The 130,537-nt window shown below is 36.5% G+C and overlaps 5 protein-coding genes, 2 long non-coding RNA genes and 1 pseudogene across 7 annotated transcripts; all 8 read right to left on the reverse strand.

The window, feature by feature from the left end:
* Positions 1-4,983: 4,983 nt before the first annotated feature.
* On the reverse strand, positions 4,984-10,020 carry LOC108171314 (uncharacterized). The gene is made up of 4 exons (XR_011579862.1): positions 9,884-10,020; positions 6,557-6,630; positions 6,149-6,195; positions 4,984-5,122 (listed from the first exon to the last, which is right to left on the reverse strand). It is a non-coding gene; the product is annotated as an uncharacterized lncRNA (long non-coding RNA).
* Positions 10,021-15,153: 5,133 nt separating this feature from the next.
* On the reverse strand, positions 15,154-34,117 carry LOC108172422 (uncharacterized). The gene is made up of 27 exons (XM_070820363.1): positions 33,917-34,117; positions 33,492-33,818; positions 33,341-33,400; positions 33,146-33,238; positions 32,367-32,595; positions 30,335-30,441; positions 29,655-29,717; positions 28,934-29,034; positions 28,460-28,554; positions 28,318-28,338; positions 27,535-27,630; positions 27,306-27,426; positions 27,003-27,146; positions 26,649-26,845; positions 25,837-26,105; positions 24,892-24,993; positions 23,050-23,226; positions 22,788-22,976; positions 22,173-22,414; positions 21,918-22,064; positions 20,864-21,080; positions 17,917-18,045; positions 17,689-17,805; positions 16,506-16,580; positions 16,244-16,423; positions 15,954-16,013; positions 15,154-15,689 (listed from the first exon to the last, which is right to left on the reverse strand). The coding sequence occupies exons 1-27, from the start codon at positions 33,920-33,922 to the stop codon at positions 15,615-15,617; spliced, it is 3,639 nt and encodes a 1,212-aa protein (XP_070676464.1). The 5' UTR covers positions 33,923-34,117; the 3' UTR covers positions 15,154-15,614.
* An 8,996-nt stretch (positions 34,118-43,113) lies between these two features.
* On the reverse strand, positions 43,114-43,785 carry LOC139195387 (secreted RxLR effector protein 161-like). Its single transcript, XM_070820913.1, has one exon. It carries the CDS (start codon positions 43,783-43,785, stop codon positions 43,114-43,116), a length of 672 nt encoding a protein of 223 aa, XP_070677014.1.
* Positions 43,786-54,386: 10,601 nt separating this feature from the next.
* On the reverse strand, positions 54,387-68,996 carry LOC114824295 (uncharacterized). Its single transcript, XR_011579863.1, has 4 exons — positions 68,487-68,996; positions 68,259-68,386; positions 67,890-67,956; positions 54,387-54,600 (listed from the first exon to the last, which is right to left on the reverse strand). It is a non-coding gene; the product is annotated as an uncharacterized lncRNA (long non-coding RNA).
* Positions 59,509-60,761, reverse strand: LOC139195222 (uncharacterized). The gene has a single exon (XM_070820366.1). It carries the CDS (start codon positions 60,632-60,634, stop codon positions 59,534-59,536), a length of 1,101 nt encoding a protein of 366 aa, XP_070676467.1. The 5' UTR covers positions 60,635-60,761; the 3' UTR covers positions 59,509-59,533.
* Positions 68,997-78,419: 9,423 nt separating the features above from the next.
* Positions 78,420-81,039, reverse strand: LOC103443518 (beta-amyrin 28-monooxygenase). Its single transcript, XM_029100735.2, has 4 exons — positions 80,160-81,039; positions 79,608-80,026; positions 79,102-79,289; positions 78,420-78,966 (listed from the first exon to the last, which is right to left on the reverse strand). The coding sequence occupies exons 1-4, from the start codon at positions 80,693-80,695 to the stop codon at positions 78,655-78,657; spliced, it is 1,455 nt and encodes a 484-aa protein (XP_028956568.1). The 5' UTR covers positions 80,696-81,039; the 3' UTR covers positions 78,420-78,654.
* A 7,763-nt stretch (positions 81,040-88,802) lies between these two features.
* On the reverse strand, positions 88,803-89,192 carry LOC139195388 (uncharacterized). The gene has a single exon (XM_070820914.1). It carries the CDS (start codon positions 89,190-89,192, stop codon positions 88,803-88,805), a length of 390 nt encoding a protein of 129 aa, XP_070677015.1.
* Positions 89,193-122,916: 33,724 nt separating this feature from the next.
* On the reverse strand, positions 122,917-123,470 carry LOC103443573 (uncharacterized; annotated as a pseudogene).
* Between the last annotated feature and the right edge of the window lie 7,067 nt (positions 123,471-130,537).

A 130,537-nucleotide genomic window follows, 5' to 3' on the forward strand; every position in this document is an offset into this window, starting at 1 on the left:
CTACCGCCCTGGAATCGTCGCTCTTCGGTAAGTTTTCAACACAATATAGTTCAAATCCTCTTAATCATGTTCTTGAATTTTACTATATGTATTTTGTTCTTTGCATTTTGTTATCTGAACTCTATTCTTTGAATTTGGTTACCTGAATCGTGCCTAATATTTGATGTGGCCAGTGGCTTTGTATGGTTGGCTGGTGTAATTTGGGAGTGTTTTTAGTTAATGGGAGACAGGGGACAAAGGTGTGAGGCAGCGAAGTCAAGTGGGATTAGGAATTTAGGATAGTAGAGTATTTGCTATTTATGGGATTAGAAGTCTTTCTTTATTTTTGTCTTGGTGCAATGAAAAAAAAAGGGTGAGTAATTTTAACTCCAGTTTAAGGTAATAACATGTGAATTTTTCTCATTACTGCTTTTTTCCTTTCTATTAAAACAACCTTTGATTTCTTTGATAGTGCCTTTTTTTATCTTTGCTATTATAATTGTTCTCGGCTATATTGGAACTAAATTTTTCGTGATGCTCTTTCCTTTTCTTCTTAGTGAAAAAACATACTAAAGTAACAATGCAATGGTGGTGGGAATAAGCGTTCTCAGCTATGTATGGATGTGTGATATGAATTAGGTGGATGATGTTGAAGCATCAGTCAATAAAAAAAAAAAAGGATCTTAGATATTATACATTAATCCATAATGAATTTGTTGTCCGCCTTGCATCAAAGGTGAGAAAGGCCTTCTTTATTTCGGCCTCAATTATTAATTGAATACTCATTCATATTTTTTCATAGAACTTCCGTCATTATGCGCTGCTATTTAATTGCTCTTTTTGGGTTTTCTAGCCGAAAAGTCAGTCAGTTTATATTTAATTTAGTTCCCCTAATTTTCTTTTTAATTCATTTATATTTTGTTTTGTTGGGTGATGCAGTTTGATCAAATCGGGTTGAATTGAATAATCCTTGAAGTGACAAGAAGGAACTGACTAAGCAAGTAATAATTCTTAATTACTTACATGTTTTCATTTTAATTTATGATTTGATTGGCCCTTTCTTATATAAATTTTGAGCTCCATAATCATTGGACCATTGACATGTTATGAGTGCTGACTAGTTTATGTGTGTAAATATAGTGTATGGGTGTTAAGTACTTCAGATGTTATTGACGATCTCAGAAGGGAAGGGGCATCCCCTTCTTCTTCTCCTTTTTCTTTTCTCTTGAATTCTCTCTCAAAAAACTAAACCACGGCCGCCAAGTTTCTTATCCCTAATCGTCGATCTCCTCAGGTTTGCACCAAGCCAGCGAAGGAATCAGGGGAACGGAGCTGAGACTGTCAGAGGTATAAATTCACATCCTTAATTTTTTTTTTATTAATTTCAACCGGATCTGAGAAATTCTAAGCCATGGATCTATGTATAGTGTGTGTTGAATCTCTGAGCATCTCTATTTTTTTTTTCATCAAACGGTCTCTATAGTTTCTGTGTATTTGTGCATCCATGTATGAACATGATCTCTGCAAGCTCATTATTGTCCTGGGAAACCACCTAAATTATCGATTCCTTACTTTCTATGTACAATGTTATCAAACTCTAATTTCAAATTTTCTGATTTTGGGGTGGAGGGAGTGCTAATATAGTAATTTTCAGGTATTTTGGTTCTTTGCTGGATTTTCTTTGGGTAACTTTGTGATTTGCAGTTGATTTTAGGAATTGATTTATGGGTTTGGTTTGAATGCACTGACATAAGTTATTGTTTTTGTTAATGCAGATGATAGAAATTGACCCCGAGTTCAAACTGAAACGATATGATTATTTTCGTTATGGTGAGAACTCAGAACCCTTTCTTAAACTTTCATGTTTTTGGAATTGAGAAATTGGGTTAATTTTATGATGATTCACCAAGAATTAGTCAATCATTTTAATGCATATGAGATAGGGTTTCTGCTTTGTAGGATCTGTTTTTGGTCTTTAGATATCGCTTGATTTGGTATTGTCAAATTGTATATGAATTTCCATGTTCACTTTGTCAGTATAAATTTCCAAGATTGTCATTCGATTCTAAAGACATACATTGAACGATACATATTCCAAGATTGTTGTTGGACAATCAAGCAAATCAAGATTATCATTTGTCAAGATTGTTTTTAGAAAGTAATTTCTCTGATCAAACAAATCAAGCAAAGTGAACATGGTATATGAATTTCCAAGATTGTCAGTATGAAACAATACATTAATGCTTGATTTGGTATGGTGTTTTCTTCACAATTTAAATGTAAGAAGCTTTTAATTTTTCTGGATTCAATTTTAAATAAGATTCTGTTATGGGTTGTTAATCAACCATTGAATTGGTTTTGGAGTTTTCGTTTGATCAGAGAGATAGTGTGTTTTTTTTTGTGAAAGTTTTAATCGGTGAGATTTTTAGTTAGGCTATGTTGTGGGTTTTGGCAAATTTCTAGCGTGTTTATGCATGTGGTTTTGATTATAGACTTGGAAGAAAATGGGATTGAGGGTGAGGGAAAAAGGGTGGAGAAAGCATGGAAAAGAGATTTGGGATTAGGGATAGGGAAACAGAGGAAAAGAATATGATAGAGGAATGGGTTCAGTTCATTTTCACTATTTTTTTAACTGATTTGGGATTTTATTTGGGTTTGAGGCCATCATTGGCGTTAAGACGTTTATTGTCGCACCGTGTGTGTATTTTGCTAACTTTTATTGGTAATTTTTATGTTCTTGCGATTTTGTGTGGTAGGGTTTCTAAATTTTATCCTTGATCGTTTGGTTTTCTTAATTTATGATTTTACTGGTTTTCATGTATTTATTGTGCAATCTCTTCTTTATTTTCTCTGCAGCACAATGCATTTATGAAATTTCTCATTTTGATGAGTGGGATCGCCAGTTTCCTCCACCTTTTATGTCGCTCACCGCTTCACTGCAAATAAGATTAAACCAGATCCCTTCCAAGTTTCAGCCACCGCTACCACCAGGACCTCAGCTATCTTTCCATTGTTCCTCAAAACTTTCATATTGGTACATAAGCTCAACTCTGATTCTATTTCAAACCCAAAGATTGATTATGTTTACTCTTTTTTCTCTGTTATTTAGTAAACTTTCCCAACCGTCACAAAATGATTTATAAGATTAGGAATTGATAGAACAATAGTTGTTAAACATTGTGGCATTTGAAAGTCCTTCTGTGATTAAGATGTGTATTTTTTTTAATTACAATTTAGGTGTGGAAAATTTGAATTTAATTTGTGCATGTTTCGTTTTTTTTTCTACCCAGCTAACAATCTGTTGCTTGGAGTTCATCCTTTTGATTGTACACTAGCTCTTGATGTCAGCTTAATTGAATGTAAATGAAATCCAAACTCTTATCTTATCATGTCACCTATCTCTTGGTTATTTGAATTCTCTAGAGATGCCTGTTTTGATTTGTGATTTTGTTGGATTTAGTCTGGTGAAATGTGTTTATCTGCATTGGTTCATTTTAGGGTGTGACTGTTCACGTCTGGGGTTGATGAAATTGTTTAGTTTGATGCTTTTTCTTTGTTTGTATTAATTGAGTTTACAATGTATTTTAAAGCCTGAATTATAGATTTGTTTTCCGTATTGAATGTCAAATTATCAGTGTATAGATACAAAAAATAATTTAGTGTATGTATTTTTATGTGTGTCGTCATGTTGTCGAGAGGTGAGTTTTTACAGGTTTGAACCCCTCATCTTCCTTCTGTTTCTTCTGTAACTTATGGAAACAGGCATCCTGCATCTTTTTTGCTGAACATTAGTGCTTGAAAGATTAGCTGTTGAAACAAGAACAACACACTTTTTTTGCTTTTTTGTTTAGCTGTTAAAACACGTGTCTGGCCTGTAGGACATATATTTTGCCGTCTTAACTTGAAGGGCAATATAAGTGTTAAATGCATGTTACTTCTGTTTCTCAAGGAAACAGAGCATTTTTTTGCAACTATACCTTTTGTAATCAGCTTGATTGAATGTATATAAAAGTCGAACTGCTTATCTTACCGACACCTTTTACTCATCTGTCCATTTTGTTCATTCTTGATTATGTTGAATATTTTTTTTTTAGGTTAAACTAGGAAGTGGTGCCCGCGCGTTGCTGCGGGATAAGAAAGTTTGTAGGTAATAACAATAACAAAAAATTATTAAAAATAGATTGAGCATAATTTGTAAGTTGTTTCGTTGTGGTTAATGTTATATTAATTTATACAAATAAATGTATTGAGAAATAAAGAGTAAGTGAAATTGAATACATACCAAGGATGAGAATTTGAATAACGTTTCAGAAAAGATAAGTTTGTTGCAATTTATTACAACAAAAATGGAAATTGGTGTCTTATGGAATAAAATATATTTAGTGATAGTGCTATATAAGAGTTAGAAAAGTATTGAAAATCATGCTATGATTAAATAGCAGTTTATTTGGCAATATTATAATTTTTAAAACAAAGTTAAATGACGGATCAGATTTATGCAAATTGGTAAACTTGGGTTTAATTATATGGAGTAAGAATCATCATTTCCGTCTTTTCTCTTCAGAGGAATTAACTATTACCAATTTATATAGATACTTTCTTCTTCTAACTTTTTGTCAATACATGGCTAATTATTTGTTTGTCTAGTGAAAGGTTTAAGGCTAACATTCAGAAGTATAAACAAACATCCTTCCACTAAAGATAAATCTTGTCCATATATTTGTAAATCTGTGAAGGAACATATTACATTAAAATATGTGGACATGGTATATCTCTAGTGCAAATGTCTACTTTTATACTTTTGGATATTCAATTTAACCTTTCAATATGCAAGCAGGTAATTTGTCATGTATTTAGATCATGTGAAAAAAAGATAGTTTATATATATATATTAGTAATAGCTAATTCCCCTGAAGAGAAAGCTTAGTAAAAATTGTAGTTAAACGTAAAACGTTAATAAAACAAAATTAATGAAGTATTAATTAATTTTACGTACCTTTGAATGTTTGCCTCTTCAATCTTTGAAAATGTATTTGCCCTTAATTAATTTTACATACCTTTGAATGTTTGCCTCTTCATTGTTTGAAAATGTATTTGTCAGCACTGTAAGCTCCTTGCTGAATTAGCAATTTTTTTTTCCTTCCTAAAATTGTAAAATAAAGTGTTAAAAAAACTTTTTGTGGCAGTTAATAGATAATATATAATAATTAGTTAACATGGATGGAAAAATGGTGTCATAAGTAGGAAGAAAGTATAAAAACCAAATTTGAATATAAGAAATAAAAAACAATTTGTAATTCATTATCATGCATGGTTATCTATTTTATGGTAAAACACAGTGAAGGAAAAAAAATTAAGAAAGTCAAAAAGTAGTAGTTGAATGAATGGTAATTTTGCTAAAATTTATGCCCATATGGTACAATTGGCGATTGTGGCAGTCGTGGATATTGATATTGATCTCAAACCTTAGAAATCATATATAATTCATTAAGAACCATATGTAATTATCAACAAACAACTAAAAGCTAACCATGCAACTAATTATCTCACAAATAATGATTGTATGCATACCTAAGACAAAACTGAACCAGATTTAAAGAATTGTACAGAGAGTTGTTTCATAGCTTTCATACGGTCATCAATTAAGTTTTGCAGAATTATGTCTCATAATTTTTAGCAATGAAAGAAACACATATAGCACTCATACTCTGAACTGAAAATATTCTTTAATGTCTTTAGTAATAATGTTCTTAAGGGAGAGAATGAAACTGGAATTTTATATTTTGGAGATTTTAGTGCACACATACATACCACATGTAGACGGAAAGTAGACTAAATTCAAATTGCAACTATATCGTCAATTGGCAATCCAAGATTTTACCATCTAAAAAAGTAGACTTTTACAAATTTATGTAGTTTATTGTTTTATGAACTAAAATCCTTGTCAAAAAATGTAATGACGGATGAGGAATTACAATTTCATACGAACATAAGTCTTGAAATGTTACATATATAAATTCTGAGTTCAAGGAACCCAAAAGCTAAATTCGTAGCTTTCAAAGAGATGCAAATTTTTGCTATACTATTAAAATCCATGACACATAATTTCTAAGCAACCAAAGAAGAAAAAAATCTAAAAGCTAAGATACTGTATGTACATTTCAACTACCTTAGGTTAAGCAATGACATAGGCCTGATGTTCCAATGATGCAAAACCTGTAAAATTGGGCAATTAGAAAATTAATTCTTTTGGTTATAAATATTCAATTAGATGCATTTTAAATAACATCGACCAGGTAAACTTAGTCAAGCTTAATGCTTCCCGTAATTCGTTCATAAGTAATTGATTTAAGGTCATCCCACTCTTCGCTAAGGAGCTAAGCTAGTTGTAAGAAGATGTGTAAGCCTAATGTATTTTGATAAAAAAAGTTAGAGCAAACATTATGATTATTGAGCTAGTATTGAATAATGGGTGCAAAACTGAAACTTTTGGATGGTCAACCTTGTTTGCAAATGAAATTAAGCATCCCGAAAAACCAAAACAAATCAATTTAACATAAAAGTTTGTATTACTCACCTCAAATCGGGCGGAGAACTCATAATGGAATTTTTACCTCGCAATTTTCTGCAACCTATTCCATCTCAGTATTTCTGAATAGGACATGCATTCTATAACATTAGTTAAAAAAAAATATCTATACTACACATATGCAGATCAATTCTAGATAAATTAAGATCAAATGAAGGTATGAAATATATCAATTTAGGGTTGGAAAATCACCTTGAAATTTCAGTCGACATAGATTGAGCAAGAGAGCCGAGAGACAGAGACATTGGGAAAGATGGAAGAGAGAGAAGTGATTTGAGAGATGAGAAAGTGAGAGATTTAGAGTTTCTGAGCTAGGTTAATTTTCTTGTAAATTTTGTAACACATCTTTAAAAACAATATTCAAAGTACAGTTTTTAACACTACTTTCTACATTTTCTATTAAAATTTTTAAACCTTCTCTTGATGTCACTCTTGATAATGCTACATATAATTGACCATGTGTAAAAACAGGTTCTGGAAGATATAAACCAACTTGTTTAAGAGATTGTCCTTGACTTTTATTGATTGTCATTGCATAACATGCTCTAATTGGGAATTGACGTCTTTTGAAGATGAAAGGCCACTTATTTTCTGTAGCTGTAAGAGTGATTCTTGGTATGAAAACTTTATGACCAATATTAGTGCCAGCAAGAATTTTAGCTTCAATAATTCTATCAAATAATTGAGTAACAACTAATCTAGTTCCATTACACAAACCTGAAGACTGATTTAATTTTCGTAGTAGCATAATAGGCATTCCTATTTTTAATACCAAATTATGTGCAGGTAAACCATTGAATTCAAGCTTGTTTAAAAATTCAGTCGGGTACATTATTTCAAGATTTTCAACATTTGCATTTGAAGAACATAAAGAATCATAACTCAAAAATGTTTGTTGTTGTCCAGGTAATAAATTAACTATATAATTATTCACATCTGTAACAGTTGTATTTCGAGGTGTTATAATAGCTCTTTCCCTTAAATAAGCAAAATTGTAAAAAAAAGTTTCAAAACTCGGGTATGTTGCAGAAAAAATTGAATGGACAGCATTTGTAGAACAATCAATTATCAAATCTTGTGGTATTTGAATCAAAGATGTATCCCTATCATTTGAATTATTCACATTGTTTGTATCATTAATTTGTCCATCACCAATTTGTAGAATCCAATTTGCAAACGAACTAATTTTATTTTTTTCTTCACTACTCAATCCATTTTTTGACAATCTCATATTTTCTTTCAAATGAAAAATTTTAAAATATGGCCATAAATAAGAACTATTCAATGAAGCATTTATTATATCCTCTTTAGTTCCTTCAGGAATAACAGGTAATATTTGTCGAAAATCACCACCCAATAAAAGAGTTTTTCCACCAAATGGGAGATTTTTATCGAAAGCTTGTGAATTTGATAAAATATCCGAAAGCGATTTATCCAATGCTTCAAAACAATATTTATGATTCATAGGTGCTTCATCCCATATAATTAAATCTGTTTTTTCAATTAATCCTGCAAGATGAGTTTTTTTCTTTATTGAACAAATTGAAGAATCAGTAATAATCAAAGGGATTTTAAATCTAGAATGGGCTGTTCTACCACCTGGTAATAATAATGATGCTATTCCTGATGATGCAACAGCTAGAACAATTTTACCTTCTGATCTAAGCTTACTTGTAATTGTATCCCATAAAAAAGTTTTTCCAGTGCCTCCATGACCATAAACAAAGAATAGACCTCCTTTTTTTGCATTTACAGCATTTATAACACAATCATAAACATGTTTTTGACCTTGGTTAAGTTGTGATTTCAAAAGTGCATGTTTTTTATAAAGTTCTTCACAATCATAATTTAATTCTTCTCTCAAAAGCCTATTTTGAATTTCTAACATTTTTTGTGCATCAGGCATGGGAAGATGATATTTTTTCAAAGAGGTAGATGCATTATTAAGAAGTAATTCTAATTCAAATAGCACTGAATTTTTTAATTCATGTTCTGGCACAATCATATTTGGAATTGCAAAAATTTTTCGCAATTTGTATAAAATATCATCATACATGTTTTGCCAATGACTATAAAAAAGATTTTGAGGATTTGCTACATCACAAAATAAAATTATTGTGACAAACAATTGTCTCAATTGAGTAGACGATGCAATATGTGCAGCACTTGATAAAGCCTCAATCCATTCTTTATCATCGCATAATAGTCCTAATGATTTGCATGCAGAATGGTAGGAAGAATGTACAACACCATTAACTGTTTTTAAATCCTCAAAACTAATGGCGCCTTTTTTTAAATTCAAAAGCATTCGTAAATAATATAATTCGCCAGATGCAGGATGTACATATGCTATTCTACCAATTGATGCTCTATATTTTCTTGGCTTCCAAGTTTTTTTCTTTAGATCATACAAAAATTTTGTGGGAATTTGTGCATAAGTTAGTGCACGCGCGTCAGGAAAAATTTTGTTCAATTCGAACCAACTCGTTAACATTGTGTTTTCAAAAGCTTTTTGATTAATAATTGACTGTAATGATTGATCAGCAGTAAAAACAATATTTTGTTCTAATGGTAAATGAACTGGTAATCGCTCTACAGAAGGCTCTCTATGATGTATGAAATATTGAAATAGTCTCCAAACAGCCTCATAAGGTGATATATATCTACAATTGAGGTATGCTAAAATCTCATCATTCAAATTTTGTTGAAGAACTAATCGTGCTCTATCTGAACCTTTATTTACATATTTGAATAAATATTTTATAAGCATTGATTGACAACATGATTCAACATTTATATGTGCATTATATTTTAGTAATAACTCTGCATTGTAAGGAACAACAAAACTATTATCAACTTTTATACCGTTTTTAATCACAAATTTTTCTTCATCTTCACGACGTTTATAAACAGCAAAACCATTTGTGTCAAAAATTGTTTCGCTTTTATATGGCTTAGGAAAGTTTTTAGAACATTTATTTTCTTGCATGCAAGGTGATTTTGGATTAATACAACCACATGGACCATGAATCATAAATTGATTAACGATTTCATAAAGTTGTGGATGCAAATTTTTATCAGGTAATTCAGCTGAAATAATTGAGTCTATATCTGATGCGGAAAAACATTTCACATTTGGTTTCAGCCATATTAACATATGAGAATGAGGTAAACCTCTTTTTTGAAACTCAACTGTGCAAACATCTGTTCATGGGAAAAAAATGAAAACAAAGAAAAGAATAAAAGTAAATTTTATAATAAATAAGAAAACTGAAAAGCTTGAAATAAGTGCTAGAATAAGTTTTAGTAACTTACTTGCTTGAATTTCTCCAAAAGGCTTCCCGGACTTGATGAAATCAATCATATGATCAAGCTTCATTTTGAAGATTCTAGAAATTATATCAGGCCTATCTTCAGGTTTGAATCTTGGCTTATTATCAAACTCTCTTGTGATTTCTGGCCATTTAACATTACATGTAAATGTTATAAACAAATCAGGATGTCCGTATTCTCTACAAATAGCCATAGCATCTTGATAATTATTTATCACATATCTAGGACTTCCAGTATATGAAGCAGGTAATACAATTTTTTGTCCCAAATTATTTGCATCAGTATCACCTTTTGAGAATGCATCATATATCCCTTTATAAACTTCACTTCTCAAATTTTTTTGATTTTGTCTAATATAATCTAATCTATCTTCTTCAAGTGTTGCAAAAGAATCAACCAAATATTGTTGAAAAAGTCTTCCTCCTCTTAACAATGTACTTAACGGTGGTTCTCGCTCTTGAATTTGATAAGCAATGAAAGCTCTCATTGGTATTCTTTGTCTTTTAGTTTTTTTACCTCTATAATTTTCATTCCATTTTAAATCTGGTCTATAACCATCTTCACCATATGGAAAAAGAATTGGGTATTGCAGAGACATAAATTTAGGATTCAACTTTGTTACACGTTTTAATTCGCGACTTTTAGACTCTATAATAATATCTCGATTAGAATCATACAATCCTATATCTCCAACTATTAAACCACCTATTTCATCAGTTGTAGGTTGCTCATATTGTTTGCCATCATTTAATTGCCTCCCTAGCAAAGTCATTTTTAATGAAGAAAGACCATTGTTTTCAAATTTATCTCTCGCCATTCGAAAAAGTTTAACCAATTCATTTGATGCATCAAACATTTTGATTAACCCTTCTACAATCGTTGGATCTAGCCTTTGATTGCCATTGGAACTAAAAACTTTAAGACGATTTTCCACCTCATTATATGTATCATAGACATACAGTTGCACAAATTTTGGAGACTCATTATCCATAGGCAAAAGAGATCCCATTAAATGACAAACTTGACCACTGATTTTGAAAATATAAGGGCTTGATCCATTGTTAATTGAGTTATCAACTTTGGCTCCCATTGAAGTGAATGCAAACATTGAGTTATAAGTTCTAATATTTTCTCGAAATGATAAATTTTTTTGCCCTTTAGTTGGATCAAGTAAGTAATCTAAAAATGGTGGTGCTGGTTTTGGATTTGGAAACTTAATTTTTCCTTGTTGGCAACAAAGAGTGAAAACAGGTAGATCCTTTTTACACTTTGGTTTAAGAGACTCTTTTAGCCAAAAATAAGCACCACAATGAACACACTTATAACTTTTATCTCCCAAGTCCGCATATTCTTTAACAACTCCTACAAAAAAAGATACACAAAAAATAGAGAAAACAAAAACAAAATGAGCATAATATTATTTAGGCAATTAGAAAATTGAAATTCTTGATAAATCAAATTAATAGATGCATAAATTAAGAACTGACCTTTTCTATTTTTTTGAAAAAATGCTTGACCCTTGTTCATAAGATTACCATTCTGATCATCAAGGGTTTGTTGAGTGTTTTTTATAGATTGGTCTAATACATTGACAACCCTTTTTCCCTTTTTATCTCTTAAGAAAGCATTTTTTTCAACAAAAGTCATGCAATGTGATTCATCGATATTGGAAGAATTTACGTTTTCAACATCTTGTTGAACAGAAGATGTGCTAGCACCACCTTGGTAGTCAATGGCTGAGTTTTGCTGAATAATTGGACTACTCTTAGATGAGAAAACGTTGACACAGTTTTGTATACAACTTATTCTGCACACTCTTTTAAATTGTCTATCATATTCAGATAAAACATTGGATTGATTATCAACAAACTCTTTTTCGTGTTCTGTATCATTAATTGTTAAAGCATTTGCAAGTCTTTTTGACATGATAGAATCAAATTGGAATACGAATTTGAAAACAAATTAGAGGAAACCACGCTGGAAAAAAGCCAAAAAATGAGAAAAAGAAGTATCAACAAACATATAATGCGAAGATTAAACAAATGTATACCAGATATACTATAATGATTAAAAAGAATAAACCACCCAAACTTTAAAATGCTAGACTGGAAAAAAAAAGTAAAAAAAAAAAAGAAGATTAAAAAAAGTATTTAAATTAAAACTAAATAATTCAAAATTTAAAATTGAAAATTGCTCACCTTAAACAGTTGAAATTTTAGAAAACACGATAGTCAATCTGTTCAAAAAGGCAAACAACAAACAATTATTACAATAGAATTTAGTTCAGCAACAAATGGCAAGAAAGAAAATATAAAACAAATAATAAATAGAACTTAAAAAAATTTAAAAATTAACAAAGTAATAAGATAACTACATTCTTACTTCTTATAGTTCAGTTGTGAAACTATGCAGCAATGCACCATGCAACCACAGATCAAAATTTATTTTGCATATAAGTTTTCAATGGGAGTGTCACTTTTTACTTGTCTTATCCACGCTGAGTGGAAACTGCAAAGATCAACAGTATTAACAATGTTTATTCTCAATGAAAGACAAATTACAAAAAATAAAAAAAAAACCAATTGATTTTTATTAACACATAAATTATATAAATTGATGGCTAGATTATCAAATAAAACGTGAGAAAATAGGAGCACTAAAACTTTTTTACACAATGGGTGACACAGAATTAAGATATACACCTGTTCAAAGAAATGTATATGTTAACTAAAAGAAAAATTGTTATCACAATAGAAAATTGTAATATCATTTCGTGCTATTGATAGTTTTTGCAAACATTGAACTTTTTTAATAACACAGTATATGACTACAAAAAAGCATTTTATACATAATTTATCTATGATATTCACAGTTTTACTAAAAACGATAACACAGTTAACTATGAAAATAAAAACTATCTATGGTCTCAAGAATCATGATTAACACAATGTAGAACCGATGGGTTTAAAATGTATAAGCTAAAATTAAAAGTAACTTCTCAGATAAAAAGGTAATATACAGAGTAAGGAAAAAAAAAACAAAAGGACTATACTGCATACATAACATTGATAAAAAAACAAAACATTCTATTTTTATAATAATGCACTATCTAGTTATAAAATTATAATATAAAAGTAGCTCAACATTATAACTTAAGCAAAGAAATATCTGAAAAGAATGATTCGATATACAATTTAGAGCCACAATATTCACTGCAATTAGACAATTGTCAAAGAAAAGGAAGAAATATAATGTTGAAGACAATATTAACAAAGTGAAAAGTACTTACAAACACAATCAATTGTCTGTAAACTTGACAGCTGAAAGCTAACTTGGCAGTTAAAATTACAATAGGAACTGAGATGCAGCAAAGATTTTTTTTTTTTTCAAACCAAAATTAATCTGCAAATGATTGCAAACAAAGAAATAATTAATTCTCAAATAAATATAAAACGAATTTAAAATATTTCAAGGCTACTTTTAATAACAGCATAATAAAGACAAAGATTTTATCAACATGACTCTCAATTTTATGCAGGTTGGGATAATCTAATTTAACCACAAAAGACACAGGATTTACAAAATAAAAAACAAACAAACGGCAAGTCTAACTACGACAGACAACAGTGTAAATGTTACTAAAATGAAATATATGTTACTAAAATAACTTGCCACACAGAATAAACAACAGTATTAAATTGCAATATTAATCTAGCAAGTTTATATAGCATTATAAATGTTATCAAAAAGAGCTGCAATGCAAAGCAGTGAAGATCAAAACTACATTCTCGTTCTTAAGAAATATTCTAAGCTAGGAAACACCTGAAGTTGAAATAAAAACCCACATAAAAAACCCACACACCTTAATCGAAAAGGGTTTCCAAGATTGCACAGAGAAACCCTAAAATTGATAGATCAGTATTTCCTGAAACAAAAAAGGCAATCAGATTAAACAACGATGCTAAAAACATGAAAAAATTTAGGAAAGAACTAATAAAGAACGCAAAGATTTAATTTTACACCAATCGATCTGCCATGATGACAGCACTATCAATAATTAAGACATAAAGAAAGGCTATCCTAGCTAGCCATTATCGTTGGAGTATACCAATAGCATCGTAAGTAAAGTACCAGACCAAGTTTAAGTAGCAAAAAGATCACAACACATTGGATGTGTTAACACATCCATGAGCTGATGATTCCCTCTCCGGTTTATCACATCATTCTTAATATATTCAACAATGTAGCAACAATGAACTCACATAGACTACGTTTTTTAATTGTCTCTCTCTCTTTCTGATCATCCACATGTGTTTCTGAGAAATGTTTAGCCATTTAACTAAAACACAAAAAAAAAAAAAATAAAGAAAATAAAAAAATCCTCACCCACATCAAAAAACCGAAACATGCAGAGCAAAACCCAAAAACTTAAGGATGACTATCCCTCTGTTTTTTTTTTAAGTTTTAGGGAAGGATCGATGCACAGACAATCAATGTACAGGAAAACCCTAACCTAAAAGACCAAAATTTCCCAAGATGAAAAATGCAATTAGATGGAACAACTAAACACAAATATCAGAAAAAATGCATAAAACATTCCAAATAAAAAACCCACACACCTTAATCGAAAAGGGCTTCCAAGATTGCACAGAGAAACCCTAAAATTGATAGAGCAGTATATCTTGAAAGAAAAAATGCAATCGGATTAAACAACGATGCTAAAAACACGAAAAAATTAGGAAAAAACTGATAAAAAAACGCAAAGATTTTAATTTTACACCAATCGATCTACAATTTTTCTTCCTAATCAAAGAAAAGAGAAAAAGAATTAAATAGACAAACCACCTGAAACACCGCAATCAGCCAGAAAAACCACCTTTTCAAACGGCAGACGATGAACACAAACAGAGAAGCAAGGAAACACGAAGATCGAATAGGGAGAAAAGCAGAAAAACAGAGAGCAGGCGAAAGGAAAAAGCAACGGAAGAAAATGAGAGAAGGTTCGAGCACCTTTCCGTATGTAGGCTCATTGCACAGAGGGGCAAAATCGACAATTCCTGTAGCATCTTTTAAAAGGCTGAAAACCGTGCGTTAGATGAGGGACAAAACAGGAACGGCACTGTTAATGAACAGTGTTTTTCCACCAACGTTTAGTATAGATAGAATGTCTTAATTCATGTGGTTAAGGTTGGTGCATTCAAGTCCCGCAGCAACGCGCGGGCATCTTTGCTAGTAAAATCTATAGCAGCATCTGGTAACAAAAATTACATCCATAAAAAGGGTGAATACAATAGCCATTCTATTCTTCTGGTTACAGCCAAACGAACAACCTCTCCCTCCTGTATAATATATTGATTCATTCAACCCCTATACTATATTATACATACGTACGTACACAAGTAGACAAGCAACCGGTACAAACAACACACTCGGTGATATTCGACCAAATACTGGCTCTGTTTCTTTTAGTTACAACATTAAAACCACAAAGCCGAGAAAAGGTCAAGGAGAACCAACACAAGTTAATACACTATTGATTCTCCAGGGAACTCCCCCACAGCTCAAACTATTAATGTATTTGGACACTCAAGAAACTAGACGCTGAAACTTCCAATATTCGAGCAGCACTGTGACTTCTCAAAACCAGACAGCCATGTAATAAGGCTGTGAAGAACAACAAAAGAGGACCAGACTTGCTTGTACAATCTGTAATTCAAGACTGATTAACGTAAAGGACGGGGACCAGCCCAGCCATTTTTCCATCCCTCCCAGGGCGTTTCTTCTTCACCTGTAATGAGTGAAAATGCACATTAGCAACAGCCATGAATACAATATCTTGCCTCACCAGCAAGCCAACATCCCTTCAAAGAGTAACTAGAAAAATTGCTCCAATGAAAATGTGATAAAGCAAATTGTTTTTCTTTTTTTTTTTTTGTCTGGGACAGAAAAGAGTGAATTACTTGCTTCCTAGATATAGGAGTACTGAAGCACGAAAACGAATTTTCCTTTTTCTTTTTGTCTTTATTTAATCCTATTCTCTCTGTACACTTACATAAAACCAGCCATCCACTTCGTACTCTATTACAACCTCTTCTCCTGCTGTTAAATTTAGCTGCATGGACAGAAAACTCATGTCAATCACCTCCATATTTCCTTTGAAACTGCTCAAAATGTCTTACTGAAAAGACGGCAATAGTAGATACATCAAAAACAAGAAACTTAATCTAGTAAACTTATGTATCATTTCACACAAAATGCTTGCAGTAACGTTAGGAGTGATACACCCTTAGGTCATAAAACACAACGTTAAGGCCAAGACTAAATCACTACGAGTTCACTTACCTCATCATCTCCACCAGCAGTGAAGTCATAAAGTGCCGTTCCATTTTGAGGATTTCCAGAAGAAGTACGTTCGTCATCTTCAGATCCAAAACTCTGGGATCCACGCCCAGCTAATGGATTCTCGAATGACTCATATCTTTGCGTGGCAGGTGATGTGTATGGCGGAGGCTCTTCTCTAATCTGGAAAGAAATAGGAGAATTACAATTCTGACAGAATCATAAGGGGAAAAAAATAGCTAGAAGAGAGGCCACGAGCACTAACTGGAGATCCTAAACCCTCACTGAATGAGGGACCCCCTGTAGATGGATTGCTAAATCTGCTCCCTCCAGACCTCTCCTGTTACAAATGATTAATTCAACAAAAAACTAAATCCGAAATACTAGGAGATATAGAGTATGTTTAAGTACAAATATATAATCACCCAGTAATTTTCTGGACATCAATCAGGCAATATGTTAGTTTGGGTAAAGAACATATTTGATCTCAGTTCTTATAAATCAGAATTGTCAATCAACCCTTTGAGAGACACACTACGTCAGAGAATGACCCTAATCACTAATCCTCAGTTTTGATTTTTCAGACACAAAAAGTACAAATTTAGAACTCAGGTGCTTCTTTTGTTTTGTTCTTGAAAAATCAAAAGCACATTTTTGTACAGATTATAACATTATACAACTGATCAAACGTTCATGTACACATTTTAACCACATATCTAGGATTTCTTACATGCCTCATATCTAGACAATATTTATATCAATTCTTCATGAGCTCCAATTACCATTTCATACTATGTGCACTAGCTGTGGTCCATCATACTCCACCAAAACACCGCGAACTAATAAATTTTAGTAGAATTTGACAAAATTGTCAAGCAAAAGAAATTTTACAAATTAAAAAAGCTAATTGGTCCAGACTCTCCCTAATCCATTTCTCTCCCCTCCTCCATTAGTTTCCAAGACAAAAAGAACTGTCTATCAGATTAGGTCACCAAGATTATCAAGAATTGCTCAAACACAGTTTATGAGGCAGACAGGTAAATGTGAAAAGTGAATAATTCAATATTACACTCCCCCAGCCTGATTCAAAAATTAAATCTTAAAGACAAGGGCTACACTTCCATGGAGTCAGGATTGTAACAATTTCATGCTATGTATATAGTCAGTAACAACAAAAAACAGAACGATAAATTTAGCATAAATTTACTAATGACCCTTCTTAGCATATGGTGATTACTGCAAGATTGCTTAAAGTATCTTGCCACCCTTTTATTTGCCCAGTTTTTATTGTTTAAAACTTAAGAACTAGGCACTTCATTTAAACTTCTAGAGCCTAAGAAACCAATCCTAGTACAATTGTACTAGAACCTTGGCAAATGCAAACAAAGAAATAGAAGTTTATAAAAGAAACCAAAATAAAACTTTAACTTGACCAATGCATCTCATACCGGTCGCGAACTGAAAAGTGAAGGGTAGTTCATTCCACCAAAGTGAGATGATATCGAAGTTTCAACTGATCCTGTTGATTCTGGGGAAGATGTCCCAGATGACCTCGCATCATCCTCCTACATGTCAAAAGAATAATCAGCAACAACCTCCTCATTCTATACATGAAAACTCCACCTCTATTACATTTCATGCAATGCCATCTGAGGAACGTTATGTAAAACACACACCTCCAGCTCTGAACTCTCTAAAAGGGTCTTTGCCCACAAATCATCATAACTAACTGAAGGCCTCGAGATTATGTTTTCTTCATCAACATCAGGAGCATCAGTTCCAGCACCAGCAAGAAATTCATTAACCTAACAGGAAGTAGAAGAGAAATGATCATCCATTCAAAATGGATCAGGTTATAGTTATACTGTAAGCCAACGGTGCATGCAAGTTAAATACAAAATTAATGATAATAGAGCCCAAATTCCTATTTTCTATATGAAGAGCTTGAATCAATACTTAAAAGCTCTGAAAAATATCATTTAGCTGACAAATACACGTGGACCGTACTACAGGAAAAGGGATATCCTTATAAAGCTTAGACAGGGATGCCCAGAAAAGCTGGGAATAAAATTATGAGCCACAATGAAGCCAACTCTTCTTTCTATCATCAAAGATTTTTTTATTCCTTTCCACCACAACACCCAAATAGAGGTCAATACAGCAGTTCTTCTAAACTCCTTCCCTAAGAAAAACCATTCCGCAAGAACTGGAAGTACCCACTCCAAACAAGAAGTCAGAAGTAACAAACCATACATTTCGGAAGTGAAGAAGAAATGTAAAAGAAGAATATACAGTTGGAAGATTCATCGACACGACTGCACAGACGCACCACTGAAGAGATAATGAAGCTTAGGACCTTTCTCTTTCGAGCCATATCACAGGTATTGATTTTACCATCAAACAGATAAGCAAGAAATTGAAATTTTACTAGGCACCCAAAACTTTCAAATTACTTTGTAGAGAACAAAGGTGGGAAAGTTTGGATTAGCAATTAACCAAAAAGACGTACAAGAAAATGCCTCATGTCGCTGAATAATTAAAGTCTTAAGAAAATGCCTCATGTCACTGAATAATCAAAGTCGTAAGTCTTTGAGCAAGATAAAGACATCAAATCATAAAATTTTACAAATTCCCTCTCTTAAATTCCAGCTGAAAGCTAGATAATAAGATACATGGGAAGGATCTTTTCTAAGTTATGAAAGGCATTGGGCACTAGTCAGGCGACGGGCAAGAGCCTAGTGCCTAGGTGTCTAGGAGGTTTTTTTTTAATTTTAATTATAGGCTTTTTAGCCAAAATGGTCTCTGAGATTTGCATAACTCCTCATTTGGTCCCTGAGTTTGTCCACCATCAATCATTTTGGTCATTCTGTGAAAAATCTCCATTAAATAAGAATAAAATGATCAAAATACCCTTAGTTTTTGTCATATCATTTTGGCCCATTGTTTATTAAATTGAGGGAACATTTGTCATTTTGGTCCTTATTTAACATAATTTTGCACGGAAAGACCAAAATGATTGATGATAGACAATCTTATGGACCACTTATATTGATTTCAAATCTTAGGGACCAAAGTGATGTGTTATGCAAATCTCAGGGACCATTTTGGCTAAAAAGCCTTTCTTATATCACAATCACATATAAATAAATGTCTACTTACTTAAAAAAATACATAATTGTATTGGGATACATAAATTGCAAAATAGAATTAAATATAGATTATGAAGTATTAGAATATATTGAAAACATGGGACACAAGCATATAATGAGAGTTCATCCAAGTATTCAACAAGTCTCTTACTATTAACTAAAAAACAAAGTGCTAAATAATATTTCCTGTCTAAGTGAGAGTTGCAAACTTGGCGGGTGCCTAAGCGGGGCGGTGGCCCGCCGCCTAGCGCCTAGGCGACGCTAGGCGAGGATTTTTAGAACAAATAATCTAGAGACCTCGCAAATCTAAATTATATAAATACTGGTAGTTTCGAATTCAGCGTGTAAAGCGCAATGTATTAAAAGCGTGAGGTGTGGGCAAGGCGTCCGAGGGATAGTCTAGCCTAGGCGTGAGGCTTCGCCTCACGGGACCTAAATTTTTTAATATATACACTGAGCGTACACATATACATTACATTAAAAAAAAAGATTATTAATCAATAATCACCCTAAGCATATACATATGTTGATGCACAAAACCGGATGGTCTTGGTACAACGTAAATCCGACCGTGAATCTGCATGAAATGTAAATGACACAAGAGTTATCGTGGTTCACCCCAAGGTTTGGGCTACGTCCACACTGATTATGTATTTATTTGAGGGAATAGAGAGGAAGAGGGTGAAAGCTTCTGAGAGCTTCTGAGGATGAGAGAGGGGATCTCAGGCCTAGGAATTGGCCTCCGAGAGTGAGAGTGAGGCCTCCTCCAGAATGAGGGTAGGAGTCCCCTTTTATAGAATAAGGGGCTCCTCCTCTTTTACAAAGTATGGGCTTTAGTGTGAGGCCCAAATACAAGGCCCAAGGCCCAAATATACGAGGCCCTAAATATGGTATAAACAGTAGTCCCTAAATACGAGGCCCTAAATACGAGGCCCTAAATATGAAGTCTTTGAAGCTAGAAATACATATACACACATATATATACATATATTATATTATATATATATAATAGAGGATGAAAAGCACAATGAGCACACATATAACAATGCACGCAGACAACACACACATCCATTATATAAAAAAAAATAAAAATCAGAAAAAAAGGCAGAGAGATGATAGTGCAAGGAAGAGGTATGAGGCAGTTAAAAACCTACCCAAAATTTAGGTTTGGGAGTAAAAATAAAATAAAATAAATCCCCTACGGCGCGCCTAGGCTGCTTCGGCAGCTCCGGCGACGCCTTCCGCCCACTTCCTCAAAACAGAGGCGGCAACCCTCAAGTCCAGCCTCATAGGGCGCCTAGGCGCGCCCTGAGGCAAGCCTTTTAAAACATTGGTAAGTGGCATAAGAGTAAAATGCCAATAAATGTCCCACTTTCATTACGACCAATGCACTTAAGAAACAATTTCAGCGTGATAGTATTCTAAAGACAAACCAAATGTTTAACTTTAATGTTAAAGCAATTAAATCTATTACCCTGCTCATTGCCGGTGCATTGTTTCCTAGCAGTCCGTCATCAGCAAGGTTAGCTGCCCAAGCATTTACAAGGTCATCATCAAGCACATCAGGTTCTTCAGCTGTTGGTTTGGAATCGTACATAAGATCAGAAATCCCGGTAGCAACCGCTGGATCGCTTAAACCAGCTGATGCACTGATATTGTGCCGCGTGCGGTATATGTCAATCAGTTTTGCACTGTCATAAGATTGCAAACGGGAATTAAATAAGAAATAAGGGTAGAAATAAGGTGAAACCATATGGACAAGTAATCACACTCATATATACATGAATCCTCTCATCAAATTTTAGATCAAACAATTATTGAGTCATTAACACAAAGAAATGATTTGTGCAGAGAAAATAGTTGTAAATTACCCTCACTCTTGAATAATGCTTACACTCCTTAGAATGCTTAGTCAAGGATCATAATAAAATTTTCTTCTATATTCACCTCATAAGTATATGGATAACTAGTTTCATAGTTACTTAACTATATAAATAATTATATCCTAATTGTATCATGCTAAATATTTTATTTAAGATTAAAAGGTTTCACAACGGAATTTTTTTGCATGTATACATTTTTTTCTGATGCTTCCACCAATTCTTCAAAACTTGGACTACAAATATTTCCACCAACATCGACAACAAGCTTGGTTAATTGGCATGCCAGTTTTGCATGAGAAGAAAGGGCATGGGAGTAATGGGAAGAACAAAAGCTCAATAAAGGGTCTACTTGCTGCAAAATTGTGCCAAAAATGATATTGGCTGTTTTAAAAGTTAACCAAAATTGTGCATAATGAAACAAAGAGACGAGACAAAAAAGAGAAAACTCAAGTGAACCATGTTTCATGTTTGAGTAAAGCACTGATCCAAAAGGCAGACATTATTCTTCTGGGAATTTTCTAAATGACAATTGCATCTCCAATTTTGGAACAAACTTTATGTATAAAAAAAGAAGACTTCTTACTCCTCTTATTCTTTCAAATACAACACAAACTAATCATCAAAGCACAGTAAGTGACTCTGTACCTCACGGGCCCCAAAGGCAGATACTTCGCTCTAGGAACATAACAAAACAGTGAAACAAGATCAAGCAACCTTTCATGAGTTTCATATAATTTCTTAAGTTCTTCATCTGTCCACTCCTTATTAGCATTGTCATGGTTGCGTATTTCCCTGATTGCGCAACAACAAACTAACGTGAATACTAAAAATTTGAAACATGTTAGGAAGAAATTTCTTTTATCACTTTTCTTTTCTTCGGGTAAATTTTGTATCACTTACTTAATCAAATCATCTTGTGCTCTATACATCTCATCAAGAACGTTTATCATGGGACTAATTAAAACTCCAAGACCTGTGCCACTAGCTCCTTGATCTTCCCCATTACTGAGATGCATCTCAGAAAATTGGGACTGAACTCCCCCCTGTGCTAACGTGTGCAAAAGTTCATAAATCTGTAGCCTAAACGGCTCACCAGACCTTATTGCCATAGTTGTAAGAGCTTGAGCAGCAATAATTCGAACCTGAAGAACCCAACAGGACCAACAATATGTAAGAATCAAACAAGCAGCTGGTGAGTTCACATGTCAACAAATTTGTTTGTACACAAATACTAATGTGAAAGAAGTTTAAAAATATTGTAGAATTAAGAAACAAGATCCCGCAGAAAACTGTTTTACTCCTGCATCCATAACAATGTTTTAACTACCATTCCCATCGTTCCAATGCTTTCGAAATCATCCCTACACAGATCAGTACAATCCTTAACTGTGATTGCCAGACCCATGCTAGTAAGGGCAGGTTGACCAAAACTTGTATTTAATTCACCCTCTTATCATTCTAAGATAGAGCCAATAACAAACGACAAATGGTTGACACTGAGTTGGAGGTTAATACCTCCCAGCTGCCGCTGAACGCACACCTCTGAAGCCTAGTCAATGCACCAGCAAGAGTAGGATTACGAGAACTGGCAGCAGCAACCATTTTATCTGCATCTAACATCATCAATGCAGTACCAGGAGGGGTTGCAGATTCCCAAGCATATTCAGAAGCAGCATAATTTGCATTTTCTCCAAGAAACCATACCTAACAATGCAATTACTCAGCAATAAAGAGAAAACGAAATAATAAAGAACCAACTGATTAAACAAATGCTTACTGCTGCTTGTACTAATCTCTGTAATGCAAGAGCTGACTTTGGATCGGATGCAGATACCATGTCTACCGATGTGAGGCCCAACATTGACCCAGGTTGTGGTGGTGGTAAATCAAGAACTATGGTAACCGCTTCTAATGCAGTGTGTTTCCCATCCGGACCAGCTCCAACAAGACAGGTCTGAAATTGCAAATGGTCCATAGTAACAATCAATCAAAACAATCACATATACAAGGATGTCAATGACCTAATAAACAGTGCTTCTACTGAAGATTTCAGTATAAGCAAGTTGTTAAAGGAAAAGGATACCAAGGATAACTAATGTAAAATGGAGACAGTCTTTCAACTCTTCAAGAGGTAGAAGAGGGTACTAAATCCAAAAGGTTGACTGAAAACAGAGAAACAGAACTGGGCTAGAGAAAAAGTACAAGACCTAGCAAAGTATAAAATACAGAAAAATAAAGGGAAAGGGAAAGAATAACATTCAGGTTTACAATATGAACAACATAAACAAGGTTCAGTTCCACTCCACTTCTTTCTTGAGAAGAAACATTTTTCGGCACAAACTCTGATGTTACAAGTGGTGGACAAGAGTCCAGTCTTAAGTACAAAAAACAACCACCAGAGCATGCCAACCATTCTCACTACCTAAACACCTAACCAACTGCCTTTCAATCCAACAAAACAGATTAAAGATTTACACAGCTAAAAGCACCTCACACAGATGCCCAGTTCCAGTTCATGGAACCCATCTATTTTTTCATAAAAAAAAAATAACAAAGAACACTAGCTATAACCCATTTAATAATAATGGGCCCTGGCTATAATAACTAACTCCGCCACATGCTACCTTGCACTGCAATATCATTGCTACGGTGGTTACCAGGTTATCAGACTAAATCATTAAGAAAGGAAAATAGAAAGAAAATCCTCACTTAACAAGTCTGTAACTGTAAGAATGGACTGAATGGTATGCCTCTCACTTAGGTTCAATTTTTTTGAGATGAAACACAAACTTTATTAAGAACAATCTGTACAAAGAGTGGGGTTGCACCAGAAGTCCATTTTAATATTTGAAGTATATGTTAAACTAACTCCGCCACATGCTACCTTGCACTGCAATATCATTGCTATGGTGGTTACCAGGTTACCAGACTAAATCATTATGAAAGGAAAATAGAAAGATAATCCTCACTTAACAAGTCTGTAACTGTAAGAATGGACTGAATGGTATGCCTCTCACTTAGGTTCAATTTTTTTGAGATGAAACACAAACTTTATTAAGAACAATCTGTACAAAGAGTGGGGTTGCACCAGAAGTCCATTTTAATATTTGAAGTATCTGTTAAACTACTTAAAAGAAAAACCTCGAAACAAAGAAGAAAAAACAGAGTATTCCAAGTTCTTAACTGAAATTAGCACACAGTAGACTTCCAATCTCACTACATATGTTAGAGAAAGAAAGGTCCTTATATTCTGATGTAACCGCCTACTTGAATAATCCAACTCAGTTTACCTCTCTACACAACTCCATCACAAATTTAAGGCTAATAGACAATGCAGGGGGTATATAATCTGCAATTTCCCTGAAGGAGTCATTTATTAAAAGAAAAAAAGAAGGTACCCACCATATCATCATACGCCACTCAAGCCCATAAAAGTAAAAACAAACATGAAAATAAAAAAGTACGGAATATAACTTACTGACTAGTCACATAAGCAAGCAACGGACAAACATGCGGAACCATAGACTTTACAATAAGGAATGCAAGAAAAGGACAAGACATAGAGAATTACATTTTAGAGAGATAAGAACTACATATAGTGAGGTTTAAAGGAATTTACCTTCCACAGTAGCTGTAATACATCAGCATCAATCTTGCCTGGAACTTTAGTTGCAAAGATCCTTGCGATTTCAAGAAGAGTTACAGCCATATCTGGAGTTGCCTAAGAGAACAAATTAAGAACTTTTTTAGACTTGGTAACTGGCATGCACAACACTAAAGAAATTAAACAAAACCCTAACGTGGGAAATTTGGCAATAGTCATCATAGAGATCTTTGTCCATTATCGATTCTACTGCCAGTAAGATTAATTGGACATGGTATGGTTAACCCCCCTTCCCAACATCCCATCCAAGTGCTCCATACTTTTATTTTCAAAGTTGAGTAAAACAAAATATAGTCTAAAATGCAAAATCCAACAGACAGATAAATTTGATGATTTCGTGGTCATGTATGGACCTGATGGTCTTCTGATCTCCTTTGATTTCAGCTTTTGTTCTCTTTGATTTTTTCTTGTTTAAAATTAACACATCAAAATGATATTCTTAACACAGCCTTGTACCTTTTTCAATAAATTTTCCAAAAACTAACGTCTATTTTCTTTATTTTGTAGAAAAGATCCAACTTTTTAAGTGGTCCGCCCCAACCTTCCCAACCAAGGGTCCAGTTCTCATCATCAAAAGAACAAGATACAGTAATGTACAACCAAAAACATTACAATTAAAACAAAAGCTTTTTACTCTTTAGACGCAAACTACCATGATAAGCAGCAGGAAACAAGATGAAATAAGTTAAAATATGCAGGCTTATATACGTTAAAATCAGATTTTGGCCATATACCTTTCCTCCTATTATCGTCTGATTGGGGAGCAGCAGTTGGCTAGAATTGGGTGAGAATTATCTTTAGTGTTTGGATTTATATATATATGTACATTGTTTCTCCTACACATATCGACTTCCAAACAAATGCCATTTACAATCAAATACTTTCTTGTTAACTACATACCTTAAAACGAGCATGCAAAGTGAGTAAAATGTCATTCAAAAGAGTAGCTGGCCAAGATGGATCAGAAAGCTCTGATGCAATAATAGATTCTAGTTGATCAAACGAATCATGGGGGCTTTGCATCCAGATCAGTGCCTTAATTACCATTGCCCGAACATAAACACACTCACACGCCACAGTTGTCCTCACAACTTCCATCAACGAAGCTAACAAACTAGCAATTGTATCCTTTCCACCTACTCCAGCAGATAAAGAAGTTCTGCGAATACCTATGTGAAAAGAAAAAGAAAAAGAACAGATAAATAACTTCTACGGGTTTCTTATCCTTTAAAAAGAAAACATTAACAGGTTTTAGGACATCGCATTCAGTGGATTTGCTTTTTTTTTTTTTTTTCTTTGAGCATTTGTATTGGCAATCCACAACACAAATATATAATATTTAACTTGCTGTTTGTTCCTCAACAACCACAGCAAAGAGACAACATAACTTTATCAGTTCTCCACTGCCTCTGTACATTTGTTCAATAATAAAACAAAAGAAAAAGTCCAACACCAAAAAGTCTTACTAGTCACTCCAAAAAGAACCCACACCTTAGTTTTCCATTAATGATAATTTCAGCTCAAATGTATTGCAACAAAAATGAAATATTTCCAGTGACAAATAAAGCTGCATAATCAACACCACATACATATCTCAAAAGACCATTCATTTTTTATGCTGCCAAGAATTAATAAAGATGCTATGGAAGACATGAAGCAGCAACTAAAAGGTTGAAGGATTCTTGTCAAAAATAAAATGTAAAAAGAATTACTTTCAGGATGTGAGGTTTCATTGCTATCCGAATCCTGTGAATCGAGAGTCTCGGAAAATGTATTAACATGCACCGTTTCATCTATATCCTGAATGCCGACAGAAAATGCAGCAGCCCGACTTTTCCCCATCTCCTGCACAACTCTTGCTGCGGCATGGAGTACTGGCCTAGAGAAACTGCGGAAAGAACTCTCCAACCTGAAAAGACCCGATGGATTAAAACAATCTCATTTGAAAACCTGAGAAACCAGACTCCTGTATATGAAAATCTGCTTCGAAAACAACCTTAATTTTTAGCTCCTTTTGATATCAAAATGAACGAGACAGACAGACAGAGATAAAAAAATCCTTAAACCTTCTCATTACAAGTTTAATAAGCGGTTGTGGACGCCTTGTCTTCTGAGATTTATCTTTAGAGGAATCTTTTACGGAAGGTGCTTCTGGCAACTTGAGAATTTCCCTAGTTAATCGGTACCATCCAGCGGCTCGCTCTTCAGAACTACATTATGGAAGGGTAAGCTAAAAAATTTATATATAAACAAATGTAAGAAAACTGATATCCAAGTAAATGAGGAGGTGGGTAGAGCACTAGTTATACAACCACCTACCATCCACTATAACTATGAAGTAACAAAATATAAAAGGAAGGTATAAACACCTCTCTGCGTTATCGTGTTTTCCTAATATACATAAGATTGCCTCAAAACAGACTCTTTCACTGGGATCCAGGAGAAGTTGATAAAGCACAGAATTGAACTGAGATCTAATATCAGGCCTCTCTGTAGACGTAACATTAAAAAAAAACATATAGCATAAATCATACAACTTGTCAGAAAACAAATGCATCAAATAGAGAAAAAAAATGAAGAATCATCATGTAGAGTTACCATCCAAAGCTCGTGCTCTAGAAATTGTATAGCACAACCTCGCTAGAGCAACTCTAGCAAGAACATCATGCAAATGGAGGACATCCTGCAAAGCCCCTGATATATAGAAACAAGCAAGACGCCACAAAATGCAGTAAGAGAAATGATTTGGCATATTAAGATAACAAACTAACATTATAATTTGACTTCGTAGACAGAAAAGCTATCCGATTGGCATTAAACCAGATATGTCCAGAAACCATTTTATTCACAAAATTCATAGTAAACAGTAAAAACATATAGAAGAGGAGAGGGGGTTTCTTCAGGGCTCGAGAGAGGGCTTCATTGGAATAGAACAAGTCTTATTTTTCTTCATTTTCATAGTAAAACAGAATAAAAATAAGGTGCCAAACATAAATATCAGATATCTAATCACTTATATTAACTCAGCTCTAGTTGCTAGGACTGACCGTCTCAAACTATAAGCATTGCCCTTTGCCATGATAATAATTAGACACACACACACCGTCTCAAACTAAAAGCATTTTCTTTTGCCATAATAATAATTAGACACACACAGACACACGAGTCAACAAATCAGATGGAATATTTAAGTGCAAACCCTGTACTCTGAACTAGGAACAAAGCCAAGATTTTCAAAACGTTTTGCTCTCAAATTTGGCATCAAACTAGAAACGTTAAAACTAAACTTTTTTACGTAAATATCATACATGCCCCTTTGAACAACAAACTCTTCATTAATAAAACAGTAAGAGAATGAGACAACAAAATTAGGAAGAATACCTCCAGGCTCTGCATGTTTCCCTGCATAAAGGTAATAATTTGCAAAGCATTAGAAGCATAAACACTACCAATGGTTAGTTATATAATTACACTGCGATCACAAGTAAAGACAAAGCTTTGAAAGGTTAAACTTTTCAATAACCTAAGCCCATTGCAACTGCATAAGGATCTTTTGTAGATAGCTCAGATAGAATTTCCAAGGCATGCCTTACGGCAACAGGATCAGCAAAGGAAACCCTGAAGTGAAACACAATTTTTTTTACTTAGAGAACCAATTTCATAACACAGGCGCAATTTCTAAAGATACCACTGTAATCATGAAGTAGGTAACAAAATCAAATCAATGTTGCCAGTCTAAGGATAAGTAAAACAGATTCAAAGCATAAAAAGGACATGAGAAAAACAGAAACTGAAAATATAAAGATAAATCGTTCGATCGTAACAAAGTTCTCCAACTCAAACTCCTGGATTGTGAAAATACATATATGACAACAAAAATTCCAGACAACATGGATATGTTCCGCGTGGAGTTTATAAGAAAATTGATTTAGAAAAATATTCCCAAGAAAAACTTTAAGAAATAAAAAATTAACCAAGATATTGAACGAAAACATACCCTTGAACAGCACGATATAGAAATGCTGGGTTTCCTGGATCCAACGGAAGTCTTCTCAAAGCACTTAGAGCGCCATATTGCAAGTTACTCCGGATGATGAACTGAAGTGGAAATCAAAAATTATTTTAGCTTACATGCAACAAGTAATCAGCTTAGCTTTGGAGAAACTCATCGACTACCAACTAAGGAACAAGAAAAATGCAGGTGCATAATTGAAGCATTTTTTAGAATTATAGTGGGGATGAAGAGATCTCTTGGAGAAAAGTCAGGATCTGAGCATCCTCGTGGGCTCCTCTGTCTCCAGCCAATCAAGTTATACAGCCTTAATAGATCAGGGAGCTGCTGTAGGTTAGTTTTTACATAACCACTTACCCAATAAGGCTTTGCTATATTTCTTCTTGTAGCTTCTTAGTCAAATAATTTCAAAGTTACTCCACTTAGTTTGATTCACTCTGATTTGTAGGGGGGTGATATTTCGAGTGGTTCTTGAGAATTTTTGCCTAGTTTTTTTGCTTCATTATATGGACTTCTCATGTGTTTCGTCTATTTGCTTATTTTCTCAATGCATTCTTTTAGCAATGAGGTGTGAAGTGTGTACACAATTTTCAATAATTTCATAAGAAACAACGCTAATACCACCAAGTAGGGGAATCAACAACAAATACAACTACAAGCCTGCCAGCAGAAAATAAAAAATAAAAATTGACTAGATGTGTTTTACCTCCTTATCGCCACCTTTAGTCCCAAATACACCTTTCTTGCGTTTTTGTGGGCCATCAGCAACCTAATATTTAATATCCATATAAAACAGGCATTACAATTTGAAACTTAAAAGCATTATAGAACTGCCAAATAAGAAGAAATCATGAAATCAGAAAAAAAGGGCGTTACACAATATCTTGATAAATATTCTCTACAGAAAAATTTTGCATATCTACCAAACAATACTTTATTATTATTCTTAAAAGTTAAATCTTATCCAAGGCCATTTCAATCTGCGAGATATCAACCTATATATTGCAACATTAAACGCTGCGGGTAGCATTCATGAACAAACTGTTCACGATGAACAAAAAGACAAGCCCTCTCAATTTTCTTTTGAAATACAAATCCACCAGTCAAACCATATAAGATGTTCAGCCTCACAACCACATTTTGATTTTGGAATTTCCTGAATGCATAAACACAGGTAAAAGTAATAGTCATCATCACAACAGAGCATCATAAACTTGGAGTTCCCTCTTATATATGATCCTTTTGTTCGGCTTTATTTGGTTGGATGGTCAATTTTTGTAGATACTAAATTACTCTTCTTTACCAAAAAGAACATTCCACAGACAATTCACACATCAGCCTGTAGTAAGAAACATTCGAGTTTATATAAGAGACACAAATGCATACCTTATCAAGAATGCCAAAGACAATTTCATACAATTTGGACAATATTTCTGAATTGGTTGAAGGAGCATATGTAAGGGCCTTCAAAGCTTGCAGTCTTCGTGCATGAACTTCAACAAAAAAAATATTTTACATTAATAAACAGAGTCTATTGACCAAAAAAAATAAACAGAGCCTATATTGACACTTTAGAGATATTGGCAATTACTTTTCCCTTTTTAACAATCTATTACTTTTTCCCACCTTTTTAAAGAATACAATACATGAAGAGCTTTTGGCAATTACTTTTTCCCTTTTAAGAATCTATTACCGAATTCTCTCCCTTATGTCAGAGTTCATAATTAAAAATAAAAAATAAAAAATAAACAGAGAAATCAAGATTGACTACTCAAAAGTATAAACTTTTTAAAACCATAACCCACACAATTAATGTACCAAAAGTAAAGAAACTTTCAAATTCATATGTCAAACCCACTATCTACAATGTGAGAACACCGACGCTGGCCTCACATTTTCAAAATTAAGATAGAATTGGAGCAACGGTCCCTGAATTTTAAGCCAATTGGAGCTTTGGTCCCAAAACTGAATATCCATAACCATTGGTCCCTAAACTTGTCAAAACGAGGAGCATTGGTCCGTTTCGTCAACCCTGTTAAATATTCCGTGCAAATTAACTGATTCGAGGGGCAAATAAGGAAAATAAACCACCTGCTCCGCCACCACATCAGATCTGATCCCAATTAACACCCCAAACCCCCCACCCCTCTTTTTCTAATTCTCTATCCTTTCAGCCATCACTTTCTTCCCCTTGACAATCATTACCACACCCAGCAATTTTTTTTCCACCAAAAAAATGTCTTTATTGGAGGTAGCTTGGTTGACTTTTCCATAGCAGAGAAAGCCATATATAGGTGGAGTTAAGAATGTCCTCAGTAGGGAGTGCAGGAGGACTGCAAATTAGACTTTGGCTTCAAATAATTGGCTGCACTTCCTTATTTTCCCCTTAAATCAGCCTCATGTGACACGCAACGGAATATGTAATGGAGTTGAAGAAAAGGACCATTGCTCCATGTTCTGACAAGTTCAAGGACCAATGGTCATTGATTTTTAGTTCAGGGACCAAAGCTCGGGGTTAAAGTTCAAGGATCATTGCTCCAATTTCCTCCAAAATGAAAGTAAAATCAATTAACCTCTCAAAACCTTAATTACAAAAAAGTGCCAGCCACCAGAAAAAGCTGTCATTCCCACCATTCTCAAATGATGACTATACTAAGACTAATAAAGAACAGCAAGACGTCTAAAGGTTAGTTAAGAAAAGTTAAATTAAACAAAGCACCATACTCTAAATTAAATATATAAGGTTTCATTTGAATGACATTATTTGCATACTTATTTCAAACCCATACACATTCACTAACTTCTGTACCTATAGTTTAATAAAGTTTCTCTCTTTAATAAAATACAATAATAGGCCTACTTCAAGTTAACCCCTCAGAATTTTTAGGTTGGCTAACCTAGTCCATTTCACATCTGTTTCAAATACTGTATACAGACTTCAAATAGATCTAGTGTGCCCTTTGTATGCTGGAACATGGACCTTTGTGCAGTGAGTTCTTTTAGAAGAAAACATACAACTCTAAACTACTCCAAAAATGGGGCAACCATGACATGCAGTGATAAAAAGAAGCTCAAAGCATTAGAGCATGTCTAGTGGAAAGGGCAAGGGCCAGGGTGGCCTCTCAAAATGTCATTATTCATGAAATATAGCCCTCTCAAAAAAAAAAAATTGTTCTAATGGTGTGAGAGGCTAGGGGCTAAAAATGTTCAATGGCTAGTTTTCATTGGCTACCAATTTCTTCCTAAGTTGACCCTTCAAGAGCCTTGAGCAAGAGCAGGGGCTAGACTGGCCCCTTGAAGAGCCCTAGGGCTAAAAATTGAGTTTTGTCATTTGGGGCTAGATAGTACTTTTTCCTTCTAGTTTGCATGCATCAGATATGCTCTTATTAAACAAGAATGGTGTAAGAAATAACTCTACATTCTGGATCAGCATTTGAAGCCTCTGTTGTTAGCTGATTTACTATTCTTGGTACAACATCAGCTCTAGTCACCCCTCCACCAGCATCAATGTCAGCTAGTGCATCCCAGTTTGGAGTTGGGATCCCACCACCAGTGCTTACACCTTGTGCGCCATTATCTGATAAAATTCTGGCCAGGTAATAATAGACATATCGCAAAACAGTCTTATCCTCACACTGCTGATTAAGCTGCAGAAAGAACGAAGACTTATCAACAACATTTCTTAGAACCATGCAATAGATTTTTCTACACTCTTAAGGATTGTTCTCAAAGAAGCTATCCAGAAAATAAAGAGACCTCTGGAGGCACTCTAGCAGACAGAATATTTTTCGAACAGATATGCAGGGCTCATATCAAGGCATGGTAATAAACTGTAAACTGTAAAGTCACACTTTTTATCTTTCAGGAACCTCCAACCCTCTCCATCATGTTCCCTGTCTATAACTTTAGCTCTAGAAGACATATCCTCCCAGTGGCGCACAATCTCAGAAACCTTACACAACATTTAGAACTACCCCACAAACTGCCGCTCACACACGGAAACTAAGATTAAGTTCCAACATTGAGAATTCACAATGTCTGGCCAAACGAATTGATGTGCTGAGTATTTTGTGTACATAAATATGTGCTAATGGACATGATAGAGTAATCAAAACTCAAAAGAATCCCAATTGAAAATAGCATACCATATGTAGAAGGAAAGTTTTCGCAAATAGCATGTAAAAGAGAGAAACATACCATGAGAAGGGAAGGTGCGACCGAAGGGTCAACAGAATTGTACACGGCAAGCTTGGGAAAGACGTGATTCACTAACTGCTTCTGGGAGCTTTTCTATTAACAATGAACAAGGTATACAAATGAATAATCAAACATGTTTTGAAAAATTATTGAACAAGAGTTAAGTGAAAACTGAAAATATGGGAAATGGTTTACTTGATCGGATGCAGCAGCTAATTCGTGAATGCTCCTCGTCAGTTGCGCATACGAAACAGGCTGCAATTCCACATTACCATTACTAACCAATTTGAGAACGATAAAAAGGGGGTGGGGGGGGGGGGGGGGGGAGGGGGGGATTGGTTTGGACCTTCTTCTGCTTCTGCTTGTGCTTCTGGGGCATGATGCTGTTCATGTTGATGTTGGTGCGTACGGGATTCAGCGCAGCTTTAGCGGCAGATATGGTGTCGTTTTGGATCTGCATCAGCGACGCCCTCTTCGACCTTTTCTCGCCGGCTGGCTTCCCCAAAGCCGTCGGAAGACCGGAGGAGCTGCTGCTTTTCGGTGGCGAAGCCGCATAACCAGAGGACTGAGCCGGCTGAGTCGACGCCGACGACGAAGTCGTTGTGGAGGCGGAGGCTGATACTGTGGATGGGTCCGCCGTGATCAGATCCATCAGCGTCATCCCTGACGAGTCCTGAAGAAAAAGCGCCATACGTTTTCAAATTGATAGAATCAAAATTACGAAATTATGAAAATCTGGAAGTGAGAATGGATCTCGGGATCAGGACTTACCGCCATAGCTAAAGCTATTGCAATCGCAGACAGAGAGAGAGGGAGAGTGAGAGACTCAGAGGGATGGCTTCCGGTTTTAGCTTCCGGCTTCAGATCTTCTGTAGCGGACAATTGCGAGAAAAAAAATGCCCACCTCTAGCAACTCCACCCCATGTGAATCCCCTAGGAGATGGTCCAATTAAAATCCCCTCCCCCACCCAAAACCCAGTCCACCCAATCCACTGGGCTAACGAGGGAGCCCAGTTTCTCAACCAGCAATTATCCACTGACCCAATATCCAGCTTTTTTTTGGCACCAAGAGCGTAGGAAACACCGCGAGTGGGCGCGCGTTCCTGACAGATGCAAAGCGGGGGCCTTTCTGATAGGAGCACTCAAGGGCTTCGGTAGAGCGGTGACATGGCATAATCTCGGTCGTTGGATTTCCAAGAGCTAGTTTTCTGGACTGTTGGATTTCCAACGGTAAAAAGAATTGAATTTGAACCCCAACAAGTATTGACGTGGCACAATCTGGACCCTTTGATTTCTAGATCAACGGTCCAGGTTTAACCTTACAAAACAAGAAAAAGTCAAAATTGTCACTGTTAGCCATGTGTCCAAATTTGGGATGTTGGATATTAGGGAGAATGACATGTCATCTAAGTCTGCTACTGTTAATAATTCTGTTACTGTAAATTAACTGATTGTATTAGTTGTGATTAGTTAAGATAGTTATAAAGTAGTTAGGGGTATCTATGTAAATAGCCAAAGGCTATATATATTCCTACACAACGTGTAAAGTTCTCAGTCAAGTAAATACAATCAAGAAAACTTACTGTTGAAGTTTTCTGTTTCTATATGGTATCACGCCATTCCGCTTCACAGCTTCGATCTTTCTCTTCGTTTGCTGCATCGATCGACTCTTGATCGATTTTTCTTCTCTGATCTTCTCTTCGCTTGCTGCATCGATCGACTCTTGATCGATTTTTCTTCTCTGATCGTCACTTCTTCCCTTCCGATCTTGTAGTATTTCTTGATTTCTGTCAGTAATGGCGGCTCAATCGACTGGTTCATCTTCTCCGGTCATCTCCCCCTCGAGCCCACACCCTAATTTCTCTGGAAACCCTAATTCCTCTGGAAATCCGAGTCCTCTGACTTCCTACACTTCTTTCACAATTCATAACATCGGCAGCATGGTGCCGATCAAGCTCAAAAGATCCAATTACCTACCATGGCGTGCCCTGTTTGGCCCGATTTTCCGGCGATACAAGCTTCTTGGAGTAATCGATGGTACTGACGTCTGTCCATCGCCATTTCTGCCTGATCGTAGCATCAATCCTGCTTTTGAGGACTGGTATGAGAAAGATCAAAATCTTTTGATCTGGTTGAATTCCACACTTTCTGAGGAAATCATCCCGTTCACGGTTGGGGTTTCATCCTCTCGAGAACTTTGGGTAAAGCTTGAACAGCGCTTTGGTGGAATTTCAGAGGCTCATATCCATCAACTGCGATCGCGCCTTCAATCTGTTCAGAAAGGATCGCGTTCTATCTCTGACTATCTTCAAGAACTCAAGGAAATTTCAGATTCTCTGCAAGCTGCTGGTGCTTCTGTCTCTGATCGAGATCTTATCACCGCCACACTACATGGCTTGCCTGATGAATTTGAGTCTTTCATCGACTGTATCATGCTCCGATTGTCCTCTACATCTCTTGATGAACTTCATGGCCTCCTTCTCACAAAGGAATTGTCTATGGCCAGACGCAAAACTGTCAGTTCATCTCCTGTCCCTGAATCTTTTCAGTCTTTCTCGGTGCAGTCTCAGCCTCCTCTCCTTCCTACTCCATCTGCTTTTGCTGCTCAGAATCACCCTCTTCACTCTGCATCTCGGTTCAACTCTAATCGTGGCAGGAACACTAAGGGACAGTTCTTTTCCAATCGAGGTCATCGAGGTAATCGTGGTAATTTTCCTAATAACCGTGGCAATCGAGGTTATCAAGGCTTTCGCAGCAATCAAGGCTCTTCTCACTTCAAAGTGCTTTGTCAAATCTGTGGTTCTACCAGTCATGAGGCTATTGACTGCTTTAATCGTATGAATCCTGACATCTGTGGTCGTATTCCTCCAGCTAAGCTTGCTGCCATGTGTGCACAGCATTCTGCTAAACCATCTCAGCCTTGGTTAATTGATTCAGGGGCAACCTCTCATATCACTAATGATGTTGCTAACCTCACCTCTCCTACTCCCTACACTGGCGAGGATAAAGTGTATATTGGAGATGGTAAAGGTTTATCCATTCTTAATGTTGGTTCATCTACTCTGCACACCTCTCATAACTCTTTTCAATTGCGAAATGTTTTACATGTTCCCCACATAACCCATAATCTCTTATCTGCTTATCAGTTTGTTAATGATAATAATTGTTCATTGACACTTGACCCTTATGGATCCTATGTCAAGGATCGTATTTCGGGGAAGATGCTTTTACGGGGACCGGTTAGAGATGGCTTCTATCCTCTTCAAAGTTCCAGCAATATTCATCCTCTTTCACCTACAGCTTTACTTAGTATTAAAGCTCCAGTTACAATTTGGCACAAGCGTTTGGGTCACCCTTCCTCCTCCATTTTCAGAAGGCTCCTTTCATCCAATAATCTTGCTTTACAAGGCAAGTCTACTGTGGACTTTTTCTGTTCGGATTGTGCTCTTGCCAAGAATCATAAGCTTCCATTTAAAGCTGCTACTTCATCAACAACTCACAGCCTTCAACTACTGCACTGTGATCTGTGGGGACCTGCCTCAATCACATCAAGTAGTGGTTTTCAATATTATTTGCTCATTGTTGATGACTATAGCAAATATAGTTGGTTCTTTCCTTTGAAATCTAAGTCAGATGTATTTTCTACATTTGTTGTCTTCAAATCATATGTAGAAAATTCACTTGGAAATAAAATAAAGGTTCTGCGTTCAGATTCAGGGGGTGAATTTACTAGTCACTCTTTTGCATCATATCTCAGCAAACATGGCATTCTTCATCAATTCAGTTGTCCCCACACCCCTGAGCAAAACGGTTGTGCAGAAAGAAAGCACAGGCACCTTGTTGAAACAGCTCGCACTTTGCTTCTTGCATCTCATGTCCCTCATATTTTCTGGGTAGAAGCATTCTCCACTGCTATCTATCTTATTAATCGCCTTCCTATTTCTGGCATTTCCCAGTCCCCTTGGCAGTTGCTATTTCACAACCATCCAGACTACTCTAAGCTCAAAGTATTTGGTTGCCAATGCTTTCCTTGGCTCAAACCTTACTTTCATAGCAAATTGGATCCCAAGAGCAAAAAGTGTGTTTTCTTGGGGTATAGTCTTCAACACAAAGGCTATAGGTGCCTTGATCCTATCACCAATCGCATCTACATCTCTCGTCATGTTGTATTCGATGAAAGTACTTATCCATTTCAGTTGTCCCACAATCAACACTCTTTTCCTGTTCTAAGTCCTCCATCTTCCTCACCAACAATTTCATCCTCTCTGGATCTTCATTTTCGCAAACACATTCCTCCTGTTTTCAGTCAGTCATCTACATCACCATTATGTGCTTCTGTGCCTGTTCCTATTTCTTCATCTTCATCCTCCCCTGCACCTGTCTCAGTTGGCTCTTCTTCCAGTTTTGTTCCTCCTTCAGCACATTCATCTTTCTCCCAAAATCAACAGAGTCATCCTCCTGCCCCTGTTAATTCTCATCCAATGATTACTAGATCCAAGGCTGGTATACTCACGTCGAGAGCTTGTGCAGCAACTAAGCACCCACTTCCAGTTGATATGGATTATGTTCCTACAACATACTTGCAAGCTTCTAAGCATGCTCATTGGAGGCAAGCTATGCAAGATGAATTTAATGCCTTGCTAACCACTGGTACTTGGTCTCTTATTCCTTCTCACCATTCTCAAAACTTAGTGGGCTGCAAGTGGGTTTTCCGGATTAAGAAGAAGCCCGATGGCACTGTTGACAGATATAAAGCCCGGCTTGTGGCCAAGGGTTTTCATCAACAAGAAGGTATTGACTTTCAAGAAACCATCAGTCTAGTTGCCAAACCGGTTACAATTCGGATCCTTCTTACCCTTGCTGTGCAATATAATTGGTTTCTCGATCAATTGGACATTAGTAATGCCTTTCTTCATGGAGACTTAAAGGATGTCTACATGCAACAACCCCCTGGTTTTGTTGATCCCTTACACCCTACATCTGTGTGTAAGTTGAGGAAATCGTTGTATGGTCTCAAACAAGCTCCTCGAGCTTGGTTTGATAAACTGTTCCAAGCTCTTCACTCTCTTGGATTCACCCAATCATCCTCAGATGCTTCTTTATTTGTTCTCAATGGTCCTCAGTTAGTCATTGTCCTTGTCTATGTTGATGACATTCTTGTCACCGGACCCTATCCTCACCTCTGTCAACACTTCATTCAGCAACTTGGGGCTCAATTTCTAGTAAAAGACCTTGGTCCTCTTCATTATTTCTTGGGATTAGAAGTCCATCGATCTTCACAGGGTATATTTCTCCATCAAACAAAGTACTTATTGGATCTTCTCAAGAAAACAAATATGGAGGGTGCCAAACCTTGTTGCACTCCCCTTGGCTCTAAGAAATTAGATCACAGTGGCCCTCTTCTGTCCAATCCTACTGAATATCGCTCCATTGTTGGTGGTTTACAATATCTTACTTGGACTAGACCCGACCTTGCTTTTGCTGTGAACCAAATCTGCCAATTCATGCATGCTCCCAGGGAACAACATCTCCAGGCAGCAAAAAGGGTTCTCAGATTTCTCAAAGGCTCTATCTCACATGGTGTGTGGTTCACTAAAGGTCCTGTCCATCTTTCTGCCTACTCGGATGCCGACTGGGCTGGTTGCACAATTGACAGGAGATCAACCACTGGTTATTGTGTATTTTTGGGTTCCAATCTTATCAGCTGGAGTGCCAAGAAACAAAGTACTGTTGCAAGGTCCTCTACAGAGGCTGAATATCGCTCCTTAGCTCACACAGCTGCTGAGATAACTTGGGTTTGCAAGATTCTCAAAGATCTGCACTATCCTCTCTCTACATTCCCTACTCTTTGGTGTGACAACATATCAGCAATATCTTTAGCATCTAATCCTGTCTTTCATGCTCGAACAAAGCATGTTGAGATCGATTATCACTATATTAGAGAATTGGTTTTGGCTCAACTTCTCAAAGTCAAGTTCATCTGCAGTGAAAACCAATTAGCTGATCTTCACACCAAGTCTCTATCTAAAACCAGATTTAATTATCTGTGTTCCAAGCTTCCCATTGGCCTCATTTCTGATCCCCCTTCTCGCTTGAGGGGGTGTATTAGGGAGAATGACAAGTCATCTAAGTCTGCTACTGTTAATAATTCTGTTACTGTAAATTAACTGATTGTATTAGTTGTGATTAGTTAAGATAGTTATAAAGTAGTTAGGGGTATCTATGTAAATAGCCAAAGGCTATATATATTCCTACACAACGTGTAAAGTTCTCAGTCAAGTAAATACAATCAAGGAAACTTACTGTTGAAGTTTTCTGTTTCTATATTGGATTTTAATCTTTTTGAAATCCAACGGTCCAAATTAATTGAGTTAATAAAAAAATGTTAAAAAATACATTCAAATAAAATAAAAAATTATAATTTTTTTTTAAATAAATGCCTAACCATTATCTTCCACCTTACACCAAATTTAGTATTTATTTTAATAACACTTAAGTAATAATTCAATCATCAATTTCCATATCATTTAGATTACAAAATTTAATCTACAAATTTAGTCACATAATATTACCCATAAACAAAACAAATATATAAAAAACGACAACCCCAACAAAGGAGCCTAACTGCACCAACTCCAACGACCTCCCTCCCAACCACCCAATTTCATCGACGACAACCCCCTCCAATTTTCACCTCCATCGAAGCCTCCTCATTTCTCTCCCTCTTCTTTGAAAATGATTTTGTCATTTATCTCCCTCTTACCTTGATTGTTGTGCTTGCTATAAACCCAAGTGCAGGTGTCGCGTAATAATATAAACTCGAAGTTCGAGTGTCGGATTCCTCATAGAGCGTTGAAAAAGAATGCAGAATTTATCGAAACTGAAACAAGAACAATATCGAATGAAATGTAACTTATAGAAGAAAAATTCAATAATTAAAAACACTAAAGCATCAGGATTCCACCCACATACAACTATGAAATTTCACTATTTTGATTCCTTTTCATAACTCAACTGAGTTACCAACAACGAGTGCTCTCAACCGGAAAATATAGCAATTAAGTTTTCCTCATATAAAACTACTTGAAAAGTTATTTTCATTGTAGATATTTAAAACAAAACACCCATTCAATTCCTTATAGAAATAATAGCAAATATAATTTGTACCTATGGCAACAAAATATTAAGAAATTACTCCGTCGAAATCGTACCAACTACTAATTTATTCAATTCACTAAAAACATGAATGTGAAACAAAACTATATGAAAAACATGATTAAACCTATGCATCATAACCAACATTCACTAATCCGAAAATAGTATAAATCAAAAATTCCATTGAACATCTACAATGTAAAATTGACATTGAAACTCCGAAATAGAATAAAAACAATAAAACTACATAATCGTAATATAGGTTTCTCCCCTAGCCTTAGCTAGGGAGATTAGTTCTCTGTATAACAAAATAGAAAAATAAGAAAACTCTAAAAATTATGAAAGAGCCACACCATGGAAAACAATCAAATGGAAATTATATTGAGCTGCTGCCGCAGCCATCCTCCCATCATATTCTTCTTGAATAATGATCATTCATCAACCCATTATTAATATATAAATGTCAATGGCAATTATAACTTAGTCGTTCCTTGTTCTTTGTCTTCTTCTGTGGGCTTCATTTCATTTCCGTAACCGACAAAAGCTTAATCACCAATTTATTGTCTAGTGCCTCATCCTTTAATTGCCTTGCATCATTCTTATGGTATTGCACATTAAAATTAACATAACACAAGTCAAAATTAATAAACAAATTAGATATAAAACCTACTTGACCAATTATACATAATAAAACGCTAAGTCGAGAAATTACTAGAGAAAAACATTTAACAGGTATAAACAAAGCACGTTAGACATGCATTTTTTAGCAATTATCATGTTGCTTAGTTACAAGTTCACGCTACCAGTCTCGGCCCAAACTCACAACATTCAAGCATAATCAAATTTACCAACAAAACGAAAAATATAAATCTAATTTTTATCACTCAAAATTATATGTATTTCAAAGCTTGTAGCATGAATCTCAAAATCGTACATAAACATGTTTGGTATCCGTCTTGGATCCTTTTTTTTAATGATGAAGGTTGCGAGATTACTTAATATTTATTACCATAAAAGTTTGAATCCAAGAAGGATACCAAATAATCACTAAAGATTGATAATCAATAGTGAGAAAAATGAAAGTTTAAATGTAGTCATTTGATCATACAAAATAAAAGTTCACTTATCTTCTGTTCGGTTAAAGTCTTTCTCTTGCTCTAAGAGTCATTCTCACTTTGTGTGAGTATTCTCTGTTTCATTGTTTCGTTTAGCGTTCGGCCCTAGTTGTAGTCAGGGTCGGTGGTAGTTCTCTTTCTTTTCGTTTTCCTCTCTCTCCCTTTTTATCCGTCTGTTTTCTCCTCTGTTCTTCAGCCTGATTCTCCTTATCCTCCAATCCCTTTTTACCTTCAATTTAACCATATTTAGCCCTCGATCAAGAAACCCGCATTTCCTTCATCCCTCAATCTTCTGATCCCTGTAGTTATTTAACGTCCATGTTTCTTATTAATCATTTTTCTATATATCGCAATTGGTTGAATCATCCCTCGATCTCACAACTTTTTTTATATGCATCCATTTCTAACTGCCGCGATTTATTGTGGCTCTATCGAAAGGTTTTGTAGAGCTTTAGCTGCTACATCAAATGATTTATAAAGCTCAGGCTAGGATGTTTACACCATCATCTTCCCTATATTTGCCATATTTGACACTGTTGCTTGTGGGATGTCTCGTCTTGCTAGCTTTCTTTCATCTGTGGCTATATCAACAATCTTTATGTGGCTTGTTGGAGGAAGTTGGAGTCTTTTTCTTCTTCTTCGATTATAGGGTTTTTGGTATGATCTCAAGCATCAGCAATGAGTTCTTGTTCACATTGGATGGTTGGTGCTTCAGTGGCAGCATAGTCAGTAATCTACTAGGGTTTCTCTGTTTTAGGCTTCAAACCTTGCGTTGGGCTCCTTTTTGTGTTGATTTGGGGTCCATTATTTTGCTTTGTGCTTCATTTGTGATTGGACCTCCATTTGTGTAAATTTGTTATGTTGGTATCCTTTGAATTTTACCTTTGACAAAAAAAAGAAGTTGAAAAGGCATATATAGTGTTGTGGCCTATATTTGACTGACAGGTAAAGAGAGGGTCGATGACACAGAAAAAGAATAAAGAGATGTGTTTGTAGGGTTGTGTAGATGATGTGTTATTCCCCCTACGCAGTGCCCTTACTTATAGTAATAAGAGAGAGAATAAATCATTCTCCTCCAAGGAATACAAGTCCTAATAAGATAGAATAACTAAAATAAAATCTAATCTAAGATTTACACAATCACACTTAAATAAGAAGTTCATAACACTTCCTCTTGAGTATGTAAATATTCAAGTAGATTTTGCATCATGTAGAGGTTGATGAAGTTGACTCGTCGACACTGATTCCGAGAATGTGTTATTCTCAATAAGGTAGGAACTTGCATAAGGAACTAAGTCTCACAAAAAACCCTAAGGCTATGGTAAAAACCTGAGCAAGGACAAAATCCATAATCTAAGAAAAAATGTGTGAGTAATGCAAAGTCAAATGAAACATCTACGAGACGTCATTATATATATGATCAACCCAAGGTGGGTGCCTCATCAAAACCTTGTTAGGTAGCAAAAACTCAGTGGGAAAAAGAGTACATTTAAGATCAAGTAAGTACACTTCAAGATACTTCCCCTAAGTTTGACACACTTCCAAAGAGAACTAGCAATGTTACAACTTAGAAAATTTACGCATACCAATTCCTTAAACAAGCTTCTGAAATGTTGCCTTCGGTAGTGATTTGGTGAATAGGTCGGCCAGATTGTCTTGTGAATGGATTTATGTGACTTCAATCTTCTGATGATCTTGTTATTGATGTGAGAAGAAGAACTTCGACGCAATGTGCTTGGTGTTGTCTCCTTTAATGTAACCCTTCTTGAGCTGTTCGATGCATGTTACGTTGTCTTCATAAATCATCGTCATGACATCAACAATAGGGTAAAGATCGCAGGAGCTTCGAATATGATCCACAACTACTCTCAACCAAAAGCATTCTCGAGTTACTTCGTGTATGGTGAGAATTTCAGCATGGTTGGACAAAGTGGCAACTAAGGTCTCTTTAGTTGACCTCCAAGAGATTGCAGTGCCTCCAACGGTAAAGACATAACCTATTTGGGAACGCGTCTTGTGCGGATCAAATAAGTATCTTATGTCGGCGTAACCAACAAAGCGAGAATCGACTCGAGATAAGGGGGTTGCGGCAACACTCGAGGATCTGTAGGGATAGAACAAGCCCAGATCTGTAGTACCCTTAAGGTAGCAGAAAATGTCTTTAACACCAGTCCAGTGTTTGCATGTTGGTGCATTACTGTATTTTACCACAAAATTAACAACAAAGGAGATGTCGGGTCTAGTGCATTGAGCTAAGTACAATAAAGCGCCTATCGCACTTAGATAAGGAACTTTAGGCTCCAAAATCTCTTCATCATCCTCATTTGGATGGAAGGAATCTCGTTTTGCATCTAGCGATCGAACAACCATATGAGTACTCGAATGCTTTACTTTATCCTCGTTAAAGAGGCGCAACACTTTCTAAGTGTAGTTCTATTGATGTACTAAAATTTCATTCGAACAGTGCTCTATCTCGAGACAAGACAATATCGAATCTTTCCTAGATCTTTCATCTCAAATTCCGACTTTAGGTACGCTGCAGTTTTCGCAAGCTCTTTAAGAGTTCTGATGAGATTCATGTTATCGACATATACTGCAACGATCGCAAAACTAAAATGTGACTTCTTAATGAAGACATAAGAGCATAGTTCGTTGTTCACATATCCCTGACTTGTCAAATACTCACTCAGACAGTTCTACCACAGTCTTCCAAATTGCTTCAAACTGTAGAGTGAACGCCTCAACCGAATTGGGAGTGTGTTCCGGGGTTTGAAAATATTTGATCCAGTCAATGTAAGTCATTCGGGAACTTTCTTATAAATTTTCATATCATGATCCCCATAGAGATACACAGTTACTACGTCCATCAGCTACATACTCAGTTTTTCGGAAACTACCAAACTGATCAAGTAACGAAAAGTAATCACATTTATAATAGGTGAATAAGTTTCGTCATAGTCAATTTCGGGGCGTTGTGAGAAGCCTTAAGCAACAAGACGAGCTTTGTAACGCACAATTTAGATCTTCTCATTATGCTTCCGAACGAAAAACCCACTTATAGCCAACGGGTTTCACATGTGGATGAGTAGGAGCTACAGGTCCAAACACCTTATGTTTCGCAAGCAAATCGAGTTCAACTTGGATTGCTTATTTCCAGTTTGACCAATCGGTTCTACGTCGACATTCATCAATGAAACGGGGTTCAATGTCATCGTTCAACATGATCTCAGTAGCTAATGCATCGTCGACGATCATCTTATTTTTACACCAAACATCATCTGATGCAGGCCAAGGACTAAAGACGTTATTACATAAAATTACTGGCAACTAGGATTTAAGTTTCATAATATAATACATGCATTTTTAGAGTTATAATGCATGTATCTAGCTTTAAATTTGTGGCTCATGGAATTCCTAGGTTAATGACATTTTATGAAATCATTTAGTTTTTTAGGAGTTATATTGTAAGCCTTTATTTTGTTATGTCTTTTCATATTTTTCACTTTAAGTTGTAAGCCTATAAATACTTGTATTTGTAAAGAAGGGGAGAAATTGTTTGAATTGTCACATTGATATTTGAGTTTTAAACTCGTTTTTATGTGCCTTTCTCTTTTTAAGAGTCTGCGACTTTGTTCTTTCTAATGTCTACGTTGTAGGCTAGTACTAGAACCAAAGTTTATAGGGTTTTCAGACCTCTCCTCGCACTAGGGGATAGTGGACCCTACCTATCCATTCTATATATCATTTTAATTCGTTTCTGTCCACTACACCTTGCATCAGTTAGTATCAGAGCGTCGGCTCAATCCAAGGGTGACGCTATATTCAGCATGTAAATGAAGATCTTAATCTGGACCTTCCTCAAATATTTAATTGTTACTTGGATAGTTCATGTCCAATATGTTATGAAAATTATTCAGGTGATTGTCTCGTAAATCTTGATCTTCCTCCTGAGTTTGATCGTTCTCCATATGATACTTATCACGTTTGCTATCAAAGTTCTTGTGTGGTTCAACGAAATGTTGATATGGAATCATGTCTAATTATTAAAAATGCTGATTACAAAGAATTTTTGAAGTTGAAGTTTCATGATTTAATGAGTTCATTGGAAACTTCTGGATATGTTGATTTAATTGGGGTTGATTTTTCTACTTCAGAATTTCTAAAGTTTTGGTTGACATTATAAATCAAATGAAAGAGAATGTCAAGGTTGTGAGGTATGCTATTAAGGATGCTTTTTCACACTTCAACAGTCAATATTAAATGTTCCAAATATCTATTTGTTTGGACTGGCAGAGTTCAATTTTATCGCTCCAAATCAGATGATGATCCTAATTCGATGACGAATTCTCTCCAACCCCACGAGAATGATGCAGGCTAAGGACTAAAGGCATTATTACATAAAATCACTGGCAGCTGAGATATAAGTTAGATAATATAATACATGTATTTTTAGAGTTATAATGCATGTATCTAGCTTTGAATTTGTGGCTTATGAAATTCCTAGGTTAATGACATTTTATGAAATCATTTAGTTTTTTTATGAGTTATATTGTAAGCCTTTATTTTTTATGTCTTTTCATATTTTTCACTTTAAGTTGTAAGCCTATAAATATTTGTATTTGTAAAGAAGAAGGGCAGAAGTTGTTTGAATTATCATATTGATATTTGAGTTGTAAACTCGTTTTAATGTGCCTTCCTCTTTGTAAGAGTCTGCTACTTTGTTCTTTCTAGTGTCTACGTTGTAGGCTGGTACTAAAACCAAAGTTTATAGGGTTTTCAGGTCTCTCCTCGCACTAGGAGATAGTGGACCCTACCTATCCATTATATCTATCATTTAATTCATTTATGTCCGCTACGCCCTGCATCATCATCCAAGCTAGCATAATAGACCGAAATCTCACGATTCTCGGCAGGTGGATTGTCTCTTCAAGGACGCTTCCGTAATCTAGAATTTCCTCATGAGTTGGATAGAATGAGTAGGCGATAATAGAATTCACGGTAGGCTCTTTAGGTGCCTGTGTCGTGGGTTTCCTCTTCCGAGTGTGTCAATCTTTTAAACTAAGTAGTCTGCCACGCTTTTGTGTAGGGGCAGAGGATTGGCTAGCCACTAATGTATGTGGATCGGCCAAAATAACGTCTCGGGCTTCCAGGAGGGAAGTCCGTCGTACATTTGGTACATCCATCTTTGCAAGCATATTCACATCTGTAATATGTGATCTTGTCACTCGTGTTAGATCGGTGAAAGTATCTGGCATACTCTGAGCCATGCTCTGAAGATCTAATATGCATTGCACTTCAGTTTCAGATTAAGCGGTGCAGGGATCTAAATGAGACAAAGTGGGAGTCGTCCACGATAATTCGCGTCGTTCTTCAGGAACATTGACATTCTTATCTCCTCCTAACAAAGGGAAGACTGCCTCATAGAAGTGACAATCTACAAAATGAGGGTAAAAATATCACATGTCAAAGTTCTTAGTAACGAATAATCAAATCATATCCTACATAGATTCTCATACTTCGCTGAGGCCTTATTTTTATACGTAAAGGCGGCGAAATTGGCACACAGACAACACAACCAAAAACGCACAGATGCAATATGTCGGGTTTGTATCCGGTAACCAACTAAATGACGCTATATGGTTGGGTCGCAACAGGCCTTAGACGAACCAATATAGCTGTGTGCAATATTGCATAGCCCTAAGCAGCGATCGGGAACTTGGTACGTATAACAAAGGATCGAGCAATCATTTGTAAACGCTTAATGAATGCCTTTGCTAGGCCATTCTAGGTGTAAACATGGGGTATTGGATGCTCAACTTCAACTTCAACCTCAACCAACATGCAATAGTCATTAAAAGTTTTAGATGTGAATTCTCCAGCATTATCCAATCGAATATATTTGATCGGATAATCAGGATGGTGATCCATTAGCTTGATAACCTGAGCCAACAGTTTAGAGAATACAGCGTTCCTTATGGACAACAAGCACATGTGTAACCAACGTGTGGAAACATCAATCAAAACCATAAAATATCTAAATGGTCTGCATAGAGGGTGAATCAGTCCACAAATGTTCCCCTGAATCCTTTGTAGAAAAATAGGAGGATTCAAATGAATCTTGTCATAAGAAGGCTTAATAATAAGCTTTCCCATTTAGCAGGTTTGACATACGATTCCTTGAATCGAATTAGTGGATGTTTGTGTGAAGATTTGAGGATACAGCGCATTGCTGTTCGTCCAGGGTGTTCCAAACGATCATGCTAAAGTGTAATTTTGTGCGCTGTCCTAGAGGTAGGGCCAGCCATATAGTGGCTTTCTACAGGGCGTATGGTCGTAGTATATAGACCACTTGGGATACGCTTCATCCTCTCTAGACTACGCTTCTAGCCATATTCTTAGGAAGTGATGCACAAAAGTTCAACTCAATTTTCTACATAGGTTTCAGCGTGGTAATTATTATCTCTAATATCCTTGAAACGTTTTTTCGAAACGCGGAGAATAGAGTGCCTCATCAATGGTCAAAATTGTACCATTGGACAACATTATATGTGTCTTAACGTATCCTTCGATCAAGTTGGATGAGCATGAGAGGGTTGTCAGATGTGCATTCTTAGGTATGAAGTTAGTGAAATAGATGCGTTCATGCAAAACGGTGTGCGTGGTTGTACTATCTGCCAGACAACTAACTTTCCCACTAGTCATACCTAGAAATAAAATTAATTTGAATTGGTCACATGCATAAAAGTTCTTAAAATAAATATCCATTCAAAATAATTTAAGTATTCAAGGGTAGTAATTAATAAAAAACTTAATATCCAAAAACAAATCACCAACAAATAATCCAAACGTAAAGGAAACTTGTGCAAAATTAAACCAAAAAACAAGGGGGGTTTGGCCACTAGGTGGAATTCGGCCCCATTATCTAAATTTCAACTAGAAAATAGTTTATGTCTAATATTCTGATCTTCCATAGAGGTGCAGAGCCGGCCCTGAGGGTGTGCAAAAGGTGTCACCACACAGGGCCCCCGATTTAGAAGGGCCCCCAACTTTTCATTACATGTATACAGGTGCATATAAAATAGATTAAAAGCAAAAGACAATCATATATGTGGTTCTAGTCCTAGCGGTATAACTCTTCTTCCTCATAGCTCATGTGCTGGGTTCGAATCCTTGTGATATTGTTTTGCTATTTTAAGTTTTTGCAAATTTGTAAACTTGAAAATGAGATAACAAAAACGCATCCCATGTATCGAACTCAGGACCTTTGAAGGTAAGGAAAAAAACCTGGCTGATCAAACAACTTATTTTTGTTGTAGTAACTTGCAATATTTTAATTTTATAGATGAAAAAACTAAAGAAAAAAAAATATAACATTAAAAAAATGAAGGGCCTCCATTTCAATTTTGCACAGGGCCGGCCCTGTAGAGGTGGTATCCTCCTGAAAGTCAGAAACCTCCATCTTGGTACTCTCATGTTCATTTACTTGTACAAAGTTTGATTCAAACTTCTTACAACGAGAATGATATTCAGCTACAATCTTCTGGAGAGCTCGGCAAACACGGGGCCAATAGTCATTTGAACCATAGCGATAACACATGTCTGCATCCATGGTTTCAAGTATTTTACCCTTATTCTTGAAGTTTAAGGCTTTAGGAGCGAGGTTAGTGCGCTTCTAGGCTTGGTTTCCTCTCTTAGATGGGCCTTGGCTCTGTTGACCTTGACTAGATGGCTTCTAGCCACCCCTATGCTTCAGGCACAACAGTCGCCCCAGGAGGTCAAACTTGATGATTTTTCATCAACAACTGATTATGCTTTTCAGAGATAAGTAAAACAGAGATCAAATCCGAAAACTTAGTGAACTTCTGAGCCCTATATTTTGCTACATGACAATATTAGTTGCAGAGAAGGTCGAATATGTCTTCTCCAGGAGATCTTCTTCGGTCAAGGTCTCGTTACAGAACTTGAGAAGTAATCGGATTTGACAAACTTCAGAATTATATTCATTCACATACTTAAAGTCTTGGAAGCGCAAATGCTGCTAGTCATGTCTATGTCATTTTGGTGATCAAAGTGATCAACCAAAGCGATTCATGGTGCTCGTGGATCCTCCTCAGCAAGGTACTCGGTTTGTAGTGTGTCATGAATATGTCTTCAGATAAAGATCATGACAGTGACTTTCTCAGCTTCACCAACCAGGTTGTCCGTCTCATCTTCAATGGCGAGACGCAAATTCTTTGAGGTGAGGTGGAGCTTCACATCTTGGACCCATTTGAGGTAGTTTCTTCCAGAGACCTCCAAAGCGGTAAAGTTGAGTTTGTTCAAATTCGACATGTTCCTATCACAAAATAAATGGACAAGATGTGGTTAGTGTAATCGAGAAAAAAAATCAATTCATTCATATAGGAGTAGAACATTCAAGTTCTAATAGACATGTATTAGTTTAAATTTACATGAAAAAGCTTCGGGTTTTCATGGGTGATGTTTTGAAGGAAAAGTTCAGATTTTTAAACAAGGCATGTTTCTAGAAACTTCAGGTTTCGAAATAATTATGAACTTCAGGTTCATATGATCCTACAAACAAACACAAATATATATACAAAAACATGCAACAATAAAATATGCAAATAGAACTCCAGGTCTATAATTATAATGGAATTAATTATTTGGACTTCGGGCCAAAAATTAAAGTGTGGGTGAAAAAATTATAAAACCCATAGGGCCTAAAAAAATCGGCATTTAAACTTGGGGCCTAAAATAATAGGCCAAAGCCCACGGGTGGGCTGAGTAAATTAAGGACCATAAGGTCCAAGCCCAAAAACTGGGTTGGGGTTAGGCACGTGCTGATCAGTCCTCAAAATAAATCTGGGCTACAGGCCCAAGGCAGAAAAATGGGCTGCAAAAAAGCAGGGTCCAAAGCGTAGGCCCAAATAGAGCGCTAATTAGGTGCGATGGGGAGCACGAATACCCCAGCGAGGCTGGGATCCAGTGCGGCACAAACAGATACACCAGCAAAAACTGTGATTGTGTGTGACGCGGTGCATAGGAGAGACGGCAGGAGCCTAGAAGAGTTCAATTGGTTCTTGGGCCGAGTTATCACCAAAGCCCAAAGGGCTGGTGACGTGGATCAAGGCGATAGGCACAAGCAGGCCCAATAAAAGGGTGTTGTGCGAGATGGACCAAAGGAATCCAAGGCCCGTTAGGGCTCGGGTTTGGATCTTCAGGCCACCCCAGCGGCGCTGGGTGTGGGGATCCGCCAGAGATGGTCAACAGCGTCGCTTCAGGCGGTGTTCCTTGGTCGGTGCAAACCGTGGTTCATTGGAGAATCAAGATTTGACGACAGAGGGTGAACCTCAACATCAGGGGTGGTGAGAACCAAAAGGATTCGCGTGAATCCTACGAAAAACTCACTAAAATCTTCTGGAATTTCGAAGATCGTTGGTGAAAACGATGAGTTTTGTCCAAATCACACGACTGTTGGTCGTGTTTTCGTCAGAAAAATCAACCGGGGGGGTGCCTGTGCTTCAGGCCGAGGGTTTCAGATGGGGACAATGGTGCCTAAAATGCACTGTTTGGTTCTAGGCTTGCTGCCTTGAAATTTGTGGCTGGGCTGGGCTCGCCAAGCCGACGCAGACTGCTGGCTTGGTGCTGGCAGCTTGCACGGTTGCGTAGCATGGAGCTGGTGATGTTAGGGTTTTACGAAACCCTTTTTTTCTTCTTTTTTTAGATTAATTCAACATATAATTTAATGCATGAGCATATATATGATGCAATTCATGTCAATATCAATTCACATAATTCAACAATTATAGATATAATGCATACACAATTTATGTAGAATCTATAATTCGAAAAACGTAAAGTTGGGTCATGCATTATGGTGAATGTTCATGCTATCAGGGTTGCAAAAATATTGAGATAAAACTCGTTGTTTTGAAATAACCTGATTGCGTGATGATATTGATGAACTGGTTTGATATTGATGTACTTGTTCAATATTTTGTGTGATGAAATAACCTGATTGCGTAATGTTATTGATGTACGTGTTCAATAGTTTTCGTCTGTGTTGGTATATGTATGTATACTGTTGATAACCGAGGATGTGGACCCTGAGTCAGTCGATTGGGGTGGGGGAGGTGGTCATCCAAGGGGTCGTTAAGTTTGGGCTAGGGGGGAAAGTATCAAAGTCAACTTAAGTCTGCTCACACTACACCTTTTATTTGTTTGTTAGCAAGTATTCTTTTTAATTAGGGTTTGATTCATGACTCTCTTCTTTGTACATATACTTTTCTTTTCTTTTTAAGTAAAATTTGACTGCAATTAGTGTTTGGGCTAGGGATGGATTCTCGATCTATTCGAGGTTAGGTTCCTTATTTTTGCTTTATGCAATAGGAGAGTGGGCAACTATATAGGTCTAGGATCTAACTACCATTCAAAATACTTTCAAATGTGTATTTTACATTTTTTGGTTGGCAAAAAAAATCTACAATTGAGAGAGGCATCTTGGCTGAAGAATTTAAAAATAAAACTAAATTTACATATTTTTTGGCATCATTTAGTGGTGGGTCCTACCAATCGAAAGATAAATAAATAAATATTAAATTTAGATATCTCGTATTGGAGTAGAACCTCCATTTACATCTCACAAAAATATAAAATGAGATATAAATATGATCTTTGCATCTCAACTTTGCATCTTCCTATCATATTGGGGATGGTCTCAATCTTTCATCACCATCTCGTTGTTATTGTTCAAAAGAAAAATAAACTTGCCACACATCCAAGGGAAATGATGATTCCAAACTGAATTAATCTAATTGGGTACTGATTAATTAATTAATTAATCTAATGTAGTTGAAAACGATTTCAGATCTCTAATGAGATAAATAAACTAAAAAAGTTCAAGTGGTTCCAAATAAGGGGAGGTTCTGTTTTATGAGATCACTAAAACATGACAAAGGCAAAAGCAAGACTACGGAACCCATGTGATTGAATTTCTAACGTGGCTAACTTTTCTTGTGGAAATGTAAGCATCCAATCCCAACAAATTAAAATAGGTGGTAAGACCCATGATTTTAAGCACTTAAAACACTTGAATGTGTGATACTCTTAAGAAGCCTTCTCGTGGCATATATATATATTCAACTTTTTGTTAGGCAAAGCGAGACCGCATGTAGTCATTAAGTCTGATGAGCAACATATATATTTTGATACCATGTTAAAATTTGAGCATTTAGCTTGTGTTTGATTGGCAATTGAGTGGAGACATATACAAGATCTTCTAATTAAGCAATATTATATACAGGACTTTCACCTATTAGAATGCAAGTATCAACAAAAAAAACCAATTGACCTTACGTATAGTCGTTTAAAACTTCACAATCTGTGTTTACAAAATAGAAAATATGATCAAAATAAGACAAATAAAATAATAGGTGGACAAAGCATCCATTTTTCTTTAGTGGTAAATAAGGAAATAAATAAGAGGGCCCTGTTGGGTAAATTTTTGCACACCAACAATGTCTGCATTTGGTTAACCGAATTGTTCAGCCTTATTCTGAATTTCCTTGGCATGATTGTCTAGTAGTACTAGCAGTTATTAAAGAGTCGATCATCGAAAGCCTACAAAGTTGGGTAGTGAGCTCGAGCACGTGGCCGGCCCGGCCGGCCGGATGATTAATGCATTGTGATTTAAACGACAGTTTTAAATGTGGGAATTATGAGGAAAATCTTCCATTGATTTCTTGATGATAATAGTACACAAAGAGAGCTATTTTCATACAGATTAGATAACCCATCAATTTCTGGATGATGCGTGCAGATGCAGTATTGTTCTTAACAGTTAATCAGGTGCATGGTATTTAATTTAGGAGTTGCAAGTCACAACTTGCCTGCCTGGCATGAAGTTGATGCCTACTTATCTCATAATAAAAGTGATATAATTAATGGACCGTACGCGGTTCAATAAATAATTGACCCTTAAAAACAGATGGATCGATCAAAAGCAAACGGGAAGCTCAAGGCCTCCAGCTAAAAGGGGCAAGAATGACCTGTTTGTTAGACGGTCACTCGTACTGCTCTGTGTTGCATACCAACTGTATACATATCCACCGGTGAAGGAGGTGTGCATTTAATTACGATTGCTACTGATTGTTTGTGAGGAGAACTACTTATATAATATAACTACATCGTTATGTGGCGTTTTATATAAATAAATAAGGATATTTGAACAAAAAAATTTTACATGTATGTTGGCACGGAATGTTATTAACAGTGTACCCATATTATATAAATTATTATTATTTGTAATTTTAAACGAGTCACCAGGCTTGAAAATTGAACTCAAGCCTTGAGTCCCTTTGCGCGTATAGATATGCACATCATAGACGTGGTTTCGTTGCCGATGCATTATTCTGCAGGTGTAAAAAAATTGCTTTACATCTATTTTAGGAGAAATTTTATAGTATGCCGGGAACACGGTACACTAAGTGTCATAATATAATTGGTTAGAATTTTTTTTTTTAAATTTCCAAACAATTTTATTATTACACTTGATATAGCAGGCAACCCACTGAAAAATCTCTCCTATTTTAGGGTTTAGGATTAAGAGTTGAAAAGACATGACTTATGTTCAACTTTGTTTAGCTCTAATCTCATTAATTTAATTTACCGGTATTTTGATCGAGGTCTAAAAATTTGAGCTATTGTTGATTTCATCCAGTTTTCTTATTTTTCAACTTTAATTAAATTTCTTGGTTTGTACATTTTTGACTTAAATTTTTAACTTGAATATTTAAATATGAAAATCTAACCACTTTATTGAAAAATAGTTAAAAGAAAATTTATATGTCATCATATATGATACTTAGACTGACACACCCCGACCGAGATCGAGGCATGTTGGCCGTCACGTGAGGATGACGTAGCCATGTGCACAGTGCGGAAGCAATAAGAAAAAGAAATATACGAATAAATAAAAACCGAAAGCTACCAATGTGCACTAATAAACAGGAAGTGCTAGGAGTGAGATACAAGTGTAAATATTCATAATCAGAGCATAGAAAGTTTAGGTGCAGTTCAGTAGGACAAGTACTAGTTATACAGTATCAGAAGATGTTCTACAAATATTTTATTCTGTCAGAATCGCTGAGATCCTCGTACGCCACCAACACCAAGTCTACCTAAAACCTGGAAGGGCGTAAACAGAAAATGTGAGTGGGCAAAAACAAAGCTTTTCAAAACCATTTCATTTATCAAACGCTCTAACCCCTCGCCGTAAAACATGTATAATTTTCCCATAAATAGAATATAAACATATGCATAAATGAATATATATATATATATATATCTCAAATCAAATCATGCTTCACATAACTATATTCATAAGTATGCCATGCCAAAACATAAAATAGAATAAGTAACTCAAGTGAGAATAAATTCATAGAAAATAACATATTAGTCGGAACCCCTGCAGAAGTCTGTACGGCTGAAATCATAGCTCATTAGTCAATCTAGCCAGAGTCACTGCAAATGACCTATACGACACTACACTGCACACAAGTCGGAACCACTAAAAGGGTTTGTACGACAAGATTGGGTGTAATATAATTATGCTCAATGCTATGCTCTCATGATAGCTGGGCGATAAATCGCTAGTCACTTACGAGTCAGAACCACCTATGATGGTCTGTACGACAAGACTGTGCACTTAAATTGGATCCAATGTGAGCATATGGTGCGGGAGGTGACATTATAAACAGGCATGTACTATATCTTTAGTAATTCACAATCACTTGAGGTGCAGGTTTACGAGCTCTATGCTTCTCAATTAATCACACCCATTGATCACATTCACAATTCATAAACTCACCTGGGCTTACCTGAGCGTCCACAGCACCACAATTATATATTATGCATCATATACTATTTCATATTTTGAATATAAATTTATATGCATGGCATTTCAAAGCATACTTTCATTTAAACGCATTTTCTGGGAAAATATCAAGTATATGAATATATACTGAAAACCAAAAGCCCACTCACTGGTATGTCGAACGGTCGTAACCCCCGAGTCGCCCTTGACTGCACTCGTCATTAGGATAAGTCTTCATATTTGCGAAACAACTATAAAAACGTTAATTTAAAGCACATAACCAACATTAGCTAATAACTTCTCATACATTGCTCAATTGAGGTATATGAATATACGATCGTGACCTACACAACCCCACGAACATCCTTATATTTTTAAATAATTTTTGGAGCCTTCACGCACCGGCAAGGGCACGGCCCTACGCGCGGCCATGCACAGGGACCCTAACGGAATCCCTTAACCCCGTAAGGAATATTCCGTTCAATAGTAACGGAATCCGTTAAACTAACCAACGCCGTTAGGAATATTCCGGCATCCCCTACCTTCAAACTCCGGCAACCGTTGCCGTCGCCGAAAACTGGGAAAATCTTAGAATCCTTATATCTCTGTCGTTTCTTAACCAAAACTTATGAAATTGGTCTCAATTTAAAGCTTATAACTAGAAGAACACATCCTTAACAATTTCAAGGCTTGAAATCCACGAAAACTCGCTGGAGAGAGCTCGATAATTCCTGCCAAATTTCAAACTCTCCAAACTCGACTTCCCGACGTCCAATTTGCTTGGTTTTTCTTCTCCGAGCTTCATACAAACGTCCTAAAGCTTCCTATGAGCTTAAAATCCCCTGAAACATCTATAATTATGACCACATGAACATTACTCAAATCGGGGGTGATGGTTTCTCAGGTTTTTGAGGGTTTCACGATTTAAAAAATGGCATATATGAACTCAGGGATTTGCAAGGAGTTCGAATCTTACCTTCTTGACATCGATTTGTGCGTGAAATGTGAGTTTGGCATTCGTTCGTACAAAGTTGACGAAAACAGAAGAAAATCGAGAAGGAGGAGAGAGAGTGCACGGGAATGAGAGAGAGAGAGAGAGAGAGAGAGGGGGGAGTTGGAGTAAGTGTGTGGCCCAAAATTGCCCACTCCAACCAACCAAAACAACAAAACAACTTAATTCCAATTAGTTCCACATACTTAGGAAAATAACTTGGACCTAAACCTAAGTTATGTACGCACACTACTACCCACGTTTAAGGGTAAAACCGTATTTTCACACCATCGATAAAATTATCCCAAAACAGGCTGTGATATAGACCATATATTAAAATCATTTAACTAAAAGGAAGAAACAATTGTATTTCTTTCTTAATTAATGAATAAGAAACTACAAAACAGTATTTATACACTTGTCAAAATAAAGCTTAGTGACTAATGAAACCTAATGAACTCACTAAACTAGGATTAGTTACAAAATTGTTATAATAAACCTACAATTGCACAAACAAACTATTAAACATCTAAGTATGAGTTGTTCCTTTACACCTCTCTAGTTGAACGGTGAAGGACTAAGTGACAGCCTGGATTGAAGATACTGAAATCTAGCTTTGGACAGTGACTTTGTATGAATGTTTGCCAGTTGAAGCTGAGTGTTGACATATTGAACCTTGAGTAAATTAGAAAGGACAAGCTCTATGATGTAGTGGTAATCTATTTCAAAATATATTATGGTTGTTTGTACCATACTTAGGGCCTCCGTATTTAGATCTCGTATAAATACTCGGATGACTCAAATGTAATTATGTAATAAAGGAATGGGCAAATATGTAATAAGTGAGGAACCCTTATTCTATAAAAGGACCCTTCACCCTCACCCTCACAATTAGGGAGGCCTCACATCCCCTCTCATATTGAGAGAAGCTCATCCTCACAGAAAGAAGCTCTCTCTCCCTCTTTCCTTCTTCAACATCTCTCAGAAATACAATATCAGTGTGGACGTAGCCCAAACCTTGGGGTGAACCACGATACATCTTGTGTTATTTACATTTCTTGCAGATTCACGGTCGGATTTACGTTGTTCCAAGACCTCTAGTTTTGTGCATCAACATTTGGCGCCGTATGTGGAAAACGACATGAAAAACTATGTCAGTTCTCTTTCATTTTTTCACCTCCACCGTGAATCTGCAAAATCACAAAATACCTAGAGACAGAAAAGATCCAAATCTCAAACACTCATCAGCTCTCTCTCTCAATCTCTACTTTTTGGCAAAAATTTAGAGAACTGAAGTATGAGAAACAAACCCACTAAATCTCTCAAGACACTCCATCTCCCACAAAATCACCACCAAAACCCTATTATTCAACCTCAAACTCTACATTGTTTTTGCCATCCTAGTCATCTGCCTCATCGCAGCCACCCTTCTCATCTTCCTCTGCCTCCGCATAACTCGAGTCTCCCGAAAATGCAAGATGTGCGTGAAGCACAGCTCCGGCTCAATCCCCCCAGTCTCCAAGGAGATCGCCAAGATCAAGGAACCGCGTCCACGCGCCGCCGACAATGGCGAGAGAAAATGTTACTGAAGGAGTAAAAAATGTCGGTCCTCTTCTTGTCGGGAAAATGGAAGAATATGACTGTTAGTAGCACGGGGCCTTGCGAAAGTTCAAGGCGAAAACCAAGAACAAACCCAGATGTTGTTGTTGCTTCAGTATCCGTTCCCCAGACTTCTTCTGCTGCTTCAGTCAGATCACTTGTGGGTCCAACCGCGAACTTAAGAGAAAGAATGAAGTACTTTATTTTCTTCTGATCTCTGACTCGCTACTCTCTATCTCTCTCTTAAGAACCAACTAAATCCCAGATAAGATTCTTCCTCGTCATCTTTATTACGTAACTGTCTCGTTCACCCTCTTAAAAAAGTGGCGCCACATATTTGCTAATTGAGCTCTCTTCTCTTCTCGCACCGCTCACCATGCTTACCACCTTGTTCATATTGAACCTAAAAAGGATAAAACGCCCCTCTTTTTTGTTGTTGTCCAGCTGTAGGGAGTGTGCAGTTTGTTGAGTTAGCTTTATCCTGAGCATGTGCCGTTTGTTGGGTTGGTCTTATCCAATCTCCCCAAATCGTTTCCCGTTTTCTGCTTCCCGCCACCATTCGTCTCAGTCAATGCCCGTAGCCGAACGGCGGTCAGTAGCATTTATGAAAAACGGCATCGCAGAGAATGGAGTTTGCCCTTCGGAGTCGGCTAATGGGAATCGCGACGTCTGGAGCTCGAAAGAGTCTGAATCTTCCTCCGCTGATCATCTTGTCATCATGGTCCATGGAATTATGGGAACTGTTGCAGATTGGAAGTTTGGGGCGGAGCAATTTGTTAAAACACTTCCAGATAAAGTTATCGTTCATTGTAATTACAAGGTCTTTAAAACCACCGCCATGGAATTTGAGGTAATTACAGGGGGGACCAAGGGCAAGAAGTCATCGTCGGTGCAGGTGTCGCCGGCGCCGCTCTCGCTCACACTCCCGTGGCAACGTTATGTCCCATACTCAAGAAATCCGAGGTGAGGAAGAAAAGGAAGAGCCTTTCCAGCTGCTGCAGTAGAAGCTCATCCTCCGTCACCAAGACTCTGGTCCAGTACAAGACTCATGGCTATCAAGGGTGAGATCTATGACATGTCCCAGAGCAGTGGATTTGGTATACTAGCATACAGAAATGGCAAGCACAGAACAAGATAAGATTCCACTTCTAAAAAATGATGTCTGGAGATGAGAAAAGCCGAGGAGAAAATGGGTTTACAGTCACTGCTCGCCCATGCTGTAAACATGCAAAGCAGAAAGCAAAAGTAGAGAAGAGAATAAAATCTAAGAGATTAGGATTTGACTGAGCACATGCATGACAGCAGCGCAGAGACAGAGACAGAGAGAGAGGTGTGGTGGAAAAGAAAAAGCAGAAAGCAAAAGTAAGGAATAAACATCCCACCAGAATGATGTAATTTATTTTTCTTATCTTTCGGAGACATCTGTGTAAACCCCATCAGAGGGTAATAAAAAATAAAAAAATAAAAAATAAAAAAAATAAAAAAGGCAAAGCCCAAAATAAATGGGCTAGAATGTTATGTGAAGGGCAAAGGCCCATAAGCCCAAAATAGCACTAACCAGGTAACCAAAAGTACGCCCAATACTCAGTGGCGGAGCCAGGAATTTAAGATAATGGGGTCAAAAAATAACTTTCAAAAATCGATCATACTTTCATTCATAATTGTCCACGACGTGTTCTCATATTTTGGAAACGTCGTATTACAACATCATTACTAATAGAATCATATACATCTTTCTCAATGTACACAACCAAACTATCATTCAACCATTGATCACCCATCCTATTACGATGTGGATTCTTCACAATTTTCATCACCGAAAAAGCTCTTTCAACTGAAGCAGTCGCAACAGGTAAAATCAATGCTAATTTCACTAGCAAGTACACCAGGGGATACTGTCTATCCCTCTTTGTCTCCACCAACTTTTGTGCAAGGTTATTAATTCCTTTCAAAGTAGAAAATTCATTATGCAAACGCATATCAAATATATAATTCTTCAGTTCATCTTCAAGAAGTGTGAGCTTCATATCAGAAAAATCCTTTGGATAAAATTTAGCAAGTCGAACTAACTTTTCAATGTCAAAAGCTGAGAATGAGTCATCTGGGCTTAAGCATGCAACACAAAGAAGCAACTCTGTACTTGTCTCATTAAAACGATTGTTCAACTCTTGAAGTTGCTTATCAATAACATCAATAAAGAGATCAACACGGTAGTGATGAAGGTTTGTCAATTTTTCAACTCTACGTCGTGACCTCCCTCGAGCTACAAAGATGTCATTCATATCAGGAATATCAATATCATGCTTGCCACAAAAAGAAGAAACTTTATCAAGCCAAGCATCCCATCCATTATCCCTCATCGCTTGTAGTTGTTGCTTACATGCTTTGACTAAAGCCATAACACTCACTATATCGAGATCTTTCTTTTGCAATGCATGTGACAACACATTTGTGATTCTCAATATTTCTTTCATCAAAAAGAGACTAGAGACAAAATCAAAAGATTGCAAAAGATTCAACAAAATATCCGCTTCACCTCTTTGATCAAGACTTACACCATCATCTACAATCATCTCAAGCACCTCAATTACAGAAGAAAACATATTAACCAAGCTTACCAAGGTACCATAGTGTGAGCCCCAACGTGTATCACTTGCACGTTTAAGACTAGTTTCTTGGTTCAAGCCTTGCCCACTTGGAAGCTCATAATCTTGAATAGCTTCCATAACTTTGGTTTGTTGTCTTTCTCTAACCATGTCTCAACGTTTACATGATGCTCCAACAATAGTAACGACATTATTAACCAAGCAGAAAAAAGAGCCAATTTGAATATGATTTTTCGCCACGGCTACAAGAGCAAGTTGAAGTTGATGTGCAAAGCAATGAATATAAAATGCACTTTCATTTTCTTTCAAAATAAGTGTCTTAAGGCCATTAAACTCACCTTGCATATTGCTAGCCCCATCCTAACCTTGTCCACGCAATCTAGATATGCTTAATCCGTTTATAGAGAAGAATTGATCAATTGCCTCTTTAAGTGAAATAGCAGTGGTATTAGGAACATGCTTTATGCCCATAAATCTTTCAACTACTTGTCCGTTGGTATTCACATAGCGAAGTACAACTACCATTTGCTCCTTGACTGATATATCACGCGATTCATCAACCAAAACAGAAAAGAAAGCATCATCACCAATATCAAACATGATAGCATTAGTGGTTTCACATGCTGCTGCATACACAAGATCTTTTTGAATATCAAGTGATGTTAACTTGAGATTTTCAGAAGCATTTTTAAACACCACATCTTTAATACCCTCATTATGATCTGCGAGAAACTTCAAAAGCTCAAGAAAATTACCCTTATTGCTTGAATCTTCACTTTCATCATGACCGCGAAAAGCAAGACCTTGTCGCAATAAAAAGCGAATGCAATCAAGTGATGCATTCAAACGAGTGCGATAATCAATACGTGCTTAATCCGACTGCTTGTGAACAATTGTTTGAATATGTTGATTCTGATTCATTAAAGTTTCACAATGAAGTAAAGCTTGGTTGTGAGCACTATTAGGGCCTCTAACATGAACTCGAAGTCGACATTTTTTCTTCCAATTATGAAAACCTTTACTAGTAAAATTGTCATTACCTGCTTGGTCTGGAATCTCTAGCTTGAAGAGATAACAACTTCGACAAAAAACGGCATTTTTGGATATGCTATACTCCAACCAAGTAGGAAAGTCATCGAACCATTTCGGATTGAAACGGCGTTGTACTCCTGCAAATGAAGTATATGGAAATTGATGGGTTCGAGGTTGAACCAATTCCCTTTGTAAATAAGCTCTTCGAACCTGATCTCTAATATTTGGATCATATTCTGATATCCGGAGTCGAAGACCAGGATCTCCTGGAAGATTTGCCAGTATACTTTCTATGTTATTTTCATTTGAACTTTCAGGAATATCCGTTGTAGAGGGTGAGATGTTATCTTCGGTTGATTTTCTCTTAAAATACCTCTCCATAACTGTTTTAAATAAAACCAAAAAGACTTTCAACAACATAATATAACTAAGTTCGGGATTCCCGAAATATTTTGTGTATTTCGGGATTTCCCGAAACCGAACCTGCATTAAAAATTTAAAATCAGAGACTGGTAAATCGATCAAAATTGAAACCCTAACCTTGATTTATCGGAGTTTGATTGTGAGAGGATGGGTGGGTCTTTGAATTCGAGAGGAGAGACAGAAAGAGTCTGATGGGAGAGAGTGAGATTGGAGAGAGTCTCTTCTTCTCGGAACCTCGATCATTTCCATCCGAGAGACACTTTGTCCAAGGAGTGAGTCTTTAGACACATTTCTGCAACTTTCCTTATTTTAATGTTATATAATAATCAAAGTTTGCAATTTGCTTGATTGTAATTTAGACAACACACAACAGCCATGTGCTTTTCTGCACACTTTGATTATTTTAGTAATATATAATTGATATTGCAGTTTGCTTTTCTGCACATTTTGATTATTTTAGTAATATATAATTGATATTGCAGTTTGCTTTTCTGCACATTCGCTGGAGCTGCTGCAAAGCTGCTGTTGCAGTGCTATTAAAGGGGTCAAATTTTTATTTAAAGGGACAAATTACAGATCCATTGGGGTCAAGGGAGCCCAATGCCCCCTCATTGGCTCCGCTACTGCCAATACTCCAAAATTATTCGGTAACCTGCCACTATTACCACTAACCAGGTGATCAAAAGTACGCCCAGTACTCAAAATTATACATGAGCACTACTTATGTCAATCATACATAAACATTCATGAGCATCACTCATATCAATCATACATAAACATTCATGAACATCACTCATGTTAACATTCATAAGCATCACTCATGTCAACATCCATGAGCATCACTCATGTTAATCAACATAAACATTCATGAGCATCACTCATGTCAATCAGCTTCGAAAGCTTCATTTACAGAGTTCTAGCTTCGAAAGCTTCATTTATAGAACTCTAGCTTCGAAAGCTTCATTTACAGAGCTCTAGCTTCAAAAGCTTCATTTACAGCGCTCTAGCTTCAAAAGCTTCATTTACAGAACTCTAGCTTTAAAGCTTCACCTACAAAGCTTCAGTATAGGATATACAAATACCGCATCCGAACAACCGCCACTTCGGCCCATACATGAATTCAATTTGAAGTCTTCAGCCAACAGACTCTATTGACCGAAGACTTGGGGGACTACATTATGTTCCATATATTGGGCCTCAACTGGGCCTCATGAAAAATACTTGGGGGACTTAGCCCATTATTTATGTACTAATGAACGAGCGCTTATTCTATAAAAGGGACTCCATCACTTTCATTAGAGAGCACCCATTATTCATGTACTGAGGAGCAAGCCCTTATTTTATAAAATGGACTTTTTCACCTTCATTAGAGAGTATCGCCGCCAGTTGAGCAACTGCCTAGCCGCGAGCATCAACTCTAGCCCATCATTTTTTGTATTGATGAGCAAGCCCTTATTCTATAAAAGGGACTCCCTCACCATCATTAGAGAGCATCGCCGCCTGCTGAGCAACCGCCTCATCGCGAGCATCACTCCTAACCCATCACTTATGTATTGAGGAGCGAGCCCTTATTCTATAAAAGGGACTCCCTCACCATCAACGCCATAAGCCGAGCCAACCAAGGTAACATAAGCCACAAGCAAAGCAGCCTCGCAACATGTGCTACTTCTAGTTGAGCATCATTTCACTTTGAGCACCGCCTCATATCGAGTATCAGTTCTAGACGACATCTAGTTACTTCGACCCACACATGGATTGAATTTCAAGTCTCCAGCCAAAAGACTCTCTTGACTGAAGACTTGGGGGACTACTATTTGTACCATACTTAGGGCCTCCGTATTTAGATCTCGTATAAATACTCGGGGGACTCAAATGTAATTATGTAATAAAGGAAGGGGCAAATATGTAATAAGTGATGAGCCCTTATTCTATAAAAGGACCCCTCACCCTCACAATTAGGGAGGTCTCACATCCCCTCTCATATTGAGAGAAGCTCTTCCTCATAGAAGGAAGCTCTGTCTCCCTCTCTCCCTTTTCAACATCTCTCAGAAATACAATATCAATGTGGATGTAGCCCAAACCTTGGGGTGAACCACGATACATCTTGTGTTATTTACATTTCTTGCAGATTCACGATCGGATTTACGTTGTTCCAAGACCTCCGATTTTGTGCATCAATAATGGTCCTAGCATGAAACACTGGATTAGATGCCAATGATATTGCAGAAACATTGTCACACCATAGCTTAGGAATTTGATTAAGTGGGAAAGCAATGTCTATGAAAATCTTGCATATCCGTGTTAGTTCTATAGTAGTGTGGGCAAGAGACCTATATTCAGCCTCTGTGGATAAACGAGCAACAGTGTGTTGGCACTACAACTGATAAGATTTGTGCCTAAATATACACAATATCCACTGGTGAACCTTATATAAAAAAACACAGTCTGTTCAATCTACATAAAAAAAAAGGCAGTGAGATGTAGAGGGCCTTGTTTGAACCATAAGCCTTGATCCACATAACCTTTCAAAAATCTTAAAATTCTCTTCACAGCTTGAAAATGGGTATCCCTAGGACAATGTAGGAATTGATAGACTTGATTGGCAGCAAAATAGAGATTTGGTCTAGTCCATGTAAGAAATTGAAGAGTTCCTACTATGGACCTGTATTCCTTTGGATTGGACAACAAGGTTCATGTGTGATCTAACTTCTAAGTAACAAGATGAGTGACGCAAGGTTAACAGCCTTCCATGTGGATTTTAACAAAAAGATCCAGTGCATATTTACTCTGAGATAGGAAAATGCCATATGTGGTTCTTTGAAATTCTAAGCTAAGGAAATAATGTAGAGGACCTAAATCGTTGACAGGAAACAATTCACTGAGTGTTTTGATAAAATCTTGGCGAAGAGAAGCATTATGATCAATAACCAATATATCATTAACATATACCAATACTATCACAAGAGATGGTTCAGATTTCACAAGCAATGAGCAATCAGATTGAGAGTTTAAGAACCAAGTGAGAGTAAACTATGAAATAGCTTGTCATAACATGCTCTAGGGGCTTGTTTTAAGCCATAGAGAGACTAATTTAATTTGCAGACATATAAAGGCTAAGACGGATCGAAAGATGGAGGTTACTGCATAAAAATAATTCAAAGAAATTTGATCTTCCACAATTATAAATTCATATTATTGTATATGCTAATATATATACATATAGTACCTATAGCATAGATAAGTTAACACAGTTAACATAGATAAATTCATATTATTGTATATGCTCATATAACCCTCTTTCTACACCCAACTTACTTTTCACACCCATATTAAAAATAATTAAACCATCAAAATCTTTTTAAACCCAAATTTACTACCTAAACTACCCTAATTCAAAATATAAATTTCTTTACACTCATTCAAAACAAAACTAAATTGATTAAATGAAAACCTGTTATACGAAGATTGAGAGTGCAGCATGGAGGATCATAAATTGAGTAGTTATCCCCAGCAGTATAGCTATCAAGAAAAATAAAATCGAAGAGAGTGAATACGTTTCGTTTCGATCATATGCCTGTCTACACTATTCTATGCTCTATTCCGTCCATGGTTTGTCAAACTTTTCTATTAATAGCCAATGTGAAGTATATGAGGATGAGTGTACATATACTGGACCTGACCAAGAAGACAAAGCCAACAATCACTTCATGTGAAGTGTTTATTTGATTTATGGAATGAAATCTTAGAAATCCAACACGGTTGAGCATCCCAAAGTTGCTGGTGCCTTTGAGAAAATTTAGCTAGTGGCCTAATGATTCCTTTCTGAAAGGATTGTCCCAGGGGTGCAGGGTAACCGGGCTGTGATGCAGGTGCACTAAGTGCAAGTAGTACTAGTCACCTTGTTAAAAATTAAACATGTCCACAATGCAAAGAAGATGGCGTAAGAAAAGTTGATGCTAGTGATGATTTTATATTCGAGCTGTAGATTTATATATGAATGTGATTGAACTTTTTACAAGCAATACACTTGTAAATCCTAAACAAAAATAATTAAAATCAAACAAAAAACTCACATAAATCGATTCATACCTTAGTTGAAGGTTCTAAAACTTCAAAATCCTTGTCCATCCGTAAAAAATAGCTTGGTTCTGTCTATGTGAGTGTCTTAGGGTTTTAGCTAGAACAGAACATAAGGGAAAGATTGCGTAATGGTAAGAATTCAATTATTAGTGTGGGTTTATTAATAAATTTTAGTTTTATTGTTAATTTTATTTTGTATTTGATGGTAATTATACAATAGGGCAAGGATGACAATTCACATTTAAAGTTTAAGTTGGGTGTAGAGTAAGGTTACATGGGTTCAAATAAAATTTCCCATGAAAATTTAAGATGCTAATTAGGAGTAGGAAAAAGGAGAAACAATATTTAATTCTTATATTTAATCCTAAAATTGAGTAAAAGATAACCTATAAATAAGATATGACAGTTATCACAATTTAATAAAATAAATAATAAAAAAGCTTATGTGGATAATCAGTAGATAGACTTAACCCAACAAAGTCAACTAAACAGAATAATGACTCACAAATTGGACTTATATCAAGTTTACTCTTTAATTTAATTATTTATTGACATTGTTGATTATTTACGGTGTAGAATCATCATTTTCAAATTGAGTGACACACCCCGATCAGAGTCGAGGTATGCTGGCCGACACTCGAAGGTGACGTAACCAAAAAGGAAAGTGAAGCATAAAAATATGGATAAATTTAAGGGAACTTTAACGAAAAGCACCCGGTACTATTCACTTTAACGAAAAACCACATTTTTACACTAAAAAGTCAAACCTAGTACTATTCACTTTACCCTTTATTTTGTCCTTATCATTAAAACTCAAAGTTTTCAAACCCTTTTCATTAGTTTTCCTTAAATTGAAACCAAAACTAACATTTATTTAATCTAAAGTAGCAAGTGCATGGTAGTGGGAAGAACCTATAAAACACAAATGTTCAGAGCATGGATGATAGTACGACAAAAGTAGTGCAGTCGAAACTAATTAAAGTACTTAATACACAACCGGGAAAAAAAAAGCCCCTACATTTATCCATGGAAATGTCAGAATACACCGGAGATTCCTCGTATGCCATAGCGAGTTCAACTATGTAAGTCATGGAAGGGTGAAAAACATAAGGGTGAGTGGGCAAAAAACAAAGGTTTATAAAACACATTTATTTCTGAACATACTAACCCCTCGCCGTAAAACATGTATAGTTTCCAGAAAATCATACTACATATAAGTATGTAATCAACTGTAAATCAACAATAAATCCAGAAATACGTCAATCATAATATCTCAATCGTAGCATAAGTAAAATCAAGTGCTCATCAACCTATGCTAACACATGAGCTCATGCAGATAAGTTCTGCCATGAACAAGACATGGTGTAATCATAATATACGCTCTAGTACTACAATCACGTGAAGACTAGCACTAGGCGCATCACATACGAGTTGGAGTTGCCTATTGCAACCTGTACGACAGGACTGGCACCTACAATGGATCCAAGGTGAGCGTGCGGTGCAATGTGAACATACACGTCAAGCCTAGCCCTAGCACGGGCAAGTACTACACCGATGCAAGCATGCATGATGAGCAAGTATAATGTATGTGAACATGCCATGACAATATATAAATCTCAACGTCATAATAGCATTTTTTTTAAAATTAAATAAATCATGGCATATCAGCATAATATAAATCTTAAAGCATTTGTGGAAACTATAAAGCTTTATAATATATATATATATATATATTTATATATTATAAATGTATATATTTATATTATAAATCTTTATAATATATATATACATATATTTATATATTATAAATGTATATATTTATATTATAAATCTTTATAATAAATATATACACACACAAATGCCCACTTACTGATACGTCGATGGATCGTAGCCTCCTAGCGTTGTTTGTCCTCGTACCTCATCGGGGTAAGTATCACCTATATGTGAAATAACTTTACTAATTAATTAATTAGGACATACGCTAAAAGGTTAGGAAAATCCCCAATAGTTTGCTCAAACGGATGGTTTAAGTATACGAAAACATTCTACTCGATGTCACAGACCCGTACACGTCAAACATGCGCCGCCCGGAGGCCGGACACACCTTCACGCGCCGCCATGTGTCTCCAGGTCGTGGCAACACGTGTAGGCCACGCAACTGACAAACTGACAAAAACCCTAGGGAATATTCCATTAGATTTGACATAATATTCCGCTAAACAGTAACGACTTCAGTTACCTTTAACGGTGTCAGAATATTCCGTTAACTTTAACGGAATATTCTATCTTCTTCTCCGGTGGACCTTCACAGCTGTCGCCACCGTTCGCCATCTGGTTTGCCGGAAACTGGAGAATTTTCACCGAATTCTGGAAAAAATTTAAAACTTCATATCTTCTTCATTTCTCAACCATTTTTGACGCACTTTATATGAAAATGAACCTTATAAAGAGTATAACAAGCCTATACCTTTTAAAAGTCCAAAAAGTGGACGGAATTAGACTGAAAAAGCTCGAAAGTCTCGGACCTATTTTCAACTCCTTAAAACTGCGTTTTTCAACGTTGGCTCATCTCCCAACTTAGGTTAGTGGCCATGGGGAGTTGTGTAGTGGCTTCTAAGCTTCCCAAAAACTTGTAACTCGAATTGGAAATCATCGGAGAATCCACACCTGAGTCGGAGCTCTAAGTTGGAGGTTCAAAACTTTATCATTTCATGATCGGTTCGTACGGATGGGTTCGTGGGTTTGAGAAGAGTGTAATGGTGGTGGTTGGCGGTTGGAGGTTCGATCTATGAGTGTTGATGATGGTGTATGGTTGTTGCAGAGAGGAGAGAGATACAGGTGAGGGAGAGAAGAAGAAGAAAAAAAAAGAGATAATGAGTTTGATTGGACTAGAGAGAGGGAGGGACTGTCTAATTGGTGAGGGAAATGAGGGCTAAAGTTGATTGGTGAGTAAGTAAAGGGCATGGGACCGATTTTTAAAGACAAAAGGGTTCAGATTTTGTACAATATAAAATGTACATAGAATCTGAAAATTCTAACTCACCCTATCTAAAACAGTGTTTCCAACACTGAATAATTAGCACACGCGTGTACAATTCTACCCGTTGTTAACACACTTTAACTAAGCGTAATTTCTTCGTTACAAATCCGATTCGGATCTAACTCGCGCTCATGCATTCGTAACAACGAGTACTAATTAATTACAATATCGAAAAAAATAATTTAAAAGCCGAATAACTACATCCACGTCAGGTTCCACTTCTGCCAAAAAGAGCATAAACGTCATTTTACACACTCGGGAAGAAAATTACATAAAAAATTAGAGACAGCTCGTCACATTGAGAGTTCTAAGTCACGAATCCGTTAATTGCTTAGATCGTAGATTTTAAGACTTAAATTTGGGATCCCAAAATCTAAGTTAAGGAGTTATTGTATACCCCAAATAATGAACTTTGTTTCACGTACGTTAAGCTCTAATAGCATCTCTAAGAGTTACTTTAAAAAAAAAATTAGTTTAGCTAGTGAACAGTATCAAAAAGTTATTTTAGCTAGCCCATTTAATTTATTTCCAACAACACTCCATATTTTAACGATCTTTAAGTATTTTTTTTCTTTAACCATTCAATCTCTTTGAATATTTATTATTCAACCCGTCTTTTAAGGGATAGAGTGTGAGTTTTAATAGTTTTTTAATATTTAGCTCCCTTTAAACTAGCATTTCAAGAGATTTAAGGAGTCTCCCAGAGATGTTCTAATCACTTCTTAAGTGAATGCTCAGGCTAGTTTTGAAGTCCATGCAAAACTTGTTTTGACTGAAAGATTGTAAGGAACAAATGCTATTGAGTATCTCCAAGAGAAACTCTAAATTTTTGCTTAAGCAGCAAGTAAACAATATCAAAAAATTATTTTGGTTACTTAGTTTAGTTTTTCGTTTTCAACAGCACTCACTATATTAACAAATTTTGAATATTTTATTATTAACAATTCAAATCCAACCCACATATTTTTTTAAAATAACCTTCTCTCTCTTCCTTTTCTCCTTGCTCAAGGTTCCAAGGTTGAGTTTAATTATTTGTTTAATGTTTAGCAAGTGAATAGTTGCTCTCTAAATTTAAAATGACTGTTCATTTTGCTATAGTAGAGACTTCTCTTACTGCATCTCTTGGAGATGAAATTTTTGAGTTCTGACTTTTTAAAATAGAGTTTTGGATGTTTTAAACCATCTCTTGGAAATGCTTTTAGAATAGAAATTGAATTGGATTTGCGAAGGTACCTTTAGTTAAATTTACCACACTGATTATTTCTAAGGAAAAAAAATTAGATCAGAAAGTCATGAATGAATATGAAAGGAAATGAGTATAAACGCTCAAAATTTGCAGGTTAACAAACTAAAACAATTAGCCCTTTAGGGGCTTGGAATTGAAACTATAATAAAATAGACTCAGGATTTAAGCGGTTCACTCATCAATATTGGACTACATCCAATGTGTTGCTTGGAATATATTGATTTCAAATGTTACAAATAGAGCTCAGCTAAAATAAGAATTCACTTTTGTTCCAGTCGTCCGACCCCCTAAAGAGGGGTTCCCACCTCTTTATTTAGGCACTCAGTGAACACAACAATCCTAAGGCTCGCCTGCTTTTACTTTTCTGGCATTTAATGCGTCACTTACTTAGACTAGCATGTTGAAAATCTTTTTCATCATTAGTTGGTATTTGACGATAAAGTGACATTTTCTCAGTCAGAATTGCATGTCCTTCAAGATTAATGTGTGCTGAGCAATCGGCTCAGCCCTGATTAGTCAATGATGTCACTCCCGAACAATTGCCCGACTATCTTTATGTCCCATGTTAGACTCCTGCTTTTGAATGGTGATTGATACGTGGCCTAACTGGTGTCTGAGCATGCCAGCTCATAAATTCTCGTGCCATAAAGTTCTTGATCTCCTCACGTGTCCTTGGCGTCGAAGAGTACTTTATGTTGCTCAATTGAACTCGATTAGTGGGCAATCGGCCTCAGCGCTCGAAAATGCTCCTCTCCATTTCTACTGGGCCCTGGATTTCCTTCCCCTCTTTGGGCATTTCTCGATCTTTATTCCAGCCTTGTGCTATTTTGAGGGTTAAAAAGGACCGTGCATTAACAGTGAGGACGAAAATGAATAATATGAAATAAAAAATTCTCTTTCATTCATGAGTTTTGTTTTCAGGTATTCTAATATGCGATCTACTTAATTTTTAATTCATTCGTTAGCAAACGGATGATACATTGCAAAAAAAAAGTTGACAAGTTATAAATATTATACAAAATGAAGTGAGGTGAAGTCTTATCAGTGCGTCATTAGTTAGGAGTAGAATTTTCTCCCCTTTCATCCCTTCCTATTCAAACGGTTGCGATTACGTCACGTTTACATTTTGTTTTGAATTTTTTATATAGAGAATAAGACAAAAAGAAGAGTGTCAGAGGAGGGGATGGAAGTGGATGGTAATAGGAGATGAGAGAATTCTACTCACATTAGTTGTAGCTACCGATAGAACTTTGTTCATCTCAATTTGTACATTATTGATACTTTGGATGAGGTCTCTAATCCTTAACATTCTTTGACTAAAACCTTAATGCTATTCAAAGTTTGATCAAAGTTCCTTGACTTTGTACACCTCATTATATTACAATTAATATTTATATTTTTATAGTTTTGACATTAATTGTTTGATATTTTATGAGATTTATAATCCTATAAATTTTAAATCCCTCATTATAATACTATTAGAAACGGTTACAATAAAAAATGGATAAAAACTATGTAAAAATAAGAAATAATAAATGGCAAAATAATGTATCCATAGTGTTAAAAGTGTTAAAAAAATCGATACATTTTACATATAACAAAGTGGTACATTAATAAAAAAGAATTGGTACATTATAAATAAATTAGGATACAAATAAAAGATTAAAAAATTATGAGTACAAATGAATTTTTTAAAAATATAGGCACTAAAAGAAATTAATACACGGGTACAAAATAAAACTAAAAAGAAAATACTACAAATTAAAAACAATGTTGCAAATTAAAAGTGGGTACAAACTAAAAATATAAATATATGATACAAAGTTTAGGCATAAAACATAAATATACCATATGTAATTTTTCTATCATTGATTAAATATACAATGTCACGTGACGGTATACATATGGGTACAAACACAAATCAAACTTTAAAAAATATGGGCACAAAAAGAAACTAATATACGGGTACAAATTAAAAATGAAAAAAAAATTGGTACAAACTAAAAATAAAAATATATGATAAAAAATTTAGCCATAAATATAAATATACTAATTGTAACATTTTTAACACTAGAGGAATATATTTAAAAATAAAAATATTTTATTATTGAAATAATTAATTATGTTATTAATATCCAAGAACCTTGATCAAAAATTGAAAATGAATAGGATTTTAATAAATGGAGTAGCAAAAAGAAGGATGTGAACCTAATTTCTCCTTAATAATAATAGCAATTTGTGTTTTTATTTTTATTTTTTTTGTAATGAAATAAAAATGATGCACTATCTAGTCTATCTTTGTACATTTATTTCTTTATAAATAAACATGTTATCAATACGTTACCTGTCACAGCCCGTCCCGTGATTCTTTTTATCGAGGTTGTGAAATGACGAAATTATCCTTGACGGGTGCTAAGGTAGGTGTGTGACATATTATTGATCAAAGCATTTTCCCTAAGTTTTGGAAAGTTTGAATTTTGATTAAAGGTTGTATGTGTTTTGTACGGTTAGGGAAAGAAGTTGAACTTGTTTTGGGATGGACCACACACACACACGGGATACCCTCACCCCGTGCCCTCTCTCTCTCTCCTCCTTCTCTGTCACTCTCACTCTCTCCCTCTCGAAACTGTACGGACCGACCCAAAAACCCTTGAAACTTCATGGATCGAAGTGGAGATTAGCACCATTGTGTTTGTGAGTGCCCTACGAACTCAAAGGTACCATTTTCAGGTAAGAAACCCTTCGTTTTCACGTTGAAAACTCAAGGTCCGAATTGAGTAATATTCATGAACTTTGTAATGGTTGGTTTTTAGGACAATCCAAGCTCATAGTGAGCTCTAGGAAGTTCCCACGAAGCTCGGGGACGTTCGTTTGGAAGTTTTGGACGTCGGGACACCCTAGTTCAAAGGTGGCCGGTTTTGGTGAAGTTTCCCGATGTGATTTTCGAAAGTTTTGAGGCTCCAAAGAGGTATAGCCTTCTTCCCCTCGTGATTTAGGACATTTACGTCTTGATCTTTTAACTTGTCCTTAACAATTATTTATTATGAATAATACTTAAGTACTTATTACTAAGTATTATATATATATATATATATATATATATATATATATATATACTTTTTATTTTGACTCAATAAGATTTTAACACATATATTTTTGTTTAAAAAAAAATAAGCATGTCAATTAATTTTTTTAGACTTTAAAAAGTAATAAATATGTGACATCTTTTAACTGGTTTGAATGTGAGTTTATAAAATAAGGAAAACTAATGAAAAGAGCTTAAAAAATTTGAGTTTTAATGATAAAAACAAAATAAATGGTAACGTGAATAGTATCATAATTAATTTTTTAATATAAAAATATAATTTTTCGTTAAAATAAATAAAATTAGAAATTTCTTATTAAAGCTACCTGTAAAATATTCACTTACCACTGCCTAAATATTATCGATTGATTATTGTATTCCGCAGCACACCGACTTTGACCTGGTTACGCTCACGTTAAGCGAGTACACCTACCACCATGTGTATATAATATATATATGTTGATGATTTGACATATCTTTTGATTACCTCCAAATTGGTTATGTAGCACACTATATGAAAACGATTGACGTAATTCGTTTGTTGAATTGTTTATCATATTTAATTCATTGAAATGTTATGTTTAATTTTAGGGGGTAAACTGTCGGTTTACCCCCTGAACTTTCACCTCATTTTCGATTTCCTCCCTGAACTTTTCTATTGGAAAATTAAGGACTCAAACTAATTTTTTTAGCCAATTTGCCCCCTACCGTTAGTTTTTCATATATTCCATCCATATTTCTGTTAAGTGAGACCATGTGCATAACATGTGAGGATAGTTAAGTCATTTCAATTTAAAAATGATTAAAAACTGAAAATAAATAATAATAATAATTTTCCCTCTATTTTTTCCCGCTAATTCCTATCCTCAATTTTAATTTTCCCTCTCATTCCTATGCATGAGAAATAACATATGGTGTTATTGTCTTCATAAGTAGCTAAGTTAATCTTTTTTTTGAAGCATGTACTACCATTTTTATTTTCTCTAACAAATTAATAATTTGACAAATGCTCATGGTGTTATTGTCTCCAAAGCAGTGCATTAATATAAGAAACATGTCCATAAAAAAGACTAGGGTTTCTTATATTAATGCACTGCTTTGGAGACATTAGCACCATTAGCATTTGTCAAATTATTAATTTGTTAGAGAAAATAAAAATGGTAGACAATAACACCATATGTCATTTCTCATGCATAGGAATGAGATGGAAAAATAAAATCGAGGATAGGAATTAGCGGGAAAAAATAGAGGGAAAGTTTTGCTTTTTTTATTATTTTCAGTTTTTTAATCATTTTTAAGAGTGAAATAACTTAACTACCCTCACATGTTGTGCACATGGTCTCACTTAACGGAAATATGGATGGAATATATGAAAAACTAACGGTAGGGGGCAAATTGGCTAAAAAAATTAGTTTGAGTCCTTAATTTTCCAATGGAAAAGTTCAGGGGGGAAATCGAAAGTGAGGTGAAAGTTCAGGGGGTAAACCGACAGTTTACTCTAATTTTAGGATTGATTAGTCGTGCACATTTTTATATAATGAGAAGTTTTTTAATTGATTCGAAACACAAGTTGATTAATCACATGTATGTGATTATAGATTTTGGACTTCTGATATTGTTTGGGCCCAAAATGCTGGTTTGGGCCGAGTTTAGAATCGTTCTCGGCCCGGAAGCGTTGCTCAGGGGCCGGCCGTGTCCTATCAGAATGGGGTAGTTGAATCCTGATACAATAAGGAGTCTCGGCAAGATGAGGATGCTGAAACTTAGGAATAAATACGGTCTGATAAGGGGTTGAGTTCAAAGTCTTAATAGGAGTAGAACTGGCCGAGATAAGATTGGATCGGGGTAAGGAGTTCTAATCCGAGTATAGGTTTGATTCGATCAGAAGAAGGTTTGCTACAATAAATAGAGGGAGGGGTACATCATTCAAAGCTCCCTCCAATTCAACACACAAATTGCCTTGCACAAACTCTCTCAACAACCTTGAGATTTTTATTTTCTTTTTCTGCCAACACATCTTCAATTTGGATAAACAGCACTGTGAAGGCAACCAGTGATACATTTAGTTTGGATAAACAACATTATCGTCGTAGAACCAGCCGACCGCGGAACACCTTCAGTTTGGATAAACAGCACTGCGTCGAGGCCGACTAGTTATCTATCCAAATCTCGGTCGAGAAAAACTTTCGGGTCTTTATTGGTAGATGTCATCTCATTAGCTTTTTTAGTGAAGTGAGGTGTTACAGTTTATTAGGGCTCGGCACATTGAACGCCGAGTTGTTTTATGATTGGATACTCACATGTTGGATTTAGAGTTCGGCATTCTGACGACCGAACCACATTTACCATCAAGACATATATATGTTTTAAGTATCTGTTCCCCTATACTCTAGCGTCAATTCGGCGTGCTTATACCCTTACAAATATAATCACTGTGACTGAATCTGGTGCCGACGATTTATGAACTTCGCAGAATTAGCAGCCTTGTCTTTAGGCTCTAGAACCCAAAGGCCGAGACGTGTTCCTTCCTCGGCCGTAGTCGCAAGATCAAGAAGTCAGCCGCGCGCTCAATGTAACATCAACACATTTTACTCCTCGGTTGAGCTCGGCCGACGAGTTAGCACGCCCCGCATCAACCGAATGACGTAGTTAGCTCATTAGTTATTCGGCATGCGCACCACGTAGGTTTGGTAGTTTTTAGGGTCAACAAATACGTGGCACTTTGAGCTGCGAGAATGATCGAAATGTCTATAGCCAATAGTGCTTAGGCGATTGAACTAGTCAGGTTTCCCAGTTATAATTTGAATAAGTTATTCTGATGGACTGACTAGCCGAAATGCATGATCAGACAACCATAGTCCGACAAGCTAGGCTTAAACAATATTACTTGTCTACCAAATAAGGAAACTCTAATTCATGTGAAATTAAGATCTCTTGGAGATTAGACAACGTAATCATAATCATATGAGAATTGAATATCTTATTCTGGATTCCCTTCTAGATAGTTTCCAATTAAATGTGGACTACTAACTCTAGTATGGGTATTTATCTCGGGACAAATATCTATGGGATCTCCGATTACTTCTCTTAGATCATCTAATCAACACATATATTCTCTACACGCCGTTTACGAGTAGACATGGATGGTTCATGATGTTATCACATCACTCATTCTCTAGAACTACACATGTGACTTGATTTTCCAAATTCAGAGATATGTAGGCAGCCTGATTAGTGGCGAAGCTAGGAATTTTCGGGGGGAGGGGCAAAATTTCAAAAGGTAAAGGGTCCAAAAAAATATCGACACCCACATCATTTTAGATAGTAAATAATATTAATGTCGTTCATAATTTGTCAATATAAACAAGTTACAATGTCGTTCATATTTTGTGGTACTTTCCCTAATAATTTGGCATCATTCCCTTGGAACTTAGAAAATTCTCATCCAAATATGAATATGAATGCAATTAGCCAATTTTAGATGTGTCCTAGCAGGCGATCCGTTTGTGATTGATGGTGGCCATGTTAGTTGCGGTGTGGTGTTGGTCATGCGAGTTGATAGGGGCAGTGTGTTGGTGTTTAAGGGAAACTCTTTAATAGAGGTAGAGTCCACCAATACATGTGAGTCTCATCTCTATTAAAGAGATGGTACAAGTACATGAAAAGAATATCATTTTTGTTAAGTGTGGTATTTTGATAAAAAGTTAGGGAAATGATAAACACACACCTTTTATAGCTTCCTACACACCTCTGGTTAATCATGTCCGTTGTTTTCGTTTGATTTATTCAATCCGATGGCCTGGAACAAAGAGGGGTGTGGGAAAAGCTATAAAAGGTGTGTGAAAATCAGCTCCCAAAAGTTAACATGTACACTTTTAGTGGAATGTATATCGACGATGTGAGTACTAATTAATATATTCATTTGATTAACATTCTCAAAATTATGGTTCTTAAATGAATTATATACTATCATTAAATTCATAAAGTAGATTAGAGATGTCTAACAAAAGACACAATAACCAACTTGACAATTTTTTTTTGAACAAACAATATTATCATTAAGGGGTGGGGGAGTGGACTAAGCCTCACAATGAGTTTGCAATAATATGGTTCAAATTCACCTTTGGTGTGAATTTAACCTAAGATCTATCACTTACAAGTGAAGAGGAATACCATTAGACCATAGTACTAAGTGGCAACTTGACAAAATTAAAACAACTAAAAAAATGAATCAAGGGATAATCACGGCACCAAAATGCCTTCATTTTAAATAAAATATTAAATGAAATAAAAAAAATGAAAAAGAGCCCAAAAATTGGGCCGAACCAGTTTCATGTGGGTTGTAGATAAAACTAAGTCAAAAGCTTATACTCATAACAACACCGTTCCATTAAAGCCAATAAACATAATAGCACAGTTCCTCTTAAAGCCAATAAACGTAACGGCACTGTTCCTCTTAAAGCCAATAAACTGAAATATGCTACAGTTCTTCTTCCTCGCGAGAAGATGTGTGAAAATTTCATTGTTTTAGTGCAAGTTTAGAGAAATGACGTCCAGTCCAGAGGGACGGCTTATCGCTCTTAGAGTCTATTTCCGATGACTGGAGGTGCGACCACACCTACTTGCGTCTCTGTGGCTTGCCACTGTGCGTGCAGCGTTTGTGCAGCTGCAACAAACAACAGGGCTTCATTTCCGGCGAGGGGAGTGGCTGCTGCCACTCCTCGCCCTCATGTGGCTTTGCCACTGAGCCTGATCATGGATTTAATCACACTCCTCAATCAACCCCATTCATCCCTCACCGGAGATCATCTTGATTTTGATCAATACTACCTTAGTCTGCGGATATGCACAAATTTAATTCTAACAAATAAAAATTCTTTTTATTTAAATTATAACACGTGATGTATCTGCTTATGTTTCAGATATATATAAAAAATATCTCATGGTATAATATGTACTGAGGGGACGAAGTGACCATATATAATATCCAAGCGTACAGTGAAATATCAAGGAAGAGGCATTAGGAAGCTGCGCTAACAATATATTATTTGATTGAGATTTCCATTATACATTTTCATTATTTGAAACATGATCATCAAGTGGCCACGTACAACGGTACAAGATTTTGTTACAGAAGAAGTGATTGCATTAAAAAAAGAGAGGACGTACAGAGAACTCGAAGAACGAATACAATAACCAAGAAAAAAAAATACAAAGCCTTGTTTGATGGTTTTTTACTTTCAAGTATAAGCTTAGCTAGATAATTAAGCTGCGGCGGTCTTAGGGTGAGGAAAAAGGCGGACAGGGAGTCCCTTGGCGGGCATGGGGAGTGGGTCAACTACGATCTGCTCGTTGGGAAGGACTTTCTCCCATTTGAACCTCTTCACCAAGTTGTGCATGAACACTAGGATCTCCAATCGGGCGTACTCTTTGCCGGGGCACATCCTAGGACCTCCTCCAAAGGGCACAAACGTGTATGGTGCTGGACCTTTTCCTTCGAATCTTGAAGGGTCGAATTTGAATGGTTCCGGGAAGTAAGCTGCGTTCTTGTGTGTTGAGTTTGCGCTCCAATATAACTGCAATATACCACACAAAATTAAATATTAAATTCCAGCTCAAATCTCACATACGAAAGTTGTTGAATTAGAAAAAAAGAAAAAAAAAAAGAGAGGTTATTATATGGTATATATGTGTGTTGTGGGTTTATGTACCTTCCAGCCCTTTGGAATGGTGAAACCATTGAAGACGAAGTCAGACAAGGCTTCCCTGAAAGCTCCTTGAAGAGGTGGAGCCAATCTGAGAACTTCCTGAGCTACGTTCCATGAGTATTTCATCTTCTGTAGGTCATCCCAATTCAACAACTCCCCTGGAGCTTTTGCGCTTAGGACCTCCATTTGCTCTGTTCATTATATTAATTAATATTATCGTAAGTAATCAATCAGTGCCAGATAAAGTTAAATATGTAATTGCAGGAGAAGAATCAGCAAGGCCAGCCCGGCTGATCTTTTTTTACTACCAAGTGTATTAGCCTCTGCCTGCCTACCTGCCGTGCCGACTCAACCAAAGTTCAAAGAAAATAGAATATATATATATATATATATATATGTATATATATATGTATATGTATATGTATAGAGAGGGAGAGAGAGAGAGAGAGAGAGAGAGAGAGTACATCATATAATTTATAAAATATAGTTTAAAAGGATCTATTTCCCACCCTTGTAGACTTCGTCATAAATATGAGGAAGTTCGGCAAGATACTTGACAATAAAAGTGCAGGTAGCGCTGGCTGTGTCATGCCCACCAATCAGCAGCCCCAAAATCTTATCGGCGATATCGTGTTCCTTCATGTGACTTCCGTGCTCGTCGCACAACAACAACATGTGTGACAATATGTCTTGCGTCGGCGACGCCTTGCCCTCCGCCAAGTCTATCTTCCTCTGCTTGATGATCTTCGTCAGCTCCTCCCTGATGAAGTTGGATGCCTTGATCGCTTTGTAAAAAGGAGTTCCCGGGAAATCCAGAGGCATCGATATGATTCCAGAGGCCAAAACTGCGAACGGGTCGCCTAGCTTGGCGATTTCAACCGAGTCGTCCAGGCTCACAAACAACCGTGCAGCAAGCCAAAAGGTGTAGCTGTTTGTTCAAACATGCATAACATCCATGATCAGATATTAATATTACATAGTGATACATTATGTTATTGTTATGTTATCAGATTGTTAACATAAATCACTTTCTAATAATAAAATACTAGACGAAGACTTACTTCTTGGCGAGGGGGAAAACTTCAACTTCCTTCTTGTTTTCCCAGCCGTCGGCGAAGTGGCGTCGGGCGACGGTGTCCATGATGCCGATGTATCGCTGGAGAGCTTCGGGCTTCATGAAGTTGGGAAGCATCTTTCTCATCTTCTTGGCCTCCTCCTTGGCGGAAGTCTCCATAGAAGAAGGGAAGACCTTGTTGACGGAGCTGGGCCACCATGCAGTGACGAGCTTGTTCTCGTTGGAGAACAAGAACTTGTTGCAGGCTGCGCCGCAGAAGATGGCGGCCTTCTCGCCCATGAGGGAGGTCTTGAACACTTCGGAAGAGTACTTGGTCATGCGGTCGAAGATGAACTTCTCTGGGTGACCTTTCCATCCTGTGGCCAGGAACTGGTAGGTCTCACCGATCACCGGGTAGCCAACTTTGCCAGGCGGCAGGTTGGTGCCGACGAACTGCGCTCTGTGCCGGTAAAAGAGTACGGAGAGAGAAAGAGTGATGAAGGAGACAAACCCTAAAAGGAGGGTCAGATAGAAGTGCTCCATTTTGTTGACGTGCTTTGAGTTTGTTTGTTTGATGGAGGTGGATGTGTTGTGAGCCGTTTATATAGGCAGATTTTCTGTAATGTGTAAATGGGGTGGAGGGAGAGAGGAGAGAGAGTGTGGGGGAGTGACTATATCAAAGTCAAATTAAGCTGGCTCTTACTTGTTGAATTATATTTTGGTGAGCTGGGTAAAGGGTATTGGCGCATGACGATGAATGTGAAGTCACACCGCCAATTATTATTATAAATTTGTTTTGTTATGTGCCAACAGGAACAAGAACAAGTCCAGTCCCAATTGCACACCTATATGAATGTGTACAAGTAATGTTATGCAGATCAGTTTTTAGATCATATTGGTAAATTATGTGATGTGTAACTAATAAGAAATAAGCACGATAAATATTAAGTAATAATCTAATTATCAGCAAATATATCATTTGAAATACAAATATAAATTAAATTAAAAATTCGGTAGGAGCGTATATATTTCCTAATTTAATGTGTCAACATGTTTTATCCTATTTTCTATCTTTTTTGTTTTATATACCAAACAAGTCAGAGCATCAATATAGGTATACCTATGCTAGGGTTTGTTGTTTCATGTATGTTTGGCAGCTTTTAGAGTACAACTGTACCGACCTTATACCTTATGAGTCATATGATAAATTCCCTCCTAAATTTGTAGTCTACATCGATGGTTCAGTGGGCAAAATCGTAATTTTCAAAATAAAATCGCAATATTTTCTCTGTTCTATAAAGACATGGGAATTTAGCCATAAGTAAAGTTTGGGGAGTAATTAGGTAAAATCAAAGTTTAAGGAACAAATTAGCAACGAGTTACAAGTTTAGGGGAGATTTTGGCAAATTACTCTTATGGCGCGTTTACTAATTCGTAATCAAATTGAGAGGAATTGGATTGAGGGGGAATTGGATTGAGGAGGAATTGAAATGAGGTGGAATCAGAATCAGATTCCTGTTGAAGTTGTTTACTAAAACTGTCAGGAATCGGAGTAGGAATGATGTTGAGTCCATATAAGTTGTTTACTAATTCATTTCAATCGGAATGAAAACTAGGTTGATTACTATATTGCCCTTACATAAATAAATTATTTTCATACTAATTAATTTAATTAAATTCTTAATTAAATTTATATAATAAAATTCATCTATATAAGCATGTACAAATAGGTTTTATTTATTTATTAAAAGATGGCAAAAATGATATTGAGTCTATATAAGTTGTTTACTAATTCACTTCAATCGGAATGAAAACTAAGTTGATGACTAAATTGCCCTTATATAAATAAATTATTTTCATACTAATTAATTAAATTAAATTCTTAATTAAATTTATATAATAAAATTATCTATATAAAAAATATAAATAGGTTTTATTTATTTATTAAAAATGACATAATGAGTGTCAAATGAAGGGCAATGTTGGGATAATAAGAAACAAGTGAGGGCATAATTGGAATAAAAGATGCATTCCTGATTCCCTTGCCCTTAGGGAATTCAAATACCTCACAAAACTAGGGAATCCGGTTCCTCCAATTTCAGGAATTGGATTCCTTGTTTCGTGTGGGCTCCACCACTTTTTTGATTCCTTAATATTTAGTAAACACCGGAATACTCCGTAATCGGAATTCAATTCCCTTTCTTTATTCCGATTACCCTTACGTAAACATGCCATTAATTTATTTGTTTCCTAATTTCGCATGCAAGTGTGTTACACGCTCTTGATTTTTTATGTTTATACTGACAAAATAAAAAAAAGTGCACGCCAATAAATAGTCATTCTATTAGGCCGGCTAATAATTACTATATTATTAGAGGTGAATGATTATAATATATTCGGGGCAAGCGGAAGGCACTATGAAAGCTTCAAATGACATTTAACCCGTGCAAGTCGTGTTTAAGGAGTCAAACAAATGAAACGAATATTGGCTGCCTTGTGAGTCCCCAGTCTCCTCACTCCTTCTCTCTATGGGTTGACAAATAGTTTACCGACCTGCGCACACTACCCTCGTCGTCCGTCCATGTGGAGGCCACGCTTTTCCACCCACCTCTGTCATTTTAGAATTCAAACTAACAGGGTATCTTTTCAAACCTTGTATAATCTCTGCAGCTCATATAATTTACGAACTAAATATTTTTATAGTTCAGTAAGAATAACCATTCGACTTTGAAGGGTGATTCTAATTAATTATAGTATACTTTTAATGCATTTTAAATAGTTACCTAACGTGTTAAAAATTAGACATTTTATGTCACTCTAATGATGACATCATTAGTTTTAAATACCAAAAGTTGGTTGTCTATAAAGTAATGAATCTCCAAATTGACTCCTCTTAGCCAAGTTAAATTTTAAATTTACTTAACCGAAAAGAGTCAATTTTGGAATTCATGTCACATAGATGATGTGATAATGAAGACAACTTCAACACTTGTCTACATCATCACTTAATAATGGTGACTTAACATATTTCTAATTTTCAAAACATCCAGTACGAGTAGTTATTTAGATCCTTGCTTTAAAATCTTGCAACTAATTTGAAATCACCCCTAAAAATAGAATACTAACATGTAGTTTTAACTTTATTTAAAGATTAAATGGAATTGTCACTTAGTATTACAGTCTAGTGGTATTCCTTTTCACTTGTAAATGAGTTGTTTTAGGTTTGATTCTCGCCAAAGGCGAATTTGAATCACATTATTGCTAACTCATTGTGAGGTTATGCTCACTCTCCTCTCTTAGTATAAATAATATCGTTTGTTAAAAAAAAAATTGATAATGATTTTCAGAAGATTCTTACCTCACCTCGAATTTAGTTTTATCTCAGTTTCACTGAATAATGTCAAATGCTGTGAGTCTGGACACCCGAGGTGTACAGTTTATTGGGCTTCCTTGTTCATCTTCTAACACGACGTCAACGTCTACTCGTACATTGTTAACAATATATTCCTTTTCTTTTTCTAGTGTATATTCTCATATTCATATTTTTGTCATAATAGCTTTCCTATTTTTGTTAACGACGCGAGTTTATGTTAAAATTGATTTAACAGCAGCTCAAACATCTGCATAGCAGAAACCAGGAGAGGAGGGTGCATAACATGTGTAATTAAGGTTCTCTAATATAAATTAGAGCAGTTATCATTGGTTTAATTAACACTAAGTGAATATATCTAAATGCGAATTGTTTATTGATTTATACGTGTTATCCTCAAAAATCGAAAAATTATTCGTATTTAATCTAATATTTTAATAAATATGGTGTTATATTTCTATTGGGTTCGAAACTCTTTTTTCTCTTCTATTATTATAATAATTTTGAAACCTTCTCAAAAAACAAAAATTCAACTTATACATATCTCACTAGTCAAACCATGGTCCTTGGAGGAGATTATAGAGAAAAATATATGATTTTTCAATATAATTTAATTGATGACCAGGTTACAGTCCAACTGTTCTTTAAAATGGTCCACTGTGGTTGGCTGACCATTATTCAAATATGGTGGGCTACTATATGCATAGACATTCAGATATCATATTGTATAAAAGTATAATTTCTTTACAAATATTTTTGGCCGTAGAATATATCAATATAACACATAAAAGTTAGCATTTCAAGAAACCGACATTTTACTTTCATGTGTTCTTTCTTTTGTTGTTTTCAGTAATCCCTTCATCTCGGATTAAATACACATCAGTTTTGTGCGATTGTTATTATATGTTGTCTTTGAATTTGGACATTTTTCATTGATCAGCTTGGTTTTTAATTAAAATTTGTGGCACAGATCCACGGTTAAAATTTGTTATGCTAGAGAATTTGGCTATAAGTTTTCTACAAAAATGATTTTTGCTTGAATTCTTAAAACACATATCATCCCTCATCGGCTTTGAAACTAGTTTCATGTACTAAACGTTGTGGATTTTTACTATTGAAAATTTCAATTTCAATTTCAATTTTTGTTTTTTTATTTATTATTACTATTCTTTGTGAAAATTAATTAGTCTTTATATTTTTGTAGGTGGTGGATTGATCTAGTGCTTATAATTATTCTTTTCAACTCATTGCGTCATGGGTTTAGACATTCCCCTTATTCCTTAGGTTGATTACATATTTTGAATTCTATTATGGCTTTATCATATTATCGAAATACTAGTTAAAATTTTAACAAAATGAGTATTTCTAAAATATTACATCATATGATTGGCTTTTAGGACATACTACAACCTAATATTCTTGACTAATTACAGAAAATCAAACTTAGTAAATAAACTAATAAAATTCATAAAATTCTAAAATTAACAAAATAAAAGAAAATCACGCAGTTTTGAAATACGAAAATTAAAATAGTGAAATCCGATGACAGAATTTCTTCAGCCAATCCAAGTTTGTGATGAAATGCAGTGGTTAAAATTTTGGTTAAGTGCAATTGTTAAAATTTCCCAGGATGGCATATTGTTTGAAAGATGGCTCACAACTTAAGTAATAATAGGAATTGCAGAAATAGAGTCCTCGAGACTACTCCAATTCAACTACCCAAGTCGTGTTGAGATTGAGCTTCAGTCACACATCTTGCTATATCATGAATTTTCCATATGATATTAACCCAAAAAAAAACCCTATTTTTTCTCAAAATTGACACGATAACACAGTAACTCAACCTAAAACCTTCTAATTATTTCAAAAAGGTAGTGGGACATTGGGAAAATGAAGGACATTGCACATGCTTATAAGTAGTTGCATTGCTCTCCATATTGCTAATTGGTTTTATGATGAAACCTTAACTTTCTTCATTGTATCAGACCATGTTGGCCCACGTGTAAAGCCCAACAGTCACATGTGTTTCATGCCACCTCAACTTTATTCTTGTATCAGAGTTGTCCCACACATGTTCCATGTCACATTATTTGTGTTGTCCACAAGTTAGGCTCGAAATTCATTACACATGAAGGGGCGTGTTAAAAGTAAATCTCACATCGGGAAAATGAGACACTTTGCATGTGTGTATAAGAAGTTGGGCTACTCCTCACATTGCCAATTGATTTTAAGGTGAAACCTCAACTTTCTTCAAGTCCTACCTTGTCTCCACATTGACCTAACAAAATGGTACCCTAAAATGTAATACCTTGAAAATTTAAGGAGTAATTAGGTTTTCATCCTTATTTTTACTACTCTATTGATTAAAACCTTATTATTTTTCAATTTTTGATCAAGGTCCTTTGTATTAATAATATCATTAATTATTTCAATAATAAAATATTTTTTATTTCTAAATATATTCATTTAATATTAAAAATGTTACAATTAGTATATTTATTCTTATGGCCAAATTTTTTATCATATATTTTTATTTTTAGTTTGTACCCATTTTTAATTTGCAACCCCTTTTTAATTTGTACCAATTTTCCTTTCAGTTTTAATTTGTACCCATATATTAAATTCTTTTTGTGCCCATATTTTTTAAAGTTTTATTTGTATTGTACCCATATTTTTTTATTTATTTGTACCCATTTTTATTTTTGCTAAATGTACCCATTTTGAAGAATGTACCCATGTTTTGATACAATAATTTTTTGGTTATTTTTATGAATGTACCCATGTTTACACACACACACACACAATAGTATATTTATATTTTAATATTTTTAATCCCACAAATTATGGTTTTTTATTTAAAATCTCATTACTATAAACAACTATAAATTTTAATTTTTAATTTAAAAAATATAGTAACATACATAGAAATAAATTATCAATTAATTTCAGGGACTTGGATCAAAAATTGAAAACCAATAAGGTTTCAGTCAAAGATTGTTCATAACTAGGGACCGCATCCAAAGTCTCCCAAAATTTAAATATAAGAATTAAATATTCATAATTATGAATACGTAGAGAAAATTGAAAATAAATCGATTTATTGACACACCCCGACCGAGATCGAGGCATGCTGGCCATCACGTGAGGGTGACTTAGCCATGTGCACAGTGCGAAAGCGATAAGGATAAGAAATATACGAATAAATAAAAACTGAAAGCTACTAATGTGCACTAATAAGCATAAAGTGTTAGGAGTGAGATAAAAGAGTAAATACTCCTAATCAGAGCATAGAAAGTCTAGGTGCAGTCCAGTAGGACAACTACTAGTTATACAGTACCAGAAGATATCTTACGAATTTTTATTCTGTCAGAACCGCCGAGATCCTCAATGCCACCAACAACATATATACTTTTTCCCAGAAATAGAATATAAACATATACCTATATCTATATATATCAATTCAAATCATGCTACACATATTCATAATCATAAGTATGCCATGCCAAGATATAAACAGGATAAATAACTCAGGTGAAAATAAATTCATGGAAAATAACACATTAGCAGGAACCCTTGCAGAAGTCTGTACGGCTGAATTCATAACTCATTAGTCAATCTAGCCGGAGTCACTGCAAATGACCTATACGGTACTACACTGCACACAAGTCGGAACCACTGAAAAGGTATGTATGACAAGACTGGGTGTAATATAATTATGCTCAATACTACGCTCTCATGATAGCTGTGTGATAAATCGCTGGTCACCTACGAGTCAGAACCACCTATAATGGTCTGTACGACAAGACTGTGCACTTAAATTGGATCCAATGTGAGCATAGGGTGCGGGAGGTGACATTACATACAGACTTGTGCCATATCTCTGGCTAATCACTAACACAGGGGTGCAGGTTTATGAGCTCTATGCTTCTCAATTAATCACAACCGTTATTCACATTCACAATTCATAAACTCACATGGGCTTACCTGAGCGTCCACAACACCACAATTATATATTATGCATCATATACTAATTCATATACTGAACATAAATTTATATGCATGACATTTCAAGGCATACTTTCATTTAAACTAATTTTCTGGGAAAATATCAAGTACATAAGTATATACTGAAAACCAAAAGCCCACTCGCTGGTATGTCGAAAGGTCGTAGCCCCCGAGTCGCCCTTGACTGCGCTCGTCCTCGGGATAAGTCTCCCTTATATGCGAAACAACTATAAAAACGTTAATTTAAAGCACATAAACAATACTAGCTAATAACTTCTCATAAATTGCTTAAATGGAATGTTTGAATATACCAACGTGATCTACACAACCTCACGAACATCCCCATATTTTTAGAAAAATTTTCCGACGTCCCACGCGCCGCCAAGGGCACGTCAACATGCTCAAGGACCCTAAGGGAATCCCTTAACCCTAACGGAATCCCTTAACCCAACTTTGACGAAATATTCTATCTTCTTCTCCGGTTAGCCTCGCCGGTCGCCGTTCACCGGAAATTGGAAAATCGCGAAAACCTTCACATCTCGTCCAATTCTCAACCAAATTCCACGAAACTTGAACGAAATTGAAGCTTAGGACAAGTAGAACAAAACCTTACCTTTCAAAAGTCCTTAAACCGACAGAACTCGCCGGAAAATCCTTCGATATTCCGGCTAAACCTGTAACTTCCAATTCCTGAGCTTTCTGACGTCCAAATCACTTTATTTTTCTTCTCCGAGCCTCGTGAAGACGATCTAAAGCTCCTTATAACTTCAAAACTCTCAGAGAACTACACATTTACGTGTGCATGAACAGTACCTCAAATTGGAGGTTATGGTTTCTCGGGTTTTACAAGCTTTCAAGTCCTAAAAATTGTACGAATGGACTCAGAAACTTGTAGGGAACAAGAACATCACCTTTTTAACGTCGATCTGCAACTGGTTGAAGGAGTTTGAGGTTGACCGTACGGTTTGTACAGAAATGGAAGGAAATCCGAGAGGGAATGGAGATAGAGAGTCAACGGGAGAGAGAGAAAAGTATGGGTGCTTGTGTGTGGTCCTAGTTGGTCACAACCAACAAAACTAAGCCCTAAGTGTTCCAAAAACTTAGGAAAATCTTTGAATTGATCCAAATAAAACTTCACCCACATGACCACACAAAACGTCCAAGGGTAAATAAATAATCTCATGCCGTTGAAAATAAATATTTTGGGACGGGCTGTGACAATCTACCCACCTTATAAAATTTCATCCTCGAAATTATACACAACAAATATATCCACTAATAGTCATAAAACAAGCGTGAATACATCTCTCTCATCCGATCCTCTGTCTCCCAAGTAGCCTCTTCCACTGAGTGATTTCTCCATAATACTTTCACCAAACGCATTGTCTTATTCCTCAACTCCTTATCTTTCCAATCCAAAATAGTCACTGGCTCTTCATCATAAGTTAAATCCAAATTAATTTCCAGCGGTTGAGGAGGTATCACATGAGAATGATCTGAGACATAATGTCGAAGCATCGAAACATGAAACACATCGTGTACCTTAGATAACTCTGAAGGAAACTCAAGTCCATAAGCAACTTTACCAACTCTTTCAGTGATCAAATACGACCCTATATACCTAGGACTTAACTTGCCTTTCTTTCCAAACTGCACAACACCCATTTATGGTGATAACTTCAAAAACACCCAATCACATACATTATACATCAGGTCAGTGGCATGTCTGTCTGCTATACTCTTTTGTCGATCCTGGGCCGTTTTCAGGTTAGACTTAATTACCTAAATATTCTGAGTAGTTTCATCCACGATCTCCGGGCCCACCAAAACTCTTTCGCCAACTTCTGTCCAGCATAGTAGCATTCGACAAGATTTGCCATAGAGTGCCTCAAAAGGTGCCATACCAATACTCGAATGGTAACTGTTGTTGTAGGCGAATTTCATCAAATCCAAACAATCATGTCAACCATCGCCAAACTGCAGCACTAAAGATCTCAGCATATCTTCTAATGTCTGAATAGTCCTATCAGATTGTCCGTCTGTCTGAGGGTGATATGTCGTACTATAAAGTAATCTTGTACCAAGAGCTTCCTGGAATGCTGTCCAGAACTTAGAAGGAAATCGAGGATCCCAGTCTGAGATAATATCAACTGGAATACCATGGTACTTCGCAATCTTCGATATGAATAACTTAGCTAATCGGCTTAATGGGTATTTTTCCCTCATCGGAATAAAGTGTGCTGACTTAGTGAGCCGATCAACTATCACCCAAATACCGTCATAACCATTCTGTGTACAAGGAAGCTTGTACACAAAATCCATGGTAATATTTTCCCATTTCCACTGTGGAATGGGAAGTGGCTGTATCAACCCAAACGACTTCTTCCTTTCAGCTTTAACCTGTTGGCAAATGGCACACCTACTCACATATTCGGCAATTTCCCTTTTCATACCCAGCCAATAATAAAATGGTCAAATGGTATGATACATCTTGGTACCTCCTGGATGCATTACATATGCAGAAATATGCGCTTCATCAAGGATTTCTTTCTTTATTGCATTATTCGGCACATACATTCTGCTCTCCTGCATAAGCATACCATCAGTTTCTCGAATTCTGAAATCTTTCTTCTTCCCCTGATTCCTTGTTTGAATTATTTCCTGGGTCTCTTCATCATTCATCTGGGCCTCGAGCACACGATCAATTAAGATTGGCCTAACTTGAAAATTAGCAAGTAAGGCTTCCTCTCTATCTTCCACTCCTAACTCCACTCTAGTGGACCTCAAATCCGCAAGAAGAGGAACATGACAATCATAGATGGCATTAAGTCTAGCTGGAGTTTTCCTACTAAGTGCATCCGCCACTGCATTTGCACGACCAGGGTGATACTCAATCGTGCAATCATAATCACTAAGTAACTCAATCCACCTCCGCTGCCAAAGATTAAGATCTCTCTGAGTAAAAAGGTACTGAAGACTTTTATGATCTGTGAAGATCTTACATTTCTCACCATAAAGATAATGTCTCCAAATCTTCAAAGCAAAGATGATAGCCGCTAACTCCAAATCATGAGTAGGGTAATTCTTCTCATGAGGTTTCAACTGTCTCGAAGCATAAGCAATCACCCTACCATGTTGCATCAATACACAACCCAGACCATTCAAAGAAGCATCATTATAGACCTCGAAATTACCATTATCATCCGGGAGTGCTAAAACAGGTGCATGAGTGAGATAATACTTCAACTGCTGAAAACTTTGCTCACAATTATCATTCTACTCAAACTTAACATCCCTCATGGTCAACCCCGTCAATGGTAAAGCAATCACTGAAAAATCCTTAGCAAACCGTCTATAATAGTCTGCAAGGCCAAGAAAACTATGTACGTCAGTGACGGTTCGAGGTTGCTCCCAATTCTCCACAGCTGCCACTTTTTGAGAATCCACTCGGATACCGACACTGTATTTTTAAGCTAATTTTGATGTTCTGAAACTAAATTTTGATGTTCATTTAATGTAATACACTTGTTTGAAGCTAGATGGTGATTGTTAGTTATGTGTAGAAATATCAAAGTTTAATTGAATTGGAATTTGTGAACTACGAATGGCTTGATCCCTATTTAGGGTACATAGGCAGTCTAACGAAAAGTTAGATGTAGCCATAATACCAGTAAAATTAAATATTCGAGAATTAATCTTTGAATTATAGGTTGCTTGATAGAAGAATTTGGGGAATTAAGTTGAGATTGTTATGGTAATTAAAAACATGGTTAATTTTATAAGAATTAAATCGTTTGGAGATTTAGAAGTAAGATAAAAGAAATAATAGCAAACTAAATAGGGCCTATCACTAATATTATTATTTCTCAAAATAAAGCAAATAATTCGGGGTGGGGCATTACATAAAATCCCATTTAGGATGAAATTACTAAATTACCCTTCAACGTCAACACATTAGGCGGAATAACAGAATATAGGCAAAGTGGATTCAATTTGAGTTCCATGGAGCATGCCAAAAGGTAAACCTGGCTCTCTCATGGCTTGATCTTGCTTTATTTCATTTTGCTTTTATGCTTTCAAGTGTATTTTCTTAAAGTTTATTATTAGGGACAATATGGGTTGGTTTGGTTCGGTTAGAGCACTTCCAATGTAGGAAGGTTCTCTGGGCAATAGGCAACTCAATCCTCTTAAATAAACAGTAACTGTCTGCAATGAACAGTAACTGCTCAAGTGCATTTTCACCTCTAAACTGAATAGCCCAGACAATTCGTATTAAAATATTAGTATTTTTATTGTATAAAATAATAAAGATAACTTAATTTTTAATTTTGGATAATAATAAAAGATTGGTTGAAAGCATTTGAAAATATTGAAATGTAGTGTAAAGTGGAAGAACATGGTTAGGTATTTATAGAAAAAAAAACTTTTTAATTAGTTTATTTATTTATGATTTCTAGTCATTTCTATAATTTTTAATAATTTAAATTGTGGTTGACATCAGCCTTACATCACATAGGGGCGTTGGGTTAGACAATTATTGTCTGACTTCTCCCATCGGGCTCACCTTGGTTCCAATTGCCCGAGTGGGCTGAAGTGTTTTGGGGAGGGGGGAGAGTGGATTGGATTGCCCATCCCCAAGGCAATAAGCAGCTGTAAAATTGCTCTTATGGGCCAAAACCACCGACTGAGCCGCCTCTTTCGATAGAGACAAATTTGGCATTGAAGCGGGCATCGAAGAGCTTGAACCAATAAAACCAAAAATTATGTAGTTGCGGTTTGGTGCGGCAAGAACCCGAAGGATCGACGAGATTTGAAGAAAACTAGTGCGATGGAGCGACGAGATTTGCATAATATTGTGCATAGAGAGAGAGAGAGAGAGAGAGAGAGAGAGAGAGAGAATTGTTGCGACTAAGAGGAAATGAGAAGGAAAATAGGAGGTCAATATTAGAATGCCACTAATATTTTAAGTTTTTAAAATGGGTAATGTTAGAGAGATTGAATTTGTAAACTAAATTTTGTAAACTTAATGACATGAAAGTTGATTATTGAATTATTACTTAAGTGTCGATTAAGTGTTATTTATTTATTTGTGACACGTTATTTAGTTTGCAAATTTAATTTATAAATTTAGTCTACTGAGCATTACTCTTTTCAAATTGATAGAAACTAGTTTATTTTTTTTTCGGTTGAGTTTTAAATCGAAGTTGAGAATTAATTAAAACTGCACCGAACCAGACTAGTTTAGTCAATTTTTCCGTCTAGAATGCCCAGCTCTATTTGTTAGTTTTGAACAATGGTAGTTCTTAAAATTAAGATTTCTATTATTTTACGTTTCCGTTTAAGGATTGTACTCTTGCTCTAAAAATAGAATACTTAAAACTAGTTTTATATATCTCTTCGTCTATATAGTTATGAGCATATAAACTGCGAAAATGTAATGTCTTTAGCATGAGAGAAATATAAAATAATGTAACTGATTCAAATCCCACAAAGTGCACAATCGTCTAATTTAGAGGTTAAGAAAGGCACATCTTCACTGACACACTACATGTCTTTTGGCAACCTCCAGCCCGATTTTACGTTCCTTAAACAGTGCTTATATATAAAATAAAATAAAAGAATAAAACTAACCTCTGTTGTAGGCATAATTTATTGAACAATTATGGAGGCCGGAGAGAGAGGGAAGGTGCGGCATAGAGAGAGAAGAAGAGAGATGTGTAATTGTGAGGTGTGTTCTATTCCACCCCATTGTGCATTTATTTATAGTAGTAGGGAAGGTTAATTCATTTCCCTTTAGGATTACAACTCTTAATAGGTAATCAACTCCTAATAAGAATATAAGAGATATCTCTAAATATACTAGGATTTACTCAATCACATTCCTAATCTAATAGGACTGCAACACTCCATCTTGAGTGTGTAAATACTCAAGTAAATGGCACATCAAGTCTTCAACAATGAAGTAAGTAAAGTTGATGAAGTTGTCAGCATAATGAGCGAATCACATTCCTAATCTAATAGGACTGCAACACTCCCCCTTGAGTGTATAAATACTCAAGTAAATGGCACATCAAGTCTTCAACGATGAAGTAAGTAAAGTTGATGAAGTTGTCAGCATAATGAGCGAATGCGAGTCTCAAATCAATGAAAGAATGCATAAAAAAGTAAAACTCACAAAATCTCGTTATAGTAAAACCCAAGGTGGGAGAAAAACCCATAGACTAAGGAGAAAAGTGTGAAATTGCATTAAGTCAAAACTATATATCTTTTGGACGCAAGTAGAAGAGCTCACAAGGGTATGATCAGCCCAGAATGGGTGCCTCGTTAAAACCTAGTTAGCTAGGAAAAACCCAGTGGGAAAAATGCTCCTTATCGTAGGGAAAAAGAGTACATTAAGATCAAGTGAGTATACTTTTGGATACTCCCCCTGAGTTTGACATAACTTCCAAATGAGAACAACAAGCATTACATATGAATAGTTAGGCATACCAATTCCTCGGACAAGCTTCTGAAAAGTTGACTTCGGCAGTGACGTCGTGTAGAGGTCTACAAGGTTGTCTAGGATCGGTTTGCATGACTTCAATATCCTGATGCTTTGCTGATGTAGATGTAAACGCAATATGTCTTGGCATTGACTTGTATCATGGCTTGGTCGGGTGGATACATGCAGCATAGTCTTCATGGATCGTCATTGAAACTCAACGATGGATGAAAACACAGCAAGTACTTCGAATATGCTTAACAAGAACTTCTAACCATGTCTCACTTGTGGCGTAGTGATGTGAGGTGAGTCTTGGAATGATTCGAAGATTTCGTAACTAAGGTCATATCATGGACCTCTAAGATCTTGCGATATCCTTAACGGTAAAGACATAACCATTCGGGGATTTTGCCTTGTGCGGGTTTGATAAGTAACCTGCGTCAGCATAACAAATAAGGCATGCATCATTTCGAGGATCAGGGGGGTTGGATCCACTCGACTAGTAGACCAAAATACCGTCAAAACAATGCTTCAACTTCAGGTCAAGGCATAAACAAGTTTTTCCAAAAATCCTTCATCTCAAATTCTATCTTTAGGTGTGAGACAATTTTCTCAAGCTATTCCAGAGTCTTAGTGGGATGTATGTTAATGACATAAATTGTAACTCTAGCAATTCGGAATAAGACTTCATAATTTAACATGCAAAGGCATAATTCATATCCCTGATTGATCAAATAATCACTTAGACAGGTATACCACATCCGTCGGATTGTATGTGAATGCCTCAAACAAGTTAAGAGGGTGTTCCGTGGTTTTGGAACTATTTGAACCAGTCCATGTAATTCTTCGGGAACTTACATGTAAATCTCCGTATTTATATCCCCATGGAGAAAACACTAACCACATTTCATAATGTTGTTATCAATCATAGTACATTTGAGAGAAACTTTGCATCGTAAGGCGTGCATCGTATCGCACTATTTCATTCATCTCATAACGTTTCCTTTCCTACTTGTAACATAACAGGGTTACCTTGGGCAGTGTAGGAACGACAGGTCCAATACACACTTTGGTAAGGAATTTAACCTGGATTGTAATTTCGGTTATCCAATCAGTTCTACGTTGTCACTTAATCAACAGAACATGGTTCGATATCGTCGTTTTTCATTTATGTTGGTAGCTACCATATAAGTGAAAACATCATCGATGGTAATCTCATTTAAATTCCATTTAGCTCATCCAAACTAGTATATTGGACTAAGAACTTCATGTCTCGGGAGTAATCCAGATTAAACTCATGAGATGGAAATGATTTGAGACAGCGATCAAGTATAGATCCATTGTTATGTCATATCTTCCTCTTCTAGGGAAGTGAATCATAGAACCGAATGATCTGTTGTGCTTCAGGCCAAGACAGATTGATTGGCTATTTGCCGGTGTACCGGATCGTCCAACAGGGGCGTCCAAATCGTCTAACAGGTGCGGCACAGCCTTCAGAGATGTTGACTCGACATCCGTTAAGTACGTCTGTCTTTGCAGGCATGTTTGCAGTTGGTATATGATCGCGTCACTTTAGCTAGATCAGAGGAATGCGTCTGGAGCAACATTCTGAAATTTAGAATTCATCGCACTTACTTATCATACTTGTGCGGTATGGGGATCGAGATAAGACATAATAGGCAACGTCCACGCAAATTCGACTATTCTGTAAGAATGTTGACGTTCTTATCTCCCCTTAATGGGGCGAAGATTGTCTCTTTAAAGTGACAACCCGCAGATGAACGGTAAAGAGATCGCGTGCAAGGGCTCTGAGAGAGCGAAGGTGAAGGAGAATCATGATCGACAAAAGATACACATCTTTCTTTGAGAACCCATATTGGTACATTGGGGTAGCGCATCTTGGCACATAAAATGCACACCCAAATGCGTAAATACGAAAATCGTCAGGTTCATACCCAATAACTAACTGTAACGTCATATAGGTTGGGTGGCAATGGGCATTAAGGCGGACCAACATAGCTGCGTACAAGATTGCATAGCCCTAGGCAGAAACCGAAAACTTGGTACGCTTACCAAAATTCGAGCGATTATTTAAATTGCGCTTTATGATCACTAGGCGAGACTATTTTGGGTGAATATAGGAATTCAATGCTCAATTAGAAACCCAAAATACATGCAATACTTTATCGAAAACTGTCGATATAAACTTTCTGGTATTATCCAGTCTCCCGTACCTTAAGGGATAAGTAGGGTGTTGAACCCTTAATCGGCCAGGGGGTTTAGCAGCAATGTGTGTGGACAAACATGTGACCAGTTTGTCAATTCATCAACCAAAACCATAAGTAATTATAAGGTCCGCATTTTGGTTGGATTAGTCCACATATATTCCCTTGAATCCACTGGGAAAAGAGAGTCGTTTTGTATCTTTGCGAGGGATGATTTAGAAATCAAGTTTCCCAAAATGAGTGGGTTTTGGCAAAGTGTGCTTGTAAGCACAAGATCCTTATTTCAGGTAGGGAGAAGCGTCGTAGCATCATTGTTCGACCTAAGTGTCCCAATTGTCGTGCCAAAACAAGTAAACTACTCAATCACCCAGCTCCAGGCTGGCCATATATGGTGTGTTCCCAGTTGGGAGACAACCCATTGGCCCAAAATCAAAGCTTCAGACTCATTTTTGGAGGTGGTGCAAAGATATTTCACTCTATTTTCTTCAGTGGTTCATTTATGATTATTGTCATCTCGAATATCCTTAAAAACTCAACAACAGGGAGAATTTAAGGTCCCTTAAATGATGATGCAGTATCATTCATACAACGAGGAGCGTGCCAATGCTCTTAATCAGGTTGGATAGACCTAAAGTCGTTGTTCAGAGATGTGATTTAGGTGTAAAGTTAGTGTGCGTAATACGCATTCATCCAAACAATTAACTTTCCCACATTCTTACCTAATCACATGTTTAATTGAATTGGTCACGTGTATTAAGAAACATGATTCAATTAACTCATATTCGAGGACAATATCAATAAGATTATCCATAAGTAAAACATACACCAAACTTGAATCCAAGAACATGGAAAAATGTTCACAAAGTAAACTAAAGTTACTAGGGTGGATTCAGCCAACAAGGCCAGTAATGTCAAAATTATGCTCTTCCAATGGTGTTCGGTGGAGAAAAATTAGTCTCACATATTTACTACAAGAATGGTACTCCTCAACAACATTGGTAGGGGCACGAACATGTGCATAACCAATGATCTATTCCATCAATACGGAAGTAGATTCTACAGGGTTGAGGTTTGGGAATACTATCCCTTATTCTTGAAGTTTTAGGTCTTAAGTGCCAAGGATCATGGTTCGGGCATGATGCCACCCCTTGGCAGGCCCTGATTCTACCATATATTGTAAAAACAAACTCGAAATTGGATTATGAGAGAGACAGACCTCGAATTGGATTCGGTAAGCTCCAACCGAACTGGGTATGAAGCCATACATTTCTCTCACGTTTGTGGTAGTAATCAAATTTGAGAATTTGGTAAACTTCCACTTTCTACACTACTGCTTCATGAGCGAGTTAGAAACATGGAAGGACAAGAAAAGTATTCTCTAGTCAAAATTCGATCGGATTTATAAACTTCAGAATTGTACTCATTCATGGACGTAATCATGGTGTGCTTCAGGCAATGTCTTTCATGATTAGACGGTCCATAAGAGCGAGCCAAAGAGCCATGAAATCCTTGTTTGGGAGGTACTTCCATTTGTAATGCTTCAAGCATAAGTCTTCGAATGAAGATCATGGCGGAGGCTTATTCAGCTCTTCCATGCCATTGTTGGCGTCAATGGTTTCTCAGCTTCTTGATAGTCAAGTGGAGATTCACGTCTTGTACCCTACATAAAGTGGTTTCTCTTAGAAACGTCCAAATCAGGAAAATCAAATTCGTAACGGTTCGACAATCCACTGAATTGGAGAGAACAAGATTATGATTGGTGCTATGAGAATGAATCATCTATAAGCATCAAAGTTAGAACATTTAAGTTCTAAGACATGGTTTTCATGAAAAATGTCGAGTTTTCATGGGTGTATTGTTTTATGAAAACTTCGGGTTTCAAATGAACTAAATTTGAAACTACAAGTTCAATTTAGTGTATGAACGTTTAGTTTATAAAAGAGAGGTTCCTACAAGAACACAGAATGCAATATACAATTAAGTGTAGTGGATTTGAGTTTCTTCGAGAACTCAAGTGTGAGAGCTTCGTTACTACGAAAGTATGTCAACGGTTCAAATAATAGAAATAAATTATTGAATCGTTAATAAATGATTGAATCGTTAATGTCCAAAAATGATCTTCAGGTCAATAATTTTGGATTAATTATCAGATTAATGGACTGCAGGTCATTTTTCATTAATTCAATAGATCGGGACCAAACATGGTCGATCGTATAAGCAAAAACTAATATTAAAATAATATCGAGGTCGAAAATATCATAACCCAAAAGAGGGTTGAGTGCCATAAGCAAAAGAAGGGGCTCAGGTTGGGTATGGCTGCAAAAGCAACCTACATATTGGTCTTTAGGCCACGGGCTAATTTTTAAAGCCCAACAACAAGTGCTGGCATAATTGGGGCCAAGAGGTGGCATGGGTTAGGGCCCATCAAAAGCTGGCATGTGGGTTCGCATAGAAAGCCCAGCCTCATAGGCTAGCGACTTACGATATGGGTCGGGGTTGACACAAAGCCCAGCAAGCATGACAGCTTGCTGGCTTTAGCTGCAAGGACCAAGCCCAGTCGTGTGGGCTGGCACCAAAGTGTACAGGCTTCAGGCCTGGGTGCGTGTGGGTCATGAGCCCAGCAAACAAGGCTTGCTAGTTGTGGGTTAATGGCTGTGGGCCAAGGTGCAGTCAGGCTCATGGCTTTAGGCCCATCAAAATTTACCCCAGGTCGAGGCCTGGTTGTGACTTGCATAGTGGTGGTGCGGTGGGTGTGCCATGCCATGTCCAATTTCTCCTTTCTTTCTTTTTTCAAAATCCCTTAAGGTTTAGGAAACCTTTAATATGCTTATAATTTATTTTATATTTATTGACTCACAAATTCCACATAGCAAATATAATTGCGTAATGCATGAAACAAATATATATATTGACAAATATATAAAAATATACAATATATATATATATATATATATATATATATATATATCGGAAGGAAAATATAAACGTAGGGTGGTTCATGCATCATGGGAAATGTTTTCATGCTTCAAGGTTGTTTCAAATATCTTACTTTATATTAAGCGTATCTAATTGGCAGAAAACAACAAAAGCCTTTGAATTTGTAGAAGATCCATCTCGGAAAGCTGGGATTGCATCTCCAATGCGTTGTATCACGTTCAACACAAAAAAAAAATTAAATTAAATCAATAGCATGTAGATCAATTTAATAAAATAATAAATTAATCATAATAAGAATGATTAAAACGTAATACTCCCCTGATTGAAGATCAAACTCTTGTCAGTGTAGCTTCAAAAACGTGTTGATAACGTGTTATAGGCATAATTTACTGAACAATTATAGAGGCCATAGAGAGAGGGCATGTGCAGCATAGAGAGAGAAGAAGAGAGATGTGTAATTGTGAGGTGTGTTCTATTCTACACCATTATGCCTTTATTTATAGTAGTAGGGAAGGTTAATTCATTTCCCTTTCGGATTACAACTCTTAATAAGTAATCAACTCCTAATAGGAATATAAGAGATATCCCTTAATATACTAGGATTTACACAATCACATTCCTAATTTAATAGGACTGCAACAACTCCTACTTATTTAGGTTGTATAATAATGGAAAAAGGCTTTAATTATATGTAACTTTTACTTGCTTATCAAGGAATTTAAATTAGAATAATAGTTAAAGTAGAAAGTAGAATCCTAAATTTTTTAGTGTTTGACATATAAGGAGAATATATAGCATTAGCAGCACAATGGAGAACACTAATAAAGAATCCAAACATTTTCTCATTTCCTATTTTGATTGAGTAATGCTATTCATACCATGTTTTTGTACCACATTTTCATACCACCTTAGGTGACATTTGATGTGGACAAACATATCATTTGAATTAATCAGTTTTTTTTAATTTAGTTCATTATTTAATAAACTAATAATTAAGAAAAACTAGTTAATTAAATAATGATTGTGACGTCTTTCTCTTTCATTTCCTTGGGTTTTGCAAATTTTTCAAATAATGTGGTTATTCACATCAGATGCCACCTAAGGTGGTATAAAAATATCGTATAAAAATATCGTATAAAAACATGGTATGAATAACTTACTTATTTTGATTTCTTTCTTATTGATATGCTTGTAATTGATATGTGCAATACCAATATAAAGGGCTCGTTTAACATAGATAACTGGATCATGATGGATAATTCTCTAATTTCAAGGTATATAAAAAGTGGAAGTGACCCCCATGATATAGTCAGCACCCGACTCTTGTGAACCCCATGCTTAATTAAGAGAGATACTTGGCTCCACAAAATTGTGGAGGAATTTTTCTTAAAATAGTTCGTGGCAAATTCATAAAATTCGTACTCATAATTGAAATTGTTCAAAAATTATAAAACATTATGTCAAGAAACTTTTGCAAGAATCAATTAAAAATAAGGTAGTTTAGTGTAGCAAATCGATAGACAGTTTGCAATACTTTTTATTGATTCCGACCATATGTTTTTATAGAGTTCAACGACCAAACAACATCATATTCATTGATTTTCGCATGGATGATTTTTACATAGTGATTTATAATATGAATTACTCTAATCATAAGCATAATGTGATAAACGCTTTAGGTCTGTCATAGCCACCACCACCACCATCACCGATATTGTCCCCAACTTAATCACATATTACTAGGTGTGGAGTTTTATCTTAAAAGATCTCGGTGATATTAACAGTATAAATTTTAGGGTAAATATCAGTTTACTACCCTCAAGTTTCGTGGTTTCCAACATTTAGTACATGAAATTTTTTTCATCCCAGAGTTATACCTAAAGTGTTAATTTTGGAACAGTCTCATACATTCATTAGTCTGGTTGTTAAGTCTCCCGTTAACTAATGATGTGGCCCCCACGTGGAAAATGATTGGGCGCCACGTGTTATTAAAAAATTTAAATTAATTAATTTAAATTAATTTAATTTAAATTTAAAAAAAAAAAAAAAAAAACTAGAACGCCTTCGTCTTCCCCACCTGATACTTTTCCATTCCCTCCACCCCCTGCACGGCTCCTAGGGAAAGCCCTAATCTGCATGCAGAGATGGTTGATGTGAACAAGTTAGTGTATTTCCAAGCGATCACAGACCTTGAAGACTCTAATTTGTGAGTGGGGATCCTCAACACCCATGGCTGGGACATCGAGCTCGCGATCTCCTCCTTCACTCTAAAAAGCATTTCAAAACTCAAAAACTTTTTTCCCTCATTTCTTCTCTGCCAAAAATGGAGCTTTCAGTGTGAGCTTTTAATTTGCATATCACAGTTCAATCAGTCAACAGAGTTACGGTTTATACCTTTTAATTTGCATATCTTTGAGTTTGGGGACTATCCGGGTATATATCGTCAGTCTCTTTACCGATCTCAAGTACCTAACATAGAAGAACATCAGTGTGAGCTTCTACAGGGGCGAATCACAGGAAAAAAAAATTAGCTCTCAAGGATTTTTCGCAAGCTAAGAAACATGTATATTGCACAGAGTGGGAGATGATTACCATTGCATGTGCGAAATGGTATTGATCTGCATGAATGGAACTCCAATCTTTGAGCATATCTTTGCTCAGGGAATGACGATGATGACAGTCTGAGCTCGAATCCGTGATGGGTTAGAGAGACACGGGGGTGTGTATGTTGTGTGGTTTTGGTTGCGAACGGATGCAGCGTTTAGAAAGGAAGACAGAGCTTTTCTGAGATGGAAGGTTTGCAATGTTGGGCACTGGCTTGAGATTGGAGAAATGAGAATCCTTTCTAATTTTCTAGAGAGAGAAGGCTGAGAGAAATTCAAGCACTGAGAGCCATCTCTCATGTGTCTGTGAAGGTTTAAAAAATGAGTGAGAAATGAGAGATATCTCTCATTTTCTAGAGAGATAGGGGTTTCGGTTGCTTACACAAAACAAATTAAAAAAAAACTGAGGTCGCAGGGAAACAAGGGAGGGGCCGACCGCCCAGAGCTAGGGTTTTGAAGACTGAAGCTGTGGAGGAAAATTTGGCACAGCAAGTGAGTACGAGGCAAACTCGGAGCTCCAGGATCAAGGAATTGGGGAAGATCCCAGGTACTGCCGGAACCTCCACACTCTCCGATGCCGATGGTGGGGACGACCTTTGCTCCATCCCTCAACCGTCGTACCAATCTGGACAGTCGTCAAACCCCATCGCGGCACTCGGGTTTTTGGGGGGAAGAGAAGGGGCTGGTTTTTTGGGAAGGAGAAAAATGTTGGTGGTAGGGGTGGGTATCAGGGAAGGGGAAAGGTGTCGGTGGGTGAGGGGCGAAGGGGATGGAGGGGTGGAGCCGTGGAGGGGGTGGAGGGGATAGAGGGGTGTTGGGTGGGGAAGACGAAAGCGTTACGGGCTTTTTTGTTTAATTTAATTAATTTTTTTAATTTTTTTTAATGACACGTGGCGCCTAGTCATTGTCCACATGGGCGTCACATTATCAATTAACGGGAGATTTAACAGCCAAACTATCGAATGTATAAGATTGTCCAAAAATTAGCACTTTAGGTATAACTCTAGGACGAAAAAAACTTCATGCACTAAATGTTGAAAACCATGAAACTTGATAATAGTAAACTGAGATTTACCCTAAATTTTATGATTCTCATAAAATTTATATATTATTTTATCATACTTTTGATGTGGAACTCTATTTTCCAAACTGTATGTTCCGTGAATCAACCAGTTTTTTGTTAAAATCCTTCTACAATTTCGTTTAGCCACTCTTTGCACTGGTAGTAGGCTGATCAAGTTTTAACTTCAATTAATAGGCCCCAGGTCATTGCTCTAAACTTTTATTAATATATATATCTATATATATATATATATAAATAGATAGCAAAAATAGTCCATGTAATGTTTTGCTCTTGCTATTTAGTAGTATTGTCTATTGACATTTCTCTTCATTTATAAATCATTTGTAAGTTAGAGGTTTTAGGTTCGATTCTCGCAAAAAAACGATCAATTTTTTATAGCTAGCCTATTATTAGACTTAGTTCACTCTTCTACCTTTAATGTAAATAATATTGTATGTATTAAATGTTTTGCTCTTTTACTGTCTATGTATGTTGTTTTATTTGTTTCATTTTCAAATTTTTATGTTGTCGAAAAAAAGTTGTGACATATTAACAATAATGTCAACTAATTTGATGTAGACATGCGAACGTTTAGCCTAATTATACAAGATATCAAAACAAATCTTTGGATGTAAAAGATATATATAAGTATATACATGGGCTAGGACTTGGGGCACACAATTTTGACGCATATTTTGATACACATTTTTATGGACATCACTTTATAATGTTTTTTTAATTATCCAATTTTCTATATTTTATGTCTTATCTCAAAAAATCACCCAAATTCGAAACTATATAACCGTGAGATTAAATTTAGTATTTATTTGTAGAACCATATTCGTTCATTTTCTTCACTGCAAGGATAATCTATGAATTATCTATTCTAAAATTGAGGAGTGAATTGACTGTAGCTTAGCTACAGTCAATTGTTTGCCCCTTGATTTCATCTGATTTACAATAAAACCATGAGATTTGGGCTGGGTTTGAAGGGTATTTATTAGAATTTAGAAGGGTAATTTTGTCCGCAAGGTTTAGGACGGATTACCCTTTGATTTCTCCTTATTTACAAGAAACCCATCGGATTTGGGTTGGGTTGGAAGGGCAATTTTGTCCTCTCGGTTTTGAGCGAATTCGGGGGTTGCCGTGTAGGTTTTCATTTGTTGTCCTTCAATGAGGGTTTCGGGGGGATGGAGGCTTTGACAGAGAGAGAGAGAGAGAGAGAGAGAGAGAGAGAGAGACAGACAGACAGACAGACAGACGGAGATCGAGATAGATGGCGATGGAAAAAGAGCGAGGGGGAGGGGTATGGGTGATGGATTTCAGAAGTGGGAGAGTGGGATGGTCAGAGAAAACCATACGGGTCGTCCGGATTTGCCGCTGCATGCCTAGATTTCCAAAGATAAGTTCCTGTTTTTTACTGTCAGCTTACATTGTCATCGTTTCTGCCTTTTTGTTGTGGATTATTTTCGATTTTTTTGGTGTGTTAGGTCAGTTTTTAGGGGATTCATCAGAGATATTCATTTCCCTTATTTGTTTTGTTTTCTCTCATTTTGGACATTCATCTCTCTTTCTGTCTGTTTGTTCTCTGTTTTAAGGTTGGTTGCTTCTTTTTTTTTTTGGGTTTTTTTGTGTGGCTTTTTATTTATTTTTCCAGGTTATAGATCTGATGGTTTTTTGTATACCAATCTTCGTTTTGTTTTTCCTGGAAAATTGTTTTTATCTGATTGTGGGTTTGTGGGTTTTAATTTCTTTCGTTTGTTTCAGGTTGCAAAGCAGGAGGTTCTGACCTGAGGGTTCAATTCAAGGTACTGTTATTATTATTTTTAGTTCTTATAGTTTAATGTTTCGAACTGATGTGATGATTTGGTTGTGAAATGTGGGATTTCTATTCGGCTTCTGTTGCCTATGTGATGTTCTCTGTTTTTATTGCTGGGTAGAGATTCCATATATTCTAGGTCTCTAGAAAACACCTCTTCAGTTCTACGAGAGGAACTAAATAACACATTTTTCCTGAATCCCATAAGCCTGCAAGAAGCAAAACAAGCTAAGAGTCATTTATACAATATAAACACACGAACTCTGTTCGAATTCTTACTCTTATTCTTGCTATTTTTTGGCTGTTTAGTTTGGACTCCCATCGCAGTGTCATCATTTTGGTATGCATATGTGGTTCTTGGATTGAAGAACAAAAGTTGCCTTTGTTTTGAAATTGCAATTTAGTTGCTGTCTGTGTCTGTTTGAGTGTTTTGTGAATTTGTTTTTAGGACTAAAGTTATATTGGTTTTGAAATGGTCTTTGAAGATGATTGTGTTATTATATAAACTGCATATAATTTGGATATGATGAGAAAACTAATTAAACTGAATCTTGGTAATGATTTAGTTCTTGAGAAGTTGTCGAAAAACAAGGTTTAAATAGGAAGAACATCATCCTTACCAAATAAGTCATTCATAGCATTTTGAGCATCTTGAAAAAGTAAATGAGGGTATGATGCGATTCAATATAGTTACAAATCGACCTACTGTTAAAATGCAGAGGCGGAGCTCTAAACTATTTACTCTTTAAAAGAAAATAAAAAATTTAATGTCATTATATCAAGCCGTTACCTAAGTTCTCTCATCCTAATCCCTTGCATCAGTTACCAGTTCATCATAAGCTACCATTCAGACTCACAATAGAGTATTAATAAAAATAAATTAACCATGCATTCTGAATGATAACAGAAGTAAAAACTTAGTATCTAATTTAGTGTTCTGTAATTTGAGAACTAGGGTTTTGTTGTTTTAGAATCTTTAGGGGTATTTGTATTTACTCAAAATTCTCATTCTTTATTTTGCTGGAACAAATTGCTTTATTTTAAGGTTAATTAGTTACTTTTAGTTTTTTTATGAGCTTTGAATTATTGGAGCTCTGGACTGCAAATTGTTTATGGTAGCTATTTTGAATGAAGCATAAAGGTGTGGCCTTTTAGGTGATGGTGGTTAATTAGTTACTTTCAGTTTTTTTATGAGGTTTGAATTATTGGACTTTTGGACTGCAAATTGTTTATGGTGGCTATTTTGAATGAAGCATAAAGGTGTGGCCTTTAGGTGATGGTTGTTTTAGTATAACTATAAGCAGCATAACTATATTACTTGCTACTAACTGAGAGAGGGCACCTGCAATTCAAGCCCTTAATGTGTTCTTTATTTTTTTAATTGAAAATCGTGTTTTCATACCCTATCTTTCCACCTTTAATTAAGGAAGTGATGCGATGTTGGATTGTCTATTGATGTGTTATCTGATTCAGTGTTTGGGTGATGCCTAAATCTGTTGTGGCTCTTGCTGATTGTTCACATGTTCTCGAGCATAAATCAATAAATCTTAGAAAGAAAGAAAAACATTTTCTTTGGTACCTGTACACAGTTGAATTTTTTTTTTCATAACTTTTTCGGGTGGTTCTTTTCTGTGATTTCAGAAATTGAGGATCCATTTGAAAGACAATAGTACTAATAGACACTTGGACACCTATATATATGTAAGTTATTGTAAATATGTTAGTCATTGTAAATGTGGTTGTGAATAGATTTTCACATGTATGTAAATATGTTAGTCATTGCAGTTTTTGGTCTTTTTTACTGAAATTGTTTTGGTCCCTGCCACTAAACTCTGTTTTCTGCTATTAATTGCTGCTGAAATGTGACTTTTGCTATTAATTTTTTTCCCTTCATATTTATGCTGCTTTTGGATTCCATTCGAATTAATTATTGTAGTTAATCTTCATATGAATTCTCTCTGCAACAATAATTAGGGATTTCAGTTTAAATTATTACTGATTTGTTCTTGATCTGGCATTGAATCTTTCTTAATTTGGACTGCAGGTGGTTCTAACGCGGAGGAGAATCCATAAGAGGTAATGATCTTGCTGCACTTAAGTACAGCTGTTCTTCAACTCATATAAACTTTCTGGTAGGGTTCAAACTGTTAAGAGTTTTATGATTTTGTAAAAGCCTTTTAGCAACAGAAGCTTGGTCTTTTGTAGTTGCGTTATTACACTATTCAACTTGAGTTAGTATGAGTTTCTTGCTAACTGATATCACTTAGGAATTCTAAAAGCAGTTGCATTTTACAATATACAACTTCAGTTAGTATCAGTTTCTTAATTAGTGGCATGTGAATTCTTAATTTAATTTCGGAAGGAGATACGTTTAAAGTTGGTGCTATGTGATGAAGTTAGCATTTTGTTTTTTATTATATACTGGTGGTGAACATTTTTAGCATATTGGTTGAGAAAGATTTTTCATTTTCTATAAAATAAATCTTCATTCTCACCATGTTGTTGATGTTTTTTGTAATTTGAGTTTATAGTGCTTCTAAATGCTGTTTTAATTTTAGGAATTTGAATAATTGTTTTAATTTCGGTTAATGCAGGATTTGAAATTTGTGATGATCATTTTTGTATTTCTATAAATTTTGAGACAAAAAAGCATGTGAAAAAGCACATTAGTCTCTTGGTATAAATCACATTAGTCTTATTATGGCTAGGATAAAAAACCATGTGATAAAACTGTGGCTTTTCAATTATTTTATCATGCATCTGTAAACCAGAGGTCCGATTAACGCGAAAGAGAAATAGAATTGCCAGAAACACAACGACATAGTTGGGTCTAAATCTTTTAGACACAGTTAGGTTGATTTAGGAAAAGTTTAGGACAAAGATAAGTCTTCGTTCTTCAAAGATCAGAAAGGTGACAATGTAGTAAGGGTGTCAGAGTTTCCCAGGATGAAGCAAAAAAAGGAATACATTCAGCATCGACACACTAAATTAGGCCAAGAGTGAAAACCAACTAGCAAAAATTATGGTAATTCACTAATTTAGACATAAACCAGCTTTGAGAGTGATACTCACCCATTGTCGGTTTTCCTTGCGAGCATATTTCCTACCCAAAATTTCCCAAACTGTTCTCAAACCATTGCATCGGCATATCTTTCCAACTTCTAATAGTCTTTGGTGCTAGAACATCTTCTAACTTCATTCTAAAAAAATAGATTTATAAGTAAAGACATCTAAAAATAGAAAAAACAAGAATGCGTTACTCATGTAAAACATGCTTTCTTTGACTTGCTACATTTATGAATGCAATTGTACTGCTGTAGCATTTTCAGTTAATTTTTCTATAAATATTATTCATGGTCTAAAAACCCGCAGCAAAGCGCGGGCATTCCTGCTAGTATGTACTAAAATGTAGATCATTCGGATTGTTGAAATACATTACGAAATAAACTCTACAAAATGTGTGTCAAAAGTGTGTGTTCTCGAATTCTAATTATATATATGTACGTACGTATGTATGTATGTATGACTGACATGTTAGTCCGTATAAGTATATAAGTTTTAATTATTGTGGTTTCAAATCATGCAAATGCTTGACTTAGTCTATTTTGTTACATTTGAGGTAGGGGGTTCTAACTTCTAAGGCATTTGATTCTTTGATTGCATCTATTGTTTGACTTCGGATTTCGGACGTGGGATTGAATCCATTGATGCAAACATGGATATTGGCCGGTTGCAGACATGATTAAAAAAACGAAATAGCTTCAGAAATTGATGTAATTTTAATAAGAGTAGTGCTTATCATTTAAATTATTTATATTTTTAAATTATGTGGGGTGGTTTATTAATTAACGTGCTTATTATTTAAGTATTAATTAACGTGCTTATTATTTATTGGTGAAACATCATATAATTTATATATAATCTAATAGCATTATTGTTTTGGTAAAGATAACAATTTTTTTTATATGATATAAGAATATGAATCAAAACCGTTTTGAAGCTTTTTTAAAAAATAAAAATTAATGTTCTCTAGTAAAATCCTGTGAATTAAGTAATTAAACGAATCCACAGTTCAACCAATCATGATTAAGTTAGTTGAACAATTCAATAATTTAATTAGATTCTGAGGGAGAACGCATTGGTGACTATACCACGTGAATACATTTTTCACATGCAGATAGAAAAAAAAAAATTAGATGGCAAAAAACCCCTATTAAGAAAAAGTTAATTAGTATGCTAGACTGCTAGTTACTTGAATTATTTTTCTCAGCTAATCGTGCACTTAATTTTGACAAGCATAACTTCTTCTTTTTATTTTATTTTTTGACAAGAAACATAGAGTGGTATTTCATTAATCATCACAAACAAATACAAGGGTGCCATTGGGTACATAACTACAATGACCAAAAAATTGATCTGGAGTGAATTTGCACAATTAGACAAACAAGAATAAATCCCTAGTAGGCTACCATAAGCACAATTGCCAAGCGCACAATTGCACCAATACAAATCTGTTACAATAAACGATAAACGCAATAAAGATATATTGGCACCCACATTAGTCATTGCTGAATAGCGAGGCCATATAAAGTCATTGCATTAAAGTTAGACCACGTCAAGTCATCATTGACAAACGAGAATACATAACTCATTGCTCAAAGGCGAAGACCAATTTAGCCAATATAACAGCACGACCACGGCGCTCGCAAGGCGAGTGAAGCACAACTACACTACTCCAAGAAAGGAACCACAAGCCAACTCATCTCAGTGGGGGCGAGGACACTCAACCCAAGGCCACCTGCAAATTCACCAGTCAAGTGAGATTCCGATATCCAAAAAATCAAGTAGCACAAGACCAAGTCACATAAGGCAGTGGAGCTGCTCGGAACACAATGGTTTGAAAAAGAAAACCCTAATATATATGGGCGAACTACCAATTTAGTCTCTGAATTATCACCTTAGTGAAAATTAGGTCCCTAAATTATATTTTTTTTTTCAGAAAAATCAGTCCTTGAATTATAAAAATCTGCCAATTACATCCCTAATATTATATTCAAAGCTACTATATTCAATTTTTTGTCAATCTGTGACATTACTTGCATGTGATACACATTGGAGGGTAGATTGGTAATTTTTCATTAAAAAATAGTGTATAGAGTTAACTTTGAAGGGCAAATTGGTAGCTTTTCATAAGAAATAGTGTAAGTTAACTTCAGAGGGTAAATTAGACATTAGATTCACAACCTATATGAAATGTTAAGGGCTTATAGGTGAGAAAATGATGGTATTACACTCTAAAGTGTGTCTAGCGACTTAAGTTGACGAAAAATTCGTAAAATAGTAGGGATGAAATTAGCAATTTTTAATCAATTTAGAGACTTTTTTTATCGGCAAAAAAAATTTCTAGACCTAATTTTCATTGAGGTGATAATTCATGACTAAATCGGCTGTTCACCATATATATATATATATATATATATATATATATATATATATCAGGGAGCTTAAGGGGAGGGATCCCCATTTTTTTTGAAAAAATGGGGACACGCTCCCCACCGTTAGATTGACTTTAATGAAATTGTGTGGTTGAGATTAAAACACAGGCCATAGAATCTCAACCACAGGATTTCATTTAATTCAAATCCAACGGTGGGGAGCGTGTCCCCATTTTTTTGAAAAAATGGGGATCCCTCCCCTTAAGCAATTCCATATATATATATATCAAAATGATAACTTAATAGCTAAATGATGTAGATTAATTACTCGAAAAGAAAGAAACGCGTGAAGTCAAGAGTACATATTTGACTCACCAGATGTAGACTTATTTTATTTGTAAGTTGGTAATGATATGTATAGTGTGAAACTAACTTAATTAGTACTTAAAAGTATAATGTAGGTAAAGCTAAACGACATGCAAGAGGTAGGTGCAATGCAATAAGTCAAACATACAAATTTTGTAAAACAAAGCTTCCTTCATGTCATGCATGGTTGGCGATTGCGTACACGAGAGAGAGCCATTTGGGATGATTTCGACTGGTTTGGAAGATCCACGGTTGGCATCTTCAGAACTTGAAATTTAGGAACTTCAAACTACTTTCCCTTACGAGCAAGAAAAATTCTATTTGACACTCAAAAAATTCTCTGGACGCTTGTTTTCTTTGAACATGCCCTACTCTTTTTTCGGAAAGTCCCTGGAAACCCATATATTATTTTTCATATTACCAACAATAGCCTTTAGCTAATTTAAAACTTTTGATAAAATAAAGAGAAATTTTATTTGAACTCATATAACTTCTTTCACACCCAACTTACTCTCCACACCCATATTAATTTTAATTAAAGAATTAGTATATCTATAAACCCAAATTTACTACATAAACTATCCTCCCAAATCCAATTCAAAATGTAAATTTATCTTTACACCCATTTAGAAAATAAATATCAAATTAAATAATTTGGTGAAGATCCTATTGTTTATGGGAATGAAAGCTTTTTGGAATTCAACTTCTGTGGACAAGTTTAATAATTCAGTGAAGTTTCTACTCTATGAATCTTACATATACCTAACTCTTCAATTTCTTGTTTTCTTGAATATCCTTTTCCCCGTTATTTTATTTGCATTAGTGCTTTCGTTAATGTAGTACAACAATACGCCCATAGTTGATATGGTACAACACAATGGCGTGTAAGAATTAATGGAATTGCTTGAGCAGCAGAAGATACTTCAAAGGTTGTGTTTTCAAAGAAATTGTGCCTGCGTAAGAAAGAGAGAGACTTGTTTCCATAAATTTTCAAAGAAACTTCACTTTTGCAGCAAAAAGATATGTCATATTAATTTATGAGATTAGACTACCAAAACCTGATGCTAATATGAACCGAATCCACTGACGTTAATATGAACCAAAAACCTATCTTCTAAATTCTAAAAAAAAATTGAAATCAAATGAAAACAAAATTTGCATAAATCGCTTCATACCTTAGTTTGAGGTAGAGATTAATAGAGCTTGTTTTTCTTTATAAAAACTCATAGAGTTTTAGTTGAAATGAACGTAGAATAAACAAAAATGATGGTAGAGATTAATTATTGGATGTAGGTTTATTGATAAATTGTAGTTACATTGTTAATTTCATCTTGGAAATGCAATAGGATAAAAAAGACAATTAACATGTAAAGTTTAAGTTGGGTGTAGAAAGAGGTTATATGAGTTCAAATATTCAGATAAAATTTCCCTAAAATAAAAAATTAATTTAAAACTTTTTTTGTTGGAATATTAGTGAGGTGTACTCAAATAAGGATTTGGAAGGATTTTAAAAGATTTTTGTAAGTGATGGATTTGATAGGATTTGTTAAATCTTAAGGATTTGAAAGGATTTTATACGAATTTTATAAGAGTTGTGTGAACTTTATTTATAGATTGTAAGACTCTTTTTATTTCTACATATATTTTTTTTAATAACAAAACATAAATCAGAAACTCTTTCTCTTTCCCTCTCACCTCTGCCCTTCGTCCCCAAAACATGATTCCACAAACCTCAAGAAAAAACTTCAACCTACAAAATGAGGGCTCGAAGCCTATAAGTTGTTTGTTCCGCCACTGGATTTGAAACATGTAGGTGTTGGATATGTACCAAAGCTGTTTGTGTCTCCACCTCAAACGTGGGCCCACTTCCAGTGATTGTGCAGCCACCTAAGAAGCACTTCATGTTGGTCTATCAGTCTTCATTATGGAAAACCCTAAATCTAAACTAAAACATTGTGCCAAAATGTAGAAGGAACCACAAGCTAGGGTTATGGCACGCTTGAGGGCAGCTATAAATGTGAAAACAGGGCTCATGTGGCTGCCCCGATAAGAACTGTCACAAGGAGAGAGGAAGGCTATGATGAAGACGCCAATGGGAACAAGCAACTTGGTGCCATAAAACTGAAAGCAATTGTTGGATTTGAAATTCTAGGGATGAGGTATGATTCTTTTTTGTCTTGGTTATATATACTTGTTGACATGCATGATCCTGATATTCTCAAAACACCAGGGTAGGCACGTGCTGGCTGACATCCGAAGGTGACGAAGCCATATTAGGATGCATGAGAACTAGAAACAATTAACCGACATAACTAAAACTTGTAAATTTAATTATAATGAATATGCAATTATAGAACGTGTTCAAAGCATACAACTAAAATAAGACACTCAAAAGGAATAATATAAAATTGAATGAACAAAAGGATGGGTCCTACACCGAGAGAACTCGAAGATGCCAATGTAGGAGTGCCTTGACGCAGTAATTGTACGCCTCGATTCTAAGTCTTGAGGGGGCGCAAAACAAAACATGAGTGGACCAAGTTGTATATAAGGAATACTGAAACAGTTATTCATCAACGTACTAACCCCCAAAGTTTATGAAAACTCAATAGTATAATATGTAATAGGTTTTCCAAAAACCCTAACATGCCATAAAACCTTTCAAAAACCATATATCATATATAGAGTGCTTAGTAGTGGTATATATATAAGGCATATACATATATATAATATTTCATTCGTCTGAAGGCATATATAGAAGTATCATTTGCTCGTAGGCAATCTCATTCGCCCTTAGGCAGGACCGTTCTCCCGTAGGCAAGATCTTCAAATAACCACTAAGTAAGTACGTAAGGACATTAACATAATATTTCTTTTATATATATATATATATATCTTAATCGAAGTTCAGTAGGTAAAACGTCATATTGTAAAACCTATTCGTAGTATATAGTCATCAATCATATATACTACGAAGAACGTAAAATCGATAAAGCATGAATATCATAAAGCTTAAATCCAATTTACTCATAAACGTTTTGTTGATGCACAAAATCTGGCGGATCTTGGACCAACGTAAATCCGGCTGTGAATCACACAGACGCACAAGAACATAAAGATGTATCGTGGTTCACCCCAATGTTTGGGCTATGTCCACACTGATATTGATTCCATTTCACTATATGAATGTATGTGATGTAGAGCAGCTAGCGGAAAAAATAGAAAAAACAACTAAAGTGCCGCAAATCCGAGAGCACAATAGCAACCAAGTCTGATAGTTTTTTTTATTTTATATTTTCGTTTCTTTTTGTTTTAGCCCTTCTAGAGTTTGTTTCATTGTAGACTATAAATACACCTTTTTGGCGTATTGTGAGGGACTTTTGATTTCCCATTAATTAAAATCGAGAATAATTCTCTCAAGCTTCTGGTGTTCCAGATTCTATATAAGGGTGACCGTTCGTGATCCCTTTTCTTGTATCTTCCGTTGTGTCAAGTGGCATCCGAGCCTAGGTTTAATCTGATCGATGGCGAATGATCATGGCAGAGTTAATCTTACAAGTTTTGCAGACGTGAGTCGGGAACTTGTTGCGATGGAGGGACGTATGCAAGGGGGTATAGATGAAATTCGAGTAGGTATGGATGAAATACGACAAATGATTGCTAACCTTGTTGTGCATAACGACATGGACAATATGAGAAACAATAACGATCGACAACTCATGGCTGGTGATGATCGGGCATTAGGAGGGCCTCGTCTTCCTAATGAAGTCGATTCTAGTTCAGAAGACGAAAAAGTTATGGATCAACTCAGAAATATCAGAGAGGAAACGAAGAAAATTGAGATCTCAACTTTCAATGGGACGACATCCATCGAAGACTTTCTGGATTGGTTGTCCGAGTGTGAGAAGTTCTTTGCTTATGCAGAAATTGCAGAAGCACGGCAGGTGAAGGTTGTGGCTTGGAAATTAAAAGGAAGTGCCGCTGTATGGTGGGATGAGCAGCAAGCCGCCCGTGTTGGGCAAGGGAAGCGACCTGTACGGTCATGGCATAAAATGCAATCCATGTTTAGGGATCGTTTTCTGCCTCGCAACTATGAGCAAGTTCTGTTTGAAAAGTACCATGGATGTGTGCAAGGAACTCGCTCTGTTCAAGAGTATTCTCAGGAATTCTTCAATCTTGCTGCAAGGAATCGGCTAATTGAGTCTCTACTGCAACAAACAGTGTGATATCTTCATGGATTAAAGGCCAATATACGCGACCGCATAGGCCTGCAACGTGTGAAAAAAATAGAAGTAATCAGTTCGCTGGGTACAGAAAGAATTGGCGCGATTCGGCCAATGCCGACAGTTCGAACAAGGCCAAGGAATGGGAACAACAAACCAAGGCACCCGAAAATTCAACAGAAACCGCCCCTCGAAGCTCTAACCGTTTTCAGAATTCTTCTCGTGGACCAAACAATATAAACAACTCTTATACCAAGTTTCGGGGAGAGAAGTGCTACAAGTGTGGTAGCTTTGAGCATGCCACCGGTGTTTATAGGGGACACAAGACAGCAGCCCTAGTGGAAGAAGAGCCGGAGATAGTAGAAGAGGGTGTGATCGAAGAAGATTATGAGGAGGAAGGTGATGAACTTACCCTAGTGCTTCAATGGGTCTTATACTCAAAGCTTAATGAAAACACTCAAAGACACTAGATTTTTCGATCCAAGTACACGGTTAATGATAAAGTTTGCCAATTGGTGTTAGATGGCGGCAGCTGCGAGAATTTTGTGTCGCGAAAATTGGTAAATCACTTTCAGTTACCAACCAAGAAACATCATCACCCCTATCTTGTGGGTTGGATTAAGAAGGGATCGAGTGAGAAGGTGACAGAAACTTGTAAAGTTCCTATATCAATCGGCAAACATTACAAAGATGAAGTAATTTGTGACGTTATAGACATGGACGTCACTCATGTGTTACTAGGCAGGCCGTGGATGTGGGATAGAGACGTCACGCACCGCGGTAGAGAAAATGTTTACAGATTTACATGGGGAACGCATTTGATTACCATGTCTTCCAACGACCGATCTTCAGTTGCAGAAACTAAAGGAGCCGAACCGAAGTTGTTTACCTTAATCAATTCTGAGAGGGAAATAACGGCAGAAGTCAAGGAAACCAAGCAACTTTGCATGGTTGTTATGAAAGGTTTACTTGCAGCTGAACCTATTTTTAAAGCTTCATCGGTTCCTCCACAAGTGCAGGAAATATTGCAGGGTTTTGATGAGTTGTTTTCGGAAGAGCTGCCAAATGAATTACCACCTATGCGGAACATCCAACATCAAATTGACCTAATCCCTGGGGCCAATCTACCCAATTTACCACATTACAGGATGAGCCCAAAAGAGAATGAAATCCTGCGTGAAAAAATTGAAGAGCTACTCCATAAAAGATTTATTCAGGAAAGTCTAAGTCATTGCGCTGTTCCTGTGCTTTTTATTCCAAAGAAAGACAAGTCATGGAGGATGTGCGTTGATAGCAGGGCCATCAACAAGATCACGATCAAGTACCGTTTCCCTATTCCTCGTTTGGATGACATGCTAGATAAGTTATGCGGTGCAATGATATTCTCCAAACTAGATTTACGGAGAGGGTACCATCAAATTAGAATTAAACCAGGGGATGAATGGAAAACGGCATTCAAAAGTAAGGATAGATTATATGAATGGCTAGTTATGCCGTTCGGACTATCAAACGCACCCAGCACCTTTATGCGATTCATGAATCAGGTGCTACGACCTTTTATCGGTTCTTTTGTTGTTGTTTACTTTGATGATATTCTCATTTATAGTAAATCCAAACTTGAGCATTTGGAGCATTTAATGATGGTGTTGGACGTATTGCAGAACAACAAGCTCTTTATTAATCTAAAGAAGTGCAGTTTTCTCACTTCCAAGTTGATATTTCTTGGCTATGTTGTGAGTTCCGAAGGAATTCATGTTGACGAAGACAAAGTAAAAGCGATCCGTGACTGGCTAGCTCCAAAAAATGTCTCCGAACTGCGTAGTTTCCATAGGCTAGCAACGTTTTATCGGCGTTTTGTGCTCAATTTCAGTACCATAGTAGCCCCGATGACCGAATGTTTGAAGAAAGGAAAGTTTCGTTGGGAGGAGGCCCAAGAGACGAGTTTTTCACTGATTAAAGAGAAACTCAGCACTGCTCCAATTCTAGCCTTGCCTAATTTTGATAAAGTTTTTTAAGTCGAGTGTGATGCCAGTGGAGTGGGAATTGGTGCTGTTTTTTCTCAAGACAAACGGCTCGTAGCCTTTTTCAGTGAGAAGCTTAGCGACGCTCGTCAAAAATGGAGTACATATGCTCAGGAATTCTATGCCGTCGTCCGCGCCTTACGCCAATGGGAACACTACCTTGTGGGTAATGAGTTCGTCCTTTACACTAATCATCAGGCTTTAAAATGGGTGAACAGTCAGAAGAGTGTGGACAAGATGTATATGCAGTGGATGATTTATCTCCAGAAGTTTCCTTTTGTTATTAAACGTAAGTCTGGAGTCATGAATCGAGTGGCCGATGCGTTGAGTCGTCGGGCACAACTTATAATAACGTTACAACAAGAAATTGTGGGGTTTGAGTTTCTGGCCGACATGTATGAGAATGATGAGGACTTCAAAGGTATTTGGGCTTCTTGTCTACGCAATCATCCAACTTCAGATTACCATGTATCAGATGGTTTTCTCTTTCGCGACAACGCTTTGTGTATCCCACGGTGCTCATTGCGAGAAAAACTCATCCGTGATTTGCATGGTGGCGGTTTAAATGGACATTTGGGGCATGACAAAACGATCGCGAGCTTGATTGCACGATACTATTGGCCTCAACTCAAGAGAGATGCTAGCACTCTTGTTCGCAGGTGCTATGTTTGCCAAACTTCTAAAGGTCAGTCTCAAAACACCGGTCTTTATATGCCTTTGCCTATTCCTGAAGATATATGGCTAGACCTCTCTATGGACTTCGTGTTGGGACTCCCTCGCACCCAGATGGGTGTTGATTCTGTCTTTGTGGTGGTTGATCGTTACTAAAAAATAACTCACTTTATTGCCTGTCGAAAAACCTCTAATGCTGTCCACATTGCTCAACTTTTCTTTCGCGATGTTGTGCGACTCTATGGGGTGCCGCAGTCTATTACTTCTGATCGTGATTCAAAATTTCTCAGTCATTTTTGGATTACTTTGTGGAAATTATTTGGTACCGATTTGCGACGTAGTACTACAGCTCACCCACAGACGGATGGTCAAACCGAGGTTACAAACCGCACCTTGGGTAACATGGTTCGTAGTGTTTGTGGCGACAAGCTAAAACAACGGGATCTTGCTCTTCCTCAAATTGAATTTGCCTACAACAGTGCTATTCATAGCGCAACTGGCAAGTCTCATTTCTCCCTAGTGTATACTTCTGTCCCCAAGCATGTCGTGGACCTCGTCAAGCTCCCTAAGGGTCTAGGTGTGAGTGTGGCTGCTCAAAAGATGGCAGAAAGCATCCAAGCTGTTAAGGCAGAGGTTCGTGAGCGTCTGGCACGGACAAATGCAAAATACAAAACGGCGGCTGACCAACATCAGCGTTCCCATGTGTTTCAGGTCGGTGATGTTATCATGGTGTTTTTGAGGAAAGAACAATTTCCCGTCGGAACTTACAGCAAGCAGCTGAAGCCTCGCAAATATGGACCCTATACAATTATACAGAAGATTAATGATAATGCTTATGTTGTGGATCTTCCTCTTTCTATGGCATTTCTCTTACCTTCAAAGTTGCTGATTTATTTGAGTTCCATTCAGATGATGAGCCATTGTATCCGGATGCTAACTCGAGGACGAGTTCTTTTCACGAAGGGGAAACTGATGTAGAGCAGCTAGCCGAAAAAATAGAAAAAACAACTGAAGTGCCGCAAATCCGAGAGCACAACAGCAACCAAGTCTGATAGTTTTTTTTATTTTTTATTTTCGTTTCTTTTTGTTTTAGCCATTCTAGAGTTTGTTTCATTGTAGACTATAAATATACCTTTTTGGCGTATTGTGAGGGACTTTTGATTTCCCATTAATTAAAATCGAGAATAATTCTCTCAAGCTTCTGGTGTTCCAGATTCTATCTAAGGGTGACCGTTCGTGATCCATTTTCTTGTATCTTCCGCTGTGTCAGTATGGATTACAATAGATCGGCAAGGGAGTTCTTTGTGGATGCAGCCTTTGCCATTTTGCTATCTGTTTGGCTGAGAGGGTATTGCCCTCTATTGTTGTGAGGGATGTGAGACTCTATGTTTTCCTCTCTTTAGTGAAGGTAAAGAGGATCCCTTTTATAGAGTAAGGGTTTCCTTCTCTTACATGGGTTATTGGCTCAATAATGAGGCCCAAAGACGAGGCCCAATATATGGTACCAACAGGAGTCCCCCAAGTTTTCAGTTAAAAGAGTCTTTTGGCTTGAGACTTCAAATCCAGTCCATGTGTGGGCCGAAGTGACTAGATATTGTCCTAAACCAGTACTCAACAAAAGGCAATGCTCAACATAAAGCAATACTCGGCTAGATGTATCACACATTGTGAGACTGCTTGGTTGGATGTGATGCTCGTTGCAAGGTTGCTCAGCTAGAGGTTATGCTCGCGACGAAGAGGTTGCTCGGCCGGAGGTGATACTCATTGAGAGGCTGCTCGGCTAGAGGCTATGCTCGCTGCGAGGCGGCTCGGCTTGTGGCGTTCCTCATTGCAAGTATGTACTTTATGTCAACGTGCACTCAGTATGAGTTAATTCTCGACATGATTCGGGTCCGCTTATCGGGTTTGCATATTGGGTCTATGTGTCGGATCCGCAGATCAGGTCCGCAAGTCGGGTCTTTGAGTCGGGGCCATACGTAGGGTCATCGAGTCGGGGCTATCTGTAGGGTCTTTGAGTTGGGTCCAGGCACATAGATGTCCAAATAAGCGAGTATCCGAGCAAGTGGGTGTCCGGTCAGACAAGAGATCATCGTTCGGACTAAATCTTTGTCACCATAAGCATGTGGCTCAGTGATCTATAGGCTGATCAGTAGTGTCGGTATGCTTCTTTAATCAGCAACAATGTTGACCAATGGATCTAGCTGCTCAATAATTCCTGACAATAAATGACAGTATAAGTATGACCATATAATGAATAAATCAAATTGACAAAGTTTGTCAAGGCAAAATATTGTACTATGTGCCTTCTATGAATAAATAATTTATTCAATCGTGTGGTAAATCACATGTTGTATAAGTGGCATAGTTTAAAGGCAATCATATATTACTAGGTAATGAATAATATATATATATATATATATATATATATTATATTTTCATTCAAGTTGTTGATATCCAATTTGGTCATATGAGGTGATAAAATAATTATATAATGTGAATGGTGTAGTGGGCTGTAAAGGAATATAAAGATGCTTTTATCTTCCTTGTACATTGCACACAACAGTAGTCATGTAGTTTTAATATAATGACAATGGGGATGCATTATATATACACAGATCATAAAAACAGATAACATATTGCTAATTGTAAAGCAAAAGCTGTAAAGCAAACGCAGATATAAACGTTGTAAAGCAAATGCATGATGTGATCTCCTGTTAAAGAATTTACACACAGATGTAAAGCAAAAGGATCTTATCAAAATAATGATAAAGTAATAAAATAATAAAGAAAATGATCTTATCTCCTTCATTGCTTTTCTCGTGGCTTTTTCAGAAAATGGGCATGGGGGAACATGCACTCCCCTTCATGATGAAAGTTTCATCATTTTTGAAGAGTTGAGATAGCTAATAGAAGAAAGGACAGAGTTACCGGACAAGTTGGAAGAGGAATTCCTAATTCTTACACGGATGAGACCAATCACATCTGATCAGTGAAAAAATCTGACACCAATCATTTACGAGTGAGTATTACACCAAGAATTAATTGACAAGCGGATGAGTTTCAGAAGTTGGTGGGCATCTTCTGGTACGCTCGCCTTTATCGCACTTCTGGTGCGCTCGCCTTTATCGCACCTGAGGAAGGTGGAGATGTCGGGCACAACGGGACCACCAGGGACAACGAGGTTGCGGGTCCGCTGTGCCACCAACCAATCGTGACACGCCCCGATCCCGATGTCCTCGTGACATTAGGATGATCACGTGCTGGCCGACACCCAAAGGGTGACGAAAGCCATTTAAATTAAGTAAAAGCTCATAAATAAGCTAAAACAGGCAGCAGGACTAGCCACATAATACTAAAATTCAACTTCTAATTAATAAAATTAGGATCAACGCATAATGTCAGAGCATACGTCTATTACAGAGTACAAACAGAATTTAAGATAGAGATGTGCTATATTACAATGGATATCGAAGCAGAGGAAATATAGCACTAGATCACTGGTAGGGAAAAGCCTCGTAGCTTAAATCGTAATCCTCGTTCGTAGGTCCTGAAGGGGGCGCAAAACAAACATGAGTGGACCAATTTGATATAAATATAAAAAAAACAGTTATCAACATACTAACCCCCAGGTTTATGAAAACATATATATAATGTAAAACATAGGTTTCCCAAAACCTAGCATGATGTGCAGTATCTCAAATTCATAACTTGTATAAGTAATAAACTAGTGAATTGTCTGATAACCCCCAGGCCCCATGCCAGCTCCCCGTCTCTGAGCAGACAATCAGAGGAAAATACACTACATGCCTCTTACCGGCTCCCCATCCCTGGTCTTAAATGCCAGAGGAAACACCCTCTAGGCCCTATGCTAACACCAAACTGTCGCCCGGGACGGACCAGAATCTATCCCTACGTCCCGTAGCGGAAAGGACCACTAGGTAAGTACAAAACCACATAACATATATATATTGAAAAACAACTTCGTAGTATAAAGTCATCCATCATCTATACTACAAAGAGGTGTTCTAAACATGTTCTAAATATCATATCGTCATCCATCGGATATTCTATAAGAACATGGGTTATAGGAAAAATAGTAATAATTCAATCTAGCCTCAGTAAGCATATTATCTCATAAAGTACTTCATAAAACATAAGTATTAAATCATGCTTTTTATGTATGCATTTCTATTCTTAAAACATGCTTTTGAAGGGGTCCACTCACCGTACACCGATGGTGCAAAGCTATACCAAATAGGTATAACGGAATCACCGTTAATAATTGCACCTATTCACATAAAGGAGTACCTTTGGTCAAACTCTATTCAAACGATTGAATTTGGGAAAACAGACTTCAAAAACGGGTCCAGGACGTCGAAATTAGCCTAGGAGAGGTCCTGAACGAAACCCCGAAAAGTTAACTCAAAAAGTCAACGTTGACCGTTGACCGGTCAAAATCAAAGTCAAAGTCAACTTTGACAGTTGACCGTTGACCAAGTCAACAGTCAACAGTCAACTGGTCAGAGGTCAAAGTCAACTGGGCTTGGGGTTTTGGGGAAAAGGGCTTTCAGCCCCCTTAACAGAAAATGGCCCAAAAGGGCCCTAACTCTAATTTAGAAAAAAATAATAAAACCTAAAAAGGTTTTGGGCTTGGGCTAGGGGCTTAATTCTAATGGCCCGAAGGCCTTTTGTCCTAAAACAACTAACAATTAACTAAAACAATTAAAAGGAATTTGGGCTAGGGCTTTTGGGCTTGACTCCCTACTCTGGCCTAAGGCCCGCTTGCCATTGGAACTGGCCTGGGAGGCCTGGTCCCGCCGGAGCACAAACCACCGGAGCTTCACAGCTCCGGCCAACAACCACACACAACCCTAGACCCTGATCTAGGTACCAAAATGAAGAGCAAGACGAGGGGAGTGTTTTTATACCTTCCTTTCATCGTGGAACGGCCAAAGATGGCCGGAAAAACCCCCGAGGTCACCGGAGTTGGGTGTGCTTACACCCGGCTTGAATTCGTCCTACAACCTCCCAAAAACACGAAATACGCTCATTTAAAACTCATTCCAGCAAGGTTCAAGGACGAAATAGAGATAATTAGGGGCTTACCTAACCAGGAAAAAAATAGAAACTCGCCGGAGTTCCTTTCCGGGTTTTACTGGGGTCGCGGGAACGAGAGGGAGAGAGAATGACGAGCTGGTGATGATAAGTGATGTTTCTTCCTCGCGCAGGGAAATGGGTGCGTGCGTGCGATGATGTGTGTGTGTGTTTTCACGGTGTAGAGAAGAGGGAGAGAAGAGAGATATGAGAGAGAGCCAAGAGAGAGAGATAGGACATACTAGAAAACAGAAAAGAAGAAGTTCACGGGGGGGGGGGCAAAGAGAGAAGAATGAGAAATTGCTTGGGGTGCTGCCACGTGGCAGTGTGAGGAAGAAAAGAATCCAAGGCTTTGGATCCTGATTTGGTAGACAAAAAGGATAAAATTGATAGATTAAGAGAGATTTAGGGGAAATTACACAATTAAAATTTTATAAATGGGGGTGGGCGTTACAAATCGTCTTTCACTGTCTTTAGAATCAAAAGCCGGCCATCCGTCCTCTTCGCGTCTTCCCAGACCACGTTGACGTGGCTGCTCAAAAATGGAATTGGCGGACGTGAAATCTGGGGTTGCATCATGCCAAGGGGCCGGTCCACCAACACCGCGAACCGGGTCAGAGAGACCAGGCTGGGCTTGGGCTATCGAAGCAGTGGGGATACCTCATCCGACGGCGTGGCCCAAACCAGGACCTAGCCAAAGCAGCTGCACTGGTTGTCTTAGCACAAGATTCTTCCTGAGAATGTGGGCCCTTGACAGTCATGGAGACAACCTCTTCGCCGTGGAGGAGGACGAGGCCCAGTGTCCGGCGATCATCGCACTCCTCGTTGGTCTTCTTTCCTTTCAGTGGAGGCAACTTGTGAAACTCCTCGTAGTCGCCGATGACGAGATTCATATGGTGATCGAAGGCTATGAACTTACCGACTAGCCGTCTGCAGTCTTGGATTGTCACTCGCATCTGGTAGTTGATGAATTGCAGCATCTTAGAGCTTTTCGACATCGACATTGTGGCGGCTGGTGGTGGCCTCTACCGTCTTCCGCGCTCAGGGCTTCTTGAGGTTTTGGAGACGGAATACGGATGATCAGCTGGGTACACCAATTTACAGACGGAGGCAAAAATAGAGGTGCTCTGTTTTTTCCCTTTACTGACTTAAAAATGAATTAAAAAAGGGAAAAGGAGACGAAAATTCAGAGACATGGATAAAGAATTGGAAGCTATGTGAGGAGAGACAAGAAGACCACGATATATCGCTAGATTTGTATATATATATATATATATATCTCTCTCTCTCTTTCTGTTCTCTGTAGACTATATAGTATGTTTTCAGAAATGTAGAGAGAGAAAGATGAGAGCTTTCTACAGAGAGAAAGAAAGAGGGAGGGAGAGAAAGATCTGAGAATTGTGAAGCTTGTTCGTAGCTGTTGCCGTGACGGGAAGCTGGAGCGGAAGGCATGGGTTTTACGGTGACTGTGCAGGTGTTTGGTTCTTCGGTTTCTGCAGATTCGCGGTGGATACTGTGGTGAGGTTTCACGGTAGTGAGATGAAAAAATGAAAGAGAACCGACATAGCTTTTCGTGTCCTTTCCCACAGATGGCGCCAAATATTGATGCACAAAATCCAGCGGATCTTTGACCAACGTAAATTCGGCCGTGAATCACACAGATGCATAAGAACACAAAGATGTATCGTGGTTCACCCCAATGTTTGGGCTACGTCCACATTGATGTTGATTCCATTTCACTATATGAATGTATGGATTACAATAGATCGGCAATAGAGCTCTCTGTGGATGCAGCTCTTGGCATTTTGCTCTCTGTTTGGCTGAGAGGGTATTGCCCTCTATTGTTGTGAGTGATGTGAGACTCTCTGTTTTCCTCCCTTTAGTGAAGGTGAGGAGGATCCCTTTTATAGAGTAAGGGTTTCCTCATCTTACATGTGTTATGGGCTCAGTAATGAGGCCCAAAAACGATGCCCAATATATGGTACCAACACGTTTCATAATACGTAACCATTCAATCATGTTTTTCATGTATGCATTTCTAATAGAAAAATATGCATTTTTGAAATAGTCCACTCACAGATACTTCGTCATCGAAGAGCCATGTAAACTAGCGAAGACGGAAACGCCATAATAAATGCACCTAAGCACATAAAGGTACCAATTAATAAAACTCTATCATAACTTTTGAATTTGGGAAAATGGATGTCGGAAACAAATTCAGGACGTCGAATTACCCTAAAAGGGGTCCCGGGCAAACTTCGTAAAAGTCAACAAAAAGAATATTCCAGAGAATATTCTATAATGGAACATTCCATAAAATATTCCCTAACAGAATATTCCATCTGGGTTGGGCCGGTTCTACTTGGGTTTTTGGGTTATGGGTTTGGGTTTGCCAAAAAGGTCGGTTCCATGGCCTAAGGGCCTAGGTTGGGGTTTGGGTTCAAAGGGGTTTGGGTTAGGTTACCTTAGGCCGGGTCTGGCCTGTTACACTTACGGATCACCAAACCCTATTAAAGAAGAAGGCCGGCTTGCGATCGAAATTTTCCGAGCTCTAACGGAGCTTAAATCTCAACTAAAAATCACCATATAATATACCGAAATGAAACCCGTGAAGCAAGGAATTGAACCATACCTTCATCGTGGCCGGAAGATGGTCAGAAGACGCATGCAAACCTTCGGCCTTCGCCAGAAAACTGGGGAAAGTCTCCCCGAGTTGGTTTCTTAGTCAAAGTTGGCGGAGCTCGTCGGGAAGTCCAAGCACAGTCATTGTGCTACCATAACTAGAAGGAGAGAGAGATATGGGAGAAAAGATGGTGGTGATCTAAGGGTGTTGTTTAATGGCTCGCTAGAGATGGTAGGGTGGTGTGCGGTGGTGTCGTCTGTGTGTGTAGTTCGGGAGGGAAGAGGAGAGTGTAGAGAGGATGAGAGAGATAAAGTGAGAGGGAAAATGAGACTCACGGGAGGGAAGAGGAGAAATGAGAGTGGTCCCAGGGTACAACCCCAAAAGCAAGTGGGCCCCCCTTGGGCACACCTAATAAGACCCAAAAATAATATTTTAAACAAATATCCCATAGCCCAAATGAATTTACCAAAATACCCTTCCTTTTCATAAAATCTGGGTCGGGTTGTTACACTTGTTACTTTCAAATCCATCAAAATTCATCTTCCAATAAAATCCTAGCAAATCTTTGAAATTTTCACTACACCTAGTGTGGACTAATTTAAAATCATAATCGACTACCTATGGATTTGAATGTATTCTTTAAAATTCATTAATATCCTAATTTGACTACATGATAATTTCAAAATCTTTTAAAATCTATCATTTAAAATCTTAATTGACCATAACCCGATTTTAAACTCTATTGAAATCCTATCAAATCCTAATTTGACTACACCCTTCTTATATATATTTTTATCAAAAACATCATAGAATAGTGCAATTGATGGCCAAAAAAGACGATTCAAAATACAATGTGAATATCGGAAATAAAGGTTGCATCTTACCAGAAAAAAAAAAAATCGCTGCCGAAGGAACGAAACAACCAAAAAACAAGTGGGCCTCTAGAATAAACTTACGAAAAAAGTCACACGAAGCAAAACTTTAGGGTATATACATGACACAAACTAGAGATCAAAAGAAACGCCCAACGGTTTTTCTATCTGCACCACACAACTCTGCTTACCGACGGCAAGAGCCTATGGCCCATCAGACCAAGGCACCAAATTGTTTGAGTTGGGCCATATGCATGTAAATATGTAGGCCCATCAGACTGGGGATTGCACAAACTCTGTGTAGAATGAAATAATGGCGCGTTTACGTAACCGTAATCAAAATAGAGGAATTAGATTGATGAGGAATTGAATTGAGGAGGAATTGAATTGAGGAGGAATTGGATTGAGGATGAGTCAGAATTGGATTCCTGTTGAAGCTATTTACTTAAATGTTTTGGAATCGGAGTAAAAATAAAATCAAATTCATATCAGTTGTTTACTAATTCACCTGAATCGGAATAGAAATCAATATAATTACTAAAATGCCCATTAGTTCTTTATTTTTATTTTTATTTCATCTATATTTACTTTTAATCACATTTTCATTAGTTACTTTAAAATGCCCTCATTCACCTCCTCAGCACCGCCATGGCATTTCTTGCTTTTAACCCCAATCCTCTAACACCACTCTCCCAAATCATCTTCCCAGTTCCCACCCCGCAGAAGAATATACTATTTTAAGAACCTAGCCAAATCCATCTTCCCAGTTCCCACCCCATAGAACAAACTAACATTTTAAGAACCTAGCCTATGCATCTTCCCAGTTCCCACCCTACAGAAAATATTCTAGAAAGCAATCGGAGCCAACGACCAGATGAGCATCAACATCGCCAGCGGCGCGAGCAATTTGGCCAAACCAACATCAAGCCAGGATCTTCAAACCAACGTCAAGCTAGGAACTTCAAGGTCTCGATCGTCAAACCAACTTCAAGTTAGGATCTTTAGTCGCAGATTACCTCAGAGAGCAATTTGGCGGTGTTGCGTCTGTCGAAACATCTACGAAGCCTCTTGATAAGAGGGCATAATAGGAGAAGAAATGTATTCCCGATTCCTTCACCATCCTGGAATCCAAATACCTCACCTATGGAGGGAGTCCAATTCCTCCAATTTCAGGAATTGAATTCCATTTTTCGTGTGGGTCCCATACACTATTGATTCCTCTAAATTGTAGTAAACACAAGAGTTATCCGTAATCGAAATCGGATTCCTTATTTTCATTCTGATTACGGATGCGTAAACACGCTATAAAGCCTTTGAACACCAAGTTTCTGTTTATATAGATATATTTAACGTACGTTTTTAATATATTTATGAGGCACTGTATACTAAATTACAAAGTTTATCGAAATGTCTTTTTCCATAAGGAAAACTAATGAAAATGGCTTGAAAACTTTGAGTTTTAATGATAAGTACAAAATAAAGGGTAAAGTGAATAGTACCAGAATTGATTTTTTAGTGTAAAAATATGGTTTTTCGTTAAAGTGAACAACACCGGGAGTTTTTCGTTAAAATTCCCTTTCCCATATGGACCCTTGGACAATATCATTGACGAATTTTACTTGATAAATCTTTAGCTAACTGATCGAGGGATAAAGAGTATAGTTTGTAAAACAATGTTTACCTTTGTCAACAAGAAAAAAATAATGTTTCCCTTCACTGGATTATTTTGAAAAAGAATTTCCACTCCAATTAAGCATGCATGTTGAATACTTTGAAGGTGCAATTTACATCACCACTCTTTAATTGCAACTTTCACCTTCTAGTACTACAGTTTCATGGTATCCCTTTGCACTTGTAAGTGAGCGATCTTAGGTTCGATTCTCATCAAAAGTGAATTTGAACCACATTATTATGATGTGAGACTTAACTCACCCCCCACCTCTTAATGTAGATAATATCGTTTATTTAAAAAAAAATTGCAACTTTGACCTTTCAAATTAGGGTAGTCGTTGAAAAATCATCCATACGTAGTTTCTCTCTCTTTCCAAACGACTGTGCAGTGGACCGCTCCAGCGACAACCTTCCGATCGGCTGTATCTAGGTTTTATAACCTCTGAATTCTAGGATGGCATGGCATCTATAGACCTTAACCAATGTATCTCTTGACCCTAAAAACTACCAAGCCTACGTGGCGCGCAGGCCGAGTAATTAGTAAGCTAACTACGTTCTTCGGTTGAATGCGGGGCGTGCCAATTCGTCAGCCGAGCTTGGCCGATGAGTAAAATTTGTTGATGTTGCGTTGGGTGCGATGCTGACTTCTAAATCTCGTGACTACGACCGAGAAAGGAACATTTCTCGGCCTCTTGGGTTCTCGAACCTGAAGACAAGGCTACTATTCTTATGAAATTCACAAATCGTCGTCGTCGGATTCGGTCACAGTGATGGTATTCGTCAGAGTAAACTCACGCCGAATCGACACCAAAGTGTAAGGACACAAATACTCAAAGCGGATATATGTCTTAACAATAAACGTGGTTCGGCCATCGAAGTGCCGAACTCTAAATCCCACTTGAGAGTATCCAATCATAAACTAACTCGGTGTGCAATGTGCCAAGCCTAATAAACTATAATACCTCACTTCACCGAGAAGGCTAATGAGATGACCTCGACCAATAAGGATTCGAAAACCCTTCTCGACCAAAACTTGGATAGATAACCAGTCAGCCTCGACGCATTGCTATCTATGCCGATTGAAGATGCTACGAGACCGGCTGGTTCTACGGCGACAGTGCTATTTATGCCGACTGAAGGTATCACCGGTTGCCTTCACAGTGCTGTTTATCCAAACTGAAGGTGTGTCAGCGAAAAAGAAAAGGAAAAAAATCTCAAGGTTGTTGAGAGAATTTGCACAGGGCAATTGTGTGTTGAATTGGAAGGGCTTTGAACGATGCACAACCTCTTCTATTTATAGCACCAAGCACTTTCTAGACCGAGTTAAAACCCTACTCGGATTAGGATTTCTTCTTCTCATCAAACACCATCTCGACCAGTCCTATTTTCACTATGACTTTGAACCCAATCCTTTATCAAACCGGGTTCACTTCTATCCATATCTTTGCTGAGACTTCTTATTGCGTCAGAATTCAATTACTCGTCTCGCAGCTTGACTTGACCGACCTAGGTTAGGAAGCCCATGAACTATACGATCCATAGTAACCTTTTTTGTAAGGTCTTCCGGGCCGAGAATACATCTCGGCCCAAACCAATATTTTGGGCCCAAACAGTATCCTAAAACAAAAAAGATTTACCAAATAAAATGAACTTTTATTTGTGACAATAAAACGAATCCCACTCGCAAAATAATTTTCATTTGTCATTATTATTTATTAAAATTTACACACTTGAACTTGATTTGTCATTTAGCTCAACAAACCGCCAAATCCATGGTGTCCACCCATGGCAGGACATGTTGGGTCGGTTTTGATCGTACAATTTATTGTATTACGAGTTATATTCCACCCACCCAACCAGCTGCCTATAAAACTATTCAGTGAGCGGTGTTAAAAAATTTGGATTTGAATCCTCTCCTGAGCTTAGGATGCTGAACCTCTTGAGCAAATTACGGACCGTTGAATTTTGATTTAACGGTTACAATTATTATAACTTTTAAAAATATCTCTTGTTTATAACCGTTTGATTAAAATTTAATAGCTCGTGTGATTTACTGAGGAGTCTCAACCTCCTAATCTTAGGAGAGAATCCAAATCCAAAATTTAACTCGTGGAAAACTGACCTGCCCAAACTCACTAATCTTAATGGAGTTAATGCGCACAGAATCAATTCATAGTTTTATTGGATCGTAAAAATCTTTCTTTTTCCCTCTCTCAGATAATAATTTTTTCCCTCCTCTTTCTTGTTTTAGGTTTTGTAAAGTTTTGTAAGACGCTGCTCTAGCCTCATGTTCAACTTCATGTCAGCCGCTCCAAATCCAATATCCCTATTTCTTTTCCAAGTTTTAGTTGCATGGTCTTCATTTTTTAGTCCCCGAAAATCAAGGTCACAAAGTATTTTTTTTTCTTTTTTGTGAGTATTGAGGCAAATGCCTCAGTATCCAAAATTGTTAGTTTGTTATAACAGTAAAATGTTAGTTGAGATGAGTAGTGGTACAATATGTAATTAGTCATAGTTAGCTAAGGGTATTGTTGTACAAAGCCAAAGGCTATATATACACTCTAGTGTAATAACATTATCAATTAATGAGAAACATTTTATCCCAATCCAATCTCTCTCTACTTCTCTCTCTCTCTGATCTGTTTTATTAGTCAGGAAGATAATGTTTTCTGCTTACTGTTATAACAAACTAACAATTTTGGATATTGAGGCATTTGCCTCAATAGTGAGTACATCGATATTTTTACACAAAAGGGAATAGGAGTTCGGCAAGTCACAAAGTTTTTAGAAGAGAATTTTAACGAAAAGTTTCCGGTACTGTTCACTTTAACGAAAAAATACATTTTTACACTAAAAAGTCAATCTTGATACTATTCACCTTACCCTTTATTTTGTTTTTATTGTT

This window comes from Malus domestica, chromosome 04, assembly GCF_042453785.1.
Source record: "Malus domestica chromosome 04, GDT2T_hap1".
Lineage (NCBI taxonomy): Eukaryota > Viridiplantae > Streptophyta > Magnoliopsida > Rosales > Rosaceae > Malus > Malus domestica.

Excerpts from the sequence above, each read along its gene's own strand:
- LOC108172422 (XM_070820363.1), bottom strand. Across the intron at positions 29,035-29,654 it reads CTAAAGGTGGCGATAAGGAG|TTCATCATCCGGAGTAACTT; the intron begins GTAAAACACATC and ends TTTCCACTTCAG. Across the intron at positions 24,994-25,836 it reads CTTTGCATGCTCGTTTTAAG|GCAACTCCAGATATGGCTGT; the intron begins GTATGTAGTTAA and ends TTGTTCTCTTAG.
- LOC139195387 (XM_070820913.1), bottom strand. The coding sequence starts at position 43,785 with ATGGTTGTTCGATCGCTAGATGCAAAACGAGATTCCTTCCATCCAAAT.
- LOC139195222 (XM_070820366.1), bottom strand. The coding sequence starts at position 60,634 with ATGGTTAGAGAAAGACAACAAACCAAAGTTATGGAAGCTATTCAAGAT.
- LOC103443518 (XM_029100735.2), bottom strand. The coding sequence starts at position 80,695 with ATGGAGCACTTCTATCTGACCCTCCTTTTAGGGTTTGTCTCCTTCATC. Across the intron at positions 80,027-80,159 it reads GTTTTCCCCCTCGCCAAGAA|CTACACCTTTTGGCTTGCTG; the intron begins GTAAGTCTTCGT and ends TTGAACAAACAG. Across the intron at positions 79,290-79,607 it reads TTATGACGAAGTCTACAAGG|AGCAAATGGAGGTCCTAAGC; the intron begins GTGGGAAATAGA and ends TATAATGAACAG.
- LOC139195388 (XM_070820914.1), bottom strand. The coding sequence starts at position 89,192 with ATGGGTGTTGTGCAGTTTGGAAAGAAAGGCAAGTTAAGTCCTAGGTAT.